The sequence below is a fragment of the Silene latifolia genome, chromosome 10, assembly GCF_048544455.1.
Source record: "Silene latifolia isolate original U9 population chromosome 10, ASM4854445v1, whole genome shotgun sequence".
Classification (NCBI taxonomy): Eukaryota; Viridiplantae; Streptophyta; class Magnoliopsida; order Caryophyllales; family Caryophyllaceae; genus Silene; species Silene latifolia.
In genome coordinates this window covers 69,064,691-69,208,869 of record NC_133535.1, presented here as the reverse complement: position 1 = coordinate 69,208,869, position 144,179 = coordinate 69,064,691, and the positions used below count along the sequence as shown (strand labels likewise).

The 144,179-nt window shown below is 39.9% G+C and overlaps 2 protein-coding genes and 1 non-coding gene across 3 annotated transcripts; 2 read left to right on the top strand and 1 right to left on the bottom strand.

Annotated features, from left to right (window-relative positions):
• Positions 1 to 68,354: 68,354 nt before the first annotated feature.
• Positions 68,355 to 70,143, bottom strand: LOC141607740 (uncharacterized). Its single transcript, XM_074427090.1, has 3 exons — positions 69,518 to 70,143; positions 69,033 to 69,433; positions 68,355 to 68,951 (listed from the first exon to the last, which is right to left on the bottom strand). Exons 1-3 carry the CDS (start codon positions 69,525 to 69,527, stop codon positions 68,355 to 68,357), a joined length of 1,008 nt encoding a protein of 335 aa, XP_074283191.1. The 5' UTR covers positions 69,528 to 70,143.
• Positions 70,144 to 73,839: 3,696 nt separating this feature from the next.
• Positions 73,840 to 73,946, top strand: LOC141609623 (small nucleolar RNA R71). Its single transcript, XR_012527547.1, has one exon. It is a non-coding gene; the product is annotated as a small nucleolar RNA R71 (small nucleolar RNA).
• A 4,196-nt stretch (positions 73,947 to 78,142) lies between these two features.
• LOC141609022 (CBL-interacting protein kinase 23-like) lies at positions 78,143 to 135,947 on the top strand. The gene is made up of 15 exons (XM_074428289.1): positions 78,143 to 78,540; positions 86,891 to 86,953; positions 87,160 to 87,231; positions 87,384 to 87,491; positions 87,610 to 87,690; positions 87,845 to 87,898; positions 88,943 to 89,068; positions 89,199 to 89,288; positions 89,389 to 89,508; positions 89,599 to 89,733; positions 89,873 to 89,989; positions 90,180 to 90,236; positions 112,290 to 112,364; positions 135,388 to 135,487; positions 135,662 to 135,947. Exons 1-14 carry the CDS (start codon positions 78,331 to 78,333, stop codon positions 135,472 to 135,474), a joined length of 1,395 nt encoding a protein of 464 aa, XP_074284390.1. The 5' UTR covers positions 78,143 to 78,330; the 3' UTR covers positions 135,475 to 135,487; positions 135,662 to 135,947.
• Positions 135,948 to 144,179: the final 8,232 nt, after the last annotated feature.

The following is a 144,179-nucleotide window of genomic DNA, read 5'->3' as shown; positions in this document are numbered from 1 at the left end:
TTTCAAAATCTAACAAAAATTTGGTACACGTTTAAGTCCCATGGACGCAACATGCCCATCATGCTTAGCTTGCGATAAAGGCTTGGTGAGCGGATCGGCTATGTTGTCATCCGTCCCAACCTTACAAATCGCAATTTCCTTTCTTTCAATGAAATCTCTTATTACATGATACTTTCTAAGTACATGTCTAGATCTATTACTAGACTTTGGCTCCTTAGCTTGGAAGATCGTCCCACTATTATCACAATAGAGAGTGATGGGATCATCGGCGGTAGGTACTACTTTTAGACCTTCCGTGAATTGCTTGATCCACATAGCTTCCTTGGCGAGCTTCGATCTTTGCTATGTACTCACCTCCGTTGTTGAATCCATGATTCTGACTTCCTTGAAGCTTCTCCACCTTACGGCACCACCGTTGAGCATAAACACGAAACCAGACTTGTGATTTCATGTCATCTCTATCTGTTTGAAAACTTGAGTCCGTGTATCCTGTAACACGCAACTCGGTGTCTCCTCCAAACACAAGGATAGAGTCCTTAGTTCTTCTCAAGTACTTAAGGATGTTCTTGACAACAATCCAGTGACTCTCACCTGGATTTCCTTGATATCTACTCGTCATACTCAAGGCATACGAGACATCGGGACGTGTGCATATCATGGCATACATGATTGATCCAACAGCGGAAGCGTAAGGGATCAACTTCATGCGTTCAACATCATGGGGTTCGGAGGGACATTGAGTCCTGCTCAATATCGTTCCGGTTACCATAGGTACCAAACCCCTTTTGGATTTGTCCATGCTGAATCGTCGAAGAATCTTATCAACATAAGATTCTTGACTTAGTGCCAATATCCTCTTGGGTCTATCTCTATAGATCAGGATACCTAATATGCGTTGTGCCTCTCCTAAATCCTTCATTTGGAAGTGGTTACCTAACCACTTCTTAACAGTAAGACAACATTAGAATATCATTTCCAATGAGTAGTATGTCATCGACATACAAGATTAGGAACACAACATTGCTCCCACTGAATTTCATGTATAAACATGGTTCCTCAACATTTCGAGTGAAACCATTTTCTTTTATAACATGATTGAATCGATGATTCCAACTTCTTGATGCTTGCTTAAGACCATAAATGGATCTCTTAAGCTTGCACACTTTGTTAGGATTTTTAGAATCAACAAAACCTTCGGGTTGTATCATGTACACCTCCTCTTCTAAATGCCCATTTAGAAAAGCGGTTTTGACATCCATTTGCCAAATTTCATAATCATGAAATGCGGCGATCGCTAACAAAATCCGTATGGATCTTAGCATGGCTACGGGGGCGAAGGTCTCATCATAATGGAGACCTTGGACTTGGGTAAATCCTTTTGCTACTAGCCTAGCTTTGTAGACATCGTCATGTCCTTCTATGCCATTTTTGACCTTGAATATCCATTTGCATTGGAGGGGTCTTGCCCCTTTAGGCAAATCTACCAAGTCCCAAACTTGGTTTTCAAGCATAGAATCCATTTCGGACTTCATGGCTTCAAGCTATAAGGTGGAATTAGGACTAGAGATTGCGGCCTTGTAGGTGGCGGGCTCGTCACTTTCCATAAGCAACACATTGAGCGTTCCATCTTCTTCGATAAGTCCCACATATCGATCGGGATGGCGAATAACTCGGCCCGTCCTTCTTAGTGGAGGAGGTACAACCGCGTTAGACGACGAAGGAACATCTTCTTGCGTCTCTACCTCGGTTTGTGGCTCTTGAACTTCGTCAAGTTCAAAATTTCTCCCACTCTGTCTCTTAGAAATAAATTGACTTTCTAAGAAGACAGCCTCACAAGACACAAACACTTTGTTTTCTTGAGGTTTGTAGAAGTAGTAATCTCGAGAGGTCAAGGGATAACCTACAAAGATGCATTTTTCGGATCTTGGGGCAAGCTTATTGTCGGGTTTAGCCTTGACGTAAGCATCACATCCCCAAATTTTCATATAGGATAGATTAGGAACTCTTCCTTTCCATGTCTCAAACGGAGTCTTTTCGGTGGCCTTAGTAGGACTATTATTTAAAGATAGAATTGCAGTTTGGATTGCAAATCCCCAAAACGAGTTCGGTAACTCGGTTTGACTCATCATGGATCGAACCATATCAAGTAGGGTTCGATTCCTCCTTTCGGCAACACCATTTAGTTGTGGTGTTCCGGGTGGAGAAAGTTGTGATATAATGCCACAACCTTTCAAGTGTGAATCAAATTCAAGACTAAGGTATTCACCACCACGATCGGATCGTAGTGCCTTAATCCTTTTGTTCAATTGGTTCTCTACTTCGTTTTGGAATTCCTTGAATTTCTCAAATGCTTCACTCTTGTGTTTCATTAAAAAGATATACCCATATCTACTTAAGTCATCGGTGAAGGTTATAAAGTAGTCATAATTACCACGAGCGGTGATACTCATTGGTCCGCATACATCGGAGTGTATGAGTCCTAATAGCTCACTAGCTCGTGTCCCTTTACCGCTAAAAGGATTATGAGTCATTTTGCCAAGTAGGCAATATTCGCATGTACCAAATGATTGATAATCAAATGGTGTAATCACATTAGTAGAAATTAATCTTTTGATGCGATTCTCGTTTATGTGACCTAATCGACAATGCCAAATGAACGCTTCACTTGGGTCACTTGTTTTGAGTTTCTTTGATTGTATGTTATAAATATCATTTGTTGGATTTGAGGTCTCTAAAATGTAAATGCCATTAATGGAAGTAGCTTGGCCAATAACCAAATCATTCCTAGAAATAGAGCAACGATTGTTCTTAATGACAAAACAAAAAACGTCCATGTCTAGCATGGCGATTGAAATAATGTTTTTAGAGAGCGTAGGAACATAAAAACAATTATGCAAATACAACTCAAAACCGTTTGGCAAAGCTAGAACATAAGTTCCTTTGGATTCGGCCGCTACCCGAGCTCCATTTCCAAGTCGAAGATCCACATCTCCCTTGCTAAGCTTCTCCACATCTCTTAAACCCTGTAAATGATTACAAAGGTGAGAACCACAACCGGTATCTAGTACCCATGTCGTAGTGGAAGTATAATTTATATCAATAACATAAATTTCTTTAGGAATTGTACCTTTTGGAGTAATGAGTCCTTCCCTTATATTTCGCAAATACATAGGGCAATTCCTAAGCCAATGTCCCATGCCATAGCAATAATGGCACTCATCATTAACTTGCTTGAAGTTTTTGATTTTCTTTCCTTTCTTCTTGAACCTCTTGCCCTTTGAAGCAAGAACTTGATTGCTAGAGCTCCCACTAGCTTTGGCATCCTTATCTTCCAGAGATAAAGACCCTATAGATCGTATGAGGTAGTCTTCCTGAGACGGACTCACACGAGGTCTAGTAGTAGTGGGTGGTTTAGAAGTGGTGATGAAATTAAGGTTTCCATCCGAACCTATCCCGAAATGAAGTTCTCTAGTTGTATCGAAATTATTGTTGGAGCATACGTCGTCAAGAACATGGTGATATGACTCAATGGTTATCGGTGCGGTAGCATTTGAGGGATTCATTGTAATGCACTACAAATATGGAGGAAAGGAAATATTAACATTTGTCTTTTTAAATCATACTTGCAATTATAACAAGATATGAACATTTATATAGTGACCTCTACCCAACTATAATAAATGATTCCAAGACCCAAATTCATATCAACTTAGGCACAGGGTAGCCGATGAAACCCTTATCAATATAACTCGGTGGATTAACTTTTAATCGATTCTACTTTTAGAACTCTTGGTCGATAAAATTACTCTAATATTTATCTATAGCCCAAAACACATCAACAAGGGCACGGGGTAGCCGATGAAACCCTTATCAATTACTTTTGTTGAGTTCAATCCAAATTTCGAATAAATGTGTCCATTATCCAAACCCATATCAATTTAGGCACGGGGTAGCCGATGAAACCCTCATCAATATGAATTCGGTGGATTAGACATTTATCACCCACTTCCCCTACGTAACAAGGTTTGTACCCCGGGGTAGCCGAGTGCACTCCCTCGCGAAATAGGTTTTCATGGTTTCTACTATTTGGTAAGGCTATGTCTCAATTAGTTGTTTTAGCGAGAGGTCATGTCAATTTATTATCTATCACGTTTTAAGTGAACTAAAGCGGTGAACTACGATAATTCGAATTGACACGGTCGATAAACTCGATAAAATAACAATGCATGTTTAGTTATGGCGATTTAGCGATGCATGCGACATAAAATAAAATGCAAGCATAAAAGTAAATGAATCCTAGTATGGCCTTTCCTAAAATAGAAAAACTATTAATCTATTACAAATTCGGAAACCAACTCCATTGGTCCCTTGAACTTCGGTTGTGGCACACATCTCGAGGTAACACCGTCTTTATGTATCGCCATTCTTGAAGAAATCCGTCTTTTGGAACTCCGGAATGAATAAAATTACATAATAAATTACATAATTTCCTATTATACATTTGTAACTAAAATAAAATAAATCTATTAAATTACAAAACGGTGATACGAGATCACAATAAAAATTACAACCGAATCGATATTCCCATACATTTCGGGAAATACCAATTAAAAATCTAAGGCCATACTAAGTAAATTACATAATTCAAAATTACATAAATTAAAATTATGACAATCAAAAAGAAAAAATGCAGCATTATAATATGTATGAACATGCTCAATTTTTATGCTAAATCGCCTTTAATTAGCCAATATCGTATATTACTCGGTTTTTACGGATTTGCGTGATTTCAACATTTTATAATCACAAAAATACATAAACTCATATTTATGCATGAGTTAATTACCCTAACCTCTTAGGACTCAAAATATAGTCTTCACTAATTATTTTGACCATAATTAACTTTTATTTACAAAATTGTTCATAAATGGACCAAAATTACAAAAATAAGCTATTAAACTTCAAATAAATCCAAAAATTTCAAATAAATTCAAAATTTGAAATTTAAATTCATGAACATTCTGGAAAAATTCCATGACACTCATAATGTTCAAAATCTTAGGTTAAAAATTTGAAAATTTTAGGAAAAACAATGTTGCGGTTTATCGATATTTAATAAAATAATCATAAAAACATGGAAAAATTATTTTCATTAACTTTTCAATTTTAGATCTGAAAAATACAATAAAATGCAACATTAGACGTTTTTCCTAAGTCATAGAATATATTTTATTAATTTTCACTAATAATGTCACTATTTATGTCATTTTTCTTCAAAAATTCATAAATCATGCTAAAAGACTTCTTTATAGCCAATTATTTTACACACATCTTGTAAAATTGCATGTGACAACATATAAATTTTCTATGACCAGATTCGAAATTTAACTCATATTAACCTATTTTACTCTTAAATCCATATTTAATAATGAAAAATTCATTTTTTGAGCATAACAAGTGCAAAAATTATGAAAAATTACAGGTTATCTCAAAATAATATGTGTGACAACATATCCAAAAACCAACTTAAAATTCGAAGTATAGCTAATTTTCGACCAAAAATGACATTTTTACTCATAAAATCACATTTAAATGCCATTATAGTAAATTATGAACAATAAAAATCCGAAAAATTAACCAAAATACCCTAAAACACTTTAGGACCAGAAATATTAACATGCATGTAATTATTTCGTGATATATCATAATAACACAAATTTTACAAGTTTTATTTTGTTATTCATATAACTCGGAAAAACTTTTAACCAATTTGCATGCAAACAACCGTGGCTCTTGATACCGATTGAAGGAAATGTAGATTCATATACATATTTAACATACTCATATATGTCTAATTAATTTGTCATAAAATTAAAACGGATTTTATGCATGCAAACATTAATAAAAGAGAAGAGAAATAATGTCCTTACATTGTATATTTCGGCTATTAGGGCACAAGAGAGATCTCCTTTCTCTTCTTGTTCTTGAGCTTTTCCAATGGAAGAACAAAGATCTAAGTGTAAGATCTCTCCCTATGTATTATACCCAAGGCTTCCTCTTAATCAAATTAATATTACAAGTACTAGTGTGATATTAATTTTGTAGAAAAATTGAACCAAAAATATTTGGTTTTGAGCTCTCAAAACCGGTTGAGAGAATAGGAGAGGAAGAGTGATTATTTTGTCACACTAAAATAATTTTTGATAAGAATGAATGAATGAATATTTTCACACACTAATCCATATAGTGCATAATAGAAAATAAGAAAAGAACCCTTGTTCTTTTCTATGTGAAACCGGGTAGGGTGAGGAGAGATGGCCAATGCATGGTCTTTGTGGTCTTACACAAAAACACTAGGTGTGCATGCCTAAATTAGAGAAGCAATGATGAATTCCACTAATCCAAATTAACACAATATGTTAATTAAGCCTCATTATTTCGGTCCATAATGTAATATGGATTTCATATTATTTTTGTCAAATGTCAATATGTCACATGTCATATGTAACATAAATTGTTTATGTATTTTTAATATATTAAAAATCAACGTATTAATTAAAATACGTCATATACAAAATTGACCTAGTAATTCATAATTACTTGTACCAAAATATTTTGCCCTTTTATAAATCGCATTTATAATAATTCATTCAAGTCCAATCGTTTCTTTAAACAATAATTTCATCCGAGTAATGATACAATTCAATTACTCAGACCGTATCTCATTTAATCACATTTCAATTTGATACGTAAATTTTACTTCCAAAATTGTCCGTCAATTTTTCAAATAATTTAATTAACTCGTAACATTATACGATTAATTAAATGATCAATTAAGAGAATTGCCCTATAGGTATGACCTAGGGGTCAATCGATCACCACCGTCACACGACAAGTAATGTCAAACTCTAGTCACCAATCATTACCGATATATGTTGACCGATTGTGAGAACAATATTACTTCCCAATTGTATTCTTAAAATGAGATTTAGTAATGATATTTAAATCATGTGATCGCACTATTGTTGAGGACACATTTCCCAACATTGAGGACTTCTTCTACATGAGGAAGGACTCCATCCAACCTCCTGCTGATTATATTTTCGAGAAATGGGTTCTGACTTCGAGTAAGTAGCCTCCCTATCGCCTGATTTATTTTATCTCGCTGCTTACTAGCTTACTTCATCGTCTTCGTGCAGGCCCCTGTGACCTTACCCGTATCGGCGCCAAGATCCCTGCCTGCAGCAAGCCGTTCAGCATTTCTGAGTCTGAGAAGAAGTTCCCAGACCTGCTTCCTGGTTTTTCACCTGCTTCCTCCTCCAATCCTCCCCAATCAGCTTACAGTATGTCTTCCGGTAAGACTTCTGCAACCACTTTTATTTGCATGCTGTTTCTGCTGACGTGTTAATCATCCTGTCATCTGAGACTTATGTATGCTTGCAGGTTCAAAAGTTGATCCATTGGAATTCGACCTCCAAAGTGCTAAAAGAAAGAGACCTTCTGCCAGCCCTGATGTGGCCTCTGCCTCCAAGAGGAGTGCTCATTTGCCTTTTTCGACTCCTCCCACGTTTCGATTCGCCGCACGTGAGCCCCGGAAGTTAACCGTTATCTCGCCATCCGCCTACTCCTCCTGCCAGTCCTCGTGCTTCGTCTAGTGGGGGCATCATTGCTCATTTCCCAAAAGGCTTTGGGAATGTGGACAAGGTGCCGTACTGGCCAGAGATCGATCAGTTGCTCTTTCCTCCTGTTGAGGAAACGTTTTCGGAGTTCACCCCAGAGGAGATGGCCGAAAACGACGTGCACAACGCCTTCATGGTAAATATTCTTCGTGTTCTACCTGTCTGTCCATCTGCTTCTTGCTTAAATTCTGCCTCTCAACTCTCTTGCTGACTTCGGATTAGTTATGCCCCAGACTCTTCAATCTGCACTCTACAACAGGAAGATGATCAACAAAGTGCAGACCACCAGCCGTGCTACCAGCGCCAAGAACCGGGAGTCGAAGGAGAGATTGCGAGATCGGCACACAGCGGGTTGATCTGAAGGAGCGTGTGGTGGAGCTGAAGACTGAGCTTGCTGTCACTAAGAAGAAGTTGAAGGAGGGGGCTGATCAGCTGGCTCGAACCCAGGCGGCGTGCAGCACTTTTTCTGACTCTCTGAAGTAGTATGAGGAGAAGATTAGTGAGCTGATCTCCCTGGCCACCAACGTTGTTGCCTATGCCACCTGGCGGGGAAAGATCAACGGGAGGCGTGCTGCCCTTGAGGAGGCTCCCACCCAGCAGGCCATAGAGGAAGAGGAGAAGCAGCTGGAGATGCTCTACCCCACCCAACCTGATCTGAGCGTCGATGCCGAAGTTGGTGAGGTGAATTCTCCTGTGTTGGCCGAGCAGTGGCTTTGGGGGTGGTCTTTGGAATGTCCCCGGATGATCTTTGCCGACGGAGCTCAGGGAGCTATGGCGGCTGAGGATGCTGAGGCTGAAGTAATATCTACAATGAGAGGTCAGCAGGCAGAGGAGTAGCCAGAGGTGGAGGTCATTAATGTGACCGATAATTAATTTTTTATGTTTTGATGAACTTTTTTTGGCAGTCTGGCCCAGAGGTGGCAGACTTTGTAAGTTTTAAACTCTTCTTGTGTTTGCTCCGCCAGGGTGGCGGTTAAACTTGGGGTCGTATTTTTGGCCATATTTTGAAATGCCCCTTGTCATAGTTTGGCAAGGTTTTAGCTTACATATCGTGTGCTCGTTGTTTCTCTTCCCTGTTTTTAGGAAGTTTGTGCCGTGTCAGTCTGCTCGACTTATTTAGGCGAGTCCTGTCACCCTGAAAAGGCTAACGTTCTGACTCAGCTAGCTGCCGTGTCAGCCTGATGGCTGATTTAGGTGTATGCCGCAATGTTAGGAGGAGTGGCCGTGTCAACCTAGGAGGCTGATTTAGACCAGCCTGGTCAGCCTGAAAAGGCTGATCCAGACCAAGCTAGCTGCCGTGTCAGCCGGATGGCTGATTTAGGCGTATGCCGCAATTTTTTGGACTACTTAACCTTGTTCATGACGCAAGGTGTGTTCATCTCGTTTAATGCCAACAGGGGCGTCATTGAGGCAAGTTTATCGTCATTCTAGGACCAAATAGAGATGTTGCAGGATTCTGGTAGCGCAGATATCCCTACGTTCCATGTTCGTTTTTGCATGCATGATGGGGCCCTGATTAATTGCGATTAGTGCGAGCTATGTCCAGGGGGTGGTATCAGGGGTAGCTGGATAAGCGTATTCAAATCGTCACCAGGCTCCCTTTCGTATGTTCCACGATCACTTTGGTGAGGGTGCTCCTTATGGAGAAAATAGGTTGGGCATGTTGGAGTGCCGTGTGCCTTGTCACCCGCGTTGGCGGTTGTGATCTGCTAGACATCCTTTCAAAGTACCATAGATACCAGAATTCAAAGTGATGTACTTAGAGAAGCCTGAAAATAAGAAAATCTATTAAAATGATGTAAAGTACCTGTCGCCATCTCATGGGGTACCAGAGAAATTGTGGTCCCAGGACGTTGCCAGACCACACCATCCAATAACAGTTTAAAGTTTTAAAAATAACTTAAAGATACAAGAAATAAGAGTGAAACTGGCAGTATGCCTACTACCGGATTTTTATATTATCTTTAAAAATGATTTGGCTTCTCATAGTACATTATTCTGAAAGTTAGAGTCTACTTATTATTAAAAGTAATATCTCTTCCGGTGAAGTATGTTACATGGGCGTTGTATGATTTGACCATCCATAGTCATCAGTCTGTATGCACCATGGCCAACAACTCCTTCTACCTGGTATGGTCCTTCCCTTTTGTAGGCGAATTTGCCTGCTTTTCGATTTTTGGTGTTTTGAAACACCTCTCGGAGAACCAGGTCTCCTACCTCCAGGAGCCTGACTTTCATATTCTTGTTGTAACTCCTGGCCACTGACTGTTTGTAGGCAGCCAGACGGATTTTTGCGCTTGCTCGCAGCTCGTCAATTGTGTCCAGGCTTCTGGTCATCTCTGCATTGTTCAGTTCCATCGTCATATTTTCATACTTGTGAGTGGGAACTAGAACTTCTGATGGAATGACCGCTTCCGCGCCAAACACCAGGCTGAAGGGTGTTTGACCTGTTGCTATCTTTGGCATCGTTCTATCTGACCATAACACTAGTGGCAATTCATCTGCCCACTTTCCTCCTAACTCCTGTAACCTCCTTCTCAGATTGTCCATAATGATTTTATTGCTGGATTCAGCTTGTCCATTGGACTTTGGAGTCCTAGGTGCTGACTTTTTTAAGGTGATATTCCGCCGGCACAAGTATCCTCGGTATCGTTGGAGATGAATTGTGAGCCATTGTCACATATGATTTCTGATGGGATACCAAATCTGCAAACGATGTTTCGTTTTATGAACGAAATGACTTGTTTGTCTTTTACCTCCGTGAATGCTTCTGCCTCTATCCACTTGGAGAAGTAATCTGTCATTGCTAGCATCCGGTTCGTTTTTCGTGGCCCGTGGTAGGGGGCCTACTATGTCCATGCCCCATGCCATGAATGGCCAGGGAGAGATAATAGGGTGCAGAGGCTCTGCTGGCTGGTGGATCATGGGCGCTGAGCGCTGGCAGGCATCATATTTTCGTGCATACTCTGCTGCATCTGCTCTCATTGAAGGCCAATAATATCCCTGTCTGAGGGCTTTATTTGCCAGACTCCTGCCCCCTGCATGGTTTCCACATTCGCCACTATGGAGAGCATGCAACACAGTCTGTGCTTCTTCCTTGTCCAGGCACCGTAGGTAAGGGCCTGCTAGCGATTTTCTGAATAATATATAATCAATAAGTATGAATCTGGAGGCCTTTATTCTAAAAGCTCTCACTTCCTTCTTATCATCTGGTAGCTTGTTATGGCGCAGCCAGTCTAGGTAAGGTGTGCGCCAGTCATCTGCTGGATCGGCTACATGGTCGGGTGTCTGCGTGTTTGGCCGAGAGCTCTCACCTTCCTCTGTAACTGCTTAGATTTCCTTTTCACTTTGTGGATCCTCCAGTTCACCCCCGTCTATTTCGTCTGCCTTCTGGATAGAAGGTTCCAGCATATGTGCTATTGGAATGCTGGATAGCTCTGTTGGTTTGAATGTTGCCCCCAGGGTTGCTAGGGCGTTTGCTTCCACGTTCTGATCTCTGGGGACCTGTTTAAGCTTGCAAGTTTTGAATTTTTGTTTTAATTCCTTTGCTACTTTTAGGTATGCAATCATCTTCGAATCTCTGGCTATAAACTCATCATTTACGTGGTTGACTATTAACAGAGAGTCGCTGGATATGAGCAGGTGTCTGACCCCTAACTCCAGAGCTAGCTTCATTCCCAATATCAAGGCCTCATATTCTGTTTCATTGTTGGTTGCCATGAATTCACATCTTACAGCTTGCGCTATCAGGTCTCCCTGTGGTGATCTCAGAATTAATCCTACACCTACCCCCCTTTGATTGGAGGCTCCGTCGATATGCATCCGGACTTCATGCCTTGCTTCCTTCTAAAGTGAGGATCTCTATATCGCGGATTCTGGATGGTGGATCAAGTCTGACACGAAGTCGGCCAGTGCTTGTGATTTGATTGTTGTTCTAGGGTCGTATTGGATGTCGTATCCACTGAGGTGTACAGACCATTTAGACATTCTTCCTGACAGTTCAGGCTTCCTCATGATATCTTTTAGCGGGTAGTTTGTCACAAAATGTATGATGTGTGACTCAAAATAGGGACGTGGTTTGCGAGATGCTACTACCAATGCTAGTACTAACTTTTCAAGAGATGTGTACCTGGTCTCTACCGGCAGCAGAGACTTGCTTACGTAGTATACTGGCTTCGCTCCTTTTCTTGCTCTCGACCAGACAAAGACTCACCGCTACTTCGTGATGACTAGGTATAGGAATAATGGTTCTCATGGCTTTGGCTTTGTGAGCGGTGGCGGGCTCTTTGAGATAGTGCTTCAGTCTCGAAGGCTTGCTCGTGTTCGGCGGTCCATTCAAACTTCCGGCTTTTCCTTAATACGTCGTAAAATAGCCTGCATTTGTCTGAAGATCTTGAAATGAACTTTGTTGGCTGCTACCTTTCCAGCTAGTCTTTGAACATCCTTAGGTTTCTCGGGTGATTCAGTGTAAGAAGAGTTTTGATCTGTTCGATGCTGGCTTCTATTCCTCTTTGAGTTACAATATAGCCTAAGAACTTGCCAGAAGATACCCCGAAGGTGCATTTAGATGGGTTTAATTTCATCTTGTATTCCCTGAGGGTCTTTGAATGTTTTCGCGGATACGCATATAATCTTTGGCTTTTTGTGATTTCACCACCATGTCATCAATGTACACCTCCATGGTTCTTCCTATTTGCTCTTTGAACATGCGGTTAACCAGCCTTTGATATGTGGAGCCCGCTTTCTTTAGGCCGAACGGCATGACGTTGTAGCAATATATTCCTCTCTCGGACATAAATGTTGTCTTCTCTTGATCTGCAGGATCCATCTTGATCTGATTGTATCCACTCCATGCATCCAGAAATGTTAACATCTCGTGTCCAGCTGTTGCATCCACCATTGCATCAATATGAGGCAGCGGGAATGGATCTTTAGGACATGCTTTGTTGAGATCGGTGAAGTCCACACATACTCTTCACTTCCCATTCTTTTTAGGCACCACCACTATATTAGACAACCATTCTGGGTATTTTACTTCCCTTATTTTCTTCGCTGCCAGCAGGCTATCTACTTCCTGGTTGATTACCTTATTTCTCTCTGCTGCAAACTTTCTCGTTCTTTGTTGAATGGGTTTACACTTTGGGTCCACGCTAAGCTTATGTGTTATGATGGACGGACTTATGCCTATCATATCATCGTGTGACCATGCAAAGCAATCTATGTTATCTTGCAAGAACTTGACTAGCTGCTGTCATAAGCTTCCTGTACATCCTGCTCCAATGAGCACGGTTCTTTCTGGGTGCAGCTTGTCCAGGTTGATCTGATCCAGCTCTTCTGTTGGGGGTTCGATGTATTCGTCTGGATAGGTCGCTCCTGTAATTGCTATGCGGGAGGGCTGGCAGTGCACTTGAGTGCCTTCTTATAGCAGCCTCTAGCTTCCTCCTGATCTCCTCTTATCGTTTATACTCCCCATGGGGTGGGGAACTTTATGCACTGGTGGTATGTTGAAGGGACTGCTTTCATCTGGTGCAACCATGGTCTTCCCAAGATGACGTTGTAAGTAGAAGGGCCATCTATAACCAGGTATCTGACTTGTTTGTTGACTCCTCCCACATAGGTGGGGATGATTATCTCACCTAGCGAGTACATTGTGTTTCTCCATTTGAAGCCTACTAGCGGAATAGTCTTCTTCTCAGTAAATCCTTCTCGTTGAACCCCATGTTCTCTATGGTTTTCAGCATGATTTGGTTGACCGAACTTCCCGTATCTACCAAGATTTTTCTAACTGTGCAATTGGCCATTGATAAGGTGATAATAAGTGCGTCATGATGTTCTCGTTCATCGTATTTATCTCCTTCATCAAAGCTTACTGCTAGCAGGTCACTGTGAGAAATTCTGCAAGAATTAGCTGGCCTGTCTCCTTTAATCTCAGTGGCATGTCTCTTAGCTGCTGAGTATGTCAGGCCGCTTAAGTCTGAGCCGCCTGTTATCACGTTTATAATTTTAGTGCATGTGGGTGAGTCTGCCGGCTTGGCGGAACCTACCTTATCCTGCTGCTTGCCCCCACGTGGTAATAGGTGGCTCAGCTTTCCTTGTTCGTACAGGCGCTTGATCTCTCTTCTTAATGTGTAGCAATCCTCAGTGTTGTGTCCGATATCACGATGGAATTCACACTTCTTCTTGTTATCCTTTCTCCAAGCTTGCTCTCCTACTGGTGGGTTGGGCCACTTGACTCCATCTCCCATCTCTCTGAGTGCCTTCAAGATTCCTCCGATACCTGTATTGAACCCATACTCTGCCAGGGTGGGGAGTAGCTGGTTTTCCTCGATTCTGTTGACTCCCCTCCCATATGGTCTGTATCTCTCGTCCTTCTTGTTGGTGGTTTGCTTTCTTCCTGATTTCTCCACGACTGAAGTACTGGAAATACTCGGTGTGCTCTGTAAGCTGGCTCTGGCTAGAATATCTTCCTCCAACTTGATCGCGGCAGCTGCCTTTTCCTGCACTGCTTCGAAACTATGGCAGGGATGCATAGTTAGCTGCTTGTATAGGTCGGAGTCGTGGTGGAGGCCTCTTCTGAAGGCTTCTTGATGGATGATGTCGTCGGGTCACATCCAATAAAACACATTTATAATACTCAACATACAACTAGTTAGTGGTAAGTCGAGGTCGATCCATGGGACGATGGTTACTCAAATTATTCAATCTAATTATGGTTGTGCTTGGGGTTGTCACAATTATAATGGGATGATGATTCTAATCTAATAGATGCAATAAACAAGCAACAAAAGGAAAGATGTAAACAATGGATTAAAAATGTTAGGATATCATGGGGTTATAGGGGATTCATGGGAATTGATCATACAAACATGTTCTCAAATTATAAGCAAGCAATTATTGTTGTGATGGATTGAGTTGGGTTATATCTTACAATCTTAGGAAAGTTTGGGTCCTGGAGCCGAATCGATTAGATTGTACAACACCTACAAGTCGACTTAATCTTCCCTACTCAAAAACATGCATGGTCTAATGAGACTCGAGTTGGTTTATGTCTTACAAGTCTCATTGAAAAGATAAGAGATGGTAGTAAATGCAAGGATTCATAGGCTTATCATTTCATCAAACATAACATGTGCATGAGTTGAGATCATAACAAGCAAGCAAATAAACCATGAAAGCATATTAATTTAAGCATGAATCATTCCCCATGTTGGTTTCCCCTAATTACCCACTAATCCTAGCTAAGTAACTACTCACTCTTGATCAAGTTTAACATGTTAATAAGGTTGTCAATCATACTAACAAAGCCAAACATGATGGACAAGTAAGAAAGATTAACAATAATTAAAACAAGGATTAAGAGAATTATACCTATGGAGATTCCAAAATAATAATGCAAAGAATAATAGAAGAACTTGATGATTGATGGAAGGTTGTCAATCTCCCAATAAACCCAATAATCTTCTAATTACCCAATAATAAACTTGAATTTCTCAATAATAAACTTGAACAATGATTAAAGGAAAGATTAATGTGTAATTTGTGGAAAGATTAAATGATATTCTATTCTAATCTACTACTAATCTAATCTAAGGAAGGATTGATTTAACCTAATAAAACCTTGATGGTTTGATTATTACAAATGGGGTATATATAGTAGAGCATCATTAGGTTAAGCAAGGCTAAAATAGTAATTACACTTTTGAGATTTGAGCAGGGAGGAGCCGGTATTTTTCGAAGGAAGGGCTTCTTTCTTTGAAGCTTGAAGGAACGAAATCTCGCTGTCTTGGAATCCGTGCGTCCAAGGGTGAAGACGGGCGGATTGTAGTTCACGTAGCAAGGAAAAGATTCCTGTCCTGGAATACGCCCGTCCCGAGCGAAATATGAGCGTCCTGAGCCTCAACCCGAGCGGGTTGAAATGGACCCGAGCGGGTTCATCAGTATCCTGCTCCAGATAGACTTGAGCCGCGCGGGTTGAGCTGGTATTCCCTTTCTTTTTGCTTCTAAGCCTAAGATGCCTCTATATACTCTTTATTTCTTCTTCCTTGGTCATCATTCTTGCCTTCTCTTCATACTTAGTCAATCAAATATCGCCAATAAGCTTCCAAATATGCGTGAAAGACGGGAATTTCCGCCTTATTATCTTCTTTCCTACAAAACAGGTAAAATGCACTAGGAAAGCAAAATAGAAAGCTTTTGACGGATAAAATGGTCATGAAATGTTATAAAAGTATGCAAAATAGGTTCAATTAGGGGACTAAATGTGCGCAAATAATGTTCACATCAAATTTCCCCAAACTGAACCTTTACTCGTCCCGAGTAAAGAGGTGACAAAAACTAGACCTTTATTTAAACTATCCTACTAATATAGCCGATATGAGACAATTAGCGGGTCTCACTCCGCCCCTTCAACTCACAACAAGACAACCATGAGGTAGGATGCCTTCTTGCAAGGCAAGGTGGGTCTTGCCAAAATGGCGACACATCCAAGCATTAAGCACACAAAATCAAATAATGGATGCATCTACAAAAGGAATAGCCACTTCCTCATCAAGTGGCGGAGGCACTAAAGAGGAACAAATTTAAGAGCATGTAATCCTTCACAAATACTAGTTCAACAAATTACTAAGGCTAAGAGGATGACACTAAATCACCTCCAAATGGTGTTAAACTAGACTACTTTCGTCCTCAATTTCCAAATGCTTTCGTCAAGAGCGATCGGATGGTGGTGGAATGAAGATCTCTATGATGCTAGTAGCATATGACATGACAAGTCTCAAATTCTCTACAAAAGTAAAGGTCATGGATCGTCCCAAGCTCGACAAAGTGGCTTGACAAAAAGGCTTTTTGGGAATGAAATGCTCAAATCTTTATAAACAAAGGGTGGATATGACTAGCATTCAAAATTGTCCTCATTTAACTTTCACATTTCAAAAATTTAAGATGGGGTTTGTCCCTTCCGGGCTAGTGTCCTTTGCTTTCGCCAATCGCTTATTAGGCAACCGGTTAACCTCTAGACAATAGCTTTTCGGGGTGATAGTCACTCTGTCTCTGGGCGGTCGAATTCACAACCGTGTGGGGGCCCAATTCAATGGATCCCTCTCCAAAGCACATCGAAGTGGTACGCCTCCATCAAAACAATTAAATTTCTCATCATTTCAACATTTCATAACATTTGAGGTTTCCTTGGCATTAAATTACTTCCACATGACAAAATTTTCGAAATGAGCACTTCAAGCTTATTGATAGAAAAGTATTTTTGAGTTGCCTTAAGGTCAATCAAGGTCACCTAGACAAGTTAACCAAGTCTACATCGCATCATGGGGTTGGATAGGTGACTCACATGCAAACTCTTGACTAGGCTTTGGGTCATGGGTCAAAAGACACTAGTATGACACAATCTAGGGTGTTTTACAACCATTCTAGTAGGCAAAGTCTTAAGTTGAAAAAGTATTTGTAATGGCTTAGTTGCTCTTGTCAAAGTTCTCAATTAGGCACATTTCAAAACTTTTACCTAAATGCAACTACATGCCATGATGCAACTATTATATACATCCTAATGCAAGTGATTCTACCAACTAATATGACATGTAAACTAAATGCAAGTCCTAAATTCACATTGTTATACCGCATCAATCAAAATAAGGCCACATAGTCATTAACATAAAGAGGAAAAAGAAGATTGGAAAGATCATACCATGCGGTCTTCGATATCCTCATGTCTCGGATGTGGCGTAGTCAATCAATGTGAACAAGGATAGAACAAACACAATATATACAATAATATATACATGACTATACTACAAAAGGAAATAAACATGTTTTTGGTTTTTCCAATTTTTCAAATTTTATGGTTTTTGTTTTTATGAAATTAAAAGAACATATTTTTGTGATTTTTCAAAAATTTTCAATTTTTATGCATTTTTGGAATATAAATTCTCATCCCCCACTTTATTTTGGACATTGTCCTCTATGTACATGTAGGAGTAGGAATAAAAAGAAAATACATGTTTTTGGATTTTTGATTTTTTTGAAATAAAGTACAAATGCAATGATATGATATGAATGAATGCATGCTCTAACTAAATGCAATTCTATATGACATATATAACAAATGAATGCAATCTAAACTATACTATATGATGCATGTTTTCTATTAAGCTATGGTCACCTATGATCAAACCTCCCTAAACCGATTTAAACACTATCTCTAGTGTAGAAAAGAATAAGATTGGTCATTAGTGACTATGCATGAATTCTAATCTATATGCAACTATCTACATGAATCATGTGAGATAAATACAATGCAAACTAATCTAATCATATGAGGTAAATTACAATGCAAACTATACATGAGAAATAGGGAAAGAAGGGTCTGACAATCACGATCTCAATCAAAGCCTCTATCATTAAGGCTATCATCACTTTCTTCTTCTTCTTCTTCCTCTCCTCCTCTTTGGTCATCTTCATTCAAGCCTTGGTTTGGGAACACAAGGTGCGGTTTCACCCAAGAAGGCCTAGGACCATTGGGATCAATAAACCCTTGTTGTGCCATATGATAATATTGAGGATAGAGGGCCAAATAGTTGTCTTCTTGCCCTCGGTGCATCCTAACATCCATGTTGCTTATCATACCCATCAATATATCCATGGCCGATGGCGGGCGGGCTCGAGCGAGGGGAGGAGGTGAAAAGGGTCGGTAGACATGGGGTTATGGAGGTATCTCCGCATATGAGGGCCGAACACCATGAAGGAATGGTGGAAATCCAAGGCTTGGACTTTGGGACGGTGGTGGTGCATGGGAAGGAGTAGAAGGTGCCTCCTCACGTCTCCTAGGTGGTGGAACCCTAATCCTCTCAATGGGGAGGAGGTAGCTCGGCATGGGTGCAAGGTAACTCGACCTAGGTGTGATTGGAGGAAGGTCCCAACAAGGAAGGGTGAATGTAGTGCTTCCCTTGGTGTACCAATCAATACCTCCCAAATCATTATATTTGCACCATTTGTGATGCCTAAAGATGACCCTGTCATTAAGTAAAGTATCTCCGGGTAGGGCTTCATACCTCCCATCATCGTTAAACCCCGGGCATAAAGCATCGGCCATCCTAGTCACAAGACCGCCCATCACAATTCCCTTTGATTTTTTCGCACCCTTTGATAGATTTCGAAATCGGACAAGTAATTCAAGAGCGGGATTAAAGTTGTACTTTGGTAAACCTTGGACGTTCAAATATGACTCAAGAAAAGTCATGTCAAGTTAACTCACACATCCCGTGTCACTTCTACCATAAATAGTCCCCGCTATAAATTGATGTCACATCCTAATAACCGGGTGATGAATGCAAAAGGCATGACACCTCTTAAAACCCTCTAATTCCAACCCGGTGATTGCTCTCCACAAATGTGACTCCGTGAACCCCACGGGCTTTTCAAGGCCGGTCTCGGGTATCGCAAGCCCAAAGATTTCACCAAAGGTACCCAAATGCATTTGATGCGTCTCATTACACAACCTAAATTCCAAAGACACCCCATATGTCTCTCCTTCAAATACTTTGAGACTAGACAAGAATTCCAAGGTGAGGCTAAGATATGTTTCCTCGTGCATATTAAATAAAGTCTCAAGACCCATTTCTTTAAATAAGGACTCGGTTCGTCCTTCAATACCAAGTTTATCCAAAGTTTGATGACAAATGAAACGAGTGGGTTCGAACTCCTTACCAAGTAGTTTCAAAAATCGCCTCCTATGCTCATTTTTGATGAATACTACCTCCGGGAAATCATCAATTTGCTCAATCTCCGGTACTAGCTCCTCTTCTTGCATTTGGAACTCCGGTGGAGCATTAGAATTGCTTCCTTTTCTTCTTTTTGATCCCTTAGAAGTAGTAGCTTTACTCTTGCCCCAAAAATTCATTGTTGTAGCCTTGAAATCCACCAAGTATCACTACCCAAGAATGCTTCAAATTTCCACAAATAAGTGCCAAACAACCTTAAAAATACCTTACTAGAACACTAAAAGCAATGTAGTGAAGCTAGAAGGCAAAAATCAAACCCGAAAATCAATTGTTGCTCACGGATTTTTGGAGCTCCAATTTTTTAAATGCTGAAAATGGATGATTTTGAGCAAATAGAAGGTTGGAAAGTTGGTTTTTATTGTGTAGAAATGGATTAGAATGATTTTTAGAGTAATTAGATGGTGATTTGGTTGGATTTGTGGTTATTTGGGTGAGTTTTGTGAGTTGAGGTTGAGTTTGAAGGTAGAAGATGAAGATGGTAGGTGAGCTTGTGTGTAGAGTGGATTTTATAGCTGAAAATAAAAGCATTCACGGGTCAGAGTGTAACACCCAGGATATTTAATAACATTGTTGACCGTTAATGTTGACCAAACAGACCTTAGGGATGAATGGGTGAGGGATCAGACTTGTTTCATGGGGTTTATAGGATTACTTGCTCGACCTAGCTGAGGCTACTCGGCCGAGTATCACCCATACTCGACCGAGTAGAGCCTACTCGGCCGAGTACTCTTGTACTCGACCGAGTATGGCTGTTGTCGACACGTTAATATAAACGCAAGTTCGCGAGATTCATTTCATTTTCTCATTTCTTCGACAGTTCCTCTTTCTCTAACCCTAGCCTATCTCTCCCGTATCACCCCATATCTTCACACTTTAATGGAATTAGCCTAAACCTCCACCATGGGAATGACGGGTTTTGCTGGGGAACAATGACGTGTGTGGTGGTCGTCTATGTCACCGCCGATGTGTAAGGTTAGGTAAGTCCCTGCCTTGTGTTCTTTTGAGTGATTCTTTGAGTATAGTTGTGTAATAGGAGATGGTTATCATTGTTAGGATGCTTATTGGAGTCGTACGTGGCTGTAAATGGAAGTCTTGCATGCTTTGCGATGAGGTAGGGTTTCCCTACTCAGTTCACTGTTAATTGATTTAAGATTGTGATTGTATTGTGTATGATTGTTATCTGCTGATCATCGGAGTATTGGTGTAGTGGTGATGGTGGTGTTGTTGTGGTGTTGTGACAGCTGTAAGGCTGTGTGTGTGGTGATGGTGGTGGAGTCACTTGCGGGAGTGACTTCACACCCTAGTTCCCCCTCCGTGGAACCCGCCACGGGAGGGGATGTGCACATTAAGGGACAGGGATTATTAGTCGCTCGTTGATGAGCTGGACTAGGTGGGATGGGCTGCGGTCACCCACTGGCGGCGAGGATTATCTGTTGCGATGGGTAATCTGGCAGGGCTACACCTTCGAGGTGTAGTCGGTTACTGTGCGAGGTCACGAGACTGGGATAGAGGATAATCAGCTGTTTATATTGTTATTCTGTCTTACATTTGATTAGTCAGTACTGACCCCGTTGTTGTTGATTTTGTGAAACCTGCGGTGATCCATTCGGGGATGGTGAGCAGTTGGCTTAGCAGGTATTGTTGATTATGGCGGCTAGGATTGGAGGGATCGAGTCATCACGCTACCAGTCTAGAGAGGCAGTGTCATGAGTGTTATGATTGTACCTTTATTATAAAAACGTTGTATCGAGTCGTATTGTATAAGACATATTAATATTTACAATAGTTCTTTTATTGTCTAATTTGATCTACCTCCTCGGGAAACCGAGATGGTGACACCGTCATACACTGGGATGGCCCTTGGTAAGGCATTCTGCTGTACGGGGGTGTTACAAAGTGGTATCAGAGCCGACGATTTTGGAACCTGAACCAATGAATCTAATGAATATAGGGTGTGAATTAAAATGAACCTGGTGTATGTACGTTGGGAGCCCCAGCCGATGCTAGATTTTGGGTGAGTAGGTGCCCTTATTCCAAAATCATGGCCCCATCGGACTTAAGCCAGACACGGGAAAAGGGTAGCTAGTGAGAGTCGTTGATTGTTTGGTGATGATTGTTGTGTGTATCTATTTTTAGGGTGATATGTGTTTTGATGTATGTGTGGAAAAGCTGAAGTCAGCGATGGAATTGTTGCAATGTGCGATTGGTGATAAGTTAACCTCTTTGTTTCACGATGAATGTGTTGTGTGTTGAATTGCTACGTTGCAAATGTAATTATGGTGTATATCTGGTGATTTAACGGAATTAGAGATGATGTGACATAAGAGTTAAACCTTGCAGGTACTGTAATTAGATTGTTGAGTATGCTATAAGGATAGAATATAATAGTTTCATGGCAAAGTGAGGAATGAAGGTAGGAGTGATGATTATTCCGATGATGGATGTGATGTTGTTATGTGTTTATGTGGTAGAAATCAGCTTTAATAGTGACGAGCCGGATGCACGGAACTCCGAACGATATTATTTAATTTTGCAGGAACAATGAAAAGTTACGACTTCTTCTTCGTTTTCGGAAAACTCGACCGAGTAGATGAGTGTACTCGATCGAGTAGACTATACTCGGCCGAGTATCAAGCTACACAACCGAGTGCCGTTTTGTAGAAATAATAATCGCTTCTGTTCTTCAAAACTCGATCGAGTAAGACAGGTACTCGACCGAGTAGTGTACACTTGGCCGAGTATCCTAAATACTCGACCGAGTAGTCGACACTCGGCCGAGTATTCACAATACTCGACCGAGTAATGCTGTAGCAGGTCGTATGCAGGTTATACAAAAACCCTATTTTTGTGCCTTTCTTTCTTATTTCCGCCTATCATCTTCACCTTCCCTTCTCTCTAAAAACTCCATATCCTTCCTTTCTCAAGCTTTTGGGTAAAACCTTGGTGTCCCACTTGTTCTTGTTTGCCCCAAATCAAGTTAAGGTAAGATTTAAATCCAATTTACTCTTTTGTTTCCAAAGTTATGATATACTAGCATGCTATATTTCGATTTTTCTTGCTAAAACAGTGGAAATCTAGTCTTTAACTTATTGGTTCTTGGATTCAGCTGTAGGTAGACCTTGTGTATGCTTTGATTGATTAATTTCATGGTTTAAAACTCAATTTCTTAAATCTATGGTTATCAAAAACGAATTGTTTCTGAAATCTTCTGGTTGTTGATAATTATTCCCTAATTTGAAACAAATTAAAGCTTGTAACCATATAAATTGTAAGGTAATTGGTGATTTTCTGATAATTTGTCTTAAAAGGATGGTTCTAAAATCGATATACAATAGAAAACAGTCCGTCTTTTGCGCTAAGAATTTTGTGTCAATCCCCTGTTAAAGAATTGTTTCCTTGCAGTATGGTGAAAACCAGAGGCTTACCCAACAAAAGAACTCGTGCTAATGTCCAGCTTGAGACTGGTCAGTCAAGCACTGAACCGATAGTTCCGCCGGTGGAGGCACATCCATCGGTAATATTCTCTAATTTCAATCATCGTAAGGCTTTTGTGGCTCTTATGCGTCGTCCTTTTCGCCCCACCCGCTGTGTTAACCCTGGTATCCTTGAGACTTTGGGGATCAAGGAGGACATATTTCATATTTTCAAGATTTTGGGCATGGAGGGGTTGTATCATCTGAGAAAGAAATCCTACCCCCACTTGACCTTAGAGTTTTTGAGCTCTTTTGTTTATGATAAGAAAGGAAAGACTGTCTCTTTTCGTCTCATGAATGAAGATCATGAGCTTACCCTGGACGAGTTGGCTGACCATTTGGGTTTAGAGGCCGAGGAGGATGATTACCTCGGTGATGTGGCTAAGAATAGTGGTTCACCCCTTTACCTTCCTTATTTGACTGGTAGACCTGCCCCTAGTGCCAGTGCCATGCATATTAATGACGTTCAACACGTTTCCCTTCGTATGTTTCTGAGGATGATGACTTGTTTGTTATACTCGAGAGATAATGTGAGCAAGCTTAATTCTCACGAGGTCATGCTACTTATGTCTTACCTCAACCTACACCGTCAGAAACCATTCTACTACAGTGCCCCTGGTGTAGTGTGCTCTAGTCTTGAGCGCATGGCACAGTCCGAGACTCGACACATTGCCTGCGGGGCCATTGTGACCCGCCTAGCTCAGCGCCTGACAGATTTTGAGGCCCCACCTCCTTAGGGGAATGAGTATGTAGAGATTGTGTCTACCATGGACGCTCAGTACTGGTGTCAGAACCGATGGTTGAGGAAGATGGATGATGGGTCGTATGCCTGGAGGGTGAGGGGAACTATGTGGATGGTGCTTCCGGACCCAACTCATCTCCCTGTTGTTGATCATTTGGCTGAGTGGGAGACTTGTGCCATTCCTAGACCTGAGCCCCAGTCCTACCTCATTGACCCGCGGATTCTCTTAGACTTACCTGAGCCGGTCACCGTGCCTGACGGACAGCAGCAGGCACCTCCCCCACCTAGGGAGCGCCGTGGAGTGAGGCAGTCTAGGGCAGACCCGATTGTACCCGAGCCCTCTTACTCTGCCCCTGACTCCTACCCTTACCACCCTTATCAGTACTCGCCCTACCCCACAGTGCATGACCCCAGGATGCAGCCTCATGAACTGGCTGAGCGGATCTCCTCTACTTTGGTGCTCCCCAACCTACATGAGATGACCCTTAACCAGGGCATAGGGACACAGCTTGCACAGCCTGTCTGGTGGAGGGGACCGGGAGTGGATACGGGAGTATTCCACAGATATGGTGTCGATCCGACCTACTGGAGACCTCCGGAGGAGACTGAGTTTGGCTACCTTGCGGGACCATGGGGAGCCAACTCTGGCAGCCAGCTGGGGGGGGGGGCTACTCAGCAGCAGCAGGCTTTCCAGGAGCAGGGAGTTCAGGTGCAGGTACCTCGGGTGCAGGGGGTGATGATGACATGGAGGAGTGTCCTCGTTATTGATCTTATGTTGTTAGGTTATTTGGTTTGATTTCTTTGATGTTGGATTTACTTGGTTGTGATGGATTTGTTTTGTTGTGTTGGATTTATTACTTCTTCTTTGGATGTTGCTTTCGGAATTGGGTATCTTCCGTTGGATGACTGTAATTGGCCATAAGGCCGTTATTTACTTAACTATCGTATAGAGACGTGTTGAATGTCGTTTATGTTAGGAATTAGTTGTGCTTAATATTGCTGCGAAGAATTTGATGCAGAATGAATGTGAATGCTCTAGGTAATGCCGTCAAAACGCTCTCTGGTTGTGATAACTCGACCGAGCATAGTTACTACTCGACCGAGTAGAGCTTACTCGACCGAGTAGACTTTCATACTCGGCCGAATATTGCGGAATCAGAGAAATGACGAAGTGAATTACATAAGTTATGTAATAATTGTATGAAAGAGTTGTTAGTACCTTATTTTGTTATTTTATACTATAACATGCTCCACAGATGGATTATGATCGTATCACGGATACGTGATTGTTGGAATAAGCTATGAAATGGTGAATGTTTCGTTGTATAACATTGGTTGGTTACCAGAAACTTAAATTATTTAGGGGAGGAAGACCCGAGTCACTAAATTATATGAAAGGTAACACCATACTCAGACAGCGTGGTAATTGCAATAAGTTTTTATACGTATATATGTTGGATTACAGTGATAATTGCCTCAACGAGTTACGCATAAGACTGCTATTTCTCATTAAATATACTTTATTTTTATACACTACTTGCTTGCTGAAATATTTTTGTCTTTATAAGTCACAAGTGTGTAATGTCATAAAGTAAGATATGCTACAAGAGTCTATGAGTAATTTCACCGTCATGAGGTATGTATTGGCTTTGGGCATGGGAAGTGGCTAGTGGTGAACTTCGGGGACGAAGTTCCTTTAAGAGGGGAAGAGTAATGTCGCGGAATTAAGTATTTAATTATGTGAAATATGTATTTAAGTATACCCATGATTTTTAGGCATGTTAGCATTCGTAATTTACATTCATGTTTCCTTTAAGTTTTATCCATGTTGTATTCAAGTCATATGAAGGTTATACTGTGCACGGGTGTCTCAACTCAATTTATGAGGGTGGTTCACAGTTGTGTATGGTTTGCAATTGCATATTGGTATGTTTGTTAGTGCTGTTTTGAGTATTGCTTCGCATTATTTGAGTATTGCTTCCCATTTGTGTATGGTTGATAATAGTGTATGGGTTGCAACTGCATATTGGTAAGTTTGTTAGTGCTGTTTTGAGTATTGCTTCGCATTCGTGTATGGTTGATAGTAGTTGTGTTGCGTTTGGCAAAAGAATGCATGTGAGTTCATTAATTTCCGTAAGAGTATGTGAAGGTTGGTGATTAGTATTATTTGGAGGAGTAGCTGTGATAGATGATTATTTGTTTGAGTAAGGTGGTAGGATAGTAATGTCAGGATGGTGTAAATTTGTACACCTTGGTGTGGGTGGTTAATATCACGGTACGTAAACCTGAGGAGAGGGTCGTGCGGGCTGAACTTCGGGGACGAAGTTCTTTTTAAGGGGGGAAGATTGTAACACCCAGGATATTTAAGAACATTGTTGACCGTTAATGTTAACCAAACAGACCTTAGGGATGAATGGGTGAGGGATCAGACTTGTTTCATGAGGTTTATAGGATTACTTGCTCGACCTAGCTGAGGCTACTCGGCCGAGTATCACCCATACTCGACCGAGTAGAGCCTACTCGGCCGAGTACTCTTGTACTCGACCGAGTATGGCTGCTGTCGACACGTTAATATAAACGCAAGTTCGCGAGATTCATTTCATTTTCTCATTTCTTCGACAGTTCCTCTTTCTCTAACCCTAGCCTATCTCTCCCCCTATCACCCCATATCTTCACACTTTAATGGAATTAGCCTAAACCTCCACCATGGGAATGACGGGTTTCGCTGGGGAACAATGACGTGTGTGGTGGTCGTCTATGTCACCGCCGATGTGTAAGGTTAGGTAAGTCCCTGCCTTGTGTTCTTTTGAGTGATTTTTTTAGTATAGTTGTGTAATAGGAGATGGTTATCATTGTTAGGATGCTTATTGGAGTCGTGCGTAGCTGTAAATGGAAGTCTTGCATGCTTTGCGATGAGGTAGGGTTTCCCTACTCAGTTCACTGTTAATTGATTTAAGATTGTGATTGTATTGTGTATGATTGTTATCTGCTGATCATCGGAGTATTAGTGTAGTGGTGATGGTGGTGTTGTTGTGGTGTTGTGACAGCTGTAAGGCTGTGTGTGTGGTGATGGTGGTGGAGTCACTTGCGGGAGTGACTTCACACCCTAGTTCGCCCTCCGTGGAACCCGCCACGGGAGGGGATGTGCACATTAAGGGACAAGGATTATTAGTCACTCGTTGATGAGATAGACTAGGTGGGATGGGTTGCGGTCACCCACTGGCGGCGAGGATTATCTGTTGCAATGGGTAATCTGGCAGGGCTACAACTTCGGGGTGTAGTCGGTTACTGTGCGAGGTCACGAGACTGGGATAGAGGATGATCAGCTGTTTATATTGTTATTCTGTCTTACATTTGATTAATCAGTACTGACCCCGTTGTTGTTGATTTTGTGAAACCTGCGGTGATCCATTCGGGGATGGTGAACAGTTGGCTTAGCAGATATTGTTGATTATGGCGGCTAGGATTTGAGGGATCGAGTCATCACGCTACCAGTCTAGAGAGGCAGTGTCATGAGTGTTACGATTGTACCTTTATTATAAAACGTTGTATCGAGTCGTATTGTATAAGACATATTAATATTTACAATAGTTCTTTTATTGTCTAATTTGATCTACCTCCTCGGGAAACCGAGATGGTGACACCGTCATACACTGGGATGGCCCTTGGTAAGGCATTCTGGCGTACGGGGGTGTTACACAAAGGCTGAACACAGGTGGGGTAGTATTATTCTGCCCGTGATTCTGTGAAATTTCAGCAATCAGAGGGTGGACCCGCTCGGGACAGAACTAACCCGCTCGAGTTGGCTGGGAACCCGCTCCAGATAGTTTCAACCCGCTCGGGTTGGCAGCAAAGAAGGGCGTATTTCTTAAAATCCGCCCAGATTCTTGGGCAGGGAATTTTTCTTCTTTTCTTGGCCTTCAACCCGCCCGGATTTATCTCGGGATGGGCGTCTTTTTGAGATTTTGGCCCAACACCTTTCCCTTGATAACACACTTACTCATAAGCACAAATTTTTCATTTTCTTCATTTCTTTACATTTTTCATCTTCTCATTTTTATGAATTCCCTTCAAAAACTCAATTAAAAATATGAGATCCCTCCCTTTCATCTCTCATACAATTAAATGAATGCAAAACTACACTAAATGCATATATACAAATTAATGGTTATTAAGGAACTCCATCAAACCAAAGATTATCAATAAACAATTTCATGGAAAATCATCACTAGCACTCAAAGCACGTAGAAGTCGGTCAAATTCTTGGGAGTGGGACATGAATAGGCATGCATAACACCACAAGATTATGCAATTGAAAAATGCCCAAGTAAAAGACCGAACAAGCATGTCAAGAATATTATGACAAAAATCATAAGAAAAATGATGGATGGAAGGAACATGAAATGGGTAGTTGGTTGGCAATTCACTCAACTCATCCTCCTAATAATCAAAATCACCACATTCAATGCAAGTACTCTCATTATCATCCAAGGTGATTTTAAGGGTGTCTATTTGGGGTTCCCAAATGTCCTCATCATATTCCTCATCCCAACAATGTCCATTATCAAAGGGGTTGTCGTAACAAGGCTCACCAAGTTCAACACAATTGTCTCCCTCAAATATGTCATCCTCAAAGGGTGAGTTTTCTCTCAAGCTCTCATCCATATCATTCTCACTTTGCCCATTAACATCAAATTCCATGGAGGTTGATTTCATTGAAACACAAGAAGAGTAGGATGACGGCATCCAAGCGTTAGTTTCACAATTAAGAATGTACTCCTCCTCATCATCACTCTCCTCATCTAGCACTCCATCTTCCCATGGTGGGGTAATTTTGTGGACAAAGTAGGTTGGCTCAAGGTTATAGGAAGGTTTCTCATCCTCACAAATCTCATTTTAATCATAGTTTTCCTCAATGAATTTTTGAAATGTGGCTTTTATCACTTCCATACCTTCCTTGGCATTCTCAAAGATGTCATGTATAGTTTGCTTAAGACAATGGGTGGTCATGAACTCAACAAATTCCCAAAATTCCTCACAACTCATCTCACATATCCTACCACCACTCAAGTGAAATGCCAAGTTGCGGGTTTCAAGGTTCATGCCATTATAAACAACACAACATGCTTCATAATTTGAAAGAGTAAAACCATGATGCCAAGCATGAGTCATATAATCTTCAAATCTTGCAACATATTTATCAAATGATTCATTTTCATATTGCCAAAAAGTGAATGTAGACATGTTGAGCATGTGAAATAGAACAAGTACAATAAAACTCAATAAAAAGAAGCACAACTAAAACTAGACAAAAGAACAATTCAAATAAACAACACCGTCCCCGGCAACGGCGCCATTTTGATGGGTGATGTCGTCGGGTCACATCCAATCAAACACATTTATAATACTCAACATACAACTAGTTAGTGGTAAGTCGAGGTCGATCCATGGGACGATGGTTACTCAAATTATTCAATCTAATTATGGTTGTGCTTGGGGTTGTCACAATTATAATGGGATGATGATTCTAATCTAATAGATGCAATAAACAAGCAACAAAAGGAAAGATGTAAACAATGGATTAAAAATGCTAGGATATCATGGGGTTATAGGGGATTCATGGGAATTGATCATACAAACATGTTCTCAAATTATAAGCAAGCAATTATTGTTGTGATGGATTGAGTTGGGTTATATCTTACAATCATAGGAAAGTTTGGGTCCCGGAGCCGAATCGATTAGATTGTACAACACCTACAAGTCGACTTAATCTTCCCTACTCAACAACATGCATGGTCTAATGAGACTCGAGTTGGTTTATGTCTTACAAGTCTCATTGAAAAGATAAGAGATGGTAGTAAATGCAAGGATTCATAGGCTTAGCATTTCATCAAACATAACATGTGCATGAGTTGAGATCATAACAAGCAAGCAAATAAACCATGAAAGCATATTAATTTAAGCATGAAACATTCTCCATGTTGGTTTCCCCTAATTACCCACTAATCCTAGCTAAGTAACTACTCACTCATGATCAAGTTTAACATGTTAATAAGGTTGTCAATCATACTAACAAAGCCAAACATGATGGACAAGTAAGAAATATTAACAATAATTAAAACAAGGATTAAGAGAATTATACCTATGGAGATTCCAAAATAATAATGCAAAGAATAATAAAAGAACTTGATGATTGATGGAAGGTTGTCAATCTCCCAATAAACCCAATAATCTTCTAATTACCCAATAACAAATTACACATTAATCTTTCCTTTAATCATTGTTCAAGTTTATTATTGAGAAATTCAAGTTGTGGAAAGATTAAATGATTATCTATTCTAATCTACTACTAATCTAATCTAAGGAAGGATTGATTTAACCTAATAAAAACATGATGGTTTGATTATTACAAATGGGGTATATATAGTAGAGCATCATTAGGTTAAGCAAGGCTAAAATAGTAATTATACTTTTGAGATTTGAGCAGGGAGGAGCCGTTATTTTTCGAAGGAAGGGCTTCTTTCTTTGAAGCTTGAAGGAACGAAATCTCGCTGTCTTGGAATCCGTGCGTCCAAGGGTGAAGACGGGCGGATTGTAGTTCACGTAGCAAGGAAAAGTTTCCTGTCCACGAATACGCCCGTCCCGAGCGAAATATGAGCGTCCTGAGCCTCAACCCGAGCTGGTAGAAATTGACCCGAGCGGGTTCATCAGTATCCTGCTCCAGATAGGCTTGATCCGCGCGGGTTGAGTTTCTATTCCCTTTCTTTTTGCTTCTAAGCCTAAGATGCCTCTATATACTCTTTATTTCTTCTTCCTTGGTCATCATTCTTGCCTCCTCTTCATACTTAGTCCATCAAATATTGCCAATAAGCTTCCAAATATGCGTGAAAGACGGGAATTTCCGCCTTATTATCTTCTTTCCTACAAAACATGTAAAATGCATTAGGAAAGCAAAATAGAAAGCTTTTGACGGATAAAATGGTCATGAAATGTTATAAAAGTATGCAAAATAGATTCAATTAGGGGACTAAATGTGCGCAAATAATGTTCACATCACTTCTACTGCTGTTGAGACATCACACTCTCGTACTGCTACCTTCTCATTGTTAAATCTGGTATTGTATTCTCCAATGCTCTCTCCTGCCCCCTGGACAATTCTGTACAGGTCTCTTGCGTGCTTCTGTGGCTTTCTGCTGCTTGCAAACTGTTGAGTAAATGCGTTCACCAATTCAGCAAATGTAGATATCGACCTGTTGGGCAGGCTTACAAACCATCGAAGTGTCGGTCCTGTTAGGGTTGACCCGAATCCTTTGCACATGCAGGCCTCCTTAACTTGTCCTATGGCTGTTACCGTCATCATTTTCTGTTTATACTGGCTGATATGATCAAAGGGGTCTGATGTGCCGTCGAAGAGAGGCATATTTTGGTTTGTGAATCCCTTTGGCATGGCTGTGATGGATATGGTGTCCATGAATGGTGAGTCGGCATAAGCTGTCAGTTTGCTTTCTCGAGTGGGGTGGTAGCCTGGAACCTGCTCAAGCATCTCCTTTAGTTCCAAGTACTGCTGATTAGTTATATTGGCTGAATCCGGGGTCCGTCTGTCCTGTCTGCATATTTCCTCCTGATCCGGGTTCTTGAAGATTCTGATAAGCTCCGGCAGCCAGGGGGGTTGTGGTAACGATTGTCCCTGCTTTGCCGGTTCACTTCTTTGGTTTGACTCGGATCCTGCTACGGTGTGTCCGATCGATTCTTTGCGGGATGGCCGACGGGGAAGCCACCTATTTGTATCCCTACGCAGCTAGCTGGCTGCCAGCTATCTGGTGTGAGGTATCCCAACCCTCTTGGGGTTATCCTTCCATCTGATGGTATCATAGCCAAATCCAATCTTGTAAATATTTCAGGTGGTATCTGCCTGCTGCCTGCTGCTCCTTGTGTCAGATCTACCAAGGGAGATCTTCCTTCACCTGTCCTGTTCGCTGGAGTGTTGGACTGCTGCTTCAAGAGATCAATTTGTGCCCAGAGCTCTCTGTCTCTCCTTCTTACCTTAGCATCTGCTCTCCTTTGGTCTTCTCTCATGTTTTCCATAGCTTTCTGAAGATTTTCCACGCCGGCGAGCAGGATTTGCGTGGGACTGGGCGGCGGAGTGACGCCTGAGCTTGATGTTCCTTTGTCTGATCTGATCTGAGTTGAGACAGCAGGGGTCCTGGGAGGTAGAGAGGCTTTTGTTGTTCGTATGATTCTTGAGGTATGTCCGGGAGCTGCGTGGTGTTGTCGATGTCGGACTTTGGGTAGACGGTGGTGGTGGCGATGGTTGCCTGCTCCCTGACATGGCTTCAGATACTTGCTTTTCCATTGTATATCTAGAATATCAACGATTGACGACCACAATGCCTCACGGTGGGCGCCAAACTGTTTAGGTATTTTTACCCAATCGATTAATTAGGGTCAATGTAGTCTATATTCGTTGGTTGAATGTATGTATGTTCGTACGTCGTTGAGTAAATAGGAAAATAAAGTGCGTAATGTAAATTGACACGTAAGATTTTGGTGCCGCGGAAAACCCAATGTGGGAACAACCGCGGGAGGGACGGTACCCTGCCAAGTATTGCACTATATGAATTGGAGGATGATTACAATAGCGACGTTTATACTAATCTTGCTGACGCTAGGTGTCTGGCCTGCGAGATCTCAGATGGGTATATATTTGTGAGTGATATGCCGTGGTGTTGATGCGTAGGTGCGGTTGTCTTGAGTATAATCTCGAATGAATGTATGGATGAGTGAATGCCCTTCTTGATTTGCTCCCCTTGGCTATTTATAGGGTAAGAACCCTAGATATATCCTACCTCGAATATGGAAAGGGAATATTATTTCCATAAGGACTTCTTTCCAAACCCGGACTCCCTTGCCAATTCTCCCCGATCTCCCTATCTTCTCCTTAACTTCTCCCTAACTTCTCCCTGACACTCCTTTCCTTAACACGGGCACCTTCTATGACGGGCTCTTGATCCTTCTTAAGCCCGTTTCCCCTTTTCCTGACCGCGGGCTCTCTTCCTCCTTATCACTTCTTTCGTAATCTTTATTTTATCAAATGGGCCTTCTTTATTGTGCTATTTTTAGCCCAAACAATCACGTATGATAGAAGCATTCATACAGGCATTATAACGGTATGCTGAGTGAATTTATAAAGGTTTTGGCTTAAAAGGTTGGTTGCCATACCAAGCAATCAAACTTGGTATGTGGAGAGGTCCGTGCCAAACATGAGTAAGGTCGGTTCCTAGTCCATTTCCTCGAGTAGTGAAAGCCCTTGATACAAATAGGAGTATGTATCACGGTATGGTTCACGTCAATCGCTATCTATCTTTAGGCCCAGATAAGAATTTGGACCGTCCAGATGGGACAATTGGTCGAATGGGTTGGGTTGGGCCTAAGAAGGCCGAATAAAATGACCTAAGGAGGCCGAGTAATAAAAACCGACAATTGTCTCATATAAACAATTCCCTAACCTTGTTCAAGTTTCACCCTGGGTAACACATAAGTGTATCATCCCCAGCGGAGTCGCCAAACTGTGGAGACGGGGGCCACGAGGGGCACTTAGGACAACTGTTTGCATTTGTGGAGTCGCCACCAACGTTTATCGAAAATTGGAACCGTTCGAATACTCGTGTCATGTCAAGTCACAAAGTAGTGACATGAACACTAAGAACTCGTTACCCTTAGCATTCCATGTCTAGAATGACTCTCGTGGATGCCAATGAACACGGACGTTCACAGAGAACTGGAGTAAGGGGTGAGGGTACGTATTAGGAAGTCCTTTTACTGAACACCTAATCCTGCCCGCCTCGATAGCGGCCTCTACTAATGATTAGGGAAATCATCCGTATTTGATATGTTATCGATTATATGCATGCAATGCAACATCCAATGTTTTGATCCTAACATGTGAATTAAACTATGTTGGTGAACAAGTAATAAGCACTTATTAATGTCGAATTAGGGATTAAAATTAATTACATGTGAAAAAAAACATCCACAATAAATACAATAACGATAATGGAAATTACAATAAATAAATTACAATGGATTAACTTATTTACGTCAAAAATACGCTTAAGACGGACGATTTGGAGAAAAGAAAGGAAAATAAATAAGGTTAGAAAATATGGACAGATTAAGGGCGATATTATGGCTAATAGTCAATTAATTACGTAATTAAAGGATTAAGTCAAAGCGATAACGGAAATTCATGGACAGAACTCATCCCGGAACAGGTGCAGCATTGGTGCGTCCCTTGGAAGAGGCACAGCTTTCACTGCGACTTTTCCTAGGGTGAGCTCTGGCTGTGAAGTCAGAACTGCGGGTTTGTTAACGTTCGTTGTTATATTAAATGATTGATTATCAATATTCGACTCAAGTGAAGGTGATTTAACATATTAATTACATATGGAACCGTCATAAAAGCGATAAACACGAATTAAAATGGATTAAAGACGAATTACAAACGAGTTAGAACGAATTAGGTTTAATTATGAAGATGGAAGCGAATTTGAAAGAACTTGATAAACTAGAAATAAACGGTAAAAATATGTACAACGGATGAATTCCAGAAACTTGATACGGATGAATCGAGCTTTAAAACCAGGGTTTGATTTAATGACGAAAACCCGCAAATATTGATTATAAGGGATTTAAGTCGGAATAAAACGTGAATTATTAAGAATGTATTAAAATTATTATGTATGAAGAAAGAAAAGAAAATAAGAAAGTAAAATAAAAGGAAGGAAATCAACAGAAAACCCGAGGAAGAAGAAGAAGAGCAGAAATAGCGGCAGTCTGTGGAAGAGGCACAGCTATTCCTGCGTTTCTTCTCGACGTTTGCTTACTGCTGATCCGTAAAAACGGTTTAATACAAGGGTATTAGAAGTCGGTTTTTAACATATTTTTAACGTAAATCTTACAATAATTAGTACAAAAATAAAAATACAATAAAAAGATGGGATTTACACCCTCAGACTTACATGTTTGACGAAACGAGATTAACTAAGTTAACGTTTAGTGATTGCTCGACTCGAATGTACGTAGAAAGTGCCCTCCTTGGAGGATTTAGATTAAATTGATTGATGTGTAGTGGTCAAATTGGTCGGTCATGCAACGTGATTGGAACTCAGATTGATCTGAGCTTACGTGGTCGATTGATCAAGCACGCATGCGTCGAAAGCTTAGAGCAAGGTCTTAGAATGAAAAGGGAGAAGAGAAGGGCGGACACTCGCATGAAAAATATGTGGAACGAAGGTCCCTATTTATACTAAAAAATATGAAGAGTTTTGGAATGACTCAAACTTTGGAAAGAAATCACGGAAAAATCTAAAAATGGGAAGAAACGAGCTAGGGAAAGGGCACAACAGCTGCTGCGATCCTTCAAAGAGGCGCAACATCTGCTACGTCATTTCCCCAGAGGTTTCCTCCCACGGAAGAAAGAATTCCGCGTATCTTTTAGGGAATTGCGGTGGATCTGTACTTCCTTATGTCGTAAAATAAGATTTATGGGATATATTTTACCAAAAGATATAAAATTAATTTATGGAATAAATATCCGGAATATTCTAGGACATTCCGACTCGTCATTATAAAACGGTTTCTTAGAAAATGAAGCGGTTTTTGACCCTGACTTCAAATGAACTCTAATTACTGTCAAAACGACCGTATCGGTGCGTAGATGACGACCAAGGGGTAGACACAAGTATTTGAGCTATCACTTGACGATAAACTTACGGACTGTCATAAATCGTTCCTCGTACCAAACATGTGGCCCAATCATCACTGGGTGGTTGGCGAAAGGTGCAGAAATGAGGTATCTACATGTGGCATCTCAGGGCAGTGACAGAAGTATCATCCTCTGATCCTACTCAATCCATTCGTATCCTAGGCTTGGAGTTCATGGTCCATATTTTCCCGGAGAGGCTAATGATGCAGGTTGGCATGAGGCAGAAAATCCTGAAGCTTGATACTGTTCCATAGGTGGCTTTGGCGCATACGGCTGAGACTTAACGTGAGTGGGCTTTGCGCTGGACTCAAAGGAACATGTGGTTTATGCCTGTCCCGGTTAGTTCATTTTGGGTGTCAGACACTTATTTGCAGTGGGTTAAGGCTAGCAACTTGGAAGAGCGCGAGAAGTTGAGTATGAATGAGCCGATTGACTACAAGATCCGTGAAGTGGCGAAGGAGAACCAGAATTACTTGGCTGAAGAAGAAGAAGAAGAAGAAGAAGAAGAAGAAGAAGAAGAAGAAGAAGAAGAAGAAGAAGAAGAAGAAGAAGAAGAAGAAGAAGAAGAAGAAGCTGGATTCCGAGTCGTCCGTCCGAAGAAGAAACCAAATAGTGCTCCTATTGAGAAGAAGATTGTGGATCGAAATGGGAAGACTAGGCCTCGAGAAAGACCATTAGTGATTAGGTTAGAGATAACGCAAGAACGTCCCCCTCGAGGTCGAGAGAAGAAGTATGACCGAAATGACAAAGGCAAAGGAAATATGTAAGAATAGAAATAGTCTAAGTCGTTGTATTATTTATTATTATTACTATCGTTTATAATAAATGGCGGGATTTTCAGAATCCTAGCCTAGCATTTTATTTCAGCATTTATATATTATTTGGCGTATTACTAATGGATGAATAAATCGATCGCTTTCATTATAAACTTAAAATCAGCTCCCTTTGTTTACATTTTCGAATTCCAAGTGCCAAAGCAAATGTCCTTCTATTTACATTTTGATTAGAAATTGATTTGGGTTGTGTCCTGTAAAGGATTACCCAGGTATTCATTCAAAATGAAATCAAACCCAGAACGTGGTTCGAAAATAGAAAATGTAAAAGAATATATGTTCGTAGCAAGAGCTTGTAATGAACGTAGGGAATAAGCATGGTGCTTTACTAACTCTAAAAAAATGCAATTAAGTTAGGTTGATGATACTGAGGTTAAAAATAAAAAATGCCAAAACGCAAGAGTGAGGTGGCGCGAATCTCGCAGTTTGGCCAGTGCCGTGTATTTAGTGTCGCAAAATAGAGCTTAAAAATAGAGCTTGTAATGAACGTAGGGAATAAGCATGGTGCGTTTTTTTTGCAAGAATAGCAAGCCATATTTGTAACAAACCAGATTCTAAAATAACGTTTATAATAAAAATTAATATTTTTTTAATTAAATAAGTTCGCCCGATAGCGGAATTATCGAGTAAATAGAAAACCCGGTTCGTTAAACTCAAAATAAATAGTTAAATTACATAGAATAGCAAAGTTACGAAATACTAGTTTATCTGTCATATTTACATTCCAACAATAACATTATATACCAAACACCATACAAAAAGTGTCAGAAGAAAGGACTCTTTAATTGACGTGAAACAATGACAGTAAGGAAAATTTGAAATTTCGTCAACCATTATCCTAAATATAAGTAAAAAAATCACAAAGAGCCCCTGCAAACTCTTGTACCAAATGATTTCATCACCATTAAGGCATTAATACTCACGAAGCATATTATCAGTACACAATTAAAGAATTTCTAGGTTATGACACACCAACTCACCATATAATGTGAAGAAAATGAGTCTGCCCAAATCACAAGGAAACAACAACTATGCAAATGATAAATTACGCAACTAGAATAGCCAACAAGTTCGACTTGAGTACAGCCCCATGCACCCGCATAGTAAATATTAGATATGAGTATAGACAACCCAGGAATAACATGATAAATTACATAATTTAAACAAACAAATAGGCATCTAGATCACCTTATATGAGTAGCCCTAAATATCGCCGTCGATTATGTAGGAATCAGCCTCCGGATCGTCACCACCTTCACCTATACAATTAAGGTAAAGAACTAAACTTTACTAATCAATCGAACGCAAACGATTATATTTTGCTACTAAATCGAGTCTCGGAGTTACTTACCTAGAACGATTGAAGAGCAATAGCGGAGTAGAAGATGAAGATTGAACAAGAAGCAATTAAGATGGAAAAATTGGGAAAAGGAGGGAAAAAAAAGGAGGCAGCTAGTTTTGTATACGTGAGTTTCACGAGTTTTACTCGGTAATAAAATTAGGTCTAATAACCAAGTCAGCTTATTATATATTAGCCTGTCCGATGTTTTTCGGGTCAGCCCGTGTCGAAAATTGGTAAATTAGTCACAATTAAAATTATATCTATAGACTCAAGTCAATTAATTTACTTAACACACTCCATTTTATTTTAGTTTATTTTTAAATTTTACTCTAAACTTGTTATTATAAATTTAAAATTTTACGAGTGTTAAAATATTATTCATCCAATCGGGAATAAAAAGGGCCAATCTTTCAAAAGTATATCCAATAATTAGCAATTAAGACTCTCTACGATCTCATCCTCATAAGATGGGTGAGTTACAAAAAGAAGCCGTACACCTACTATATATTGTATACGTTTGATAATATATTCGATGCTATGCTCTATACCTCGAAAAATCCTTGTACTCCTTTCTTCCCAAACACTATAGAATGCGGCATTTAGACAGCTCGAGTACTAGTTTGCCTTCTAATGTCTCTGCACCCTTTTGTTTGTGATCTATCGCAGTTCCCTTCTCATATCCATTATTCTATCTTGCATACCCAGCCACTGCAACACTCCCTTCAAAACAGCTGTTGTAAAGAAGCATTTGAAGAACAGGTGAGTGTGTGTCTCATTTGCTGCCTTGCACATAATACACCGATTCACTAGGTAGACCCCCTTCTGATTGAGTTTATCAATAGTAGCTAACCGTCTTTGCATTGCAAGTACCATTATAAAACTGTGCATAGGTAAGACAACTCTCTGCCACACCCCTCTATACCAACTTATCCTCTGTGCTTTTTCTAAAAAATGATCATAAATCAATCTAAGTTTCAACCTTTCCTCCCTTAGTACAGTTTCTTAGTACCCTTCTTGCTGTTTCAAGACTGCCTGCTCTGGCTATCAAATCATTCCTCACAATCAGGATACTCCTCCAACTTTCTGAATAGTAAGGTTTGATTGACAAAGTCCAAAAGTTAGCAGATTTAACATTATACACCTGATTCCAATTGGACCACAGGCTATTAGAGTTATTGTCAATTGCCCATATCCATTTACTTATAATGCTTTTATTCTATGCCAAGACTATCTTAATATCATAGCCTTCTTCAGTATGTGGAACGCAGCAAGATTACCAGCTTTTCATTACCAACTTGCTTTGACCTTCCTGTGAGTTCCACAAAAAGTTCCTGCAAAATTTTGTTATAAGCTTTAAAACTCCTTTTGGTATCAACAGAGTTTCACACCACAAAAAATGCAAATAAGTTAGGCTGATGATACTGAGGTTAAAAATAAAAAATTCCAAAACACAAGACCGAGGTGGCGCGAATCTTGCAGTTTGGCCAGTGTCGTGTATTTGGTGTTGGAGAAGCGGCACGTAGGTCTTGTGTGGCGCGTTTTTTAGTCCTATTCGAAGGGTAATACCATTTTAGTCGGTCTAAATTAGTCGGGTTTGAAAACTCGTTTTCGTCTAAATTTGTAATTCTAACCGCACCCCCTGAGAGTATGGATTTGACTAGATAAGGACCGGCGCAATTAGGTTTAAATTTTTCTCTTGGATCGACTGGTAGAAGAGCTCGAACAGATTTGTAAACCATATAATTTTTAACCTGCAATAATAAATAAAGAGCCACAAAAAAATACAAAAAACAAGAGTTTTATTATTGAAAAATTGAGGGTTACAACTTTCGGAGATCTCTTGATTCCATTCTAAGGGCTAGGGTTTGATAGTTTCTACGAGGGTCTTATCGACTTAATCTAGTAGCGAGATGATGGGGTCGTTTTGTGACTTATTCTATCCTACCTACAATTTTGTAGTAAGAGGATGGAGTCATTTATTTGACTTAATCCATTTGGTCTTTTCTAACCCTAAACACGAGGTCTATATTTATAGTAGCTTGGAGGGCGAGTAACATCTTCTGGAATATTCTAAGATATTATCACAATATTTTTAATAATTATCCCTAAATACAAAAGATATCAAATAAAGGATAGATGCTAAAATATAGCAAATATTTTGGTTTCTACGGATGCCCTCTCAAGACTGGTTGTAGAGACTTTGATGTAGGTTGCAACTTTGTCTCGAAACTTGCTACTAAACTTGACCCTTGGAAGATGGAGATGAAGAGCGAAAATTTTCCCACCGAGCGTGCCAATTTGTAAACCATTATGTTACAAAAGTTAGCACTGGCCAAGTACTTTTTGATGCTATCAAAAGCATTTTTGCATTTTTCATTCCATTGAAATGGAGCATCCTTTTTTACAAGATGGCAAACGTCCTTTCAATATATGCCAAACGTCCTTGCAATCCACGCAACTCCTTCAGTGTCTTTGATTCTGGCATTTCGTTGATGGCTTTGATTTTTGCTTGATCAATTTCAATGCCTCTATGCTTGACCACAAACCCCGAGAACTTCCCAGATGTGACACCAAACGCACACTTGAGTGGATTCATCTTGAGTTGACAATTTCTAAGTCTCTCAAAAATGGTTCGAAGGTCTTTGATATGGTCTTCTTTTTTCTTTGATTTGACAACCACATCATCAACATAACACTCTATTATTTTATGCAGCATGTCATCAAAGATCTTTTTCATTACCCGTTGGTATCTAGCGCCAGCATTCTTCATTCCAAATGGCATGACCGTGTAGGAGAAGATCCCTTTTGGGGTTCGAAAACCCGTTGCTTCCTGATCTTCAGGTGCCATATGTATATGATTATAACCAGCCGTACAATCCATAAATGAGAGTGCTTCGTTACCAGTGGTTGCATCAATCATCAACTCTGTAACTGGCAAAGGGAAGTCATCCTTCGGGCATGCATCATTAATATCTCTGAAGTCTACGCATATGCGCAATTTTCCATTCTTCTTTCTGACTGGGACAATGTTCGCTATCTAGGTAGGATATTTGACTTCGCGAATAAAACCTGCTTCTATGAGTTTGTTGACTTCCTTTTCAATTTTAGGTACAAGCTCCGACCTGAAACGACGTTGAGGGTGCTTTTTTCGATTGATGCCTTTCTTGATTGCCAGACGATGAACTGCAACTTTTGGGCTGTGTCCAGGCATCTCTTTATAGCTCCAAGCGAAGATATATTTGTACCCGACCAACAACTTGTTGTACTCCTCTTCTTCTTCTTTACTTAGCAGAGCACTAATATAAATGGGGCAAGGGTCTTCAGTAGTTCCCAAGTTGAGCTCTTTGAGTTCATCAAAAGTCGATTGCCCCCCGTCTTCAAGTGTTTCAGGGGCCCCGTCGGTCTCAAATTCTTTATTCTCGTCAGGTATCTCTTCTACCATGATGTGATATGACGACGTTGTAACTTCTAAGTCTCTTGGCTTCTTTGCACCAGAGGGACGTGAAGATGAAGGAACAGGCTCTTCAACATTTTTGACTGGCCCGTGAGAACTAGTACGCGCCTTCTTGCTTTGAGCGGCTCATGCTGGATGATATCCACGACTTGCATATGCTTCATACGAGATGGTATTGCACTTCTCAAGTCATCACTTACTCTTACTTCTTCTTCATTTTGTTTTGCAGAAGTTGAGAGAGGATGATACTCATCCTTATTCTTCTTGGGAGCCTCTATTCGACTGAAGACCATTTTTTATGGACCGCCCAAGCTATCATGGATTCTGCCCTTCCTGTTTATGCGTAACGAAGGCGTTGATGATTTGACTTCACTTTCACCTTGATTGCCAAGCCTTGCAAAGACAGAAGTGTGATTGATTGAAGCACTTGGCCTTCCGAGCCTTGTAAATAAAGAAGGACGAGACTTTTCTGCAGGTGGACTTATTCGATCAAAGACCGAAGATGAATGCTTTTTTTCTTCTCCTTCTTCATTTTTTTCGACCTCTTCCACTATGATGTGCTGACAAGACGCAGTAGCCCTTTTTCTACGAGCGTCAATCTTCACAAGCGCAGGAGACTCATATCCGAGCCCGGCCTTGGTCACTGTGAAGCTCTCATCTTTCTTGAACACTTCATGTTGCACTTTGTTAAGGCCATACGGCTCAACTTCTATAATCTTGCCGAGAGGAGTTGGATTTGTAAAATCATATCCAGCCTTTGCCAGTAGCTTGTAATCATTGGAGTCAAATATCCCCTTGTTTTTCTCACTTGATGATTGACTGGATGAACAGACGAAACAAGTTGGAGGAGGTCTCATAATATTCGTTTGAGATAAACTTGGAAGAGGTGTAAAGACTTTGGCCACCCATTCCTGCTTGATCACCTGACTTGACTTTTTATCCTTAGGCTATGTCTTTGATGTTAGACACTCTGCAAAAGGACTCTCCTCATCATTGCGGCGAGACTTCGGGATGTAGCGTAGTACTGGTGGTGTAGTTTTCTACGTCGTCTCTTGCTTCTTAGGTGATGCAACATGAGTGGCTCTTTTGCTGGCCTTGTCTACATCTTTCTTAACATCATTTTCTTTAGCAGGACCTGCGGCTACAACTTCTTTGATGATGTTCTTTTCCCGCTTCCCTCCTTTTTCCTGTTGAAGAGATAGTAGTTGCCATGAACTCACCAGATGTACAATTCTCATCAACGAATATTGCATCAACGAAGAAAGAATCGACGTTAGAGAAGGGTTTGGCGTCTCCGTTTATTTTCCATTCTACACCACGCTAATATTTCAAGCATTGATAGAGGGTTGAGGCTGCAACTCTACGCTCGTGCTTCCAAGGTCGTCTCAGCAATAGTTTAAACGATGTCTTACCATCCATGACATGGAACAATGTGTCGGACGAAAGATCACCCGTGGTAAGGCTCACGCGGATCATGCCAACTGCGCGCTCCCCATTGAAGTTGAAACCATGTATAATTATTCGACTACTGGAGAGTTCATCCATCGTGATCCCTAATTCGTTCATGGAGGATTTTGGCATAAGATTGACTCCTGAGCCTCCATCTATTAAGATGCGCTTAAGCTTTTTCCCCTGGATGTACCCAGACAGATAAAGTGGCCCGTTGTGAGGCTTGGATCCAATAAGTAAATCCCCATCTGAAAAAACTTAACGCTGCATTACAGAAGACACATCCAGTTGATTGTTCAGCAGGCTCGATTTTGTCTTTCATCCTGCCCGCGTACAACTCCAGCTTCTCAAGTCCTTGAATTATTAGTTGACGCTTCTCTTTAGGTAGATGAAATATTTGCTTCTACCCCATGTTTGTAGGAAGGGCATCAAGAGCAGCCACTAGTTCCCTCTCCTTTTCAGAATGAGACTGTTATGGTGGTATCACATCATCTAGGCCTCCTTCTTTTATTTTCTCTTTATCATCACCACCTTCAGTAGCTGAGATGGTTCGCACAACAAGCTTGTTCATTAAATCTTGCGGGAAGAATTATTTTAAGGTGACAGGACTAAGTGGTTCTTGTTCCAGCAAATCAATAGGTAAGACATGTGGTTTGACCACTGTTTTTGACTTCTTCTTCCCCTTTGATTTGCGGGGTTTTGTCTTCTTTGATTTACTTCGTTGACGGTAGACACGTCCGACCACTTGCTTCACTTGTTTTCTTGGCTTCTTACGTGTCACCAAGGTCCAACCTTCATCATCGTCTTCATCCTTCTTTTCCCTATTCTTATCTTGAGGAGGTAGCTTTTCATCCAATGACACTGGAGGTAGTGATGACAATGACCCTTGGATCCATAACGACATAGGCTTCCAACTTCCGAACTGCAACATATGCACAAACCATCCTTGATATATAGTTGGCTGCTCAGGCTCCAAGACTACAGTAGTTTGATTTGTGATTACGGTGTCATCCAAGTCAAGAATGATCTTCCTTTCCCTGGAGAGCTGCATGATCTTCTCCTTAAGTGTTAATACACTTTTAAATTGGATGAATCACCTGCCTGTGGTAGCGACAGTAGTTAGGATCACTTGTCTTGTTCGTCTGCTCAGGGCGCTTGGACTATGGCAATTGTATAACCCTCTTTTCTAAGAGGTCATCAAGCATTCCGGACAAGTCAGAATCTGGAAATTTATACTCCTTTGCTTGCAACTCCTTCAAGGTAGGCTTTTCTCGTTGGTAGTTGTAAGAAAACGTCTCCTTCTTCTTTTCATACTTAGGCTTGGATGATATTTTCACTAACGCGTTGCTGGTTTCAACGACAATTGTATCCTTTGTCGATGACTTGGAGCCCTTGTCAATTTTCTTGAACTCCTTTTTTTCACTTGGCGCATTGGTGGCAGTTGGTCGAGCACTACCATGTTCATTGATTATGATCTCCATGTCATGAGTGCGGGTAGCTAGGTCTTTGAAGCTCTTCGGCATGATCCCTTTCAGGATCTAGAGAATGTCCCACTTTAACCCGTTGACGCATGTTTCAACTGTTAACGGTTCACTTAAGGGATCCTTGTATTCTAGACTCAGCGCACACCACCTGTTGATGTAATCGACGATAGGCTCATCTTGCCATTAAGATGTTTTTATCAACTCGCTCATGCTGACGACACGTTTGGTACTATAGAATCTGTTGAGGAATTCATCTTCCATGCGACCCCAGCTGTCAATTGACTCAGAGTTCATATATGTGTACCAGTCGAACGCAATCCCTTTGGCGAATGCACAAACTGCTTCACCAAACGATCACTCTCTATCCCAGCATTATTGCATGTTTCGACGAAGTGGGCGATGTGTTGCTTTGGGTTCCTCTTCCCGTCGAACTGTTGAAATTTTGGAGGCTGATAGCCAGATGGCATGCGCAGGCTGTCAATCTCTTTGTGTAAGGCTTGATGTAGCGTTCACTACTTGTCGAGCTATCATTTAACTGACACTTGATCGTCTTGGCTATTAACTCCTGCAGCTTCTCTTCGGTGAAGGCACTGATCTCATTGTTTGGCTTTCCCCTGTCATCCTCGCCAACTTCTTTATCGCTATCAGGATCCCTGTCGGTATCACCATGCTTGTTGTCAGCGTTCCTGTCACGGAGTGCCACCACCTCTTTCTGGAGCTCATCACTTTTCTTGTTCTTTTCTTCATTCTCCTTCATCATCTTTTCAAGAATTTCATTCATTTTCTCCACTCGATCCTCAAGAGTATCGCCACTTATCACCATGACTGAAGCAATGTTAGGAGTTGAGGTTTCTTTCTTCTTTGGTGACGCCTTGGGTTTGCAAGGGTTAGCCTTCGTGTCAACCTTAACACTTCTAGTCTCTTCGCGTGAAGGAGAAGAGGCGGCCGGGACGTTGTAGCGGCAGCAGCTATGGAGGCGACAGAGATCTTATGTGGCCTAGTAGGGATGCTTGCAAAGCGTAGACTGGCAGCAGCAGCGTTGACAACCGCCTTCCTCGCCATTCCTCTTGTGCAGGTGCCAAATGACTGCGCAGCTGAGGAGGTAGCAACACTGAGGGTACCCTGCAGGGTATCTGCGTAGGTCTTCTTTGATGGACTAGAGTGTTGGAATATGTTTCCTCCGACAATAATGCGATCACAACTGTTGATCATAATGATCACATGTTTAAATCTCATTTTAAGAATACATGTGGGATGTAATATTTTAGAGTCAACTGGTCCACACCTATCGGTAATGATTAGCTGTCTAGAGTTTGACATTACTGTCGTGCGACGGTGGTGATCAGTTGATCCCCTTAGGTCATACCTATAGGGAAATACTCTTAATTGATTATTTAATTAATCGCATGCCGATACGAGTTAATTAAATTGCTTAAAATTGACGGATGATTTTGTCAGTAATGTTAACGTATCTTATTGTAATTTGATTAAATGAGACACGGTCAAAGTAATCGAATTATTTTATTACTTGGATAAAATTATTGTTTACGAAACAATTGATATTTAATTGAGATTGAATGAATGATTTATTATAAATACAAGATGTTGTGATTTATAATTGATAAACCATTTTGGTACAAGTAATTACGAATTACTAGTCGATTTTGTATATGACATATTTTATGAGTATGTTGATTTTTAATATGTTAAAAATACATTACAATTTCATATGTCAAGTAACATGTCACATATGTCACAATTGACAAATGACAAAAAATAAAATGGACCTCCCATTTTATATGTGCCGAAAATGGAGGGGCTTATGGTTGATATTGTGTTAATTATTTTTAAGTGGAAAACACAATAATTACCTATAGTCTTAGCCTTGCATGCCTATCTTTTCTTGGGTAGAAAAACTAGCCCATGCATTGGACACACTACTCCCTCCAACCGGTTTTACCAAGGGAATAAATAGTGTTTCCTCAACAATTATTCATTCAAAAATTATCATAAAATTTCTAGTGTAAGAAATAATCATACTCTCTACAATTTGTGAAAATTCTAGAGAAATAAACTCACATAATCACTACCTCTTGAACCGATTTTTAAAGAGAACAAAATCATTTTTTGTGTCATATTTTAAGTAAGACTAATATTATTACTAGATCATAATAATATTAGTTATTAAGAGGTTTCCTTGGGTATATGCTTTTGGGAGAGATTCTAAACTTGAATCTTGTTCATCCATTGTTGGAAAGCTCAAGAACTAACAAGAAGGAGATCTTGTTGGTGCCCATAAAACCGAAATCACATAGTAAGGTTGATGATTTCTTCTCTTATTTTGTTTTAGTTTGCATGCATAAGATCTTGTAATTATTTTATGAATAAATAAATTTGAACATATATGAATATGTAAATTAATGAGATTAATGATTTCTAACAAGCGGTATCATGAGCCTTAGGTTGTTTGCATGCAAATCGGTTATTGTTTTTGCGAGTTATATGATTAACAAACAAAACTTATAAATATGTGTTTATTATGACATATCACGAAATTTATTATGCATGTTAAAGTTTCTGGTCCTAAAATGTTTTAGGATATTTTGATTTAATTTATTGATTTTATTGTTCATTTTATATAATAATGGCATTAAAATGTGATTTTGATGATAAAAATGTCATTTTTGGACGAAAAATAGCTAAACTTCGAACTTTTCAGTGGTTTTAGGATATGTTTTCACACATATTAACTACTGATGGTCTGTAAATTTTCATGATAAAATGAGGTGTTATGCACGAAATATGGATTTTTCAAGTTAAAATCGTATTTAAATGGGAAAATAGGTTAATATGAGTTATATTTCGAATCTGGTCATGGAAATTTAGTATGTTCCCACATGCAATTTTAAAAGATGTGTGTAAAATATTTGGCTATAATGAAATCTTAATGCATGATTTATGAATTTTTGATGAAAAATCACATAAATAGTGACTTTAATAGTAAAAAATGCTAAAACATACTTCATGACTAAGAAAAAACGTCACATGTTGCATTTTATCATATGTTTCAGATCTAAAAGTGAAGAGTTGATAAAAATAATTTTTCTCATATGTTTATGGTAATAATTGATAAATCCGATAAACCGCAACATTGTTTTTCTCGATAAATTTTCGAAATTTTTAACCTAAGTTTTGAACATTATGAGTGTCATGGTATTTTTCCAGAATTTTCATGAGTTTAAATTTCAAATTTTAAAATTATTTGAAATTTTTATGATTTAATTTGAAGTTTATGACATAATTTTTGTATTTTAGGTCCATTTATGAACAATATTAAGAAATCAAGGTTAATTATTGTCAAATGTTAGTGAAGACTAATTTTGACTCCTAAGATGGTTAGGGTAATTAACTTGTACATAAATATGATTTTATGTAATTATTGTGATTTTAAAAGGTTAAATCACGCAAATCCGTAAAAACCGATTAATATACGATATTGACTCCTTAAAGGCGATTTAGCATAAAATTGGGCATGTTCATACATATTATAATGCTGCATTTTATTTATGATTGTCATATTTTAATTTTATGTAATTTTTGAATTATGTAATTTTACTTAGTATGGTCTTAGTTTTTAATTGATATTACCCGAAATGTATGGGAATATCGATTCGGTTGTAATTTATTGTGATCTCGTATCACCTTTTTGTAATTTAATAGATTTATTTTATTTTAATTACAAATGTATAATAGGAAATTATGTAATTTATTATGTAATTTATTTATTCCGGAGTTCCTTGAAGACGGTGCCACTCGAGAAAGTGATCCATCAAAGAATGTTGCCTTGATTTGCGTGGCAAGACCGAAGTTCAAGGGACCAAAGGAGTTGGTTTCTGAATTTGTAATAGTTTATTAGATTTACTATTCTAGGAAGGCCATACTAGGCTTTTATTTATGCTTTGCATTTTATTTATATGTTGCATGCATCGCTAAATCGCCATAACTAAAACATGCATTATCATTTAATCGAGTTATTCGACCGTGTCAATTACAATTATCGTAGTTCACCGCTTTAGTTCACTTAAAACGTGATAGATAATAAATTGACATGACCTCTCGCTAAAATAAACAATTGAGACTTAGCCTTACCAAAAAGTAGAAACCATGAAAACCTATTTCGTGAGGGAGTGCATTCGGCCACACCGGGGTACAAACCTTGTTACGTAGGGGAAGTGAGTGATAAATGTCTATCCACCGAATTCATGTGGATGAGGGATTTATCGGCTACACCGTGCCCAAGTTAATGTGGGTTTGGATCATTGACACATTTATTCGAAATTTGGATTGAGCTCAACGGAAGTATTCGTGACCGTAGTCGCATGTGTTCCGGGCTAAAGATAAATATTAATGTAATTTTATCGACCAAGAGTTCTAAAAGTAGAATCGATTAAAGAGTTAATCCACCGAGTTATATTGATAAGGGATTTATCGGCCACACCGTGCCCAAGTTAATATGAATTTGGATCTTGGAATCATTTATCATAGTTGGGTAGAGGTCACTATATAAATGCTTTACTTGTTATTTACAAGTATTAATAAAACGATAAATGTTAAGTTTTCCACTATTCCGTTATCATATTGTTCTATTTTTTTTACCACAATTCATATACGATATCATTTCGATTTTAATTCAAATCTCCATTAAAACATCGTAACTAAAGACAAATATGAATTTGATTCTAAAACCTCATATGAACCATTGCTAAGGATCTTTTGTGAAGAGTATAGATAAAAGTTATTCGTGATAAAAAGGGTTTTTGATTCTTGACTAACATATCTACTTACAATGAATTGTTTCTCATATGCTTAATTGAGTTAAGTACTTTGAAACATTACATCATTTTGGTAACTAGATTTGTTTGAAATCAAAATTTACCAAAATACCGCAACCACTTCAATGAAAGTTTTAAGACTAAACAAATGAATTGAAGTGTAGTCTTCATGAAATTCAATTTTGCTTCTCTAAGCAAAGGCTCATTGAAATGAGTGGGAGCATTATCTTAAATCGTTAAGAAAAGGATAAGGTTTTAAAGAAGTAAAATTAGAATGGAATTGATACAAGGTAATGTTAAAAGTAAAGTTATTGAGAATAACGATACTAAACCTATCATTCCCGACCGATAAAGTTTCCATTGTCTTAATTGTTGGACGCTAGAAAGGAAACTACCCCAAATTATTGAAGAATCAACAAGTTAGTTGTGGAACATCCAATGGGACCTTCTTCTTTAAATGTTTATTTGATTAACATAAATTTTGCTAGTACTACTTCGTCAATATTAGAAACCAATGGAGGTTTTCATCATTGTATTTGATACATAGGATGATTAGAATATGACGACTAGCAACAATGATGTTAAGAGATAGAGTCATTGTGTACTCAATCTAGTTCTGGGTTTAGAGTTGTACTTAATTGTGACTATTAAGTGCATAAACTCTAAATAAGAATATAAACTTGTTAAGATACAAAAGAGGTTTCACTTTTGTGACCCTATACACCATGATTTGATGTATGGCTAGCCTATTATCAAGGTGATTATATTCTAAACCAAACTAGAATGATATATCATGAAGATGATGCAAGACTCAAGTTGGTAACCCAAGATTAAACCTTAGATTCTGGAATGATGAACGCAAAGAGTTATCGAGTACTCTTGAAACCATTAGATCTTATGGTATATGCGTATCTTGTATTCAAAGCAAGATGTCTCGTGCCTTTTGGTTGAAAAGGAGATCTAGGTTGTAAATCATTGATCCAAAATAGGTTGATCATTTTCTTTTACCAACGATTTAAGTTGACGCTAATGTGTTCACTTAATAAGGTAAATAGAGAAATCTTTGAAGAAGTTCAAAGAGTTCCAGGAATCACGATCTAGTCGTGATGGGATTATCAAAGTGAAGACTATGATATAAGCCAAAGGAAATATGATATATATAGTATCACAAATTAATCTCTCTTAGCACGCATTATGGGATAATGTGTGGTTGGATAAATAAATCAAACGCTATTCGATATGGTTTGGACTTTAATCAAGTTACTTTGAGTTACTTGATCCTTTTGGGGATTTTATCATTTTGTCTAAATTATTTTTCCATTAAATCTAAAACGATTCATATGAGATATGAAATGGTAGGGTACGATGCTTGTAAGTTTTCACAAAAAACAAATGCTCATTTTTACAGGTTTGTGGCTCGTGAAGCTGTCTTTCTAGAATACAAGTTTATTTCTAGAAGACAGAGTGGGAGAAATTATCTAAGAACCACAAAAGAATTGTATGTCGCAAGAAACTGGTCTTTCTTGGCTACATGAGACGTTTTGTACGTTTTGTGTAAGACGTTGTTTCTTCAAAACCAAGGAGGTTAAAGTCATCACTTGTTGAAGATGATGAATTCATGTTACTTTTAAGAAAGTAAAGAGCTTACAACTTACAAAGAAATTGTTTGATTCAAGTTAATTACTTCTGGAAAGTAATGAACATATGACTTAGATGAGAATGTTTGAGTTACAACTCAATACAAGTGCTTAGAGCCATAAAAATCCAAAATAAAAGGCTTGATTAGTGACAAAGGGTTTTGCACTAATAAAGAGAGATTTCAAAGCTTGATTGGTAGCAAAGGGTTTTGCACTAATTGAGAAGCTTAAGTCTAAGGATTGTATTTCATTATGATGAGATATATAGCGAGTGAATCCAAAAACCCACTTCTTCAAAGAAGAAATGTAGTCGATACATGTTATGAGTTTTTGCAATCCTAAGATAATGTACAACTTAAGAGATGGTCTTGAGTAGGACATAAATGAGTTGGAATCAATGATTTGATCATGGTATAAAAATTTTCCCGATAAGTCGAGAAGTTGTGTTTATACATGAAGTTTAGTGGGAGTTACGGAAATTTTAATTAGTCTAATATGTGGATGACATATTGATCATTGGGAATGATTTAAGACTTTTGAAGTAATATAATACATCTTTAATATCCAGATTTATGTAAATAAATCCACATGATATTAGCATCAAATAAGAAGTCTTATGTTGATAAGATTCATGATTAGTTCAATCGAGTTGAACATATTTGATTGATTCTATTTGTTTCCACTGCCGAATCAATTAAATAGGAAATGATGTATAACACTTCATATACTTTAAGTATGATGGATTGTTTCAAATCGAATTTAAGTAATAGTTACCAAGTAAGCCATAAAGATTACCCTTAAGTGCTTGCAGAAGCATTAAGGATGTCATACAAAGTGTTTTTGATGCAATTTTGTGTAAGGGTGTTACACAAGTGACAATTGACAATTGAGATTGCGCATGGTTTCCGACAAAACCATAATCAAAACACAACAGGATGGTTAAGATACCATTGTGGCTATGTTATTTAAGAAATATATTTTCTAGAATCGTTCTAGGCAATAAAGAACAATGAGAAATATTTACAACGGAAATTGAGTACACTTGCAATCATGGGATGTGTAAGAAGGATGAGTCCCACACACTGTGAAAACAATGGGAGCTATTCTAAGGCTAGAGGGCCTATGTCATGATTGAATCTCGACACGTACTCAAAAAGTTTTGTAATGAAAATGTATACATTACAAAGGAAAACGAGTATGTAGTAAGGTTGACTAAGGTACAAGAAGTTGATAAAACCTACTAACCAAAGCCTTCTCATAGACTTAACATGATGAGTCATGTCATTTCACTTGAATTGAGATGAACAACTACATACAAGATCTAAATTGGATATGAAGTAGTAATCAAGTATTGACTACTCATATGATAATCACATTTGTCGTTCGAGTTTTTAAAATCTGAAAACTCCTTTTATACTTTGTTACATCCAAACGGGTTGTAGAGACAATATTGAACCCCGTTAAAGTGAACCCGGATTAACATGGTATTCGCCCATAGTCACTTGTATGAGGTGACGTCTCAAAGTGACTAGAGCGTGATGCGATTAAAGGCAAGTTCAAATGCCATAGAGTCATATGAGATGACTAGTCGATCACATAGGCAGGCTGTTAGGAACACTTTGTCGGGCCTTATAACCGCTTATAGAGTTCTGGCAAATTTATATAGCCTGGTCGTGGCGAGAACTACTATAGTATTCTAATGAGTCGATTCTTTTGACTAAAGACTGTTCACCTAAGGTGGCATAGTTTCAGATTAACTTTGATTTGTGTTACTACGACCTTCGTAAATGGGGTCAAATGGGCATATTTTGGGTTATGATGGCTGTGGCTAGTCGAAGGGAATGAGTGCGATATGAATTGTCCACCCCCTTGTCAGGGTTAAAACAATATCTCAGGGCCACTCGAGGAGTAATGAACTGGAAATGCGTGGCCACGCTCGGAAGGTATCTATGGTAGATAACTCCGGCCAATCAGTTATTCTCCAAATCGAGGAAACCACTCTCGATATGATCACTTGCAAGTACGACCTGAAAGACACCTTGCATTGAGTGGGAGATAGTAATAGGACAAGAGAATTGGTGACTCACACTTGTCGAGGACAAGTGGGAGATTGTTGGGATATGTGTCCTCCGACAATAATGCGATCACAACTGTTGATCATAATGATCACATGTTTAAATCTCATTTTAAGAATACATGTGGGATGTAATATTTTACAGTCAATTGGTCCACACATATCGGTAATGATTGGCTGTCTAGAGTTTGACATTACTGTCGTGCGACGGTGGTGATCAGTTGATCCCCTTAGGTCATACCTATAGGGAAATACTCTTAATTGATTATTTAATTAATCGCATGCCGATACGAGTTAATTAAATTGCTTAAAATTGACGGATGATTTTATGAGTAAAGTTAACGTATCTTATTGTAATTTGATTAAATGAGACACGGGGTAAGTAATCGAATTATTTTATTACTTGGATAAAATTATTGTTTACGAAACAATTGATATTGAATTGAGATTGAATGAATGATTTATTATAAATACAAGATGTTGTGATTTATAATTGATAAACCATTTTGGTACAAGTAATTACGAATTACTAGTCGATTTTGTATATGACATATTTTATGCGTATGTTTATTTTTAATATGTTAAAAATATATTACAATTTCATATGTCAAGTAACATGTCACATATGTCACAATTGACAAATGACAAAAAATAAAATGGACCTCCCATTTTATATGTGCCGAAAATGGAGGGGCTTATGGTTGATATTGTGTTAATTATTTTTAAGTGGAAACCACAATAATTACCTATAGTCTTAGCCTTGCATGCCTATATTTTCTTGGGTAGAAAAACTAGCCTATGCATTGGACACACTACTCCCTCCAACCGGTTTTACCAAGGGAATAGAGAGTGTTTGCTCAACAATTATTCATTCAAAAATTATCATAAAATTTCTAGTGTAAGAAATTATCATACTCTCTACAATTTGTGAAAATTCTAGAGAAATAAACTCACATAATCACTACCTCTTGAACCGATTTTTCAAGAGAACAAAATCATTTTTTATGTCATATTTTAAGTAAGACTAATATTGTTACTAGATCATAATAATATTAGTTATTAAGAGGTTTCCTTGGGTATATGCTTTTGGGAGAGATTCTAAACTTGAATCTTGTTCACCCATTGTTGGAAAGCTCAAGAACTAACAAGAAGGATATCTTGTTGGTGCCCATAAAACCGAAATCACATAGTAAGGTTGATGATTTCTTCTCTTATTTTGTTTTAGTTTGCATGCATAAGATCTTGTAATTATTTTATGACTAAATAAATTTGAACATATATGAATATGTAAATTAATGAGATTAATGATATCTAACATGGAGGAGATGCTCTGGTTGATAGACATCTTCTTGTTGTTGTGGTAAACTTGATTAAAACGGTAATAGAGATGAGAGGTAGAGATTTTCACGCCGGGTTCACCAAAATTTGTAACAACAAATTTTGTAATGTGCTAACTGAAATACAAAACAAGGAAACAAATGAATTTTTATTAATAAATATCAAAAGTTACGTGTACAATATCTAATGTATCCTCTAATTCTAATATGCCGTAAGAGATACGTGTACGGGGTACACGTGAGGGGTGCGCGTGTAGACAGCTTTTATTCTCTACGCGCGATGTAGATTTGATTTCTTAAGAGGGTCGCGATGACTTGAATCTCTCGTGAAGGTTTGAATTTGTAATTGAATCTTCAAAGTAGGCGGCACGATTTGATGTGCTTGTTGACTGCTTGCAATGATTTTGACAGAGAGGATTTGTAGGAATTTGTAACTTGTTCTCTGTTGGGCATAAGACATTCCCATTTGCGGCCGAATTACTTGTTTGCACTGGGGTGACATTTTAATATGGGCGACCAGATCAAGTTGGGTGATCTATGTCAAGATCCTCCAAAGTTTTGACCAGGGGATGTTCTTTGAGGTAGACATCCTCGTCATCGTCGGCCCAAAAGCCATTGAAAGTATTGAGTTATTTGAGGCATAGACTTTCGGATTTTAGATGGAGGATTTGTTGAACCAAATTGTCAACTACTGCGATTACCTCTTGCATTGTAGATTCACAAGATAGGGTAATCACCATTTGTATGGCTCTTGGTTATGAGATTCTTGACTTTTGTAAAGATGACACGACATCTTCTAGTTCAACGACCTGTCTACTCACATTTCTTGCCCATGCGACAAAATCTGCAATAGTTGGTGTGATGGTATAGTAGGCTTCTCCATGGTCGACCATATTAATCTCATCTTCGACTGGAGAGATAAGGTGTGAGCAATCCAAGGTGGATTCCTTATCCGAGATCATTATAATTCCAAGTGGATTCTTTGTATTGTTAGGTTTACTTGAGGGAGGGATAGGTAAACGTCCATCTTTATTCATGTCTTGGAGAGCATGCTTCAGCCTATAACAGTTTTAGGTGTCATGTCCTTTACCCCTGTGAAACTCGCAATAAGCATTATCGTCCCAAAATTTGGTCTTCTTTTCCGGGTCAGGTGTAGGTCATATTGGTTGGAATCTTCCTTGCTTCATCAACCTCTTCAGTGCATTCGTGTATGTGTCACCGATGTTGGTAAACTTCCTTGGTGTAATATTTTTCTTGGATGGCTCGACAAGGTTGACATCGTCGGTCTTTCTAGTGGAACCGTAGGAACGATTTCCAATTGATGTTGACCCTTGATATCCGCGTCCTACTATCTTGGACAAGAGCCCTTTGCGAATATCGTCTTCCATTCTCGTACCTAATACTGCTATGCCTTTGAAAGACTTGATGTTTTGGTACCTCAAATAATTTGCATATATAGGCCTAAGATTGTTGATGATTGATTATTTTTTACCATTTCCCCTCCTTATTCTCATGATTTTTGACTCCATTTGGCAAGGGTTTGACCCCGACTCGCTTGCATTTTGTCCTTTTATTCCATTTGGTCGTATACTATGAATTCCCGTCTCAATTTGTAGAGAATTGGCCTAAGAGGAGGCAAGACAGAAGAAGGAGCAAGCGCAGGATAAAGATCGTGTTGGCTTGAGAAGAAGAGGAAGGAAAATGCTGAGAAAGGTGTCTCTGCCGGCAGCCGGTCCACCGACAGGGACACCCCTCCCAACCATTGAAATGAAGAATAAGGCTGAGGAAGTGTTCTCTGTCGGCAGGCCGGCAGCCGGTCTACCGGCAGGGAACACATGCCAACACTTAGCCAAATTTTGAAGAAGATTTTGGAGCAAGAAATAAGGACTCGCTGCCGGCAGGGAGGCCGGCAGTAGGTCAACTGGCACACACATGTCCCTAGTGAAGAATTAAAGAGAAAATCAAGAAAGGAGTACTCTCTACCGGCAGCCGATCCACCGGCAGAGAGAAACACCGGGTCAAGTTTTGTCTCGGAATTAGAAGAGGACGCTGCCGGCAGGGAGCCTGGCAGCCGGTGTCCCGGCACAGGATTAACACTTGAGGTATTTGGAATTCATTTATCATGTGATAGAGAGCGGAATATAAAACGATAAGATAAATAAAGATAGACAGATCAGCCTCTTTGCGGTTAGGCAGTGAAGAGCACGAAGCACTGATACCAATTGAAGAGTCTATCGATCCGAAATACTCAAGAAGGGGGGGGGGGAATTGAGGATTAAAAACTTTAACCTACTTTTTCGATGTTAATTGTATAATTAATTATTTAAAGTTTATTGATTAAACTTTAACTAATTAACTAATTAACGAATTAGAACAAACCAAATAAACAAAAGAGAAAGAGAGACACACGGGTTTTTGAATTGGTTCAGTTTCACAAATCGAAACCTACGCCCACTATTCTTGATTAATAAATTTAGTACCTTTCTACGGATTACAAATTTACTAACCCAACACGTACAACTAACCCTAGTTGTAACATAAGTGAGTATCGCTAAATACTCGAGTGACTAACTTACGCTAATAAAAAAACACTAATGATTCTTTTAAAAGTTCACGTTAATGAACGTGTAAGAATTAAATTAAGCACTATTATTTTACAACGATAACAAAAGCATGAATGCACAAGTATATAAGACACACGACCTTTTCAAAATAACAAAACGGTTTTTTTGCTTGTAAAACACGGTTTTTGCTTTTAAAATAAAATCAAATTATACTCAAAGGTCTTGCTTTCAAATGTAGCAAAGAGTAAAGTATTTATAGCGAGGAAGGAAGCTGACACTCGGTTTTTCACGAAACTCTAGAAGCCGAAATAACAGATATGTAAACAAATCATATCTTTGTTATTTCTTTCCTTAATATCTTAGGAGATAATAGAGAATATTCAAAAGATAATTTTATCAATTATTCTCCTATTATCTTTTCCTTAAATCTTAAGATATGATAAGATTTTCCATAACTAAAATATCTTATCATATATAACCATATCAAGTTAAACACAAAAGATATGTAAAGATAATTCTAGAGAATAAAATCTTAAGAATAAAACAACTTTTATCCTTAAGTTACACGAAACTAACACTTCTCATATGCCTTGACTTTCGTGAAAACCATAGCTTGATATTAGGTTAGATTTAAGATTTAAGAGTATGCAATATTAGAAACCCTAATTAGTAATATGACTCAACTCATAAGTTGATCCAATATTATTACTAATTATATGATTAAAATAAAACCACACTTAATATGAATATGGACTTCCTTGTTAAATAAATAATTTTTGCTAAAACATTTAAAAGAGACAAAAATATTTTCCAAAAACAATTTGAAAACTTCTTAAGTCGTGTGTTATATAAGCTTAGCATCTCAATGTTATAGTAGAAGAGCTATAACATTGAGCTCCTTCATAAGTAATGTTATAGCTGTGAAGCTATAACTTTGCTAACGTAAAAAATCCACTCTTACGTTACCATTACGAGATAATCACCTACGCTATTCTAATATTCTTAGGAGATCTTCGAGTGTAGGCTACTTCGTTATTCAAGCTTGAACAATCTTTAATTGAGCTTCATCTTCTCATGAACGCTTGAATAATTCTTCCACTATCTTGCAATATCTTGATCCATAATTGAGGGCTTGATCACAATATGTTCTTGTATACTTTCATCACAATCCTTTAAGCTTTGAAAATAATAAGTCTAATCTGAAGAGACTAAACGAACAATTACGCGCAACGAGTATATATAATATAAAGTACTCTTGGCATCATCAAAACATAAACATATATTCTATATGGTTCAACAATTGCCACCATGGGTGGCCTCGTTATACCCATCAATCTCTGCAAACATGGCATCCAACTCAGGATCAGGAGCACGGCCACCATGGCCTCTAACACGTCCACATCGTCGACCACGGCCTCTAGCACGACCGCCTCTTGGAACAGCTGTTGCAGTAGAAGAAGAAGCTGCAAACTGGCCAAATGGCCCTCTCTGAGAAAGAGGGATCCCAATATCCTCAGGAAACACACTGGTAGGCTGGTGGGGACGAATAGGAGTGTAGAATGGTCGACTCGGAGCACCATACTCCCTATTAAACTGCCCGTACTCCGCAGGAGTAACACCATAGAGATGGAAAACACGACTATCATCACCAGGTGTAGTGTAAAAGCTTGAAGTAGTACCAGTATACTGACCTTCCTTAGAAATAGTAGTGGCCTCCATCTGCTCCATACACGCCTCTGTGTCAAGGTGGTATTGATACCCTCGCGAACCCTCACTTCTCTCTCAATAAGTGGATCGAAATGGTAACCATAGTGGGAAGTGGATGCAACAGAAGAAGTAGAAGGCTAAGGCTGGTAAGAACCAGACAAGTGGGTAGAAGGTCTATGGTGCTGCCTACGGCGCCCTCCAGTGGTAGCTGTAGTGCTAGAACCAGGCAAAGTAACCAAAAGCTCATCCCGAATCAAATAGGTAATAGGTGGAGGTCTCTGCTGAGACTCATTCTCCTCTAGAGGGGAGATAGCTGGCAAAAGAAGGTTAGGCAATAGCATGTAAAAGTGATCCCTTACCTTCTAGTAGTGGTCTTTACCACCAAGAATGTCAATATAGGAGATGCCATAACGTAGATAGTCATCATCTACCAAAGGCTCAGGATCCTCTATAGGCTCATAAGGAGCATCTCCCTCAAAATCACACAAATGGCGTGCAATCCGAGTAATAATAGCCCTACAATCTAAATCCGCATAATTCCCAGTCATGCGGTCTAATACTTGGCAAACAAGGGCTGGTGGACAAAACTGGAAAGGCTTCTCCTCATTGGGGTTCAAGTAACTAGCCAAAATCAACACTTCTAAGGACGGGGCCTTACTCCTGTCATGCCTCCCAAATAATAAATAACTCAAGTACCTCAAAAGGAGCCTAAGGCAGACATGCTGCACATCAAGCAAAGCCATAGAGCTAACATCTGCATCCGAAAAACCAGTAAACAAAGGAAAATATCGAACAGCAGACAAGCCAACAACATTATATAAATCTCCATCAGAATGCTTATCTATGCCTAGGATCTCAGAAAGCCGATCAAATGTCCAAAGACCGTTCAACATTTAACAATCTAAAACGAATCTTGTGTTCCTTTGGGAGATAGACATACGAGCTAAGAAACTCAAAAGTCAAGGCGCGATAAGAGAGTTCATGCATAAGAAATAGACCTTGCAACCTAAGCTGAAAGAATATATCATACATGACCTCGTCAATTTTGAAAGTGTACAAAATCTTACGGTCCACACACCTAGTTGGAAGCATGGTTTTTTTAATCATCAATTCCACAAATTTATTCCGTTGCTCCTTATCCCGAAATTTAACAAAAGGAAAATCGTTTATTGGTAGAAGCTCCTCCTCTTCCTCCTCGGAGGACTCTACTACCACCGGCTGAAGAACGGGAGCGCGCCTCTCCCGTGGCCTCTTGCTACCTTGTCCACTAGATGACATATCTGTAAAAAGACAAGTATATAATCACAAACCAATTTAATTGCCAAAACAGTCCACCTTTTTAAGACCACATGAGTCGGAAAATTCGATTTTGAGGTCAAAAATCACACATAAACCATGTAAAAGGCAAGGGAATTGCAATTATATATCAAAAAGTGAAGATTCCAAGCAAATAAACACAATTTCTAACCAATTTAATGCAAAATATCAACACGGATTTATGAACCCTAATTCCCAAATTTTCGAAATTAGGCCTTTAATTCATCAATTAAAGGGCTAACAAGCAATGAAATAGAAATTGTATATAAGCAATGGAAGATTCAAGGCAAGAAACACAAGATTTAAGTAATAAAATCTCAAATTTTTGGACCAATAAAAGCATAAAACGGGACTTACTTGAGGGAATATGAGCAATGAAATACACAAATAAGCACCAAGGAATGATTTAATCCACTAGCAAGCAAGTTAGCACGAAGTAGAATGAAGATTTGTTGATGATATGAAGATTGAGAGATGAAGAGTTGAATATAAATGAGAGAATAAGGAATAAAGAGTGACGGAATTAACAAGAAATTAGAACAAGTATGAGAAAAAGAAGGACGAATCGGCCGGTTTTTTTTATCGCGAAACCGGTCCAGGTAGGTTCCTCGATCGAGCCTCACTCCACTCGATCGAGGCACCCATTTTCAAACTGCCCAACTTTCGACATTTGATATTTTAATTAATATACTTGGTTCCTTGATCAAACCCTTGTTGCAGTTGATCGAGCATGGAAGTTCCTCGATCGAGCCTCCACTTACTCGATCAAGGCACCAAATTCCGTCCTTTTTCTCATAAATACGTTAACGCATCGTCTTGAAATTCGTCTTTAAGCTGCAAAAACACTCGAAATACATTAAATTCTCTCCCTCACATCACTCAAAACAATGAAATAACTTAATTAAAATACGATTAATGAAATTTAAATTACAAAATTACAAAATATTACAATGCAAACTCCGAGCTGCCTCTCGGTAGCGCTGGTTTAAGCGGTCCCGCACGACCGTAATACCTCATCTGTAAGAGGAATCAATGGCAAAGAGGTCAATGGCCTCTATCACCCCAATATGGGCACCTTCATAATTGATTTTCAATCGTTGCCCATTTACTTTAAATGTCTCACCTTTGTCAGTTTGCAGTGTAACTGACCCAAATTTGTTTACCTCAGCAACTGTGAATGGTCCAGACCATCTACTACTTAGCTTACCTCGGAACAAACGCAAACGAGAATTAAATAGCAATACCTTTTCACCAACATGGAATTCTCTTTGTAAGATATGCTTGTCATGTCACTTCTTTGTTCGTTCCTTGTACACTTGAGCACTATCATAAGCATGCAGTCGAAACTCATCAAGCTCATTCAACTGCATCAATTTTTTCTCACCCGTTAGTGAGGGATCCATATTTAGCTCTTTTATGGCCCACATAGCCTTGTACTCAAGCTCGACAGGTAAATGACAAGATTTGCCATAGACTAATCAGTAAGGTGATGCTCCAATCGGTGTCTTGTATGCAGTATGGTAAACCCATAAGGTGTCATCAAGCATCCGACAACAATGTTTGTTATTCTTGTTCACTACCTTCTCCAAGTTTTGTTTTAATTTTCTGTTGGAAACCACCACTTGTCCACTAGTTTGAGGATGATATGACAATCCTCTACGGTGTGTAACGCCATATTTCTTCAATAAAGAATTAAGATGACGTTCATTGAAATGCTTGCCTCAATCACTGCGCGAGGCCCTCCAAACCGTGGAAAGATGATTTTTTGAAAAAGCTTAACAACAGATTTAGCATCACAAGTGGGGGTGGCAATTGGCTCCACCCATTTAGAAACATAATCTTTAGCGACTAAAATATATTGATTCCCATGAGAAGTATGGAATGGCCCTTGGTAGTCAATACCCCCAAACATCAAAAATCTCCACCTCTGAGATTCCAGTTTGAGGCATTTCGTGCCTTTGCGAAATATTACTTGTTCTTTGACATGCTTCACAATAGAGGACAAAAGTAGTAGCATCTTTCAAGATAGTTGGCCAAAAGAAACCCGATTGCATTACCTTAGCAAAAGTCCTAGAAGGACCATGATGACCACCATAAGAAGAAGAGTGACAGTGAGAGAGAATGGCATGTACCTCACCCTCTGGAATACACCGTCTATAAATACCGTCTGTGCACTCCCGGAACAAGTATGGATCATCCCAGAAATACCGCTTCACATCATGCATAAATCTCTTCTTCTGTTGATAAGACAAGTCAGGAGGAAGAATACCTCCAACCAATTAATTAGCATAATCTGCAAACCATGGAGTGCTTGCAGCAATAGCTAGAAGATGGTCATTTGGAAAAGAATCATCAATAGACAAAATATCTCTTCCTACAAATCTCAATCGAGACAAATGATCTGCAACAACATTCTCAGTACCAGGCTTATCACGAATTTCTAAATCCAATTCTTGCAATAATAAAATACATCTAATAAGTCGTGGTTTAGCTTCTTGTTTAGTTAAAAGATACTTTAATGATGCATGGTCAGTATGAACAATAACTTTAGGAACAACAAGATAAGCTCTAAATTTGTCTAAAGCATAGACAACCGCAAGAACCTCCTTCTCCGTAGTAGCATAGTTGATCTGCGCATCATCAAGAGTCTTACTTGCATTATAAATAGCATGCAAAACCTTATCTTTTCTTTGCCCCAAAACAGCTCCAACTGCATAGTCACTGGCATCACACATAATCTCAACAGGTAGACTCCAATCCAGAGATCGGATTATAGGAGCTGAGATAAGAGCTTGTTTAATCCTGTCAAAAGACTTAACACACTCATCATTAAACACAAAAGGTGTATCTTTATGAAGCAGCTGAGTTAGAGGTTGATCAATTTTTGAAAAATCCTTAATAAAGTGACGATAGAACCCTGCATGACCAAGAAGACTACGTACACTCTTAACATTAACCGGGTACGGGAGTTGCTTAATTACCTCAACCTTAGTTTTAGCCACTTAGATACCTTTACCTAACACCAAATGACCAAGTACCACCCCTTCAGTAACCATGAAGTGGCACTTCTCCCAGTTGAGCACAAGATTGCTCTCCTCACAGCGCTGCAAAACCTTAGTCAAGTTTCTCAAGCAAACATCAAAATTAGTACCATAAATACTGAAATCATCCATAATAAACTCTATGTAATTAGAAAATATGGCCATCATACAACGCTGAAAGGTAGATGGGGCATTACATAAACCAAAAGGCATTCTCCTATAAGCAAATACACCATATGGACATGTGAAAGTAGTCTTTTCCTTATCATCAGGATGAATGGGTGTTGGGGATAAAATTTACAATTTTATCAATTGACACGTGGCATGGATTAACTGGGCAGAATCATGGCGCAAGGATCGCTGACGTGGCGACAGGAGGACCACCAGATTATTTTGAAGAAGCACACACAAATTATATGCGTAAAATATGGCAGGAGAAGGAGTCAAAGTAACTGTTCCCTACTTTTCAGCTAACGACTCCTGGATCCTAGGAGCCTGACCCGGAGGAGCCTGCTGCAGCCAAAACCCTAGAAGGATAACTATAAAAGGGAGGAGCATACGTTTGAGGAGAGATCATTCTCTGGCCAATTATTAGAAAGAAACACCATTGTATTTCCTTACTTGCTACGAAAATCTTGAAAGTCATAGTGAAAATACTTGGCGGGATTCCGACTCCCCTCGCGGTTGTTCCCACAACGGATTTTCCGCGTCACCAAAATTCTTGCGTGTCATACTTTTCATTTCGTTATTTTTTACCTTTGCTCATCGCTTTCTTTACTTGTTCGAAGTCACAAATGATCACTTTGACCCCCACAGATTAATATCTAACTCGTAAATTTTTACCCAAAACAATTTGGCGCCTACCGTGGGGCCTCAGTGATCAATCTCTCATAAAGTTGAAATTAAGCAGTCCGTCCGTCATCATGTCTAGAGCCAGCGCAAGTTCGTCCAGCACCCAGGGGGTATCCTCTCAATCTTCTGGGGGAAGATCTCTTCCAGCAAGCGCAGGATCACTCACCACATCGTCAGCAGCCAGCCAGATGGCCTCGGTCAGCGCATCCCCGAAAGCCATGCCACCACCTTTCAAGCCACCCCAAGCGCCTAAGGCGTCAGCAGCACCCGGTGTTACGAGATCCAGCAGGGAAAGCAGTCCCAGCAGGACCCAGATCCAGGCGACTGCATCCGGGGGAATCCATCAGGAGACTGCATCAGGAGGAGTCCCAAAGAAGTCAGGAGCCTCATCACCAGACCCGATGCGAGTGGTATTGGAAGGAATGGATACCCTGCACCGAGCCATCGAAAGCCTGAGGAAGGACAACCAAGACCTCAGGAGCCAGATCGCAATAGTGACCAGGTCCGGGACCTCGCCAGCTGCGCTGCCTCCACCTTCTGAGGCCCCAGTTTCAGTCACCAGCGCGGGCCCCAGGCAGATCCCATCAGAGCTGATCACTAGACTGGATCTTGAAGGAGTACCACCCAGAGGAGCCATCGAGCCCAGTGGATTAGGATTCCTGTCTTTTGATCGACCATTCAGCTTGCAGCCAACCCAGGTAGTGCTCTGTCTAATAGTCAGCCGGGAACTAACTCGCAACTTTTTGCAGAAACACCCCTCCAGCAGGTGGCAGGATGGAATCCAGGACCCAGCATCGGCATGAGGAACCCATCAAGCGGACATTTCTCAGGAGGAACCTGGATGGGAGGAACCTCTCCTCAACAGGCACCAGAGTGGCAACCAGGAACCATCATCCACGCAACACCTTTGGCAAGTCAGCCAGGCAGTCAATTCCCAGGAGGAGCCTGGTTGGGAGGTACATCTGTTGGCTCTTTTCCGCCTGTCTCTAACCCTCTTGCAGGAACAGGCAGCTTGCTGGAACAGCAATACCAGGAGTTGAGGGACCTGATGTACAGGATTCCTGGTGTAGCGCGACCCCTGGAGAAGGTAACACGAGATAGCTACGCAGATTCCCCTTTCGTGGATGACATAGCCCTTGTCGGTGTCCCAAAAGGATGCGTGCCGCCAGCCATGACGCTTTACGACGGAACCACGGATCCTCTTGACCATATCAACCACTATAAGCAAAAGATGATGGTGATCACCGCGACAGGCTCCTTGAAAGAAGCCTGTATGTGTAAAGGGTTTGGATCCACCCTGTCCGGAGCTTGACCTTGCAATGGTTCGTCACCGCCGAACGTAGACAGTATAACACCGCTTTCGCCGACTTAGTCAATGCTTTCCACCAGCGGTTTGCCAGCAGCCAGGCGGACAGAAAAACAAAACGACACATGCACGGATAGTGCAAGGACCTGAGGAGGCCACCAGAGATTTCCTGAACAGGTTCAACAAAGAAAAGGTGGCAATTCCCCGGTGCGACATAGCCACAGCCATAGAAGCTTTTCGCCAAGGGCTCCGCCAGGATTCAGACTTGTATAAAGACGACCAAATACCCATGCACTACCTTCGAGGAGGTGCGAGACAAAGGCAATTGCGCAGTCATGCGGGTGGAAGAAGACTCGGGGCCCGGGAGAGCGACTTATGGCACAGATCCTATCTCCGAAAGGCACTGTGGAGAAGCGAGAATGAAAGAGCCAAACCCTACAAAGCAAACACCGTGAACAAAGTATCGGAGGGCCCAGGAGGAAAGAACAACTCAGAGCCACCTCCGAAAGTAAGTGAGTATAAATTCTCGACCAATCTTGCAGGAGTACTCAAGGCCCTAAAGGAGATCCGGGGAGTCAGATGGCCCAGGAAGCGGACTGACGAGCGTCCTAACGATAAGAGAGACTCCAGTAAAAGGTGCGAGTATCATGATGACATCGGCCATGACACCGACGAATGCTACACCTTGAGAAAGGAAGTCAAATTCCAGTACGATCGAGGAAACCTGGACCACCTATTGCCATGAGGCTCCACCAAAGTTCATTCCACTAACCAGGTTCTGCCTACTCCTCCACCTGTGTGCACTAGAATTGTGAACGTTATTACAGGAGGCTTGGAGTTGTGCGGCCTAACTTATTCAGCAGCCAAAAGACACGCCACACGAACCAAAGGAGATAAGCCAGAGTCTTCCTGCAGAGTCAGCCGCCAGGACCTCCCTGCAGTCACCTTTGATGAAACAGACGCACAAAATGCCCCGGAACAACACCACGACGCTCTGATCATCACCCTCCCCATAGGAAACTGTGAGGTACGGAAGATCCTGGTGGACACAGGAAGCTCCGTCAACCTGATTATGCTGGAAACACTGAAGGTCATGGGGTTCAGCGAGAAGGACTTAACGACGAAAGAGGTACCTCTAGTCGGTTTTAGTGGCGAAACGAAGCACTCTCTGGGAGAAATCGTCATCCCAACCTATGCCAAAGGAGTCAACAAGCAGGTAAGATACTTGGTTATCGATGGGCCCTCTACTTACAATGTGAATCTTGGCAGGCCCTGGATCCACGAAATGAAGGCGGTATCTTCAACTTACCACCAATGCCTGAAATTCCCAACGCCTTGGGGAGTGCAAGAGATACGTGGGGATCAGGAGGAAGCTAAGAATTGCTACAAGATAGCCCTAAAACCAACAGCCAGACCGCCAGCATAGCAATTACAGAGCCAGAGCATCCAGGAAGAATACGTCGAGCCACCTCAGGTAGAGCTAGACGAGATCACTGGATGAGAGCAAAAAAAAACGAACCATACTCATCGGGTCGAATGCACAGGTAAAGTCCGTCAGGAACTTGTTCAATTATTGAGAGCTAACATGGATTGCTTTGCTTGGTCCCACAATGACATGGTAGGTATAGATCCAAGTATCATAACACACAAGCTGAGTGTGGACCCAAGCTATAAGCCTATCCAGCAGAAGAGGAGGAAGATTGCTTCAGAGAGGAACCAGGTCATAAACCAGGAGGTAGACAACCTGCTCGCTGCTTGAAAAATCAGGGAAGTAAAGTACCCGGAATGGCTGTCTAATGTGGTGGTAGTCCCGAAAAAGAATGACAAAAAAGAGGTAAGAAGCTTTAAAATGCGAGCTTCCAGATTTGTGCTGATTGATGGTGTCTTGTTCAGGAAATCCCTCGCAGGACCCTACCTGAGGTGCCTGGATAAGGATGAAGCCCAGGCTGTTCTACATGCTATCCATAGTGGTGAATGTGGAAACCATACAGGGGGCAGGAGCCTGTCCAACAAGGCCCTCAGGCAGGGGTACTTCTGGCCCACGATGCGCAAGGATGCTATGGAATACGCGAAAAAATGCGATGCCTGTCAAAGGCATGCGCCAGTCAGCCACCAGCCTGCAGAACCTCTGCATCCAGTTATCTCTCCCTGGCCTTTTATGAAATGGGGAATGGACATAGTGGGACCGCTGCCCAAGGCACCAGGAAACAAGGTCTACATGCTTGCCATAACGGACTACTTCTCCAAATGGATAGAGGCAGAATCATTCTCCCAAGTTACCGAGGCCCAGGTGATATCTTTTATTAAACGCAACATCATCTGTAGGTTTTGTATTCCATCTGAAATAATATGCGATAATGGGTCTCAGTTTATTGGCAATAAGACAGAAGCATTTTGTGCTAGTTGGAACATTTCATTGCAGAAGTCTACTCCCAGGAACCCTCAGTCCAATGGCCAGGCGGAGTCCAGCAATAAAATCATAGTGGAGAACTTGAGAAAGAACCTGGAATAAATTGGGGGTAAATGGGCAGAGGAGCTACCACTAGTCCTGTGGGCTGACAGGACCACCCCTAAAGTAGCAACAGGGCAAACTCCCTTCAGCCTGGTGTTCGGGGCTGAAGCAGTTATCCCTTCAGAGGTTAGGGTTCCTACCCACAGATACGGGTGCACGAGAGGAGCGGAACCGGTGGAAATGGCAAGCGGTTTAGACACGGTGGATGAGTTGAGAACCGGCGCCCGGATCGGGATGGCCTCATACAGGCGAGACGGTGGCGGGAGCTACAACAAAAATGTAAAGGTCGGGGACCGCATAGGAGACTTGGTCCTGAGGAATGTTTTCCAGAACACTAAAAACCAGAGAGCAGGAAAATTTGCCTACAATTGGGAAGGACCGTACCAGGTGGAAAGTATCGTCGGAAATGGAGCCTACAGGCTCATGACAATGGAAGGGCAAATGGTCCCTAGATCGTGGAATATCATCCACCTAAAGAAGTATTACATCTAAAGCGACCAGAGCAGTCAGCAACCAGACATGCAATACGACCCCACCAGGTTCCAGGTTTTGCAAAAGTGTCCTTTTCCTTTCTAAGAGCCTCAATTTTTCAAATAGAACTTTAAAAATCCTTTTCCGAGCTTCCAAATAAAACTTTTGACTTCAAGTTATCAGATTATAATTAAAATTTCAGTATGCTTTAAACAAATTACCTTAAAATCTAAGTTTTATCAACAGTACGCTTTGGGCTTATTTCAAAATTTGCATGCTCTAGAAGATAGGAGCCTGCGAAAGCTAATCTGGCGGAGTTTCTATGTCCCTACACAGAGAAGCATGGACTTATGACTAAGTACCCACAGATCGGATGAACTAGGCTCCTGCAGTACTCAGCGTCCGTGCAAGCGAGGTTCCTCTGAACAAAGGGGCAAGTAGATCCCAGAGCCTCCAATCAACGTAAGCCGGCAACAGTACAACGAAAAAGGTGCACACACGACAAAATAAAGGTACGCCAGAAAACGGCAGAATATTAATTAAAGCGCCTGAAACGGCAAAATATCAAAGTACTCTTCGCTCCCATGAGCAAAGCCAAAACATACCGAAAATTATCCAAAAACTAATAAAGTTTTATGCCACACAGGACCCAGAAAATAAATACTGAAAATAGAAAGGAAGCTGGTTCAGGAGCCTCGTCAGTCCAGCACAACACGCTCCACCTCTGCAGCAGGAGCTGGAACATTTCCAGGAGCAGGCTGAACAACAGAGTTGCCCTCTGGAACCAGGTTGTCAGCTGTGTGGGTTCCTCCCTGAACCTCTTCCTCCTCGGCAGCAGAGAAGCCGTCGTCCTCCTCCAAGGCGTCAATCTCAAAATCCGACAATATTCCCAAATCAACCTTCTCGGGAAAAGAGTCAGCAAACAGCCTTTCTTCCTCTTCCAGATCCCAAGACAGGTGCTTCCCCTCTTGAAACTCCCTGATGCAAGCAATCTTCATCTCCCAGGAAGAGCAAGCGGCAGCATCAGTCAGGGCCTTGGATAGATTGGCTTTCTTCTCTTTCAAGACCTTGTTCTCAGCAGTCAGAGAGTTGTTAACCTCCAGCACTTGAGCAAGCCGCTCCTCAGACTCCTTCAGGCTGATGTGCACTGAGTCAGCCTCCCCTCGAAGACCAGCCTTTTCCTTTCTCTCCTCATCCAGCTGATCAAGAAGCTCCCTTTTTTCCGTCTGCAGGAGGCTTACGTCATCTTCCAGCTTAGTAAGTTTCTCCCTAATAAGGAGAGATATCTGCAGCGACTGGCAGAAAGAAGGAAAATCCTCAATACGAAATTAAAAAAAAAAAAAAAAAAAAAAAAAAAAAAAGGAAAAAAGATCTACCTCAAAGGCATGCTCAGCTTCCAAATCCGCCATCTCTTTTAGGGGCCTCTTCTCCAGCGACGAACGAGGACCAGGAAGCAACAAGCGTTCCAAGTAAGGCCAGTGACCAAAGGCCCTGGACCTGCCAAACCCTTCTGGGAGCTTCAAAGTCATTTCGGGGAGGGGAGCATTAGGGCCCTTGGGAGTGGAAACTTCCCTATCCTCAGGAGGCAGCGATGCAAGAGGAGTAATTTCAACAGGCACCGAGTCAGAAGAAGTAGCAGGCTTTTTCGAGCAAGCAGCCTCGGCATCCAAAGAGGACTCGTTCTTTCTTTTAGAGCCAGGCTTGGGGGCACCTCCAGTGGCCCTCTTCCTCCTCTGAGCCAATATCATTTGCAAAGTAGCCTTGGGCCTAGCAGAATCTAGGAACCAGAAATTTTCAGAAACCAGAAAATCAGAAAGCTGAAATGAAAAGCGAGAAATAAAGGAAGGGAAGAGGGTCATACCAGACGACATTTCTTCTTCCTCCTCTTCCACAGCAGGGGTCGGTGCACCAGGAGAAAAACCAAGCAGGCGGTTAAAGGAACGTTTTTCAGGAGACAGACCAAAGAGCTTCGTCAAGGAAGCTACTTCGTCCGACGAAGGAACCAGACGATTCAAACCTGCACAAAAAAGCAAGTAAGGAAAGTAAGAAATCAAAGAACAAAGGAACAAGCAGTGGAAGGTACCAAGTACCTGTGGTAGGTCTCCACTCGGAGAACAAATAATCAACTGGAGGAGGGAGAGAACTAATTTCCACGAAAATGAAACGGCGGAACCAGTCAGCGTCGTTGGGTTTTGGAGGAAAGATTATACAATGCTCCTCACTTTCCCTAACGCGCAAAGTCACTTGTCCGTGTCCCAAAGATCTCACGGTGAAAAGATGACCCAAATCCCCGAGATCAATCGCGGAATCATACAAATCATTCATAATACAAAGAGGAATCAAAGTACGCCAAGCATAAGGAGCAACTTGGCACACGGCGAGGTTGTTAAAACGAAGGAAATCTTGAATTAATTTTGGAAAAGGAAATCTTAAGCCTAGAAAAAAGGGGTAAAAGTAAAAGCAAGTCCAACTCGGCCTACGAAAATCGGCCCTCTGACCCGGAAGAGGGACATGCACCACGACATCATCAGAGAACCCAAACAATTCCTTGATCATGGCAATGTCGGCCGGATCGAATTCGGAATCGCAGGAATGAGTAGGAGTGAGAATAGAGGTAGAAGGAAACAAGTCATTAGGATTAAAATTCGGGACAGAAGAGCTAGACGACCGAGTATTTTTCCGGGCCATCGTAAAAAGAAAAGAAAGGAAGACAGAAGGTACATAGCAAAGGGGCGTGTCTTGAGGATGAAGATGAAAGAGAGATTTTTGGGAGATGGAAAGTAAAGGTGAAGTAAAGAGGGGAGAGGTATTAAAGGAGTTTATGGGAAATAGGAAAGCAAGTGGGTGGTTGGAGAATAATGGGATGCGGCAGTTGAAGTGTCCAGGGAACTGAAAAGTCCAGTCTTGTCACGTCAATAAACTTCTGACGGCTTAGGAAACTGAAATTCCCGCTCAAGCGTACTTGCCCAAGAATTTGGGGGCAATAATTGTTGGGGATAAAATTTACAATTTTATCAATTGACACGTGGCATGGATTAACTGGGCAGAATCATGGCGCAAGGATCGCTGACGTGGCGACAGGAGGACCACCAGATTATTTTGAAGAAGCACACACAAATTATATGCGTAAAATATGGCAGGAGAAGGAGTCAAAGTAACTGTTCCCTACTTTTCAGGTAACGACTCCTGGATCCTAGGAGCCTGACCCGGAGGAGCCTGCTGCAGCCAAAACCCTAGAAGGATAACTATAAAAGGGAGGAGCATACGTTTGAGGAGAGATCATTCTCTGGCCAATTATTAGAAAGAAACACCATTGTATTTCCTTACTTGCTACGAAAATCTTGAAAGTCATAGTGAAAATACTTGGCGGGATTCCGACTCCCCCCGCGGTTGTTCCCACAACGGGTTTTCCGCGTCACCAAAATTCTTGCGTGTCATACTTTTCATTTCGTTATTTTTTACCTTTGCTCATCGCTTTCTTTACTTGTTCGAAGTCACAAACGATCACTTTGACCCCCACAGATTAATATCTAACTGGTAAATTTTTACCCAAAACAATGGGTATCTGAAAGAAACCGGAGTAGCCATCTAGGTAACAGAAATAACTATGACATGCTAGTCTCTCTAACATCTGATCAATATAAGGAAGTGGGAAGTGGTCTTTCTTAGTAGCTATGTTCAACTTCCTATAATCAATACACATCCTCCAACCTGTAACAAGTCTAGTAGCAATTAATTAATTCTTATCATTCTTTACTACTGTAGTACCTCCCTTCTGAGGTACAACTTGGACAGGACTGACCCATTTAGAATCAGATATAGAGAAAATAATGCCAGCATCAAGTAATTTATGTACCTCCTTCCTTACCACCTCCTGCATTGGAGGATTTAGTTGTCTCTGACCCTGTGCACTAGGCTTGTGGCCTTCTTCCAAGTGAATACGATGCACACAAAAATCAGGACTAATACCTTGTAAATCATCAATGCTGTACCCAATGGCCTTTTTATGAGTTTTCAAAACAGTCAACAAAGCAGAAAGTTGGCCTTCAGTTAGGCTAGCATTGACAATTACTGGGTTCATTTCACAATCATCCAAAAATTCATATTTAAGATGAGAGGGAAGGGGTTTAAGTTCAGGTTTCTTTACCTCAGTAGCCTTAGATGGGCTACCTAAGTTGTATACCTTTTGATTTGGGCATTCCTCTCTAGTAAGTAACTTCTCAATCTCATCTACTTCTTGACTCCATGAACCCGTCTCAGCAGCTGAATTAGAAACAAGGGCAATCTCTAGAGGATCCATGTTTAAACACATAGCAAGACACTCGTCAATAGTAAAATCAACAATATCAATCTATGACAAGTTTCTTCTATCATGGGATGTTTTAAAGCTTTTTCTAAGTTAAAAATAATAGTATCATCCCCCACAGCTAAAGTCAGTCTCCACCTCCTAACATCTATAACCGTCCCCGCTGTGTGAAGGAATGGTCTACCCAAGATGATATGAATTTGGTTGTCCTCAGCCATATCTAAGACAACAAAATCAACGGGAATGAGGAATTTCCCAACTCGAACGGGAACATCCTCCAACACACCCAATGGGTGCTTAATAGAACGATCAGCCATCTGCAAAGTCATATTAGTAACAGTCATTTGACCCATATTTAATTTCTTACAAATAGAATAAGGCATGACACTAACGCTAGCTCCTAAATCACAAAGAGCTTTACTAATAGCAAGATGACCGATATCACAAGGAATAGAAAAACTCCCTGGATCCTTAAGCTTAGGGGGTGAATTAGCTTGCAACACGGCGCTGCACTTTTAAGTAAAAGCAACGATCTCCACCTCATCAAAGGACCTATTCCTTGTCAATATCTCTTTCATAGACTTCGTATAAGCCGACACTTGAGTGATAAACTCAATAAAAGAAACACTTATCTGTAAGTTCTTCACTACCTCCATAAACCTTCCAAACTGCTTGTCCAGCTTAGACTTTTGTTGACGATGCAGAAAAGGCAGTGCAATAGTAATCGGCTTGACTTTCTTTACTTTAGAATCAATTTTTGAAACACCGTCATCGACCAGAGAGGTTCCTCGATTGAGCCTTGATGTCACTTGATCGAGTTCTGAAGTTCCTCGATCGAGCCTGATGCTACTTGATCGAGGAACCTTGGCAGATCCGTCTTTTGATTTTTCTCGCTTTTATTCTCATCTCGTCTTTCAGTTTCATCAACTTCTTTTTCATCGTCACTTAGTTTCAAATTACCCAATCCCTTAGGATGCATATAGGGTACCTAATCTTCATTAGTGGGCAATTCTTCTTCATTACTTGGCAATTCCGGATTTTTATATGTGGTACCGCTCCTCAATTGAATGACATTAGCTTGCTTACCTTGAGGAGGAAGATTTCTGGGCTGTTTTGAAGAATTATGAACCGTCATCTGAGCCACTTGGGTATCCAACATCTTATTATAGGCAATCAGCTCAGAAATTTGAGCCGTCTTCTTTTGTTGCATTGACAAAGTTTGTTGCAAGAGATTTCTCAACTCTGCCATCTCATTATTTGGAGATTGTTGAGGAGGTTATTGATATTGATTATTAAACTGCTGACCTCCCTGATTTTGCCTTTGATATCCTCTTTGTGGTTGCTTACCACGGTTCTGAGGAATTGTATAAGAATTTTTCTGTGGTTATTGAGGCTGTGGATTTTCTACATTCTGACTAGACCATTAAAGAAAAGGATGCTCCTTCGTTTTTTCATTGTAAAAATTAGAGAAAGGTATACCTTGCGTGAAAGATTTATAGGCATTAACCTGCTCTAATGTGCTCAAACACTCAGGTGCATTATGACCATCCATACCACATCTATCACAAGACTCCTCCTGTTGACTCATAGCATGAACTACCTCTTTATTACCCAAAGATTGGGTAGTCTTCATCTCAATAATTTGGGCAGAAATAGCCTCTAACTGTGCCGCAAGATTGCTATCTCCACCATTCCCATGCGTACTTCCCCTAGGATTTCCATACTTAGCAGTATGGGTAGCAATCTGATCAATTAACTTCCACGCGGTATCATCATTAGTGTTGTCCTGAAACCTCCTATTAGCTGAAGAATCTAGCAAAGGACGATGATCATCATATAACCCGTTGCAAAACTGGTTGCAAAGAAACCACTTTTGAAAGCCATGATGGGGAACTGAACGAACCAAACGTTTGAAGCGAACTCATGCTTCATTCAAATCTTCAGTAGCTGTTTGTTTGAAGCTAGTAATCTAATTTCTCAATGCATTGGTCTTCTGTGGTGGGAAGTACCTCTAGTAGAAAGTAAGAGCTAGAGTATTCCAGTCAGTAACTCCTTGATCCTCCATATCCAAATCTTGCAACCACTCCGCATCACCATCGTTTAGAGAAAAAGGAAAGGGCAACTGCTTTACCTGATCTTGTGTCACCCTAGTAGTTAAGGGGATGGAACAACAATAAGTAATGAATTTCTCCATATGTTTTGCAGGGTCTTTAGTAGCTGCACCTCCAAATAAATTTCGTTCCACCAAATTAATATAAGACAGACGAATCTCAAAAGTTCCATTGTCTGAGGTAGGGAGCTTGAATCCTTTTGGGATGGAAGCCAAAGTAGGCTCGGTATAACTTGCTAAAGTAGGCATGGTGGTAATCTCAAGAACTGGAATTTCAAGGTCAGAAGTAGTGTCCTCTGCAAAGAACTGATTTTCTGAAGTAGTAGCATACTCCGTCTCAACGTCAAGTATACTCAAGTCTTCTACTTCATCCACTTCCTTCTGAAACTTTTGTCTAGAGCGAAAAGTCTTCTCTTGCTTTGGATCTATTTGAAGAATCTCGTACCTAGTTGACCTGGGCATATACGAAATTAACAAGAAAAGTGTGAGAACGGTCTCAAGGAACTAGGTTCCCTAAGACAAAAAGACAAAATAAACAAAAACAAACAAGAAAATTGGTGAAACGGCGCCAAATTTGATAAGGATAAAGTCGTTTCACCTAAATCAAAGTAATCCTATCTCAGTACTAACAAAACAGCTATTGGCAAGAAAGGTATCGAATCCACAGGGAGGCGGTAATATTCAGTTTGTTAATATTTAAAGTGTCTTAAAGTAACAATTTCTTAGGGGTTTTGTTTGTTTGTTTTCTAACAACTATTAGCAAGTGAAAATAAAAGATGTGTAACAATAATATTAAAGGGTCTAGGATTTTGGTTCACTAGGTCAATTATATAGGGTGTATCTTAGGTCAATCAAACTATCTAAGGTCACAAGATTGATTAATTCTATTATGCCCTTTAGATTAAATTTTACATGCAATCGCTATAATTAAAAACAACCTATCTGATTATCGTAACCTATATTAATTCTTACCCTCTCGGTGAAAGTATTAATTCACTACACTAGTTATAGACTCAGGCCTTAAATCATATAACTAGAATAAGAACGATAATCAAACGATAGTTTTAACGATATTACTAACAATCAATTAATAATCCCCTTTCTAATCAACCTAGACCCCTTCATCCTAGATGAATGATTTAGCTATTCATAGTGAATTGATTAACAACAATAAAGATGGATGAAAACATAACTGAAGACATGAAATAACAATAATGAATTAAAAGCATAAAACTTGAACAATAAATTATAAATTATGAAGAACGATTAGTACCTTAATGATTAATGAGGAAAGATTAATTGGTCCAAAGTATGAAAGCTTAGAGTATTTCTTGCCGTACGAAATTAATAAAAAGCGTAAAAACATAAACCCTACGAGTTTAGAATATATATTAAAAATAAGACGTGTTTTAGGGAAATACGGAAATAAGTGAATCAACAAAATCCTCGATTGAGCCTCAACATACTCGATCGAGGAAGGTTACTCGATCGAGCCCTCATGTACTCGATTGAGGAACCAAGTGCTTCCAGTCCATTTTCGTCTTAACTTTTCTATTCGTCTTCAAATCTCCTCGTTTCTCGTGCCATGACCCGTGTATTCCACTGTGCCATAACCACAATTCTCATCTTCACTTGATTCACCTCGTAATGCGTCATTTCAGTATTAAAATATAAAGTAGCGGCAATATCGACATTTCACTATAAAAGGCATATAAATGATATAATAGGCACAGAAACGGCATCAAAACAACATGAAAGGAGTTATAAAGGTGTATATAAAAGTGATACATCAGAATTTGTTGAAAAGTTTGTAACTTTGTGAGTAAGGTTTGAAAGTTAGTCTTGGGTTAGTTGTTTTAAACTCTCACAAGTTAATCCTAGCTCTTTCATTTGGCTTTGTTCTTAATGATCCTATGTGTTATCCTTTGTGTGGTTTTCATTTGGGAAAATACATGAGTAGAATTATTTTCTTCTAGCTTAGGAAGGAAATTCTTACCATCTTATGAAAGTAGTATTAGGTAGTTATTGAAGAAAGAAAAGGGGTGTCTTTGTGGCTTAAGGAGTAGTGTTTGACCAAGTTGCACCAAGTTCTCCCTAATATTGAATTTTTGCAAGTGTTTGTTGATTTGTCTCTTAAAAAAGTTCACATCTTTAGTTTTGTTATGTTTGTTTCCAACCAAATGCTTTTTTCCATTTATGTTTCCTACAAGTTGAACATTGTGAATACCCATTGTTTGTGATTAGTTTACATTATTGAGTCTAAATTGTTATTAATGTCTTAATTAGTTAGAGGAGTCCTAATTACACTACAACAAAAACGCGGCATAAGGACGGCCATACTGACGGAAAAAACAAGCCGTCAGAAAACACGGGATACTGACGGATATCTGACGGAATTTCCGTCAGTACCGATTCCTGACGGAGATTCCGTCAACTATAATTGGCGCGTTGACTAAGTCAATGGCGCTAAAATACATCTGATGGAAACTCCGTCAGTCTTTTGCTTTTACTGACGGAATTTCCGTCAGATGACTCTCACACTCAGCAGTGCAGGACAGCTAATCAAAAATTGGTTCAACTGACGGAATTTCCGTCAGGATTTCAAATTACTGACGGAATTTCCGTCAAATGTACTAGATATTTTGAATATAGTGTGCATCACAACTATCACAATAATTGACCAACTGGCGGAATTTCCGTCAGGGCTCAGATTTTCAGATTTTCAAAAAACCCGCCAAATTTGCCACGTGTCAGGCCTGTGACGGAATTTCCGTCAGTAAATGGAAATACTGACGGAAATTCCGTCAGTGATGTGCTGGTATGAGACAACGGTTATTCCGTCAATTGTCCGTCAGTAATTACATTTTCTGACGGAATATTTTAGTGACGAAAAACGCTGACGCCAGATACCGACGGAAATTCCGTCAGTAAAAGTCATTTACTGACGGATCTAGCCTGTTACTGACGGATTTTTTCCGTTAGTTTGCCGCGTTTCTGTTGTAGTGTTAGTGATTGTTGGTCAATAGTTTACAATTCGAGTCTTTAGTTAAAGGTTGTTCCCTTGGGTTCGACCCTAACTTACCATATTACTACCTTATTGTTAGAAGTTAGTAGAGTTTAGTTAGGTTTATAAATTGTTAATTTGATAGTTAATTCTAGTAATAACGACAACCGGTATTTCTCTATCAATGTGGGTAGAGTATTTTATGTGGTACAAAATCATTTACTTATTTTTTGTGCAAAATAAAGGGGAAGAAATAAATGAATAGAAGGGAGTATTTAGAGAAAAAGGATTGTAAATCAGATGTATTACCTCACACTTTATGAGTTCTTGAGTTTTTGTGAATTTTTTTTGAGTTTTATATAGTTTATAAATTACATTTAATTTTATGACGTCAAAAATCAAATTTTTCTCAGCTTATATGTAATTTTTTTTGAGTTATAATGTAACATTTTTAGATTAATGTTTAGGGACATGAACTCAAAAACTTTATAATAAAACTCAAATGTTTTTAATTAAAACTCAAAAACCTTTTCTTAATGCTCAAAAACTATACCAAAAACTATACCATATAATGTAGTATATCATATGTATAATCACTTAATGGAAGGAGTATTCACACCAAATAAAGACGGAATCAGAAAAGGACCTACCTCGGACAGCACCTTAGCACTGATTAGAGACCCTTTCCAATCATCTATTTTAATCCAAACAAACCAATTGGATTACAGTACTGGCAGACCAGTTCAAGTCTATTCAATAAGTCTACTCTACAATAATACTCTCGTCATTATATTCTTAATTATCAGTTATCTTGTGCGACGGTTATATTTCGTTTATTTTTGTAAAATATGATCAATTTTTGGTTAATATTAATCAGTCGAAAAATAGGGTTATTTTTTAGACATAACAAATTGGCACTATTTAACTAATCATAACAATTAAGTATAAAGTGATAACTTTTTTATTAGTCCGTGAGACGGTCGCACATAAGAATTTGTGATTATTATATACTAAATCACGACAGATGTCCGTAGATTAGCATCACTAACTCATGAAAATAATAATATTAAGTAATGAGCTATGTTACGCTTAGGAATCTCTCCTTCACCAATCACCCCACATGTCCATAACTCCATTTCATCATTCAACTACCATATTTTACGCAAAGTATTCCTGCACAAAAACCCCACCCTTGAAATTATTGATATTAGTAATCCTCGTAAATAATTGGTTAATAGAAATTTGAAAGGGAAAATGAGAGAAGGAGAAATGGGATCAAAGGGAGGATCATCAGGGGGAAGTAGCAGAGGAAGAACAAGGGTTGGAAGATATGAGTTAGGTAGGACTATTGGTGAGGGTACTTTTGCAAAGGTCAAATTTGCTACTAATTTAGACACTTCTCATAATGTTGCTGTCAAAATTCTTGATAAGGATAATGTTCTTAAGCATAAAATGATTGCTCAGGTGACTATCATTTCTTACGCACTTTTTCCATTTCTTAGACGTATGCCTATTTTAGTTAAAGATAAACAAATTAATGACTCTGAGTTGTATGTTGTATGTTCGCATGTTCATTGTATTGGCTCTTTTGTTTAGACTTTTATCAAAGGATTTTGTTTTTCTCGGAGTTACTTTTGGTTCTTTTGTTTAGACTTTTATCAAAGGATTGTTTTTCTCGGAGTTGACTTTTGGTACTTTTACGTTAAAATTATTTTACCAAACTTCATTGCGTTTTTTGGGAGACGAATAAAAATATTCAATAATGTTAGAGAAGCATACCAACAAAAAGCTACGCTGATAGCTCAATGTAACAGGGTGCATGTTCAAATAAATATCGAACTCGGCTTCTGAAAATATACATATTTTGGTTTAAAATAGGGTGTCCAAGGGTTATATCCGTGTCCGAGTATCGAGTGTAGAATCCGGATATGCGAGAAAATTAGAAAAGTCGGTGTAACATAGGATAAAACCCACTTGGTATGCGAGAAAATTAGAAAAGTCGGAGTAACATAGGATACGATGAAACACAATAACTGGTTCTTATACCTCTTGATGCATTATGTGTTTTCCTCTCAAAGGGTTGTTAGTGTTCTACGATTATTTAATTTACATGTGCTTCAATACCGGCAGTACTACAAATGAGCACTTGGGCCACAGTTAATTCATGGCTAAAGTGCTAAATTTCCGTGGCTAAAGTGCTTTGTCACGGAAATACCTTCCGTGGCGCAAGTGGCCGTGGCAAACAGATAGCCATGGGAAAAACAAAAACGTGGCTAGAATTGAATTTTTAGCCACGGACTGTCCCATGGCCAATAACTCCCATGGCAAAACGTTAATTCTCATGGCCAACAAAATATACAAAATATAAAAGAATAAAATATAAAATATATTTTTTTTCCACCATGGAAATATTATCACATATGGAATTATGACAAACTTGATACTTGCCCTACTAGTTAACTCGATTCACTCGAATTCGTTATTTGTTTTAACTAATCATGCACTTATGCGCATTCGAGAGGCTTCCCAGAAGGTCACCCATTCCAAGATTACTTTCACTTGAGCACGCTTAACTTTGCAATTCTTATGATGGGCTACCAAAGTTGAAAGTTCACTTTATTGTTATAATTAGAACTTTGAATCCTTTTAAAATGATTCTTTTTTCTTTCAAAAACTATTTCTTTATTATTTAATTGAAAACTGGTATAGATCCCGTGCGAATGCGCGATTTTTTAAATAAGAATATTAAAGAAAATATGAAGTTTGCGACATAATTGTATTAATCGGTGGAAAAAGGAAAGTTCATTATAATCCAGTTGTAGATATAATACAGTATAATGAAAGTCCAATTACAGATATGATATAATAAAAGCCCAACTATAGATATGATATAAAGAAAGCCCAATTATAGCGAAATTCATTTAGGCGGAAAAATTTGGAGATTTCTTATTCTTTTAGTATAAGGGGGAAGTATTGCATGATTTACATATTTTTTCAGAAAAAAAAAAGACATTATTTTGGACAAAACACTGAAGTTTTGATATTGACCTCCCGACTAATGATTTTGAGGTCATTTTTTACCCGAGTCAGCAAAACTATTTTCTTCAGAAGTAAATTCATCATGTTTTCCTTTTTTTTTCTTTAATTTATTGACATTCTTATTTTAATTTCTATTTTACCCATATTTTGCTCTATTTTTTATGTAGATTCTATTGTATGACCGTCGTACATGCGATGAGAAAATTTTGACCATTTTTTGATAAATAGTGAGCACTTTTCATTAAAAAAAACGATCATTATTTTTCAAAGTCGACACTATTAGTCAAAAAGTGGTCACTTTTCGACAAAAAATAAATACGGAAAATGCCGTTATACAACTAAATTTCTTAATTTTCTAAAGTGATTTCTCTTTGTTATTCTTGATCGTTTCTTTCCTCAAATTTTCACATTATTTACCCAAGTGCCTTTAAATTATTACAATCTCTATTTTATTTTCTCCCTTGATGCGCTCATTTTCAATAAAAAAAATTTGTTATCTATACTAATATATTTTTTTTATTGATTTATTGGAGATTATTTTCTTAATTTCATTTTGTAGCGTAATTATTTTTTAAATCATGTTTTAATCTAATTGTCTTTTCTTTTTTAATCCTAAAACATTACCCCAAATTTATTTTTACCAAGTAATTTTATCTCAAATTCAATTTTTTCTATAAATATTTATCTCAAATTGAATTTTTTTCTATAAATATCTTAAAAAATAAGTTATAAATCAATTTTTGAATGAGTCAGTTTGACATTACAATAGTTTTAGATTTCTCAATGATAGGTGATAAGCAACTTACATACTTAATATGATACACTATGTTTTTAAATGTGATATAGTTAAGAATATATTATTCAAGATTATAAAGTTTTAACAAAAAAAAAAACAATTTAAGAGAAATTAACGACATTAATAAACAGAATTAAATATTCCAATACGTTTCTTAAATTTGCGATGTTATGAAAAAAACCATGAAACAAATATTTTATTTTTAAAAAATCAAATTTTATACGATAAAATTTTCTTACTTATGTATAATTTTACAAAAGTTATAAATAACTAAATAAAATAATAATTAATATTTATTAAATTAATCTAAATATTTTTCAAAATTTTATATTTAGATTTATTTTGATATTATCTATATTATTAAATTACATTTACCTTTTGCATTTTTTAAAAATCAATTTTTATGTTTTCCTTAACATAAACATATCTAGATTCAAGTTTAGAGAGATCTTCGCCACGAGTAATTATTAATTCGTGGCTAAATTACAATTTCGCCATGGGTGTGACATAGTTCGTGGTAAGAATAATTATTAACCACGCCTATAGCCTAATCCGTTGCGGAAATGACTTTTTGTCACGGGAAAAGTTCTCCCGTGGCATAAAAAATTTTCTAAGTTAGTGACTGAAAATTTTCCCGTGGCTAAGCAAAATTTAGACACGAATTATAAATTCCCGTGGCATAATTCGTGGCGCAAGTGTCAAATTGTTGTAGTGCGGGTTATAACCTAGGTAGCATCAAAACGGACACGGACACGGACACGGACACGTGATACGCATCCCATAAAATTTAGGACACGGGACACGTTATATAAGTTTAATAATATATATATATTTTATAGTTATAAACATTCGATTTTATTTTTATAAAAGTATTTGATATTAAATTTAAATAAGTAAAGGTAAAACTTGTCCATGATTATAACTCATTTTCATTTCCCATCAAAACCCATCTTCTAATCAAGCTATTTTAACCGCTCATTTCCCGTCTAAAGAACATCATTCACCCCAAATGATGTCCAAAGGTTAGTAAAACAAGAAGGTGGTCCATAATCAGCCCAAAACAGTCTCTAAAAACTCAACAAAACAGCAACAAATTGCAACATAATTTAAGACCATCACAAATTACCCAAAAACAAAATAAAAAGAGACCTAAAACCGGGCTAAGGATAGGACGGTCCCGGAAACCGTTTGGCTTCACCTCACCCTCACATTACCATGAGTAAACGAGAAACGGAGGTGGGGCCACGACCAACAACAACCCATGTAACATACAACTCAATACACGGCCCAAATGACAAAAGAAACAGTTAGGCGGACTGTTTTTTTTTTTTTTGGTGAAATGTAAGATTTTATTAAGCATCAAAGAAACAATTACAACAAGTGAGAACAAATAAACTAATCTGAAGTTACAATCATATGACTAAACATCCCCATCTCCTTAACCAAGTACTATCTTGTGCATGCTTGGATGTGCCAGCCTTACTCCTTATTCTCGTTTTAGTCTCTGCAATAATCCTCTCCGCCAATCTGGTAGGAGAAGTGACTACTGACATTCAACCTAACACTATTTCTTTCGACCATACATGGTAGTGGGGAAGCCCATAGTTGACAATGAACCATTTTGCTTCAATCGCCCATTCTATTACCAGTTGAACTACGAAGCGCCATAGGAACAAGCAATTCTAAATCCACACCAGTTCTCAACTTCCAGAAGACTCTTTGATCAGAATCGCATTGGAAAGAACAGATGAGATTGAGTTTCATCTGAACTCTCGCAAATGCAACAAAGGTGCTCTTGACAGTACCCAAATGAAGCAAGCTTAGCACGAGTATTAAGACCATTATTCATGGCCACCCAGGTAATGAAGGAATGTTTAGGGACATTCCAGGAATTCCATACAGCAGGTGCCCAGTTTTGAAGAGGTGCTCTATGCCTTAACCACTCATAACAGTTTCTGATGGTAAATCCTTGAGGGTTAGGCATCCATTGGTCCTCTACATAAGCATTCTTGATCTTCTCCTTTACTTTGCATACATTTTTCCAGTTCCAGTTCACGTCTGCAGGGGGGACATACTCATGCCATGACTTCCCCTTGATGTGAACCTGATTAACCCACCTAATCCAAAGCCTGTCAGCTTTGCAATATAACCAGTCTACAAGTTTTGCAACAAAGCCTGTGTTCCAGTGCTCGTTCTTTTAATGCCCAGTCCACCTTCTTCTTTGGGAAGAGTAACTTTATCCCATCCTACAGATGGGACTCTCTGAAATTCAGCAGACCCATCCCAGAGGTAGTTCCTGCACACTGCTTCAATTCGTTTCACTATACTCTTTGGAATAAGAAAGATACCTGACCAATAGTTATGCAAGGTATTCAGGACTGAGTTAACCAGGACCGACCAGTCTGCCAGCGTAGGACAATTTTTTAGCACCCAAGCTTCGAATTCTGTTAATCATCTTCTCTGCCAGGATCGTACATTCAGTTTTGGACAATCTAGTGGCACGGACGGGCACTCCCGAGGTAGCTAAAAGGCATAGACCCTTCAGTAACCCCAGTTATTTGCTGAATGTCATCTTTTACAGTTTGAGAGACACCATTGTAGAATACCTCAGATTTGGATGAATTCATGGACAACCCAGAGGCTTTAGAGAAAGAGGAGAATGCTCTCATTATCAGCATAATTGATTGGATATTGCCTTTACAAAACATCAGGAGGTCGTCAGCAAACATAAGATGGTTCAACTTGATATTCTTGCAAAGAGGGTGGAACTGAAATGGCCATCTATCAGTAGCATAGTTGAGCATTCTAGTTAAGTATTCCATGCACAATGCAAAAATAAGGGGGGAGATAGGGTCCCCCTGTCTAAGTCCTCTCTTCCCATTAAAGAAACCAAAGCAACTCCCATTTAAGTTCAGAGAATAGGACGTAGTTTGGATGCAAGTCATGACTTTCTGGGTAAATTGCTCAGGGAATCCCATGCTACCAAGGATCTGAGCAACAAAACTCCATTCAACAGTATCATAGGCCTTTTGGAGATCGATCTTGAATAAGCACCTAGGTGACACTGCCTGTCTATTATATAACTGGACTAAATCCTGGCAAATCAAGATGTTCTCAAGAATTGAACGGCCTTTAATAAAGGCACCTTGATTCTCACTAACAAGATCTGGAAGAACCATAGACAGTCTATTGCAAAGTAATTTGGAAATGACTTTGTAGATTGTGTTGCAACAAGCAATGGGTCTAAATTGTTTGACAGTTAGGCGGACTGTTGCTTTAGGACTTAAAACATGCTATTTTTGGTGTGTTGTTTGCTCTCGGTTTGGGGGCTGTTTTGGGGGATTTATTTTCCTGATTTTTGAACAACATAAAATGAAACAAAGGGGTATGAATCGAACAAAGAACAAGGCCAATGTTCGAGACTAAGGATATGAATTGAGCAAGATCACGAAGCAAGCTCAAGACTCGGAGATCATCCAAGATCACGAATCAAAGACTCACTCCCCTCGTATGGTCGCCCAGATCACGAAGCAAGACGAGACACACAGCTCCAAACACTAAGTAATGGAGTTGTTCCAGCACAAAGTAAAGAACTAATTGCCCAAATACTAAGAAAGGGACTTAGGGCTTTCAAAACTTCTCATATTCTCATTCTCATAATCTGAGTTTTACAAGGGATAGGTGAGCTCTTTATATAGAGACTCAAGTTGCATGTTGGCCATACATCTAACATTAAATTCTAGGGCCATAATTAAAAGAGAAACAACTAAATCTTAGCCATCCATCTAAGACTTAATCTAAGGGCTTACAAAAGTCTTCTAATGGGACATAAAGCACACAGCCCCAAGGCCTTACAAGCTGAAAATTAAAGACTAAAAACAAAGGACAATAAAGTTAGTTGTTAACAAGACAAAATACAAAGTTGAAATATTGTAAAAACAAGACAAGAATGGACAGCCTTGGCAGTTTTAGGCATGTCATTTGGCTTCCATATTCTTGTTTCAATGTTCCTTCCTTGCTTGGCATTTTGCTTGTACAAAAAGGGGATCATTTGGTGTCATTTTCTCTTGGAATATTTGTAATTGTGCTCTTCAAATTGCTTGATAAAACCAGCTGTTTCAACACAATAATTAGGCGAACCACATTTGTTTCAGTTATGGACACGCGTCGGACACGGCCCAAATACCATGGACATGCGTCGAACACGTGCCCAAATAAATGTTGAAAGTTAGACACAATTTTATAGGCGTCCAACACGTTTCGGCGCGTGTCCGAAGATTGTCGGTGTCTGACACGGGACGACTGATTAAGAGAAGTGTCTGTACTACCTAGGTTATAACTTAGTTTTTTTTTTTTGGAAGGTAACCTTTGCCTCGGTTATTTGTTGTTCTATTTTATTTTGAGTGTCTCAGTCATTTGTTGTCCTTTCTATTTTAAGAATGAATTTGAAAAACAATTTGATCATCCATACTCAATTTGATTCACTTGTGCCAAAACCTTGACCGGGACGGAGAGATTACTTAAGATTTAGGTCACTTTAATGTGTACCTAGTTATCTAATATTGTTTTTTTTGACAAAGAGTACATAAAGTTTATATGCCACTTGTTAACAAGTACCAATCAATAACATTTTCCATCATAACAAATATGTCATTTGTTAAAAAATATTCCCTTTGTTCAACTCAAAACACAACATTTTCTTTTAACACGTTTGTCAATGCATGATTTATAACGTAAATATCTTTAATTTTACATCGTGAAAAAATATAAAAATTCCATATTCTTATTGTACTTTAATTAAAGGTGAATAAAAAATAATCCCACGTGATCATATTTTTTTTATAGATCACAAGGAATGGTAAAGATTTTCTTCATTTATGAATAATGTCAAAAAAATGTTGTATTTGGGGTTGAATGAATGAAGTACCAATTAACATTGTTTGTCAAAACAAGTTAACTTTGACGCTTGACTTGTTGGAAAAACGTAATTTATTATACTCCCTCTTTAATCCCTTTATTTAAAATTGCTTAATCATAATTTGAATCTCATGATAGAAGTTAATACATACGATATCATAGGTGGAGGGTAGGAAAATGATTTAAATTATGTAATTAATTAGTTTTTAAGAAAGAGATTAAGGAGATAGTGAAATAAATCATATTTTTCGATCAAGTTAAACACTAAAGCCAACCTTTTTTTGATGTAAAACATTAATTGATACTCCCTCCCATTCTAAATAAGTTCCTTATTTCTTTTTTCATCTATTCAGAATACCTTCCTTATTTCCTTTTTTTGGTAAAATTTTATGTTTATTTAGTCATGTCACCCCCACAACAATACCCACAATACATTTCCTCTCTCTCTAATCACCTTAACTCACCTTACCACTTTATGCTTATTTTAATCAAACCCTCAAATTTTGTGCCACTCCTGAATAGGTAAGATTATCCGAAATAGGAGGGAGTACTTGTTAATAAAGACATAAACTTTAGGTATTTTTAGACAAAGTAATAACATTAGATACCTCCCCGCAAAATAATCTCAATGTTAGGAACTTTTTTACAACTTAGGGGGTGTTTGGCCAAGCTTTCTAAGTGCTTTTCTAATTGTAAAAGTAGAAGATGGGTCAAACACTATAATTTAGGGAGATAAAAAACTACTTTTGAAAAGTCAGAAGGTAATATAAAGCTACTAGAAACAGAAGCACCAAATTGATGCTTCTGCTTATACTTCTCCCAAAAACTCTTATGATTATGGAAAAAAAACTAAAAAAAAACTAAAAAGCAGTAGTAGGCCAAACACATCAATTTGTTAAGAAACTACTTTTATAAAATTTAGGCCAAACAACCACAACTTTTTCAAAATAGTAGTTTATGAAAAAACTCATTCTAGAAAGTAAAAGCTATTTCACATAAACTAGGCCAAACAGATGATCGATTGTTGCTAATAATGCCTACCTTATGTGCTCCATTCTGCAGATTAAGCGGGAAATATCAACCATGAAATTGATACGACACCCAAATGTAATTCGGTTGTATGAGGTTAGTGTATGTATTTTGATGTTCACATTCATTTGTATAAGGCTACGTTTTAGCCTTTTTGAAAAAAAAAAGTGCCATGTGAATAAGGATTGCAACTATTACCTCTTCTGAATAGTTTTCAATAGTTGAATAAGGATTGTAATAATTTTCCTTCTTACATTTTTTTTTAGTTTCATGATCAAATTTTGTTTTAGTGGTAATTGTAGGTGATGGCCAGCAGGACAAAGATATACATTGTTTTGGAGTTTGTCAACGGTGGAGAACTATTTGATAAAATTGTAAGATTGTTAATCCGGCCTCAAGTAGTCCTGTTTTCCAACAAACTACTCGTAACTAACTTGCCATCCTTATAAGTTATATCGGGATGTTTCGTTTCTCTGTCCACATGCAATTTATATGTGTTTACTCTATAGTAACCATTGTTCTGTAGGCAAGTAAGGGAAGATTGAAGGAGGATGAAGCGAGAAAGTACTTCCAACAGCTTATAAATGCCGTTGATTACTGTCACAGCAGAGGTGTATTCCACAGAGACCTCAAGGTCAGAAAAGTCTTACTCTTTTATTTGAATCATCATTACCTTTCTACCCTCTGTATGAATTAGTCAGTTTCATGTTGTCACTTGGGTTTCTACATTTCTCGATGCCTCTTTTAAACAGCCGGAGAACTTGTTGCTTGACGCTAAGGGCGTTCTTAAAGTATCAGATTTTGGGTTAAGTGCTCTAGCACAGCAAGTCCGGGTAAGTGTGTTGTCTAACTTTGTCGATCAATCTTTGGTGGCAGAAATAATGTTGTTTGCTTTTAATCTGTCATATTATTCCTGGTAACAGATTATGTTAATGTCGCCCCAGAGGTATAATGAATTGAATCTGTGACTGTTGCTTGAAATTTCAGGAAGATGGATTACTACACACAACTTGTGGCACACCAAATTATGTCGCCCCAGAGGTATGTTTGTGATCCATCCTTCAACCATGTACTAATTCTAACAAATGTTGACCTCATTTTATACATAAATGCCAACGAAGCAAGAAACAAAAAACTGAAATCACACCAAATGACAGCCTTATTCCGAAATTTGTTGTCCGCTTTGGACTTCCATCAAGTAACTATGTTACCCCGATACGTATCTTGTCGCATACGACAATACACTTAGTCACTTCATTTTAGACCAACAAATTGAAAATTTCCATGAAAATAGCCCTATTTGATGTTCCGACACCGTGTCGTGTCCGATAGTTGCAGACGAGTTAGAGTAACATAGCCACCAAATGACAGCATTTTTTTTTTGGCAACTGTAAAGGAAGGTTATTACATTTTCATGGCCTGAAGAGCCATGCCATGTGCTATAATATTAAGATGTCTAGGAATAAAGATGAAACCTACGCAGTGAAAGCGAACACAAAGTCTCTTTAAATCCTGCATTATGCCCTTGATGATATGATTTTCCTTCTCGAACCCCATTATCTGATTAATCAATTGAAGACAGTCGGCCGAGACCTCTAAATGTAGCACACCCTTATAGCCCGCCCACCTTAAAACTTCCAAGATTCCCAAGGCTTCCACTTGCAAGGCCGATTCAGCTCTCATTTTCCTGCTTCCCCCTGTCGATCACCACTCTTGTGCTATTATACGCCACCCAGCTAGCATCCACCTTCACACGTGTGACCCTACATTGGCCACATTTTCCTATTAAGTACACCGAGTGTCCATCCTTTACAGCCATCAGGCCATGATTAAGGGCCTCATGTCCTAGGTGCGAAGAGTTTTGCAATTTTCCTTCCTTTCAGCTTCCATTTGTAGACCCCGTAGGTTAGCCGCTATAGTCATGGAGAAGGACCAGAAGAGTATCCGTGGGACGACCGATACACCCTTAAAAACGATATTATTCCATAAAGTCCATATTCCCCATAGCGTAGATAAGAACCTAATGACAGCATAAAGTTAACATTAGTTGTGCAAAATTAAAATTGTTCTTTGTTGGGAATTTAGGTCATCAACAACAAAGGTTATGACGGAGCAAAGGCCGATTTGTGGTCATGCGGTGTGATTCTTTTTGTTCTTATGGCTGGCTATTTGCCATTTGAAGATGCAAACCTCATGTCATTGTATAAAAAGGTAGATTGTCATGTGCTTTTATGGCCAGTGTTAATGCATTGCAATAGAGCAGTTTATTTGACATCCATTATCTTTTTCTCTTTCCCTCTTGGGTGCTATGTGCCTTATGCTTGTCATGTCTTGTATACAGATATACAAGGCAAATTTTGCATGTCCGCCATGGTTCTCTACAAGTGCGAAGAACTTAATCCAACGGATTTTAGACCCTAACCATTCAACTGTAGGTTCATGTTACGCTATTGATTCCTTCACTTTTTCTCCCTTCTTAGTCAACTAAAAGAAATCTAATGCCGTTTTCCTTTTTTTTTTTTTTTCTGCAGAGGATTACTATTGATGAAGTAATTCAGAATGAGTGGTTTAAGAAAGGCTACAAACCACCTATTTTTGAAGAATCTGATATTAATATTGATGATATTGATGCAGTATTCGACCATTCAGTGGTGAGCCTCGTGGTCCATTTAAATTGTATATTATTTTCTGGCTGATAGTGGATGCTACATGAGTAACATCTAAAAGAATATATGATCCAGCACCCCGGAAACCTAGTTGTGGAAAGACCGGAAGAGCAGCTTATGGCACCTTCGTCTCCGGTTGCCATGAATGCATTTGAGTTGATTGCCACTTCTCAGGGCCTTAATCTTGGGACCCTTTTTGAAAAACAAATGGTTATGTTCTATTTCTTGTCATATTTTTGTTTGTATCTTATCTTGAACTGCTTCTGTTGCTATACTAGTTAGAGGGAGATGACATTTCGAGTTAAGCACGGATGCAATGTTGGTGATATAACTGGTATTGATTTAGCAGGGACTAGTAAAGCGTGAAACAAGATTCACGTCTAAAACTCCTGCTTTAGAGATTATCTCAAAGATTGAAGCCACTGCTATACCTTTGGGTTTTGGTGTGAAGAAAAGTAACTACAAGGTACATTGCATTTGTTTATTCATCAAGTTTGTTTCTATTAATTGCAGGGAAAGTATGCATTTCGAGTTATTTATGAAGTAGATATCAGATTATTTATGCATTTCTTGTTTCATTTAGCAGTTACTTAAAAGATGGCCAGCTTCTGTTCTTAATAAGGCATTTCTGACTTGTACTCTCATATTCATTTTAGATGAAACTTCAAGGTGAAAAAAGTGGGCGTAAGGGTCAGCTAGCTGTCGCAACAGAGGTATCATCTATGTATTGAGCAAATTTATCTCTTTATAAGATTAATATTTATGAGTTTGGGGTTTTACACTTTTATCATCACCATTACTACGTGTTTGGGCCAAAATCTGCATATTGGCCTAATAGAGCAAGTCCACTTAATTCCTGTTGAAGAATTGGGCCGTGGAGGAAGAATAAGCAAGAGGAGCCCAGATGCGAAGTAGGATCGGCCTAAGGAGTTGGGCCAGGAGGCGTGTAAAGGTGAAGAAGTCCATTGATGGAAGAGTCCCTCGTTTTGGAAAGCCTTCAGGGAGATTCTAGGGAGAAGTCAGGGAGATCAGGGAGAATGGAAGGAGACGGCTGGATATGGAAAGAGTGGTTATGGAAGTAATATTCATTTCCATAAACAAAGTAGGGCATATCTAGGGTTCTTACCCTATAAATAGCCAAAGGAGCAATCATGAAAGGGCATTCAAGATCCCACATACACACGAAATACATTGTGCTAGCTAGATTTACATTTCGTCTTTATTGTACTCGATCCCTCATTAATAAGCTAGTGCAATACTTGGAATGGTACCGTCCCTCCCGCGGTTGTTCCCACATTGGGTTTTCCACGTCACCAAATCTTACGTGTCACCTTTAATTACGTTCTTTATTCCATTATTTAGCATTGACGTAAACATCCAACCAATATACAACGAGTAAGACTACATTGACCTAATAAAACCTAAATACGGTAAAAATCACCTAAACAGTTTGGCGCCCACCGTGGGGCATTGTGGTCATCAATCGTTGATTACTTAAACGTGTAATGGACAAACAAACATCAACAGCCGTGTCAAGGAGCGGCCAACCGTCGTTACCACCAAACTCTATTCAGAATCCGGCATCGACGACATCAACTCAAGTTCCTGGGCACACCTCAAGAACCACACCTGTGGCAAAAACATCTTTACCTCCCAAATCTCCTACTACGGCAACTCAAACCATATCGGACAGGAGCACAGTAAGTTCAGGCCTCACTCCACCAAACCCTTCTTAGTGGCATGGAAAACCTCCAGAAAGTAATGGAAGATATGCGAGAAAACCAGAGGAAGGCAGAAGCCGAAGCAAAGAGGAGAGACAGGGAACTCTGGGCACAAATAGACTTTTTGAAGCTGCAGACCAACACTCCAGCCAGCACGGGGAATGGCGGTCGGGCCCCAGTAGTAGATCTGACACATGTGGCATCAGGCAGTAGGAGCCAGCTTCGACAGATACCAGCCGAGCTGGTAACAAGGCTAGATCTGACAGCAGTGTCAGTAGGGGAAAGAATAACCCCACAAGGGTTAGGGTATCTCACACCAGACAGCTGGCAGCCAGCCAGCCGCGTGGAAGCACAACCAGGTAACCTCCCAGTTGATAATTTCGTAGTAACTGACCAGATACCTGGTGCAGGATCTGCAGGAAGCCCACAGGTAAGCTGGCATCAAGAAACGCTTATAACCTCAACACCACTAACCACCACCCCACACCGGGACCTTCAAGAGAGCAAGCCGAGAAGTAGCACCCAAAGCCAGCAGGTAGCAGAGAGACAAAACCAAGACTCCGGAAGTCTAACCAACCAGCAGTACCTGGAGCTGACGGAGATGCTGAGCAGGGTCCCAGGATTGCCACCTCCACTTGAAAAGGCGGCACCCGACAATTATGCTAACTCAACATTCGTGGATGCCATATCCACTATCGTCATGCCAAAGGGATTCACAAATCCGAACATGCATCTCTTTGATGGCACTACAGATCCCTTTGACCATATGAGCCAATACAAGCAGAAAATGATGACAGTGACGGCAGTAGGACAAGTAAAAGAAGCCTGTATGTGTAAGGGGTTTGGATCCACGTTGACGGGGCTAACACTCCGGTGGTTCATAGGCCTGCCTAACAGATCGATATCCATGTTTGCCGACCTGGTAAACGCATTCACTCAACAATTTGCAAGCAGCCAGAAGCTACAGAAGCATGCAGGAGATTTGTACAGAATCGTCTAGGGAGCTGGCGAAACCATTGGAGAATACAACACCAGATTCAATAATGAGAAGGTCGCAATAGGAGAATGTGACGTGTCGACAACAGTAGAAGCCTTCAGAAGAGGCCTACATCATGAATTTGACCTATACAAGCAGCTAACTATGCATCCTTGTCATAGTGTCGAGGCAGTACAAGAGAAAGCAGCAGCTGCAATGACGTTGCAAGAGGACACCCTAGCCAGAGCTAGCATACCAAGTACGCCAAGCATATCAAGCACATCAGCCATGGAAAAAACAAGCAGGAAGCAGTCAACTAGCAAGAATGATGAAATATACAGGCCATATGGGAGGGGAGTTAACAGGGTCGACAACTGAGAGGAGAATCAGCAAATCCCCACACTGGTGGAGTATGGATTCACAACTGGCGTCGGAGGAATCCTAAAAGCACTCAGAGAGATGGGAGACCGGGTAAGATGGCCCAGACCACCACTAGAAGAACAAGCATGGCGAAAAGACAGTAAGAAGAAGTGCGAGTTCCATCGTAACATCGGGCATAACACAGAAGACTGTAATACATTGCGAAGGGAGATCATACGCCAGATTGAACAGGGAGATCTGAGCCACTTATTACCACGTGGGGGCAAGCAGCAGGATAAGGTGGGTTCCACAAAACCTGCAACCTCACCCAAATGCACAAAAATAATAAACGTGATAACAGGCGGCTCAGACATAAGTGGATTAACATATTCGGCAGCTACAAGGCGTGCTACTGAGACCAAAGGAGATAGGCCAGAGACTTCTTGCAAAATTTCTCATAGTGATCTGCATGCGGTTGCTTTTGACGAAGGAGACATGCGTGATGAACAGGAACACCATGACGCACTCATCATAACCCTATCAATTTCCAACTGCACAGTCAGAAAGGTCCCGGTAGACACCGGTAGCTCGATCAACCTGATCATGTTGAAGACCATAGAAAACATGGGATTCAGCGAGAAGGATTTGCAAAAGAAGACTATTCCGCTGGTAGGGTTCAGTGGGGAGACAGCCAGCTCGTTGGGCGAGATAGTAATCCCAACCTACGTGGGAGGAGTCAACAAGCAGGTTAGGTACTTAGTCATAGATGGACCCTCTACCTACAACGTCATTCTAGGAAGACCGTGGCTGCACCCGATGAAGGCAGTTCCCTCAACATACCATCAATGCATAAAATTCCCCACACCATGGGGAGTAGAAACAATATGAGGAGACCAGGAGGAAGCTAGAAGTTGCAATAAGAAAGCACTGAAGTACACTGCCAGCCCCCTAGCATAGCAATTACAGAAGCAGCATGTCCAGGACGAATAAATTGAGCCCCCAGCTGAGCAGCTAGATAAGATTAACCTGGACAAGCTGCACCTAGAGAGGATCGTGCTAATTGGAGCCGGCTGCACATGAGACCTCAGACAACACCTAATCGAATTTTTGCAGGCTAATATGGACTGCTTTGCATGGTCACATGACGACATGTTAGGGATAGATCCTTCCATCATAACACATAAACTCAGTGTGGACCCAAAATGCAAACCCATCCAGCAGAGACAAAGGAAGTTCGCAGCTGGGAGAAATAAGGTGATAAACCAGGAGGTAGACAGCCTGCTGTCAGCAAACAAAATAAGAGTGGTGAAATACCCGGAGTGGCTGTCAAACGTAGTAGTGGTACCTAAGAAAAATGAAAAATGGAGAGTGTGCGTGGACTTCACTGACCTCAACAAGTCATGTCCCAAGGATCCCTTCCCGCTATCACACATCGATGCAATGGTGGATGCGACAGCTTGACATGAGATGTTAACATTCCTGGACGCCTGGAGTGGGTACAATCAAATCAAGATGGATCCATCAGATCAAGAAAAGACAGCATTCACGTCTGAAAGAGGAATATATTGTTACTACGTAATGCCATTCGGCCTGAAGAATGCAGGATCCACATACCAGAGACTATTCAACCGTATGTTCAAAGAGCAAATAGGAAGAACCATGGAAGTATATATTTACGATATGGTGGTAAAATCAGGAAAAGCTATGGACCACATGCGGGATCTAGCAGGAACGTTCAACACCCTTAGAGAGTACAAAATAAAGCTAAACCCATCTAAATGCACCTTTGGGATGTCCTCCGGCAAGTTCTTAGGCTACATTGTAACCCAGAGGGGGATAGAAGCCAGTACCAAACAGATCAAAGCTGTATTGCAACTGGAGTCACCTGAAAAACCAAAGGATATGCAGAGACTAGCTGGCAAGGTAGTAGCTTTGAGCAGATTCATCTCGAGATCCTTGGACAAATGCAGATTATTCTACGATACACTAAGGAAGAGCCAGAAGTTCGAGTGGACCGCAGACCACGAGCAGGCATTCAGGGAGCTAAAGCGTTATCTCAGCAACCCACCATTATTATCAAAGCCGGAGCCAGGAGAACCATTGTTCCTCTACTTAGCTGTCACAGAGGTAGCAGTAAGCGCAGTTCTAGTCAGAGAGCAGGATAAAGAGCAAAAGCCAGTCTACTACTTAAGCAAGTCTGCTTCCAGCAGAGACCAGGTACACATCTCTTAAAAAATTAGCACTAGCACTGGTAGTTGCATCTTACAAACTGCGCCCCTACTTTGAGTCCCACACTATACATGTCGTGACTAATTACCCATTGAAATCAATAATGAGGAAACCTGAGGCAGAATGTCAAAGTGGTCCGTACACCTTAGTGGATATGACATCAGGTATGATCCTAGGACAGCAATCAAGTCACAGGCATTGACAGACTTTGTATCAGACTTCAGTCCCGCTATCCAGAACCTGGCAGACGAGGAGATCCTGACCCTCAAAGGAAATAAGGAAGCAGAAGTGTAGCAGATGCACATTAATGGAGCTTCCAACCAAAGGGGAGCAGGTGTAGGACTAATCCTGCAGTCACCGCAGGGAGATCTGATAGCACAAGCAGTGCGATGTGAATTTAAGGCAACTAATAACGAAACAGAATATGAAGCCATAATACTAGGGATGCAGCTAGCCCTGGAGCTAGGAGTCAGGAACCTACAAATATTCAGTGACTCTTTGCTAATAGTTAATCATGTGAATGATGAATTCATAGCTAGGGATTCAAAGATGATTGCCTATTTAAAGGTGGCAAAGGAGATGAAACAAAAATTCAAAGATTGTAAGCTCAAGCAGATCCCTAGAGACCAAAATGTGGAAGCAGATGCCTTAGCGACTCTGGGGGCAACCTTCAAGCCAACCGAGCTGTCCAATATCCCCATCGCGCACATGCTGTAACCATCTATCCAAAAATTGGAAGAAGCGGACATAGGAGAATTGGAGGACCCACAAGATGAGCTGGCAGTTCAGATAACAACAGAAGGCCAAATAGCTTCCCAGCCAAACAACTAAACGGCTGACCAGGCAGCTGGCCAATCACCTGATCAGCCAGCTACCCAGGCAGATGACTGGGATTGGCGGACACCTTACTTAGATTGGCTATGACATGACAAGCTGCCAGGCGACAAAAAGGAGATAAGATGTTTTAAAATGAAAGCCTCCAAATTCGTACTAATTGATGACATACTTTTCAAGCAGTCAGCAGCAGGACCTTATCTACGATGCCTGGACAAGCAAGAAGCACAGAATTTATTGCATGCCCTCCACAGTGGCGAATGTGGAAACCATGCAGGGGCAGGAATCTGTCAAAAAAAGCCTTCAGACAAGGCTACTTTTGGCCCACGATGAGGGCAGATTCAGCAGAATATGCTCGCAAATGTGATGCTGCGCGGCGCAAAGACCAATGATCCATCCGTGCAGAACCCTTACACCCCATCATTTCTCCTTGGCCATTTATGACATGGGGAATGGACATAGTGGGTCCTCTGCCTAGAGCCATAGGGAACAGGATATGGATGCTGGCAATGACAGATTACTTCTCCAAGTGGATAGAGGCAGAAGCATTCACAGAAGTAAAAGACAAGCAGGTCATCTCTTTTATTAAATGAAATATCATCTGCAGGTTTGGTATCCCATCAGAAATCATATGTGACAACGGCTCACAATTCATCTCCAACGATGCCAAGGGATACTGTTCCAAATGGAACATCACTTTAAAAAAGTCAGCACCCAGGACTCCAAAGTCCAATGGGCATGCTGAGTCCTGCAACAAAATAATCATGGATAACTTGAGAAGGAGAATACAGGAGTTAAAAGGAAATTGGGCAGATGAATTGCCACTAGTGTTATGGTCAGACGGAACGACGCCAAAGATAGCAATAGGCCAAACACCCTTCAGCCCGGTGTTTGGCGGGGAAACAGTAATTCCATCAGAGGTTCTAGTTCCAACCCACAGGTATGGATGTATGACAGGGGAACTGAACAGCGCAGAAATGATCAGGAGCCTGGACACGATAGACGAACTGCGAGTAAGCGCAAAAATACGTCTAACTGCCTACAAGCAGTCAGTCGCCAGAAGTTACAACAAGAAAGTGAAAGCCAGGCTCCTAAAGGTAGGAGACCTGGTCCTCCGTGAAGTATTTCAAAACACACAGAACCGTAAGGCAGGCAAATTCGCCTACAAATGGGAAGGACCATACCAGGTAGAAGGAGTTATTGGCCATAGGGCGTACAAATTAATGACCATGGACGGTCAGATCATACATAAACCATGGAACATACTTCACCTGAAGAGGTATCACTTTTAATAACAAGTAGAAATTAGTGTACAGAGTAGTGTGTTAAGAAAACCCAATAAAAAAAATGGTAGTAGGCATCCTACCAATTTCGCGTCAATTTCTTTTTCTTTTATTTCTTTCGAAATTTATAAACTATTGAAGTTGTGTGGTCTGTAAGCTTCCTGGGATCACAATTGCTCTAGTACCCCATGAGATGGCATCAGGTACTTCACATCGCTCTGATAAATTTGTTCTTTTAGGCTTCTCTAAATACATCTCTCTGAATTCTAACGTCTATGTTACATTGAAAGGGTATCTAGTAGGACTGCCAACTGCAAACGTGGGGTGATAAGGCACATGGCACTCCAGCATGCCTCACCTACTTTCTCCGCCAGGAGCACCCTTACCAGGTGGACTGTGGAACATACAAAAGGGAGCTTGGCTGACCGCTGAACGCTTACCCAGCTACCCCTGATACCCCCTGGAAGTAGCTCGCACTAATCGCAATTAATCAGGGCCCTCGCATGCATGCACATACATATGGAGCGCAGGGATCTCCGAGCTACCAGAATCCTGCAACGTTCCATCGGTCCTAGAATGACGATAAACTTGCCTAAGGTACGCTCCTGTTGGCTTGAAACATGATGAACACACCTTGCGTCATGAACAAGGTTAAGCTGTTAAATTGCAGCATACGCCTAAATCTATCAGTAGACTGACACGACAGCTAGCTGAGTCTAAATCAGCCTCTTCAGTCTGACACGACTGGTCAAAATCAGCCTCAATGGTTGACACGGCCACCTCCCCTATAATGCGGCATACGCCTAAAACAGTCAGTAGACTGACACGGCAGCTAGCTGAGTCTAAATCAGCCTTCTCAGGCTGACACGACTTGCCTAAATCAGCTAGCAGGCTAACACGACAGCTTCCTAAGCTAAACATAATAGCAGGAAGTAAAATATACAGGATATAACGAAAATTAAACTTGTAAACTAAGGCAAGGGGCATTTCAAAATATTGGCCTAAAATAACGGCCCCAATTTCAAAGCTGCCACCATGGCAGATAAAACAAAAAATGAGAAAATGTTTAACATTTTACAAGTCTGCACCACACAGGGTCAGATTGCCATCCAACAAATTTGAAATAAATTTAGGTCACATTGATGACCTCCACTTCTGGCATCTCTCTTTCCTCCTCCTGCTGAATTCCCATTTCAGGTACAGGACCAGCTTGCACGCCCTCGGCAACAGTTGCCTCCTGAACTTCCTTAGCAACATCAGCTTCCTGAAGTGAGCTAACACCTCCAGCGGCCATCTGTTCCGCCAGTGCAGAAGATTTCACCTCGCCAACCTCAGGCATCAACACACTCAGATCAGGTTGGACGGGTAAAGCATCTCCAGCTGCCTCTCCTCCTCCTCTATGGCCTGGTGGGTTGAAGCCTCCTCAAGGGCAGCACGCATCCCGCTGATCTTTCCCCGCCAGGTAGCATATGCAACAATGTTGGTGGCCAGGGTGATCAACTCACTGATCCTCGCCTCAGAACACTTCAAGGAGTCAGAGAACGTGGTGCAGACCTCTTGGGAGCGAGCCAACTGATAAGCTCCTTCTTTCTGTTTCTTCTTGGTGCCAACGAGATCAGCCTTCAGCTCAGCCACCCGTCCTCTCAAGTCAGCACGCTGCCGTTCCAGATCAGCAATAGTCCCATTCAGCTTTTTGTTCTTAGCACTGGTAGCACGGCTGGTGGTCTGCACTATGTTGATCATCTTCCTGTTGTGGAGAGCAGACTAGATGGCCTGGGGGCAGAGAAAGTTGAAACTAGTAAAGATTGAGGATAAGAAACTTGGAACAGGTAGAAGAAGGAAGATACTCACCATAAAAGCATTATGCACGTCATTTTCAGCCATCTCCTCTGGGGAGAACTCTGAGAAGGCTTCCACCGAGGGAGGGAAGAGTAGCTGGTCAATCTCAGGCCAGTATGGTACCTTGTCAATGTTTCCAAAGCCCTCTGGAAAGTGAGCGATGATGCCGCCACTGGCAGCAGCAGCAGGACTAGCAGGTGGCGTAGGAGGATGACTGGAAGGATGCGGGCTTACTTCTAAAGGTTCAGAACGCATGGTGTTGGAATGGGTAGGAGGAGACTGGAAGGATGTGGCAGGGGCACTCCTCTTGGAGGCAGAAGTCACGTCAGGACTCGCAGCAGATATTTTTCTTTAGGCACTCTGGAGGATGGCCTCCAAGGGATCAACTCTTGAACCTACGGACAACCAAAATATCGAATATCAGAGGTACTGGATAGGCAGCAAGATTATGAACAAAATAGTGTGAAGTGGCTTACCAGAAGACATTCTATGGGCTGATTGTTGTGGATTAGAAGAGGAGGCAAGTGAGAAACCGGGTAGCAGATCAGGAAACTTTCTCTCAGACTGAGGGATGCAGAACAGCTTGTTGCGATCAGCAACCGGGCCACCTAGACAAGTCAGGTAGCAGGGACCTGCACGAAAGCAACCAAGTAAGCCAGTAAGCATTGAGATGAACAAGTCAGCCGTCAGGAGAGCTACTTACTCGAAGTAATAACCCATTTCTCAAAGATGTAATCAGAAGGCGGCTGAATAGAAGCCTTCCTCACATAGAAGAAGTCCTCAAACCACTTCTCATCCCTGGATGTTGATACGTGCCTGAAGGGGGTCTCCGTAGAGCCCCGAAAGGAGAACTGGCCTCTTCCCAGGGACTTGATGTCAAACATATGGGCAAGATCGCCCAAGGAAACGGAGCTGCCGGTATTCTAACTAGCTGTCAGGGAGTAGAGGAGAACCTTCCAAACATTGGCGGAAATTTGTGCCATAGCAAAATTGTTGGTATAAAGAAAGTCTTGAAAAAGCTTTGGAAAAGGGAAGCGGAGGCCGTATCTAAACGGGTAGAGGTAGAGACAGACCCAACCCGGCCGGATGGTGTCTGCCTTCTAACCTGGTTTTGGAATGACGATGTCGACCCCATCGCCTAGAACCGAGGAAACCCTTGATCAAAGGGATGTCGGCGGTGGTCAGAGTATAGTCGCAGTCATGGGGGTGAGTAAAAAGGTTCCAGAAGGGAAGACGGGGTCTGGGTTTTGGTCAGTTGGGGTGGAGGTCGAGGAGGTGTGACGGGGTTTGCCCATGGTCGGAGGAGAGAGAAAGAAGAGTTTAAAGAAATGTGGTAATAAAGGAATACCTGGGAAAGTGGCGGCGAGGAACGGCGGCGAAGTCCGGCGGGAGAAAACAAAAGGAAGGAGGAGAGTTTTGGGAAGTAGAGAGTTTTTGAAGGGGAAGGGTTTTTGAGATTGTGGTGTTAAGTTGGGTGTTGAGATTATAAAGGAAGAGAGAGAGGGAGGGTGTGAGAAATGAGGGAGTAAGGGGACAACAATAATGATGAGTACGTAGGAAGGAGTGCAAAAGACGACGCAGGTCATTTTCAAAAGTAATACGTAATTCCTTATTCGACGCCTCGAGACGTATCTCACAAGGAATTAGGGGAAAACTGTTTGGGCCAAAATCTGCATATTGGCCTAATAGGGCAAGTCCACTTAATTCCTGATGAAGAATTGGGCCGTGGAGGAATAATAAGCAAGAGGAGCCCAGATGCGAAGTAGGATCCGCCTAAAGAGTTGGGCCAGGAGGCGTGTAAAGGTGAAGAAGTTTATTAATGGAAGAGTCCCTCGTTTTGGAAAGCCTTCAGGGAGATTCTAGGGAGATCAAGGAGAATGGAAGGAGACGGCTGGATATGGAGAGAGTTGTTATGAAAGTAATATTCCTTTCCATAAACAAAGTAGGGCATATCTAGGGTTCTTACCCTATAAATAGCCAAAGGAGCAATCAAGAAAGGGCATTCAAGATCCCACATACACACGAAATACATTGTGCTAGCTAGATTTACATTCCGTCTCCATTGTACTCGATCCCTCATTAATAAGCTAGTGCAATACATGGAAGGGTACCGTCCCTCCCGCGGTTGTTCCCACATTGGGTTTTCCGCGTCACCAAATCTTACGTGTCACCTTTAATTACGTTCTTTATTCCATTATTTAGCATTGACGTAAACATCCAACCAATATACAACGAGTAAGACCACATTGACCTAATAAAACCTAAATACGACAAAAATCACCTAAACACTACGCTAATACCTCCTAAAAGGCCCATCTATAACCAAGGTAGGGGGATTAGAGATGCGTAATTGCGCATATCTTCAATTTGATTCCCGCAACTATAGTCTAGTGTCGCACCACATCCCAGTCATTTCTTGTTATATTTTTCTGTAACATTGTTTGGGCCAAATTTGGCATAATAACTTATTGGAGGATAAGCCCACTTGGTTTCGTTCGAAGAGTTGGGTCATGGAGACAGATCAATCATAAAGAGCCCAAGAGCAAGTGGAATCCGTCTAAAAGAATTGGGCCAAGAAAGCAAGCGATAGTGGAGAAGCCCGCTGATAGAGGAGTCCCGTGTTTTGGAAAGTCTTCAGGGAGATCTTAGGGAAAATTCAGGGAGATCAGGGAGAATGGAGGGAGAAGACCCGTTATGGAAAGAGTTGCGGTAGGAGTAGTATTCCTTACCATAAACGACGTAGAGCATATCTAGGGTTCCTACCCTATAAATAGCCGAAGGAGCAATCAAGGAAGGACATTCAAGATCTCACACGCATAACACATTGTGCTAGCTAGAATTATATTCCGTCTCCATTGTACTCGTTCTCCCATTAACAAGCTAGTGCAATATTTGGAAGGGTGTCGTCCCTTCCCGCGGTTGTTTCCTACATTGGGTTTTCCCCGTCACCAAATCTCACGTGTCAACCTTTATTTTCGTACCTAATTTCTTTACTTACACTAAACACAAATATATATCCAACATACAATGAGTAAGACCGCATTGACCTTGCTTTACCTAAATCGGTAGCAAATTACCAAAACAGTTTGGCGCCCACCGTGGGTCATTGTGGTCGTCAGTCGTTGATTAACTCAGACATATAATTGACAAGCAAACATCAGCAGCCCTGTCAGCGAGTGGCCAGCCATTGATACCACCCAACCCAGTTCAGAATCCAACATCAACATCACAAACTTAGGCCTTCGGGCACACTCCAAGAACCACATCCGTGTCAAAAGTCACTCTGCCTCCTAGAACTCCTACTGTGGCGGCTCAACCCAGATCAGACAGGGGCACAACAAGTTCAGGCCTCACTCCACCACCCAGTCTAACACAAACCCTGCTTAGTGGCATGGAAAATATTTAGAAGGTAATGGAAGATATGCGAGAAAACTAGAGAAAGGCAGAATCTGAAGAAAAGAAGAGGGATAGGGAACTCTGGGGGCAGATAGACTTTCTGAAGCAGCAGTCCAGCACTCCAGCCAGCGCGGGAATGAAGGTCGGGCCTCGGTAGTAGATCTAACCCAGGGGGCATCAGGCAGCAGGAGTCAGCCTTGACAGATACCAGCTGAATTGGTAACAAGATTAAACCTCACAGTAGTACCGACGGAAGAAAGAATAACTCCACAAGGGCTAGGATACCTCACACCAGATAGCTGGCAGCCAGCCAGCCGCATAGAAGTATAAACAGGTAATCTCCCAGTTGATAATTTTATGGTAACTAACCAGACATCTAGTGTAGGACCCGCAGGTAGCCCGCAGGTAAGCTGGCATCAGGGAACACTCGTGGTCTCGACCCCATTAGCTACCACTCCACATCAGAACCTTCAAGAGTTCAGACCCGGAAGCAGCACTCCAAGACATAAGGCAACGGACAGACAAATCCAGAACTCCGGAAGCCTGATCAACTAGCAATACCTGGAGCTAAGGGAGATGCTGAGTAGGGTCCCAGGATTGCCACCTCCACTCGAAAAGGCGGCGCCCGACAGTTATGCTGACTTACCATTCGTGGATGCCATATCCATTATTGCCATGCCAAAGAGATTCACCAATCCAAACATGCCTCTCTTTGATGGCACAACAGATCCCTTTGACCACATGAGCCAGTACAAGCAGAAAATGATGACCGTAACGGTTGTAGGACAAGTAAAAGAAGCCTGTATGTGCAAAGGGTTTGGATCCACACTGTCGGGACCAGCACTCCGATGGTTCGTAAGCCTGCCTAACAGGTTAATATGCACTTTTGCCAACCTGGTAAACGCATTCACTCAGCAATTTGCAAGCAGCCGGAAACCGCAGAACCATGCAGGGGACTTGTACAAAATTGTTCAGGGAGCAGGCGATACCATTGGAGAATACAACACTAGATTCAACAATGAGAAGGTGGCAGTACGGGAATGTGACGTGTCGACAACAGTGGAAGCCTTCAGAAGATGTCTACACTATGAATCAGACCTATATAAGCAGCTAACTATGCACCCTTGTCATAGTTTTGAGGCGGTGCAAGAGAAAGCAGTAGCCGCAATCAGATTGGAAGAAGATATCTTGGCCAGAGCCAGTATGCCAAGTGCACCAAGCATATCCAGCACATCAGCCATGGAAAAGTCAGGTAGAAAGCAATCCACTAGCAAGCAGGATGAGAGATAGAAGCCATACGGTAAGGGAGTCAACAGAGAAGAAAATCAGCAACTCCCCACACAGGCCGAATATGAATTCACAACTGGCGTCGGAGGAATCCTTAAAGCACTTAGAGAGATGCGAGATGAGGTAAGATAGCCCAGGCCACCAGTAGAAGGACAGGCATGGCAGAAGGACAACAAGAAAAAATGTGAGTTCCATCGTGATATTGGGCATAAAACAGAGGACTGTTACACACTACGCAGGGAGATCAGACGCTTGTATGAGCAGGGAGAACTGAGCCACCTATTACCACGTGGGGGCAAGTAGCAGGATAAGGTAGGCTCCACAAAACCTACAACTCCACCTAAATGCACCAATAAACGCGATAACAAGCGGCTTAGACATAAGTGGGTTAACATATTCAGCAGCCAAAAGGCGTGCCACTGAGACTAAGGGAGACAGACCAGAAACTTCTTACAGAATTTCTCATAGTGATCTACATGCGGTTGCTTTTGACGAAGGAGATATACGTGATGAGCAAGAACATCACGACGCACTCATCATACTCTGTCAATGGCCAACTGCACAGTCAGAAAGGTCCTGGTGGATACTGGTAGCTCGGTCAACTTGATCATGCTAAAAACCATAGAAAACATGGGGTTTAGCGAGAAGGATTTGCAGAAGAAGACCATCCCGCTGGTAGGGTTCAGTGGAGAGACAGCCAACTCGTTGGGTGAGATAGTGATCCCAAACTACGTGGGAGGAGTCAACAAACAGGTAAGGTACTTGGTCATAGATGGACCCTCTACCTACAACGTCATTCTTGGAAGACCATGGCTGCACTTGATGAAGGCAGTTCCCTCAACATATCACCAATGCATAAAGTTTCCCACACCATGAGGAGTAGAAACAATACGAGGAGACCAGAAGGAAGCTAGAGGCTGCTACAATAAAGCGTTGAAATGCATAGCCACTCCCCCAGCGTAGCAATTACAGAAGCAGCATGTCTAGGATGAATACATTGAACCCCCAGCCGAGGAATTAGATCAGATCAACCTGGACAAGATGCACCCTGAAAGGACCGTGCTAATAGGGGCAGGATGCACATGAAATCTCAAACAACACCTAGTCAAGTTCCTACAAGCCAATATGGATTGTTTCGCATGGTCCCATGACGAAATGATAGGGATAGATCCTTCTATCATAACACAAAAACTCAGCGTGGACCCAGGATGCAAGCCCATCCAGCAGAGACGAAGAAAGTTCGCAGCTGAGAGAAATAAGGTGATCAACCAGGAGTTAGACAGGCTGCTAGTAGCAAACAAGATAAGAGAGGTGAAATAACCAGAATGGTTATCAAATGTGGTGGTAGTACCCAAGAAGAATGGAAAGTGGAGAGTATGCGTGGACTTCACCGACCTCAACAAATCATGTCCCAAAGATTCCTTCCCACTACCACATATTGACGCAATGGTGGATGCAACAGCTGGACATGAGATGTTGACATTCCTGGATGCTTGGAGTGGCTACAATCAAATCAATATGGATCCTGCAAACCAAGAGAAGACAACATTCATGTCTGAAAGAGGAATATACTACAATGTCATGCCCTCCGGCCTGAAAAATGCAGGGTCCACATATCAAAGACTGGTCATCCGTATGTTCAAAGAACAAATAGGAAGAACCATGGAGGTATATATTGACGATATGGTGGTGAAATCAGAGAAAGCTACGGATCACATGCGGCATCTGGCAGAAACATTCATCACCCTCAGAGAATATAAAATGAAGCTAAACCCGTCTAAGTGCACCTTTGAAGTTTCCTCCGGAATATTCTTAGGCTACATCGTTACTCAAAGAGGAATGGAAGCCAGCACCGAGAAGATTAAAGCCGTATTACAGCTGGAGTCACCAGAAAAACCGAAGGATGTACAAAGGCTACCTGGCAAAGTGGCAGCTTTGAGCAGAGTCATCTCGAGATCCTCAGACATGTGCAGACTATTTTACGATATATTGAGAAAGAGCCAGAAGTTTGAGTGGACTGCAGACCACGAGCAGGCATTCAGGGAGCTGAAGCACTACCTAAGCAACCCGCCATTACTATCAAACCCGGAGCAAGGAGAACCATTGTTCCTTTACCTAGCTGTCACAGAGGTAGCGGTAAGCGGCGTTCTGGTCATAGAGCAGGACAAGGAGTAAAAGCCCGTATACTATGTAACCAAGGCTCTGCTGCCAGCAGAGACCAGGTACACATCTCTTGAAAAATTAGTACTAGCGCTGGTAATTGCATCTTACAAACTGCTCCTCTACTTTGAGTCCCACACCATACATGTTGTAACCAATTACCCACTGAAATCCGTGATGAGGAAACCTGAATTGTCAGGCAGAATGTCAAAGTTGTCCATACACTTCAGCAGATACGACATCAGGTATGATCCTAGAACAACAATAAAGTCGCAGGCACTCGCAGACTTTATGTCAGACTTCAGCCCAGCTATCCAGAATCTGGCAGACGAAGAGATCCTAACCCTCTAAGGGAACAAGGAAGCAGAAGTCTGGCAGATGCACATTGATGGAGCCTCCAATTAAAGGGGAGAAGGTGTAGGACTAATCCTGCGATCACCGCAGGGAGATTTGATAGCACAAGCAGTAAGATGTGAATTTAAGGCAACTAACAATAAAACAGAATACGAAGCCTTAATACTAGGGATGCAGCTAGCCCTGGAGTTGGGAGTCAGGAACCTACAAATATTCAGTGACTCTTTGATAATAGTTAACCATGTGGACGATGAATTCATAGCCAGGGACTCAAAGATGATCGCCTATTTGAAAGTAGCGAAGGAGCTGAAACAGAAACTGAAAGGTTTCAAGCTCAAGCAGATCCTCGGAGACCAAAACGTAGAAGTAGATGCCCTAGCAACTCTGGGGGCAACCTTCAAGCCAGCTGAACTTTCCAACATCCCCATCGCGCACATGATGGAACTTTCTATCTAGAAACTAGAAGAGGTGGACAGAGGAGAACTGGAAGACTATCAAGACGGGGAAGCAGTTCAGTCAACCACAAATGGCCAGGCAACTACTCAGCCAGATAATCAGTCGGATGGCCAAACAACTGTCCAGCCTGACGGTCAGCCAGCCGATCAGACAGACGACTGGGACTGGCGGACGCCATACCTAGATTGGCTGCGGCACGACAAGCTACCAGATGACAAGAAGGAGATAAGAGGTTTTAAAATGAAAGCCTCCAGATTCAAATTAATTGACGATATGCTTTTCAGGAAATCAGTGGTAGGACCCTACCTATGGTGCCTGGATAAGCAAGAAGCACAGACTGTGTTGCATGCCCTCCATAGTGGTGAGTGTCGAAACCATGCAGGGGGCAGAAGTCTGTCAAACAAAGCCCTCAGACAAGGCTACTTCTGGCCCATAATGAGGGCAGACTCGGCAGAATACGCCCGTAAGTGTGATGCCTACCAGCGATCAGCACCCTTGATCCATCAGCCGATAGAGCCCCTGCATCCCATCATTTCTCCCTGGCCGTTCATGACATGGGGGTTGGATATAGTGGGTCCTCTGCCTAGAGCCACAGAAAACAGAATATGGATGCTAGCAATGACAGACTATTTCTCCAAATGGATAGAAGCAGAAGCATTCATAGAAGTAAAAGACAAACAGGTCATCTCTTTCATTAAGCGTAATATCATCTACAGGTTTGGTATCCCATCATAAATCATATGTGACAACGGATCACAATTAATCTCAAACGATGCCGAGGGATACTGTGCCAGATGGAACATCACTCTGAAAAAATCAGCACCCAGGACTCCAAAGTCCAACGGGAAAGCTGAATTCAGTAATAAAATCATCATGGACAGCTTGAGAAGGAGGCTACAGGAGTTAGGAGGAAAGTGGGCAGATGAATTGCCACTACTTCTATGGTCAGACAGAATGACCTCAAAGACGGCAACAGGCCAGACACCCTTCATCCTGGTGTTTAACGCAGAAGCAATCATCCATCAGAAGTTCTAGTTCTAACTCACAGGTATGGATGCATGACAGGAAAACAGAACAATGCAGAGATGGCCAGGAGCCTGGACACGGTAGACGAGTTGCGAGCAAGTGCGAAAATACGTATAGCTGCCTACAAGTAGTCAGTCGCCAGAAGCTACAACAAGAATGTGAAAGTCAGGCTCCTAAAGGTAGGAGACCTGGTCCTCCGTTAAGTGTTTCAAAACATAAAGAATCATAAGGCAGGAAAATTTGCCTATAAATGGGAAGGACCATACCAGGTAGAAGGCGTTGTTGGCCATGGTGCGTACAGATTAATGACTATGGACGGTCATATCATACACAAACCATGGAACATACTTCACCTGAAGGGGTATCACTTTTAATAATAAGTAGAATTTAGTGTACAAAGTAGTGTATTAAGAAAGCCCAAAAAAAAACGGTAGTAGGCATACTACCAATTTTGTGTCATTTTCTTTCTTTTCTTTCTTTAAAACTTTGAAAACTACTATTGGAGTTGTGTGGTCTGAAAGCTTCCTGGGACCACAATTGCTCTGGTACCCCATGAGATGGCATCAGGTACTTCACATCGCTCTGGTAGGATTTCTATTTTCAGGCTTCTCTAAATGCAGCACTCTGAATTCTAACATCTATGGTGCATTGAAAGTGTAGCGAGCAGGACTGTCAACTGCAAACGCGGGGTGACAAGGCACATGGCACTCCAACATGCCTTACCTACATTTCTCCATTAGGAGCACCCTCACCAGGCGGCCTGTGGAACATACGAAAGGGAGCTTGGTTAACAGCTGAAAGCTTATCCAGGTACCCTGGATACCACCCCCTGGACGTAGCTCGCAATCAACGCAATTAATCAGGGCCCTAGCATGCATGCACATACATATATGGAGCGCAGGGATCTGTGAGCTACCAGAATCCTGCAACGTTCCATCGGTCCTAGAATAACGATAACTTGCCTAAGGTACGCACCCGTTGGCTTTAAATATGATGAACACACCTTGTGTCATGAACAAGGTTAAGTAATCAAGTGCAACATACGCCTAAATCAGTCGTCAGACTGACACAGCAGCTAGCTGAGTCTAAATCAGCTTCCTCAGGCTGACATGACTGGTCTAAATCAGCCTTTAAGGTTGACACGGTCACCTCACCCTAAAATGCGGCATAAGTGTAAATCAGCAAGCAGGCTGACACGACAGCTAGCTGAGTCTAAATCGGTCTTTTCAGGCTGACACGACTAGCCTAAATCAGCCAGCAGGCTGACACGACAACTTCCTAAGCTAAGTATATAAGTGAAAAACGAAGCACACAAGATATGATAAAGCTTGCCAAACTAAGGCAAGGGGAATTTCAAAATTCGACCAAAAACGGCCCCAGGTTCAGTCAGCCGTCACCGCGACGGACAAACACAAAACGAAATGTTTAAAATTTTACAAGTCTGCACCACACAGGGTCAGACCACCATCCAAAAAAGTTTGAAAACAAAAATTTTTAACTTTAGGTCACATTGATGACCTACACTTCTGGCACCTCCTCTGCCTTCTTCTGCTGACTTCCCATTTCAGGTACATGACCAGCTTACACGCCCCGACAACAGCAGCCTCCTGAGCTCCCTCAACAACAGCAGCCTCCTGAAATGAACCAGCATCCCCAGTAGCTGTCTGCTCCGCCAGCGTAGGAGAATTCACCTCGCCAACCTCAGGCATCAGCACGCTCAAATCAGGCTGGATGGGGTAAAAGGTCTCCAGCTGCCTCTCCTCCTCCTCAATGGCCTGCTGGGTTGGAGTCTCCTCAAGTGCAGCACGCATCTCGCTAATCTTTCCCCGCCAGGTAGCATAGGCGACAATATTGGTGACCAAGGAGATCAGGTCCTTGATATTCTCATCAGAACGCTTGAGAGAACCAGAGAAGGTGCTGCACACTTCTTGAGTACGCGCCAGCTGGTCAACACCCTCCTTCAGGTTCTTCTTGACTCTAACAAGCTCGGCTTTTAGCACCACCATCCGCCCCCTCAAGTCAGAACGCTGCTGCTCCAGCTCAGCAATGGTTCCAGTCAGCTCCTGATTCCTGGGCTGGTAGCCCTACTGGTAGTTTGGACCACATTGATCATCTTCCTATTAGATAAGGCTAACTAGAAGGCCTGCATGAAAAAAAGGAAGGGTCTGCAAACTTGGTATAAAAAATTCAGGGGGAGTAACAGAGGAAGAATACTCCCCATGAAGGCGTTATGTACATCGTTCTCTGCCATCTGCTCTGGCGAGAACTCCGAGAAGGCCTCCACCAATGGAGGGAAGAGGATCTGGTCGATTTCGGGCCAATATGGCGCCTTGTCAATGTTTCCAAAGCCCTCAAAAAAGTGGGCGATGATGCCACCGCTGGCAGCAGTAGAAGGACTGGCAGGTGGAGTAGGAGGATGACGGGACATCGGGCTAACTTCTAAGGGTTCAGGACGAACGGTACTGGTATGGGCAGGAGGAGACTGTAATGAGTCAGCAGGGGCACTCTTATTGGAAGCAGAGGCGATGTCGCGGCTCGCAGCATTTCTTTTTCTCTTAGCACTGTGGAGGATGACCTCCAGAGGATCAACTTTCGAGCCTACAAGCAGCCAGATTTCAGAAACCCAGATAGACAACAGGATTACATGTAGGCAGAGATAGCACGAATGGCAAAACGAATTGGCTTACCAGAGGACATGCTGTGGGCTGATTGCTGTGGATTGGAAGAAGAGGCCGGTGAAAAGCCGGGCAGTAGGTCAGGGAACGTTCTTTCAGATTGGGGGATGCAGAACAGTTTGTTGCGAGCAGATATGGGGTCGCCTAGATGAGTCAGATGACAGGGACCTACACGAAAAAAAAAAGTAAGACAGTAAGCATTAAGAAGAACAAATCAGGCGTCAGGAAAGCCACTTACTCGAGATAATGACCCATTTCTCGAAGATGTAGTCAGCAGGCGGCTGGATGGAAGTCTTTCTCACAAAGAATAAGTCCTCAAATCACTTCTTATACTTGGATTTTGACACGTGTCTGAAGGGGGTCTCACCAGAGCCCCGAAAGAAAATTGGCCTCTTCCTAGAGACCTGGTCTCGTATATATGGGCCAGATCGCCTAGGGAGATGGGGCTGCCGGTATTCTGACTAGCAGTCAGAGAATAGTGGAGAACCCTCCAAATGTTGGAAGAAATTTGTGCCATGGCGAAGTTGTTAGAGTAAAGAAAATCTTGCATAAGTTTTGGGGAAGGGAAGCGAAGACCGTATCTAAACGGGTAGAGATAGAAGTAGACCTACCCCGGCCGAGCAGCGTCTGCCTTTTGGCCTGGTTCAGGGATCGCTATTTTGACCCCATCGCCAAGTCCCAACTATTCCTTTATTAAAGGAATGTCGCTGGTGGTAAGGGAGGAGTTGCAGTCATGGGGGTGGACGAAGAGGTTACGAGAAGGAAAGACGGGATCCGGGTTTTGGTCGGCCGGGGCAGAGGTCGAGGAGGCATGACGGGTTTTACCCATGGTCGGAAGAAAAGAAAAATAAAGGATTGAAGAAAAATGGCAAGGAAGAAGTACCTGGGGAGAGCGGCGGCGAAAAATGGCGGTGAAGTCCGGCGGGGGAGAGAAAAAGGGAGAAGAAGAGTTTTGGGAGTAAGAGGGTTTAAAGTTTTGGAATTAATGAAGTGAAGGAGGGGAGTTGAGATTATAAAGGAAGAGAGAGAGAGGGGAAAGTGCGAGAAACAAGGGAGAAAAGAGGGAGCAATGATGAGTGCTTGGAAAGTTGTGTGAAAGACGGCGCGAGATTTCAAAAAAAGAATCCGTAATCCCTTATTCGACGCCTCGAGACGTATCTCACAAGAAATTAGGGGCAAACCGTTTGGGCCAAAATTGGCATAATAACTTATTGGAGGATAAGCCCACTTGGTTCCGTCCGAAGAGTTGGGCCGTGGAGACAGATCAGTCACAAGGTGCCCAAGAGCAAGTGGAATCCGTCTAAAAGAATTTGGCCAAGAAAGTAAGCGATAGTGGAGAATCCCGCTGATAGAGAAGTCTCGTGTTTTGGAAAGCCTTTAGGGAGATCTTAGGGAAAATTCAGGGAGATCAGGGAGAATGGAGGGAGAAGACCCGTTATGGAAAGAGTTGCGGTAGGAGTAGTATTTCTTACCATAAACAAGGTAGAGCATATCTAGGGTTCCTACCCTATAAATAGCCGAAGGAGCAATCAAGGAAGGACATTCAAGATCTCACACGCATAATACATTGTGGTAGCTAGAATTACATTTCGTCTCCATTATACTCGTTTACCCATTAACAAGCTAGTGCAATATTTGGAAGGGTGACGTCCCTTCCCGCGGTTGTTTCCCACATTGAGTTTTCCGCGTCACCAAATCTCACGTGTCAACCTTTGTTTTCGTACCTAATGTCTTTACTTACCCTAAACGCAAATATATATCCAACATACAACGAATAAGACCGCATTCTTGCTTAACCTAAATCGGTAGGAAATTACCAAAACAAACATTATAATCATTCTTTCAATGTCCACATTTACATTTATCTATACTGTTCGGTAGAAAATTAAAGGGTGTTTGAAAATATGTAATGCAAGTTGTGAGAATATGTCTTATGGGGGAAGACCGTCTTAAACAAGACCAATTGGATGAAGATAGCCCTTTTTCGCTTGCAACGGGTTTCGTTTTTTTTTTCCTTTAGTAGTTCTTTATATGTTACGATATACTATGGTCTATGGAGTATACTTTTAGTGAACATCATACTCCATATTTGTTTAAATAAGTATTGCTCCATAGTATCTCGCCGGTGCCTTGTTCAGTCGTTTACAGATTCGTGTTTTCTATCAAACAGATATTTGAAGTGGCCCCTTCTCTATATATGGTTGAGGTTCGCAAAACAAAAGGAGATACACTTGAGTTTCACAAGGTATGTTTTCTCCATGTCTATGGACTTTAATTCTCCAAGAAGTGAGACTTATAATGTTCTTTTTTAATCTTGAAAATAAAAAATTTTATAGAGTGCTTATTGGTTATTTTTATTATAATAATAATAATAATAATAATAATAATAATTATTATTATTATTATTATTTTTATTATTATTATTATTATTATTATTATTATTATTATTATTATTATTATTATTATTATTATTATTATTATTATTATTATTATTATTATTATTATTATTATTATTATTATTATTATTATTATTATTATTATTATTATTATTATTATTATATTATTATTATTATTATTATTATTATTATTATTATTATTATTATTATTATTATTATTATTATTATTATTATTATTATTATTATTATTATTATTATTATTATTACACTCTCGAGAGAGAGAGAGAGAAATAGAAGCTAGATAAAAGCATTAAGAACCAACATTAAATAACCTGACTATAACTCTCACATTTTCCCATGGGAGAGGTGTAATCTTGATTAGTGTGCTCTTTATTAAAATTCGACTTTTGTATGCAATTTTAAGTGAGTACAAATTCATTTTTTTTTTTTTTGTAAAACGTAAGTTTCTCATTAAAACATAACAAGCTATTACAAACTACCAACAATTGGTACACATTCCATAAGGATCATATTCTAAACATCAAATAAAATAAGCTTTGATTCAACTCTTATCACGATTAGTTTTAGCTTTACTGAGCCAATACATTGATCTCTTCAGTAAGCTCCTTATTTCCCCAATGAGTTTGTTTTGATGAATAAGAACACCATCCATTCGTACCTTGTCTCTCTGTTGCCAGACACTGTAAAACGTTGTCTGCAACCAAGCATTTACTACCTTCTTCTTGACCATTGACCACCACGATTTGTTATGTATGTATTCCAAAGGATTAAAATTAACCACAAGCCAACTGATATTCAGTATTCTCCTCAATCTGCACAACACTAGCAGAATATAGGGGCATTGTTGAAAGACATGATCATGTGACTCTAAGGAGTACCCACATAGCAAGCAGATAGCATCAGAGCATACCCCCAACTGGAACAGTTTCTCTTTTAAAGACAATGCTTTCCTAGCAATCAACCAGTTTTTAAATTTTGTTTTGGAACACACCAAGAGTTCCAAATGAAATTATCCCAGTTCATAGTAGGTTGCACCTGCCTACACCAGTTATACCTAGACCTGGCAAAATAAAACTGAACCTGAAAAACAGATTGAAAACATCTGAATTTATAACTGATCGAACACCCGATATGAATAAATTAAATAGTACCCGAAACCCGACTCCATCCGAATAGAACCGAAACTGGATCGAACTCCATAATAACCTAATAAAACTCGAACCTTGATATATCTGAACCGATAAGAACCGAACCGATTGACCCGAATGAAACATATTTATTTTCTCATAAATACACTCAAATTTAAGTGTTTTTTCATTGATTATTTATTTATTAATTATAACATTCAAATTGAAAAATTTAAGGTCCATTTAAGCCCTTTTTTACTCTCAATTCGAGAAAACTTTGACCCGAAACTCAACTGAACTGAAATAAAACCGACCTGAATCGTACCGAACTCGAAATAGCACACACGGATTAAAGTTGCTAACCGTAATTAACCCGATTCAAATCGAACTGAAATCGAAATTAAGTTCAACTCGAATTAAATCGAACCGATTCAACCCGATCCGAAACTGAACCGAATGACCAGTTTGCTAGGTCTAATTATGCCCACTGGAGATGGAATAATCATTAGGGTGAGGCATCCACTGACCATTATAGTAGCCAGATTGCAGAATGTCCTTTACCTTACAAACAGTCTTCCAGCTCTAGGTAGCATTTGTCTTAGGTGAGTAAGTGCTCCCATCATTTCCTTTTTTATATAAGTGATTCACCCATTTGACCCATAGACTATCAGGTTTAGTGTAAATCTACCAAACCAACTTTTTAATAGCAGCAACATTCCAAGCCTTACTACTTCTAATACCCAATCCTCCTTCACATTTGGGTGAGCATATTTTCTCCCAACTAACCATAGGGACTCTCATCATTTCAGTGCCACCATCCCAAAAATAATTCCTACAAATGGAATCAATCCTCCCGAGCACACCTTAGCAATGATAAACACAGAAGACCAGTAGCTATACAGGGAAGATAAAACAAAATTTACTAAGGGTAATCAGCAAGCATAAGATTGTTTCTTAGTGCCAAAGCCCTAATTTTGGCCACCACTTTATCGATCAGGATAGTGCATTACTTAACAGATAATCTTCCTGCAGTTATGGGAACACCCAGGTATTTAAAAGGAACAACACCTTCAACAAAGCAAGATACCCGCAAAATATTAGCCTTGAGTGCATGTGTGACCCCATTGAAATAAATGTTAGATTTCATGGTGTTCATTTGTAGACAAGTGGCATCTGAGAAAGTTGCAAAAGCTCTTAATAAGATCATAATAGAGGTGACATCTTCTTTAGAAAATATTAGGAGATCATCAGCAAACAGTAGGCGATAGAGCCTTTGATGTCCACACAGAGGATGGAATTTGAAATTCATTATGTATGTTACATGGTACAAAATTCTACTCAAGCACTCCATGGTAATAGTAAACAGCAGGGGAGAAATTAGATCTCGCTGCCTCAATCCTTCGGCACCTTTGAAGTACTCAAAATTCATGTCATTCATGACAAGAGAATAGGAAGCAGATTTTATACATTCCATAACCAGCTGACTGAATTGTGCAGGGAAATTAAGAGCATTTAACATTTGTTCTATAAAATCCTAATTTACTGAGTCATAAGCCTTTCTTAAGTCAGCTTTAATCAGGCACCTTGGAGATACAGATTTCCTGTTATACAACCTCACAATGTCTTGGCAAATCAATATATTCTCAACAATATTCCTTCCCTTTATAAAACCTCATTGGCCCTCATTAATCATATCAGGAAGGACAGCTGATAATGTAACACCCTCATACTCCAAGTGCCTTACCAGGACCACTCAGGTATGAAGATATTACCATCTCGGTTACCCGAGGCATGATAATCATAAGACAATGAAGAAACATACTTTATTAAACAAGTTAAGTGATACATAACAAAACCAACTGTAAGCAAAATACTGTTTGCTCTCAAACTATAAACCAGTGAAAGGAACTGTCCTAACAAACACGGCGGAAGACTAAAGACTACGATATGTGATGACTCCACCCCTGACTAGATCCCACGCGTATCCAAGATATACCGCTTAAGCAATCGCTCACCACCCCGAATGGATCACCACAGTTTTTAAAACATTTAAACGGGGTCAATACTAATCACACAATTTATATACATATCAACAATCCGATAAAATGACGGCTCACACCGTCACACATACAATCACACCAATCCCAACAATCTCAATCACCGATCGTCCACTTTGGACCAGCCCGCCGAGTGGGGGACCGCAGCCGTACCCACCAAATCCCCGCTCCTCATAATGAGCGATAACCCTGTCCATTAATGTGCACATCCCTTCTGTGGCGGGTTCCACAGAAGGCGAAACTAGGGCGTGAAGCCACTCCCACAAGTGACCTCACTCAGCCGAGGACACGCCTCGAGAACCAGAGACCACAATCACAATCACAATCACAATCACAACCGTCACAATACAATTACTATATCAAACAATCAATCTCAACACATCAACAATCATCCCATTATGGGACTAATACTGAGTAGGAAATCCTACCTGGTAAGCACACAATCGACGGTCTCTCTCTTTCGCCGAGTCAAAAAGCTTCCTCTATGAACCCTCCTCCTATCATACAACATATAGAGGCTACCAAATCACATACTACACATAAACCCCCAAATCTCTAAATTAAGGTTTAACCAAATCAAAGGAAAGACAATAAAAAGGGTACATAGATCTTACCCTCGACGCAAGGAACTCAACGGTATAACCAACGACGCGAACTGACCTTCCAAACTCCGGGGATTGCTAATTATGCGATTAGAATGAAGAACTTGCTTGCTTTCTCTCTTAAACAGTAATTTAGGTTTTGCAAAAGTGATTTAGAACAATGACGACAAAGCTTATATACCTTAATCGCATAATTAACAAAACCCGAGAAAACTCCCCGTAAAACCGGCTACTTGATCAAGTACCCGAGATACTCGATCGAGTACCCCCTTACTCGATCGAGTACCCACGTTACTCGATCGAGTACCCAACAGGTCAGAAACTATTTTAAAACGCAACTCACCCTTACTCGACAGAGTAAGGCCTACTCGATAGAGTACCCAAAGACTTATAAATACGGAGTATTACAGTCTTCCCTCCTTAAAAAGAACTTCGTCCCCGAAGTTCAACCCATACATAAAAACAACCATACTGACTCGACCAAGACACCACAACTTAGCTAAGGACTCAAGAACTCGACCGAACATAGAACATGAACTCTTAACACCCACTCCACCAACTATGTTTACTTCCACAACATGACTCACTATGTCGTATCTACCACATATATATCTCTCACGACACCAACTCCATACATAACCAACTACCCTCCTCTAATGCTGCTAGCTCCATAATATCATCAACTATCAAATCCAATACTAAGACACTCATAGACATCAAACGGAATGTTACATTCTACCACCCTTAAAAGGAACTTCGTCCTCGAAGTTTACTCACACTCATAACCTCATCATCCAACTGTCAACACTATCTAAGTATTCTCGCATTCCTAACATCGAACTACTACAAGCACGTCCATGACCTTTTAACACTATCAACATATACAAATCCATATCTTATGCTACACCAACACTCTACTTCCAAATATACTACCATATGTACAACCATCAAAATCTCTTTTATCGCATCCTACTCCTCTTAAGATAAATGTTACGTCCTCGTAACTCACTAATACTAAATCCTAGATATATCTTTTCATTATCCTCATCACCACCGCATGTCAAAGATAACCACCTAGAACCTAAACACTCGCCATGCACATATCCAAGGCTCTCTTACTTAAACAACTCTCATACTTCACTTCACTCGTCACACCACCTAACCTATACCACAAAATCCTTAACTTAATCCAAAACTTCACTTGTTCCCTATTACCGCAACATGACACACCTCTCTATATAAACTACATAAAACTCTTATCGTCAAAAGCATAACTCACGATCCACACTTGTTACGTACACTCACACTAGATCCTCAAGTTCTTTTCTTTATTACCGCAAAACTCATACAAAACTTAACATGACACTATTTCCCAACACCCTACACTCACTTTGTCCCAAAATCGATTATGAACCACTGCAGCGTCCGGATCAATACAACACATGTTCCACCGATCACTTACCATGACTATGTCTAAAGCCTCATCTTAAAACAAGATCAAAAAATCAGTAACAACTTCTGACGACTATGTCCCATCAACAGAATGTCACTATACCATGACAACAACGAAAACATATACAACTCTCTTCATATCATACTCTACTCTCATACCAAAACTGAACTGGTAAAAAACATCAATAAACAAGACAACTGTCTATCTGCACCAACTGAAACTCGCAGGGAGCAACATCAAACAAAACAACAATCTATGTATAACTTGTATGTACTTTCGAAACTCGAATCATAAACATCCTGCCTACTCCACCACATCCGGTGACGGCATCACAACACCGCCACCAATGACCCACACCGCGGTGCGAAAATACCCGCATCACAAAGACTATGTACCGTGCCGGGTCACCACCCGAGGCACCACAACCACACCGATAGACATCACAACGCATACAATCCCCATAAACACCGACTCAAAGATAACTTCTCGACAAGAAAAACTTACTCAAATCGACTTTATTAAATCACCACGCAACATATTATATGGATAAACAGATAAGCATCTCATGAACATCATCTCTACCATTTCACGGAATACACATGTGTTATCAATACACATAAAATTATAACTAGCCATGTCAAATCAATCAAATTATTACCTTTTTGGATATCATTCAATTAAATTATCGTGTCCAACATATATATTACCGAACATTCATAAAACAACTTTATAATTATCACACCATACCACTTCTTGTGAGGTCAGAACCTCACACTAACATTTACACATAATATAGACTCGTAATCACAACCAACTAGTCAATCCTGACCACGTAAGTTACCACTCGATAAAGGTTACCTGTCGCCCGAGTTTAACTCATATGCCCCTCATAACATATTCCCCCATTCGCACAACCATCACTTCCTGCCAAAATATAACCATACCTTTACTATTCAACTATTAGCATCCGCCTCATCTAACCACATCTTATACCCTCTCACAAGCATACACAACAATCAGGTCCCTACCAAATCAACCTCTTTAGAATTGCTACCTTTCTAATATACCATCACTCTTAACCACTACTGGTAACACCACCATGCCACCACTGCTCGTATATCAAACCTCTTACACTCATATCGAAATAACATGGTTTTTCTCCTATTTTTTTTGTTAACATTCCAAATAACGAACATCAAACCCATCCACAAAATTACCTCAACATTATTCCCAATACCATCTTATTTGTATTGTCATCCAACTCTCCACCAAATATCTCGTATCGTGCCAATACTCCACCAACTTCTTACTCCCTTAATTCCTCGAAACTCATTATCAATCATGTTGTCCTGAAACTCCTATATAACCTTTAGCTAACATCCTCGTGATACTATCACACATTTCGATGATTCCTTACCTTTATATCACATAACTCCGGTGAACATTTTCCTCAGCTTACTTTTATCCTTCTTTCCTCTTTACACTCAATAATACCAATTAATAGTCCAACTCCTTATTCCTTCTAGCTAACCCTTTAGAAATCCAGTTACCCCTTCGTTGCTCCAAAACTCAAATTCCATTATTTTCGACCGACATCATCTCACTCTTTCTTACCATGGATCTTCTCTTATTATGCTATCACTAACACTTGCCACTAATCTATCCATAGAATCAACGTTTAATGTTCAAACAATTGCATCTCCCTTTTTACATCTCTAGAAATCAGAATTCATTTAATACCGTTAATTACCCAAGGAAATCACATAGTAGTTTCATCTTTTAATAAACCAAACCTCCCAAACTCACTCACTGTCTACAAATACACCTCGTGACATGTCTCCACAAAGTTCACTATATATTACTCTTCTCAACCCCTTTAAACGAACTTTCACTACATATATCCATAACCCACACGACTCCTAACCATTTCCCTCCATAATTCTTTACACATCTCAAGCTGCCACTATCCACATCCTTACTTTCAATATTTTATTCTCACGTTCATTATACTCACATCATCCCTTGCCCATATTCACTTACTTTTACATTACTCAACACACAATCATATCACTCATCCCGTCTCGCAAAACGTGCGCCATGCCTCAATAAACTATACCAATCTTCCTTTTCTTTTTCCACCGTCTATCATAATCACATATAACTCATGTCCTCCCCACCGAACTCATACTCATCATAAGTGCCACTCTTTACATCATAAGATTGGGTAACTTACGCTTCAGGACCAACACATACGTAAAACAATGCATAAAGAAGTAATACAACACCTTTGAATTAAACATAATATGCAACGAATGTCAAAAGATAAACATATGACCTGAAACACGCATATGACCTGACACGGACCCACTCGATCGAGTACGAGAACCTACTCGATCGAGTTGAGGCTACTTGATCGAGTGCCCAATCATGCTCGATCGAGTGCCCCGACTCTTAACCCAAACGGACCTTCGATCTCGACTTACTCGACCGAGTAGCCTGGCTACTCGATCGAGTGACCCAATACTCGATCGAGTGCCCGAGGTACTCGATCGAGTGCCCAAAAACACGATTCTGGTCAAAATAACGACAAATACCCACTCGATCGAATCAAACCCACTCGATCGAGTCATGCAGACTCGTGAATACTACCCGCATGTTATCTCACATACCCCAACGTACTATGCATTCATTATTATTTCAACATTATGATTACAACTACGCATTCAAATCTGCGCGACTCCTCATACAATCAACAAAATAATCTACTTCGTGTTATCAAGTGCCACGTTATAAACAACCATCATGCTTTTCATCCAATTCGTTATACAAAACACATATCATTGAACCTCTATTCTTCATGTTACTACTTACCAAAAGCCAAACATTACCATCTATCATGCTCATATAACAGTCAACTTTCAATCATGTATTACCCGCATGTTTTAAAATTTCATAACTTTTTATAACACAACAACATTACAAATCCACTTCATCACATAAACACTTCCATAATCAAGAAATTCATATCCTTACGAAATTGCCACTTCATCTTTTTCAATCAATTCATCTAGTTCAATCATAGACTTCATCTAACAAGCGCATATGATACGATAGTAGACAATTATACGAACTTAATATATAGCTTTACGCAAACAAAACTACGAAAACAAATCTTATCACACCCCCTAACCACATGTTATTAGGATTGCCTCATTATAAACCATTCGTCCTGCAACATCATTATTCATCACACATCATCATATACGAACTACTTTCTTTTCCTACCATATCATTCATCATTCTCATATACTTTTCCAACGATTCCAACCAACATGTAAACCAACTATCATGCAACATGCTTTCAACAAACCACATACAAAATCACATCGTCACCATCTTTGTCTACACATTCCCCATTCTCCACAATCATACATCCACTGGTTCATACCACACATTACTATATAGATACACAATACACAAGGTAAATACATAGCGATCCCGACTCATATCCCAAGGTGACCGGTTCAAAATTATAGGGCGAGTTCGCGACTTCAGGACGTCTCCCAAGTCTTTGCATTAGCTCCTACAACCTTTACCCCGGGTTCATTTTAATTGACTCCCTATATTCATTGGATTTATTGGTTACAGGTTTCAGGATCGTCTCTCTGATACCATTTGTAACACCCCCATACTCCAAGTGCCTTACCAGGACCACTCAGGTATGAAGATATTACCATCTCGGTTACCCGAGGCATGATAATCATAAGACAATGAAGAAACATACTTTATTAAACAAGTTAAGTGATACATAACAAAACCAATCGTAAGCAAAAAATACAAGTTGCTCTCAAACTATAAATCGGTTTGAAAGGAACTGTCCTAACAAACACGGCGGAAGACTAAAGACTACGATATGTGATGACTCCACCCCTGACTAGATCCACGCGTATCAAGATATACCGCTAAGCAATCGCTCACCACCCCGAATGGATCACCACGAGTTTTTAAAACATTTAAACGGGTCGGTACTAATCACACAATTTATATACATATCAACAATCCGATAAACAGACAGCTCACACCGTCACACATACAATCACACCAATCCCAACAATCTCAATCACCGATCGTCCTTTGGACTGACCACCCCGATGGGGGACCGCGGCCGTACCCACCAAATCCCCGCTCTTCATAATGAGCGATAACCCTGTCCATTAATGTGCACATCCCTTCTGTGGCGGGTTCCACAGAAGGCGAAACTAGGGCGTGAAGCCACTCCCGCAAGTGACCTCACTCAGCCGAGGACACGCCTCGAGAACCAGAGACCACAATCACAATCACAATCACAATCACAATCACAACCGTTATAATACAATTACTATATCAAACAATCAATCTCAAACATCAACAATCATCCCATTATGGGACTAATACTGAGTAGGAAATCCTACTTGGTAAGCACACAATCAGACGGTCTCTACTGCTGAGTCAAAAAGCTTCCTCTATGAACCCTCCTCCTATCATACAACATATATAGGCTACCAAATCACATACTACACATAAACCCCCAAATCTCTAAATTAGGGTTTAACCAAATCAAAGGAAAGACAATAAAAAGGGTACATAGATCTTACCCTCGACGCAAGGAACTCAACGGTATAACCAACGACACGAACTGACCTTCCAAACTCCGGGGATTGCTAATTATGCGATTAGAATGAAGAACTTGCTTGCTTTCTCTCTTAAACAGTAATTTAGGTTTTGCAAAAGTGATTTAGAACAATGACGACAAAGCTTATATACCTTAATCGCATAATTAACAAAACCCGAGAAAACTCCCCGTAAAACCGGCTACTCGATCGAGTACCCGAGATACTCGATCGAGTACCCCCTTACTCGATCGAGTACCCACGTTACTCGATCGAGTACCCAACAGTTCAGAAACTATTTTAAAACGCAACTCACCCTTACTCGACAGAGTAAGGCCTACTCGATAGAGTACCCAAAGACTTATAAATACGGAGTATTATAGATAATCAGTACAAATTAATTAGATTGATTAGGTTTCACACAACAATTCACAAGCATCAAGATTTGAGTCTTGTTCGTGATCTTAACCTAGAACAAATTATATAAACCTTAACCAGTAAAATTAACAATTATGCATAATCATATCAGTAACAATCAATTTAATATGTCTGAGTCAAAACATTAACTTATCCATCTTTTTATTCAATCTTAACCCTCGTACAAGTTAATATTAATTCGGGGGTAAGTGGCAAATACACTCCATGCTTTTGCCACTATGTGCAAATCGACCTCAAACGTTTCAACACATGCGAATTAACCCCATAAATTTGAGTTAGTGTGTAGTTAAGCTCCAGTGACTATTTATCGGTTATTAGCTTGTTGAAAAAGAGTAATAAGACACTGAAGAAATAAACACAATAAAATTTAAAAACAAATACTAAAATTGAAAATTGAAAATACAAAAATATTTGTTAGTCTATCATAATTGGATGGAGGCGGTTTGAAGTGGGTTTAGGAATTGCCATGGAGTTGGTGGTTTGTGTTTTTGTAAATTTATACCTGTTTTAGGGTTAAATTAGTCTTAGCGTTAGATCAATGTTAGGGTCTTGTAATTGTTATATTGGTATTTATATGTTGAGTCGTATGCGTAATAAAATAAAGAACACAAGCAATTTTGGTGACGCGGAAAATCCGATGTGGGAAACAACCGCGGGGGGAGACGGAATCCCACCAAGATTTGCACTATAATTCGAGAGGGAATAGAATACGGGTGATTTTTTCTATATTATAGAGACTAGGGCTTTTTTCTGTTTTTTTCGATGATCCCTTTGTCTTGCATTGATGCCCCTTATATAGTAGAGCTCCTCTATCTAGGGTTTCTTGCTTCTCTTCCAAGTATTCCTAATTTGACGCGGGGTAGGACTTTTCTTCTCCTGGATATGGTAAGTGATAGAGTTTCCTTATATTACTTCCATACGGATTCACCACCGAAACAGGACCCACTTCTTATGATGCACGTTGCTCTTGCTCTAGCTCCCTGGTATCCTGCCTCCTGCTCTGCTTCTTGTCCTACTTCCCTGGACCAGCCCATATCCAGATTTTGGGCCTAACAGTTTGCCCCCAATTTTCCGCGAGAGTCCAACCCTAATTATTTGAGTTGGAAATTGCAATGTGTCGTTGAATGACTTCTCGCATACTCTTTCCCAATTTACATTTCGAAACTCCACCTACCTTTTCCTATTTAATCTCATCTGCCCCTCTACTCTCTCTCATCAATCCTTTCCACCTCCTCAAAACCCTCAAAACTCCGATTTCCCAAATCCACCCTCTCATCTTCCTTTCACTGCCAGCGCCGCCTCCACCTTCCGTCTTCCAGGTATTCTCATTTTTCTCTTTCTCCGTTTACCATGGCCAAAACCCGCTTCACCTCATCTTCGTCCACCACCATCGACCTTGTCGAGGACGAGATCTTTCCGTCCCTGGGGATCCTCAAAAAACCGCACTCTGGTGACTCCCACTTGACCCAAGACGACATCCCTAGAATCAAAGCTCTCCTAGGCTTAGGTGACAATGTGGCGATCCATATCCCCAAACCCGATCATTAAGCTGACGCCTTTCGTGACGGGTGGATCTGCTTGTACACATACCCCTTTGTCCTCGGCCTCAGATTTCCTTTCCTCTTGATGATCAAAGAGTTCATCCGTCTGAACTCTCTACCAATTACTCAAATTGGCCCCTACGCATGGAGGATCCTTTTATCTACCGTCGCCCCTCAATAACAGCCTGGGTGCTGGGATTAGGCTATAAGATCTGGCCCACAGGTTTGAGTGTCGGTCACTCGGGAATGGCCAGTACACCTTCAGGGCTGTAGAGAAGACTGAAAACTTTCTTCAGTCTGCGGCCAAAGAGAAAGACGATGGGTGGTATGAGGACTTCTTTTTTGTCAAGCTTGAATCCCTTCCTATTCATGCTGATTATCTGTTCGAGCACTGGATCCTGGCCAAGAATAAGTATACTTGCATGTTTACTTCTGATTGCTTCTGTTACTCACCGTTCTTACTCTTTAATTTGACACAGAACTCAGGAACCCTGAGAAATCCGAGGACGAAGACGCCTCCATTGCTAAACTCTTCTCCATCCCTGAAGACCAAAGGCTATTTCTCATCATGCTCGCTGGTTTAGATAACTCTGCTACTGAAGAAACCATGTCTTCTGGTAAGTATTCTCTTCTGGATATAATATACTGGGTGATGTATCCCTTCTTGCTCTTTGACTAAAACCCGCGCTTACTACTGCTTCTGTAACCGACAGATATAGGAACAGTGGCTCCCCCTGCTCTGGCTTTGCCAGCAGTGGCGGTGTTCTCAGGTAGCAATTAAGTTCCATGAATGCTTTTTCGTGCTCCCCGGTCCATTTGAACATATGGCTCTTTCTCAATATATCATCAAATAGCTTTCATCTATCCGAGGCTCGTGAGATGAATCTGCTCAGGGCCGCCACTTTTCCTGCTAGTCGTTGTACATCTTTTGGCTTTTGTAGTGATTCCAGCTGGAGGATTGCTCTGATTTGTTCCTTGCTTGCCTCAATCCCTCTCTAGGTTACCATGTATCCTAATAATTTTCCCGAGGATACTCCAAATGAACACTTGGACGAATTAAGCTTCATCTTGTACTCCCTCAATGTTTGGAAGGTGTCTGCCAAGTGCTCCATATGCATACCTGCTTTTCTGGATTTTACCACCATATCATCTATGTATACTTCCATTGTCTTCCCTATTTGCTGTTTAAACATCTTATTTACCAGACGCTGGTAGGTGGACCCGACGCTCTTCAGGCCAAAGGGCATGACATTGTAGTAGTATATGCCCCGTTCTGACATAAATGCCGTGTTTTCTTGATCTTGTGGGTGCATTTTGATCTGATTGTAGCCACTCCAGGCGTCTAGAAAGGTAAGTACCTTGTGTCCGGCCGTGGCATCCACCATTGCATCGATATGGGGCAGTGGAAAAGGGTCATTGGGACAAGCTTTGTTTAGATCTGTGAATTCTACACATACCCTCCACTTTCCATTTTTCTTGGGTACCACTACCACGTTAGAGAGCCATTCAGGGTAGCTGACTTCTCTGATTTTTCCTGCTACCAGAAGATTGTCTACTTCCTTGTTAATAACTTCATTTCGTTCTGCCGTGAACTTCCTTCTCTTCTGTTGTACCGGGGTGCAATCTGGGTTCACGCTTAACTTATGTGATATAACAGATGGATCTATGACAACCATGTCATCATGGGACCAATCAAAGCAGTCCATGTTCATTTTTAGAAACTGGGTCAGTTGATCACGCAGCTCTCCACTGCAGGTTGCTCCAATTAGCATTGTTCTATCCGGGTGTGCCTCGTCTAGGTGGACTTGGTTTAGTTCCTCCGAGGGTGGCTCCTTGTATTCCTTCGAGGTACCCCGGTCCTGTAATTGCTATGAGGGGAGCTTAGTTGTGGCTTTCAGGGCTTGTGTGTAACAACTTCTGGATTCTTCGCGGTCCCCTTTCACCATGACCACGCCCCACGGGGTTGGGAATTTGAGACACTGATGCTATGTTGAAGGGACCGCCTTCATCTGATGCAGCCACGGTCTTCCTAGTATTACGTTGTAAGTGGTCGGGCCCTCGATGACTAAGTACCTAACCAATTTGTTAACTCCTTCAATATATGTTGGAATGGTTATCTCACCTACCGAATGTGCTGTCTCACCACTGAATCCCACCAGCGGTACAGACTTTTTTATCAGATTTTCTTTGTCGAAACCTATGATTTTGAGAGTTTCCAACATAATGAGGTTCACGGAGCTTCTGGTGTCCACTAATACCTTTCGCATGATGCAGTTTCCAATAGATAATGTTACGGTAAGGGCATCATGGTGTTGTTCTGCGCCATTTTCTACGTCAGTTTCATCGAACGTTACCAAGGGTAAATCACTCTGGTTTACCCTGTATGAAGTTTCTGGATGGTCTCCTTTACTTTCGGTGGCTCTCCTCTTGGCTGCAGAGTATGTCAAACATGATAGCTCGGATCCACCTGTTATCACGTTAATAATCTTTGTGCATACGGGTGGAGCGGAAGGAAGCACCTGGTTTGCTGTTTCTCTCTTATCCTGCTTGCCCTCACGTGATAACAGATGGTCCAGATTTCCCTTGCGTAACTGGTATTTTACTTCCCTCCGCAACCTGAAGCAATCTTCTGTTCGGTGCCCCATATCCTGAAGCCATTCACATCTCTTACTACTGTCCCGGTCATCATTGGGCCGGCTTTGCTTAGGAGGCTTAGGCCACCTTACCTGGTCACCCAATTCCCTTAGTGCTTTCAGCAGTCCTTCCATTCTTGTGTTGAACCCATAATTAGATAGCCTGGGAGGATGCGGAGAATCATCTACTTGCTGGGGGTTTTCTGCTACTCTGCTAATATTCGGTCTGTTGTATGGCCTGACTCTCTCGTCTTTCTTTTCTGTTGGGATTTTTCTGTTTGTTTTGTTGAAGTTTGTCATTCCCTTTCTAGCCTATATATCCTCCTCTAACTTAATGTCATTGTAGCTCTCTGTTAAACTTCCTCGAATCTTTCACACGGGTGCATTTTTAACTCCTTGTAGAGGTCTGATTCCTTGTCCAGGCCCTACCTGAAGGCGTTAATGGCTATGGATGTGTCATAGCCTCGTATAAAAACTTTTTCTGCATTGAACCTGGTGACGTTGTCCTTGATTGATTCGCCGATCTCTTGGACAATCCTGTATAGATCGCTTGGCTGTTTTGGTGTCCTTTGGCTGCTAGAGAATTGCTGATTGAAGGCGTTGACCAGGTCAGCGAACGAGGATATGGATCCGGTGGGTAGGCCAACAAACCACCGTAGCGCTGCCCCTGTCAGAGTTGAGCCAAATCCTTTACACATGCATGCCTCTTTCGAGGCTCCTGCTGCTGTAGTTACCATCTTTTTCTGCTTAAATAGGCTAATGTGATCACAGGGGTCTGTAGTCCCATCAAAAACAGTGATCGTTGGGACAATAGATCCTTTTGGCAAGGCGACCGCAGCTATATCGTCGGTGAAGGGCGAGTCGGCGTAACTTTCAGGTGCGGCCATTTCCATGGGTAATGGCATTCCTGGGACTCTCCGGAGGAGGCTACGTAGTTCCTGGTACTGCTACTCTATGTATGCCTCTATACCGGTGATTCTCTGATGCTCTTGCGGCTGTTGATCCATAGTTCTTACGAAATTATTCTGCCGTGATATTGGCGGTTGGCGCATTTGTGATGTTGCTGCACCTAAACCATTTCCCCAGGTGTACTCAGTTTTGTTTGGGGTTGGTCCTCTGGTCAATGGGGTCGTAGATGCCAACCTGCTCTGCTGATGCTCCTCTGTACCTGACATGGGTGTTGGATCCTGACGTGCTGGCTCATCATCTGGTGTCAGTGCCCCCAATCCTACTGGGATCAGGCCTCTTCTTGGTTGTGGTGTTGTTTCCATGTCCAACCGAGTTACCACGTCATGTGGCAGTGCGCGTGTCTGCCTCCGATCTCAATCTTCTTTTGAGGCTGCTCCGGATCTTGCCTCCCTCATCCAAGTGGCTGAACTGGCAGCATGGTTCCTCAACTCGTTGATCTGGGCTCGGAGGAGGTTGTTGTCTTCTTCCATCTGGGATCTCATGCTCCTTTTCTCACTTTGCATTGTTCGGATTGTCCTTGCTAGAGAGTCCAGTCCCCTTATCATGATACTGCTAGGACTCGGTGGGGTCTGAGCCTATTATCTGGGTTGCCCTCCTTTTTCTTGCTTTGGTACTCCCTGCCTGCCATGGACGACACCCGAGTCTCTAAACTGAGTTATTTCTGATGGCTGGCTTGCTACTACCTGAGAGTTTTGGCTATGCTTGACGGCTGGTAACTAGGTAGCGCCGGTTGGTTGAGCCGAAGTTGTGCGTGCTGTCACTATGGAGGGAGATGGTGCCCGTGTTGCTGGGGCACCGTCTGCGTTGCCTGAGCTTGCTTCTGGATGTCCTGACATGTTGCTTTGCTTTGTGAACTGACTAACGAAGACGGCCACTATGCCCCACGGTGGGCGCCAAACTGTTTTGGTAAATTTCTACCTGTTTTAGGGTTAAAGTGGTCTTAGCGTTAGATCAATGTTAGGGTCTTGTAATTGTTATATTGGTATTTGTATGTTGAGTCATGCGTAATAAAACAAAGAACACAAGCAATAGTGGTGACGCGGAAAACCCGGTGTGGGAAACAACCGCGGGGGGAGACGGAATCCCACCAAGATTTGGACTATAATTCGAGAGGGAATACAATACGGGTGATTTTTTCTATATTATGGAGACTAGGGCTTTTTTCTGATTTTTTCGATGATCCCTTTGTATTGCATTGATGCCCCTTATATAGTAGAGCTCCTCCATTTAGGGTTTCTTGCTTCTCTTCCAAGTATTCCTAATTTGACGCGGGGTAGGACTTTCCTTCTCCTGGATATGGTAAGTGATAGAGTTTCCTTATATTACTTCCACACGGATTCACCACCGAAACATGACCCTCGCCTTATGATGCACGTTGCTCTTGCTCTGGCTCCCAGGTATCCTGCCTCCTGCCCTGCTTCTTGACCCGCTTCCCTGGACCAGCCCATATCCAGATTTTTGGCCTAACAGTTTGATTGTTGGATTTCTGGGTGACATGTTCGGTTTTGACTATGAAGAAGGAGAGAGAAAGAAAAGGAGAACCTCCATTGTTATAAAGGTGGAGGAAAGAAAGAAAGTGAGAGATTAGAGGTTGAAAATTGAAGGAGAGATAATAGAGGACGATAAAAGGAGAATATATCCTATAAAAATAGAAGCTTTTACTCGATTTGTTATTTGTGATGGAGTGTCGGGACCGAAATGGTAAAATGGATCTGGGATGGTGATGGTAGCTAACGAAGAAAGCAAAGGGTAAAGTTCCGGTGTTTTGTCAATTTTCTCCGATGAACAATTGGCCAAAAAATAGCACCTAAAGCATGATTGCACACAAGCGAAAATATTTGGGGTTAATTTGCACGTGTTGAAATGTTTGGGATCAATTTGCACATAGTGACAAACGTTTGAGGTGTATTTACCACTTACCCCGATTCCAATCATTAAACTAACAACAACAATAATAATATAAATAATGAACATAAATAAAATTAATAAGAAGGGGAAGAAAAACATAGACTTTGAAAAAAATATGAGTGCCAAGGGAGTATCTCCAAACTGAAAGGCTCATTAACTAGACATTACTCCATGAAACATACGTTACTCCACAAGAAGAACAATACAAACTGCCTTCTTTTACTAAAACCCAAACTCCAACGAGGAGTTGAACATCCCATAGCCCATTCGCCCGTGAGCTTGTATTAATTAAAACTTGTTTTAAATCCGTACAAAAAATATACGGGTCGTAAAAAAGGCATTATTAGGGGATACATTAGCATATAAATAAGCGTGACTAAATGTTTACTATCGTGACAATATAAATAAGTCTATAATTAAAAATTCGGCGTATACATGTGATAGCTGGATTATTGCCCACCCCGCATCAAATTATATTTGTAAAACTCAATAACAAACTAACTAATGTGGGAGGGTAAGCAGATCGATCCACAGAGACGGTACGGATTGGTGTGTCGGTTTTGGTTTGGTTTAGTCTAGTCATTCAAAGTTTGAGTTGTTGAAAATCTAAAAGTAACTAAAATAATGAAAATGAGAAATGCACATTTAAATAACGAGATTAGGTATTAATATTAGGAAAGCGTTAGTTCATGACGTGGGTTGCCTTGTTCAATTTCGTTTGCTCGAATTTCTTCCAAGTTCGAAAAGAACGGCGTTCTCTTTCGATTAATGATTTTTGTCAGGTTCGAAAAATTGCGGCGTTCCTAACGACTTTTCAATAAGTTCGAAAAAATCAACGTTCTCGTTTCGTTTGAATTTTAATCGGTCCGAAAAGCTATGACATTCCCGTTCGATGACCGAAAAAGTTTAATATTTCTTCTTTCATGTTATTGATATTGCAAAAACCCATGGAAATTTCGAAAAATTACATGGGTTTGAGGGGGGCTGTTGCGTGCCTGTTGAAGATCGATTGATGAATTTGGATTCATCTTTTCTTATCTTGCAAACCCATGAAAATTTCGACAAATTACCATGGGTTTGAGGGGGGAAATTAGAGGTATATGTCGATATGTTAACGTAGAATTAGGGAATACAATATATTCAAATACATTGTAGAGAATAATGTTGTGGTTTTCTAGCGTATAATATATTCGGTTACCGATATTACGAGATCTTCAATAGTACTATACATACATCATAATTGTAATAGTTAGAAATAATGAACAATTATCAATAATACGACAATTACTTCTATGCAATTCTCCCCTCTTCCTATTCTAATACAAATGGGTCTAGTGTGTCAACTCTCAACTTTTCCCGCCCTTTTACTAAAATACAGACATCTCGCAGGTTATCGAGCCAAAATGATATTTGTGGGGTGGTGCATGATATTTTAAAACAGTAACTCTCCTATAGGACCGTCCTATACCATAAGACGGGTCCAATAGAAGATAATAGGCCAAATAAAAGGAGATTAAATAAAAGTATAAAACAAAAGAAATGTAAAAACCCATCTTCTTCCCTGCCACTACCTAACCCCCCACGACAACTGCAATTAACTTATCAGAGTTATCACCGCCACCTCCTCCGCCCCTTTGCAGCCCACGCCCCTCGCCGCGACCTACTTCATCGCTTCAAAATCCACAACTTCTCTAACTTCTCGATTGTCGTTCTCATAACCATTATTCCGTCTTTATATCCTTCCACCAATCAATTTAATGTAAAAGATGAAGAATGTCGATAATCGACTATCTAGGTTTGTAATTCGATCCTGAATGTTTCAGATTTCAAAATTAATATTTCACACTTTTAAAGTCTAGTTAATTGTTTTTTAAGTTGAATGCTCATGTTTTTCTATTGAGAACTTTGAGTTTTAAGTTGAAAATTATAGGCTACAAATTAACTTAAATTAACTCATTGTTCTAACTGGCACATACACATAAAGCGAAATCCGGGGAAGTGGCAAATAAGCCCCATACCTTTAGTCCTATGTGCAAATCACTCCCACAACTTTTAATACTTGCAAATTAACCCCGTGTGTATAGCATTTGGTGAAATTTAACTCCATTTAATTAATTTATTTGATTTTTCTACAATCTTATTTATTTCTCATTTTCTTTTTGAAAAGATATTTATTTCTCATCTAATTTTCCTTCATATTTGTTAGAAATTTAGTTAATTGACCAATCTACCCTTACACACTCCTTTTATTATTTAATCCAAATTCACCTTCTTCCCTGATATGCTTCACCTTCACTACTTCCCCGTTCAATCTCAATCAACAACAGCAACGCCCATCAACACCATGGCTCGAACTTGACTAACACCTCCGCCCTTAACACCGACAAAGAATAACAGCCGCTACAACCAGCCCGAAACCCGCTGATCTAATTCATTCAACCGCCACCAGAGAGTTTCCGCTGCAATAAAGCCCAAGCAAGCCTAGAAACAGGTCGCATCGCTCGCACAAAAGCCTTGGCGGGACACCTGAAACGCAAAACCATCATCTTCATTGCTGTGATTAACTTATTATCGATGTTAAATTATTGGATTAGAGCCAAAATGGGAAAATTGGAACAACAAAATCATCATCAGTTGTATACTTATATCATCTTGCAAAATAATAGCTATAGTGATATGGACTTAAGATGAAGGAGTTGATCAGTGGGAGAATTATTCTATCAATGAAGAAGATAAATTAAAGGAGATGATAAACTTGGGAGATGTAAGAGCTGGTGGTATGGTACGGTTTGATAAATGAAGGGTAGATTTGGGTTTTTACAAATTAGTAATATTATATGTGAAAGTTTAATATTAATTAATCATGTTAATTCAATTTTTGTGTTTTAAATTACAAAAGTTTAATAATAGAATTGAATTGCACCAATACATAAAGTTATGGAATTAATTTGCACGTATTAAAAGTTGTGGGGGTGATTTGCACATAGGACTAAACTTATGGAGCTTATTTGCCACTTTCCCGGAAATCCCCTAAACATCTAAAAGTTATAACTTCAAAACTCAAAGTTTTAGTTTTGAAAACTCAAGTTCTAGGTTTCTTTCTTTTCAATTCAAGTTTAGTGTGTTAAATGCTATAGTTCTTTTGGTCAATGATGGTTTTAAGATTAATAACTACCAATTATAATTTGAAAACTGAATGATTGAAAGACAAGTTATGGCCCTTAATCTTTGAGTTAATGGAGGGATTGTGCGAGAAGTCATAAACTTTGACAAGTAAATGGAAGGTTTGTGCGAGGAACGCAGTCGACATCTGGGGTTGCAGTTGAGGTCCTTGTTTGTAGGTGACGGGATTAGGGCGTAGCTAGAGAGTTTTTGAGAGAGGTGCTATCGGTTATAACATGCTCCATACTCCTTTTCGTTTTATTTACTGTTTGATTTTTATGTGATTCTTCTTTTACGATTTGGGCTTTTAGATAACAGGCCGGTCTTATGCTAAGAGACCATCCTATTAAACAATTTGTGATTTTAAAAAAATTTCAACTGGTTGTTAAATTTCATGTTTCGTAATTTCCAGTGAGCGTCAGCGCCGTGAGGCTTCTGCTTTATCAATTTGGTCATTTGCTAAATTACTAGAGTTCAACTGGGAAGAGAACAGGGGCGAAGCTAGGAGTTTTTGTCTGGGATAGAAAACCGCTTAAGGCTATACTATGTGAAAATTGGAAATCCAAAAAATGTTATTTCGTACTATGAAATATATAAAAATTCAAATTACAAACTATCAATATATAATCAAATGGACACATTGTAAAAGCTTGAAGGTTTCATAGTTCAACTTATCTTTATATATTATATTTTAAAAATAATTTTGATTTTTGCATTGTACTTTACAACAAACTGAACATTTTTTAATGTAATGGAATAAATATTTTCTTAAAATTCAACCTATTATCTTTACTTTTATTTTTCTATATTATTATGGGTCGCGCTTTATACTTCGTCATTAAAGAAAATTTTGTCATTTTAGGGCAAAATTAAATTCATAATAGTTAATACCCTAAAATAATGAATATTGACAATTTTAAAAATTAGCAAAAGATAAATAAATTAAATAACAGAAAGTAAATCAGTATATTAAATAACTCAATAAGGAAATTTATGGATTTGTTTCAGATTTCCTTCCCAAACAAAGAAACATTTTATAACGTTATTGAAAAAGTCAAAAATAACGAAAAAATTAACAATAGTGGGATTTGAACCGCAGTCAAAGGACACTACTATTTCTACCACTAGAGCACGTCTATTTTGCTATTTAACTTATGCGCTTTATTATAATTATTCTTTCCTTAATCACATTTGGGGTAGCTAAAACCCGACTTATTTATTGATTTTTTTCACACGGGGTAGCGGCCGCTACCCCTTGCTACCTACTCTCTTCGCCCCTGGAAGAGAAAGTGGCACCTGAGGTTATTAGCATTTTCATTGCAATGCATTATTCTGACAAGTTACGTATACTACTTTTTCCAATAGGCAAAGTAACAGATATACCTAACATATCAGCATATCAATTTTAGTTATAGAGGTTATTATTCCGTGTTAATTACTTTTAAATAAACTAATTATGGTTGCTTTCTTTAGCAGACTGGATGAGTTAGCCCTGATGAAAAATTTATTGTCAATGTCCGACTCTTTGGAAGGGTCGGGACTGTCTCGCTATTTACCCGTATTAAAAAAAGTCCAAGCCTGGAAATAATAAGGGTCGAATGGGCTGGACTTATTGAGAGGTATAACCCATGTTCACCTATCTTTTGCGCCGTTTTGTATTGGTGGGTGGACAAAGACAAAATGCGCCCTCTCCTAGCTCAATGTTATTTACTCTCTTCATCTATTTTTAGTGTCCACCTTTCAATTTCGAGAGGATTCGAAATGATGAACTAATCATCTATTTTTAGTGTCCACCTTTCAATTTCGAGAGGATTCGAAATGATGAACTACCTACTCTATCTTTTGAATTAAGGTGTAATGTGATTATCAAATTGTGGTATAGAGGATGATAGTTCATTATTAGGGGCAATATTCATTAATTAAACTTTTTTCGTACTAATTTTTTTTTTTTAAAAAAATATAATAATTATGACATAACTTTGAAATGAGAGAACACAATAAAATTAGGATTGAGGGAGTATTTTACTTGGCTTTGCGATTCGTATTGATACAAAACTTGACTTTGCGATCCGTATTTTGATACAAAACCCCTTTCTTTTAGTTTAGACAATACTTTAGCCGCCTAACACTTACAACTAAATCTTGCTACACCGGCTAAATCCTGCAGCTAAATTTAAGTAAATTGATTTTGAGTATGCAAATTTACCATTTTGTATTGCTGAAATACCCGTAATCCAATTCTTTTTGTTGTGAAAGTGTTTTCTTTCCTGCTTTTATATTATATCAAGTGCTAACCAATCAAAAGTTCACAGTTCTATAAAAACCTGTCAACGGCGCTAAAAGACATCATTTGGAAGACCGGAGAAGAAATCAAGGAGGAAGAAGTTGTAAGGAGCTAGTTTGTGATTTATGGTTGGTTCCTATGTTTATTCAATTTGTCATTATATATATGATCTTAAGCGATCTTCCAACTCAAACCCATACCCTTGGTAGAAATTTTCCCCTAAATATATCTTATATCCTGTCAAGCTACAAAAAACAAAGCGTACTTTTGATGTTTGAGGATTATTCATATTTATTTGGCAGGTCGTAAATGGAACTCTAAATAATGGTGGTTAGATCGGTTTGCAACCATGAAAGAGACATGCTTCCTTGTGAAAATATTTTGGTTCCGTGTTTGCTTATTTTATATTCTCTTATATTAATGGTTGGGAAGGTCCGAATTGGTTGTCTTGTTTTACCAACGAGTGTTATATGTTTAAGAATTCAGATAATAGATCTTCGATTGTAAATTCTGAATCAATGTCACGTGTACATGTTAATAGGAAGTTGAATAAGATCATACGGGTGTGTTAGTTTATTCAGTCATAGAACCACTCTTAAAGCATTCTCAATAATCTAGAAGCCCTTGATAAGAAGATGGCTTTCTCAATAATTTGTTTACTATTTATCCAAAGATTTTATCGAAGAAACATTGTATCTTCATTTCTCAACTTTGTTAATGTTAGAGAGAAACATGATAATTTTGGGTATTTATTTTTCCATATGCAAATGAGTAGACCTTTCAAATTTTAGCCGACTTGTAAGTGTTAGAAATCTATATCTCATTACATAAAATATTCATATATGTTTCAATTTAATTTAGTCATAAAATTAAATACAAATCTTATGCATGCAAACTTAAATTAAAAGAGAAGAAATCATCAACCCTTACTATGATAATTTCGGTCTTATGGGCACCAACAAGATCTCCTTCTTGTTAGTTCTTGAGCTTTCCAATAATGTATGAACATTCATGACTTCAAAATAGAAGCCCTCCAATTAGTAGCACCCAAGACTATCCCAAAATCCCACAAACTAATATGTACTAGATATTTGTAATGTGGTTTACCTTAAAATCGGTTACTAATACTCGTATTCTACTACTAGTATTATTAGTGTTTGATTTGTACAAATTAGATTCATAAAAATGAATTTTATGAAGAACAAGAGAGAGAAGGTATTGTTTTTCATAAAACATAAGAAGAATGAATAAAATTGAGAAAACCTCTCAATTCCCTCTACCAAAACCGGTGGCCACTATGGTATATAGACCATTTTTCTTTTTCCTTTTTGTCTTCACAAGACAAATGTGTAAGCCTTTGTCCTTAGTCATGTCACTATCAAGCATTTTAGACAAATGAATAAGACAAATGGAAAAAGACAAAACTTCTCACAATGCTCACCAATTTCGGTTTATATGTGTAATATGGAGTCCATTTTATTTTTGTCAGTTGTACAATTGTATGTCATGTGACACGTGACATGTCTTATGTCATGTTTTAATTTAAAATACATATTTAACAAATTAAATATCATTTACAAATTAAATAAATCACATTTAACAAATTGACTAGTAATTCAAAATTACTTTCGCATAAAATGGTCATTTAATTACTAGTTAGTATAATTCACAACATCTTGTAATAATGACTAACTTATCATTCTCATCTCGCGTGTTTCGCAAACACCGATTAATTTTAGTAATATAACTTCTTAAATTACTAAATAAAATCTTATTTAATCACATTATAATAAGATGTCATTTTCTCTCTTATGATAATAATTTGTTCGATTTTAAGGAATTAATTAATCTGTATCGACATACAATTAATTAACCTTTTTCAATTAAGGGAATCGTCCTTTAGGTGTGACCTCAAGGGATCAACTGATCACCACCGTCGCACGACAGTAATGTCAAACTCTAGCCAGCCAATCATTACCGATATGTGTGGACCAGTTGACTATATATGTAATGCATCATCCCTTTCGTATTCTTGGTATGAGATTTAAACACGTGATCAATATGATCGACAATTGTGATCGCATTATTGTCGGGGACACTTACTCCAACAGTAAGCCCGACCCGAATCCGTTATTTTCGAGCAGTCTAATCATGATTCATGGCTAGACCTGGCAAACTGGCCAATCGGGTCGGGCCAGTTCAGGTCTCTCATTAATTTGGGTTAATTCGGGTCAGGTCGGGTCACTTCGTGTTTCGGGTTTGTTGGACGAGTTTGTGATGGTGAGCGAGTCGTTGTTTGCTCAATCAAACACATTTATAATCTCAACAAACAACTAAATAGTGGTTTATTCGAGGTCGATCCACGGGACGGTGTGCTTTGGGTTCTAAGCTTATGTATCTTAATTTATGCTAGTGTCACAATTGATTGGGTTGGAGTTGGTGAGTCTAAGCTAATGAAAGCAATAAAGTAAAACAAGCAATAAATAAAAGGATGTAAACACATGATAAAAGGCACTAGGATGTCATGGGATCATAGGGGAATCATGGTAAGATAGCATAAATGAATTATATAGATGCAAGCAATTATTATTGTTGGAATCAATTTAGTGTACCTCTTACAATTCTTAGGGTAAACTTAGGTCCCAGAGCCGAGTCGGTCAAGACTGTATAACACCTTCAAGTCGACTTTGGTTTTCCCTATTCATGGTGAGATATCACAAATGAGTCCTTGAACGACAAATGCGATTATCACATATGAATAGTCAATGCCTGATTACTACTTCATATTCTATAATCCAGTTTGATCTTGAATGTAGTTGTTCATCTCAATTTAATTGAAATGACATGACTCATCATGTTAAGCCTATCAGAAGGCTTTGGTTAGTAGGTTTTATCAACTTCTTGTACCTTACTCAACCTTACTACATACTCGTTTTCCTTTGTAATGTATACATTTGCATTACAAAACTTTCTGAGTACGTGCCGAGATCCAATCAAGACATAGGCCCTCTAGCCTTAGAATAGCTCCCACTGTTTTCACAGTGTGCGGGACTCATCCTTCTTGCACATCTCATGATTGCAAGTGTACTCAATTTCCGTTGTAAATATTTCTCATTGTTCTTTATTGCCTAGAACGATTCTAGCAAATCTATTTCTTAAATAACATAGCCACAATGATTTCTTAACCATCCTAATGTGTTTCGATTATGGTTTTGTCAGAAACCATGCGCAATCTCAATTGTCAATTGTCATTTGTGTAACACCCTTACACAAGATTTCATCAAAAACACTTTGCATTACATCCTTAATGCTTCTGCAAGCACTTAAGTGTAATCTTTATGGCTTACTTGGTAACTATTACTTAAATTTCGATTTGAAACAATTCATCATACTCAAAGTATATGAAATGTTATACATCATTACTCATTTAATTGATTTGGCAGCGGAAGCAAAGGGAATCAATCAAATATGTTCAACTTGATTGAACTAATCATGAATCTTATCAACATAAGACTTCTTATTTGATGCTAATATCATGTAGATTTATCTACATAAATCTGGATATTAAAGATGTATTATATTACTCCAAGTCTTAAATCATTCCCAAAGATCAATATGTCATCCACATATAAGACTTATTAAAATTTCCGTAACTCCCACTAATCTTCATGTATAAACATAACTTCTCAACTTATTTAGAAAAGTTTCATCACATGATCAAAATGTTGATTCCAACTCATTGATGTCCTACTTAAGACCCTCTCTTAAGTTTCACATTATCTTAGGATGGCAAGAATCTACAAAACTCAAGACATGTATTGAATACATTCCTTCTAATTGAAGAAGTGGGTTTTAGATTCACTCGCTATGTGTATATCATCATAATGAAACACAATCCCTAAGAAGATCCAAATAGACTTAAGCATTTCAACTAGTGCAAAACCCTTTGCAACCAATCAAGCTTTGAAATCTCTCTTTATTAGTGCAAAACCCTTTGTCACTAATCAAGCATTTATATCGGATTTTCATGGCTCTAAGCCTTGTATTGAGTTGTGACTTAAACACTCTCATGTAAGTCATATGTTCATTACTTTTCAAAAGTAATCAACTTGAATCAAACAATTTCATTGTAAGTTGTAAGCTCTTTACTTTCTTAAAAGTAACATGAATTCATCATCTTCAACAAATGACGACTTTAACCTCCTAGGTTTTGAAAAAACAACGTTTTACACAAAACGTCTCATGTAGCCAAGAAAGACCAGTTTCTTGCGACATAACATTCTTTGTGGCTCTTGAATAATTTCTCCCACTCTGTCTACTAGAAATAAACTTGTATTTTAGAAAGACAGCTTCACGAGCCACAAACCCGTTGTACTCGTGATTATAATAAGAAAAATGAGCATTTGTTTCTTTTGAAAACTTACAACCATGGTACCCTACCATTTGATATCTCATATGATTCGCTTTAGATTTAGTGGAAAAATAATTTAGACAAAATGATAAAATCCCCAAAAGGAACAAGTCACTCAAAGTAACTTGATCGAAGTCCAAACCATATCGAATAGCGTTTGATTTCTTTATCCAACCACACATGATCCCATAATGTGTGTTAAGAGAGATTAACTTGTGATACTATATCACATTTCATTTGGCTTATATCAAAGTCTTCACTTTGATAATCTCATCACGACTAAATCGTGATTCCTTGAACTCCTTGAACTTCTTCAAAGATTTCTCTATTTACCTTATTAAGTGAACACATTAGCGTCAACTTAAATCGTTGGTAAAAGAAAATGATCAACCTATTTTGGTTCAATGATTTACAACCTCGATCTCCTTTTCAACCAAAAAGCACGAGACATCTTGCTTTGAATACAAGATACGCATATACCATAAGATCTAATGGTTTTAAGAGTACTTGATAACTCTTTGCATTCATCATTCCAAAATCTAAGGTTTAATCATGTGATACCAATTTGAGTCTTCCATCATCTTCATGATGTATCATTCTAGTTTGGTTTAGAATATATATACACTTTGATAATGGGCTAGCCATACATCAAATCATGGTGTATAGGGTCACAAAAGTGAGACCTCTTTTGTATCTTAACAAGTTTATATTTTTATTTAGAGTTTATGCACTTAATAGTCACAATTAAGTACAACTATAAACCCTAAACTAGATTGATTACACAATGACTCTATCTCTCGACATTATTTGATGCTAGTCGTCATATTTTAATCATCTTATGTGACGAATACAATGATGAAAACCTCCACTGGTTTCTAATATTGACGAAGTAGTACTAGCAAAATTTATGTTAATCAAATAAACATTTAAAGAAGAAGGTCCCATTAGATGTCCCACAACTAACTTGTTGATTCTTCAATAATTTGGGGTAGTTTCCTTTCTAGCGTCCAACAATTAAGACAATGGAAACTTTATCGGTCGGGATTGATAGGTTTAGTATCGTTATTCTCAATAACTTTACTTTTAACATTACCTTGTATCAATTCCATTCTAATTTTACTTCTTTGAACTTCGTCCTTTTCTTAACGGTTTAAGAGAATGCTCCCACTCAATTCAATGAGTCTTTGCTTAGAGAAGCAAAATTGAATTTCATGAAGACTACTCTTCAATTCATTTGTTTAGTCTTAAAACTTTCATTGAAGTGGTTGCGGTATTTTGGTCAATTTTGATTTCAAACAAATCTAGTTACCAAAATGATGTAATGTTTCAAAGTACTTAATTCAATTAAGCATGTGAGAAACAATCCATTGTAAGTAGATGTGTTAGTCAAGAATCAAAAGCCTGTTTGATAATGAATAACTTTAATTTATACTCTTTACAAGAGATCCTTGTAATGGATATTACGAGTTTTTTTAGAAGAAAATTCAAATTTGTCTTTAGTTACTATGTTTTAATGGAGATTTGAACTAAAATCGAAATGATATCATATAAATTGAGGTAAAGAAATAGAACAATATGATAACGGAATAGTAGAAAACTTAACATTTGTCGTTTTATTAATACTTGTAAATAACAAGTAAAGCATTTATATAGTGACCTCTACTCAACTAATATAAATGATTCCAAGACCCAAATTCATATTAACTTGGGCACGGTGTGGCCGATGAAACCCTTATCAATATAACTCGGTGGATTAACGCTTTAATCGATTCTACTTTTAGAACTCTTGGTCGATAAAATTACATTAACATTTATCTTTAGCCCAAAACACATCCGACAAGGGCACGGTGTGGCCGATGAAACCCTTATCAAAAACTTTTGTTGAGTTCAATCCAAATTTCGAATAAATGTGTCCATGATCCAAACCCACAATAACTTGGGTACGGTGTGGCCGATGAAACCCTCATCAACATGAATTCGGTGGATAGACATTTATCACCCACTTCCCCTACGTAACAAGGTTTGTACCCCGGTGTGGCCGAGTGCACTCCCTCCCGAAATAGGTTTTCATGGTTTCTAGTTTTTGGTAAGGCTAAGCCTCAATTGTTTATTCTTAGCGAGAGGTCATGTCAATTTATTATCTATCACGTTTTAAGTGAACTAAAGCGGTAAACTACGATAATTGTAATTGACACGGTCGATAAACTCGATTAAAATGATAATGCATGTTTTAGTTATGGCGATTTAGCGATGCATGCGACATATAAATAAAATGCAAAGCATAAAAATAAATCCTAGTATGGCCCTCCTAAAATAGAAAATCTAATTAACTATTACAAATTCGGAAACCAACTCCATTGGTCCCTTGAACTTCGGTTTTGGTACGCATCTCGAGGTAACACCGTCTTTAATGGATTTCCTTTTCGAGTGACACCGTCTTCAAGGATCTCCGGAATAATTAAATTACATAACAAATTACATAATTTCCTATTATACATTTGTAATTAAAATAAAAATAAATCTATTAAATTACAAAACGGTGATACGAGATCACAATAAATTACAACCGAATCGATATTCCCATACATTTGGGGTAATACCAATTAAAAACTAAGGCCATACTAAGTAAAATTACATAAAATAAAATTACATAAAATAAAATTATGACAAGCATAAGTAAAATGCAGCATTATAATATGTATGAACATGCCCAATTTTATGCTAAATCGCCTTTAAGGAGCCAATATCATATATTAAACGGTTTTTACGGATTTGCGTGATTTAACCTTTTAAAATCACAATAAATTACATAAAATCATATTAATGCACAAGTTAATTACCCTAACCAACTTAGGAATCAAAATTAGTCTCCACTAACATATTGACAATAATTAACTTTTATTTTTTAAAATTTGTTCATTAATGGACTCAAAATTACAATAAAAAGCCATAAACTCCAAATAAATCATAAAAATTTCAAATAAATTTAAAATTTGAAATTTAAACTCATGAACATTATGGAAAAATACCATGACACTCATAATGTTCAAAAACTTAGGTTAAAATTTCGAAAATTTATCGGAAAAACAATGTTGCGATTTATCGGATTTATCAATAATAATCATAAAAACATGAGAAAAAATTATATTTATCAACTATTCAATTTTAGATCTGAAATAGGTAATAAAATGCAATATGTGACGTTTTTCCTAAGTCATGAATTATGTTTTAGCAATTATTCACTAATTAAAGTCACTATTTATGCTATTTTTCATCACAAATTCATAAATCATACATAAAGACTTCATTATAGCCTATTATTTTAAACACATCTTGTAAAATTGCATGTGACAACATACCAAATTTATATAACCAGATTCGAAATATTTCTCATATTAACCTTTTTTTCCTCTAAATTCGATTTTTATCTTGAAAAATCCATATTTCGAGCATAAGAACTCCAAAAATTATGAACAATTACAGGTCATCTAAAAAAAATATATGTGAAAACATATCCAAAAACCACTGAAAAATTCGAAGTTTAGCTAATTTTAGTCTGAAAATGACATTTTTATCATAAAATCACATTTTTAATGCCATTATTATATAAAATGAACAATAAAAATCCATAAATTAACCAAAAAATCCTAAATACATTTTAGGACCAGAAACTTTAACATGCATAATGATTTCGTGATATGTCATAATAAACACAAATTTATAAGTTTTATATGTTAATCGTATAACTCGGAAAAACTTTAACCGATTTGCATGCAAACAACCTAAGGCTCATGATACCGCTTGTTAGAAATCTGTTTTGTGTGGATTTTGCGCAAGGCGAAATCAGGTCAGGGTGATATCGTGCAGGGTTAACTAGCTCTAATTAGATTTACGGTCGGGTTGACGAGTGCGATACGATAGTAAGTTGTAAATAAGATAACAAAAATAACAAGACAAACAATTTTGTACGTGGAAAACCCTTGAATGGGAAAAAACCACGGGCACCAAGCCAGGAGAGGATTTCACTATATGATTTGAGAGAATATTCTTATGATAACAACAATGCTTGTATTTCTATGTAATATGTGTATATGTTCTTGCGTATGAATGATGTCCTTCTTGGATCTCTCAAGTGTTCTTTATATAGCTTCCCATCTTGAGCAGTGCATGATCAAGCATTGAAGGTGAATATTCTCCATAATTCTTTGGTAATAATTGCTGAATATTTCCTTTTAATTACCATATTTTGCACAATCTTCATACTTAATCTTTGCGTATTTATTTCCATTAATATACGCGGATATGGTCAAATATTGTCACGATATTTGGACCGTTGTCCTTTCCATGGCTGGCGCCTAACTTCATGTGCCACGAGAGCCTGGCACCCGAGAGCTGGCGGTCAGGTTTAG

Coding starts and splice junctions, on each gene's coding strand:
- LOC141609022 (XM_074428289.1), top strand. CDS start 78,331: ATGAGAGAAGGAGAAATGGGATCAAAGGGAGGATCATCAGGGGGAAGT. Junction 87,492..87,609: donor TATTCCACAGAGACCTCAAG/GTCAGAAAAGTC, acceptor TCTTTTAAACAG/CCGGAGAACTTGTTGCTTGA. Junction 89,990..90,179: donor TGAAGAAAAGTAACTACAAG/GTACATTGCATT, acceptor TATTCATTTTAG/ATGAAACTTCAAGGTGAAAA.
- LOC141607740 (XM_074427090.1), bottom strand. Junction 68,952..69,032: donor AAGCTGAGCATGCCTTTGAG/GTAGATCTTTTT, acceptor TCTTTCTGCCAG/TCGCTGCAGATATCTCTCCT.